Raw genomic sequence first — 144,179 nt, 5'->3', positions numbered from 1 at the left:
GGAGTTTCTGGTTTCTTAAGGGGTTTTGATACACTCCTGCAACGTATGCCAGTCAATAGAGTCTTTCTCTACCCTAGTCATTGTTACCATTTTAACCACACTTCCGTTCCCAATTCCTTTTTATAGAAACCCAATGACTTCGAAGATTCACCCTCAAGGACTCTTGTTAACATTTCTCCAGAGAAATGCTGGTCTGTCCCAACCATCGTTCAAGCCATCATGTCCTCAGTGTCCTCCCAGACTCTGTCCTTGGCTCCTGAGTCACACACAGCCTGTGACGTCTGTGCCTGTGCGTCCTGGGTGTACGGCCATTGGCCCGACAGTCCTGCTGGGCCAGCCTCACTGCCTGGCTGAGCAGGGCATCCGAGGAAGGTGCACCTCAGGCCCCAGGAGCAGAGGCCCGTGTTCAAAGGATTTTGCCTGGATGGTATACCAGAGGCCTCAAATAGATCAGCACAACACGCTAAAATTAAATCCGCAATCTGTGCTCCGTGAAATGTGTGTGTGCTATTTCCTTCCCCATTAAAAGAAGTATTCTCTGAAGAAAGAATTTCAAACTCCTAGCACAACATATGTTGACCTTCAAAGCAAAGGAATCATAGACAAGGAAGGCAGTGGGCAGTTGAGGTTAGTTGTGGGATAGAGTAACTAGATCAGATACTTTAAAAAGCAGACCGGGCGCCTGGGTGGCTCGGTCGGTTAAGCATCCGACTTCAGCTCAGGTCATGATCTCACAGTCGGTGAGTTCGAGCCCCACATCGGGCTCTGTGCTGATAGCTTGGAGCCCGGAGCCTGCTTCACATTCTGTGTCTCCCTCTCTCTCTCCACCCCTCCCCTGCTCGTGCCCTGTCTCTCAAAAATAAATAAACGTTAAAAAAAATTAAAAATTCAGGCCAACTCTTCACCGGTGTTGAGTACACATCCCGTGTGATTGGTATTCTACTCGGCAGGTTATTCTCTGGGGTTTTTTTTAGCAACCAAGCTGTATGCACGGATTAACGTCTATCACTAATAATTATACACATCCAGTTAAATAACAAAATTCAACCAAACACATTTGAAGATTTAATTGGCTTTATTAAATGAATCAGCAGCACCCCGTCTAGCAAGTTGAAAGGCACTATAAGGAGTTATAGAAAATGAAAGGTTTTTATAGACGGAAGATAGGGCCAAGACAGTTACTAGCAAAAGAAAAAAATTGTTCCGGGCGAGCTACTTTCTAGGGTGAAAAGCAAGGGATCTTATCCTGAGGTGACCTCATCTTTCTTTGGAGCATGGAGAGCACCCATGGGGCCAGCTCACTGGAAGGTTCGCGAATGGCCGGTTAAGACAACATTTCCAGGGAAGATTGAAATTGAAACCAAATTATGTATTAAGCACCTATTTACAAAGACGGTCTAAGAGACACCATTTTGGGGCCTTGTTGTTTTTTTAACAATCTAAAGACATGTATAATACCTTTATATTTAATGACCAAAATAAATATTGTACCTGTTATTTCCTCCTCACTGTCGTTTCTCCTATGAAGGGAAGTACAGACCGTTTTCATGGAATTACTGACAATTATAAAGATGTTTAGCGGGTGGCTGGGTGGCTCAGTCAGTGAAGCATCCGACTTTGGCTCAGGTCATGATCTCACAGTTTGTGGGTTCCAGCCCCGCGTTGGGCTCTGTGCTGACAGCTCGGAGCCTGGAGCCTGCTTCGGATTCTGTGTCTCCCTCTCTCTCTGTCACTCCCCATCTCGCACTCTGTCTCACTCTCTCTCTCTCTCTCTCTCTCTCAAAACTAAATAAAGACTTTAGGCAATCAATCAGGAACTGACTTGAATGAAAAAAAAAGAAAACTCAACTAATTGAAAACATCTTTAACAGCTTTTGAAAACATTTTCTAAAGTACATCATTATTAATCAGAATTATATTTATTAAACTTCTATGTATTTAATAGAATTAAATAAATACCATTTATTAAATTACTGAGCCATGCCAATAACCATGTGTATGAACAAAGCATGAATTCCTGATATCTTTCTCTTGTCAATGTTATAAAAAAATTCATGAGCAAAATGAAAATGAAATATTGAAATGAAAATGCAAATATTTTGGTCCCTTTTTGTAATTTCCCTGTAAATGTCAGTGGAATTCAGCCCTTGGCTGCCACATACTACATATTTGCAAAATACTCTCTACAAAATTACTGATGTCAAAAATCCTGAAACGGTAAAAATTAAAACCAGATCAGTAAATTAGTATTTGGTAAGTGTTTGTTGTACATATAAGAACTCCTTCACATGCAAACTGGGAGTTCTGAATTTGAAAACTCCCAGTTTGCATGGGAATGGTATATATATATATATATATATATACACAGACACACACAAGTAACCTAAGATTTGCTTGTGTTCTCGAAATAAGCTAGATTTAATGGCTTAAATGGTTGTATCCCTTAGAGGCCCCTCAAGTTGGTCTCTATTTTATTTTATTTTAAATTCTTTAATGTTTATTTTTGAGAGAGAAAGAGAGACAGAGCATGAGCAGGGGAGGGACAGAGAGAGAGGGAGACACAGAATCCGAAGCAGGCTCCAGGCTCTGAGCTGTCAGCACAGAGCCCGATGAGGGGCTCGAACCCACAAACTGCAAGATCATGACCTGAGCCCAAGTCAGGTACTTAACCGACTGAGACACCCAGGAGCCCCTTTTTTATTTTATTTTTAACACTAATAATTCCTTACTACCTTTATATATGTAACAGAGAAGACGCCCTCAGTATTTTCTCCAAACCACCCATCAGATGATCAAATTCTCTGTCATAACTTGAACTGTCATACTCAGATTTCCCAACACATATTTTCTAATTATAAAGATCAGTTGAATAATTAAAGTTGACTATCAAAGTTCAAAATAACTCAATTGTCATTAAATGTGAAAACATGCTACCCTTGAACGGTTGGCTGTGGACCTCATGGTCCATAATCACTGTGTAGAATCTAACTTTTTGAACATCCCAATCATCTTCTAATTCCCGGTTATATGCTTATCATCCTAAATGACAATAACATAGGACTTGCTTTTTTAAAAATCTGGTTAACTCGTGTAGTTTCTCTTTATTGGCAAAAATTGGCTGTTAGCCAAAACGATAACCAAAAACTGAAATAAACCATGTAGACAAAAATGTGCGATGTTCCAACTCTTTTCTCCAGGATATACACAAATATGGGATCTATGAGCACCTGATACATTTTTCCTTGATTCTTCATTTTGAGAATAAAAATCCCAAAGAGCTCCTAGACCCGTCTGCCTCGCAGGCTTGTTCAAAGGAGGTAATGAGACGTTTTGAACAATAGAGGTAGGGCACAAAGTGCTGTTGTCAGCTAATCAGAAATCCATCCCAACTGTGATCCGAGAGAGGTAGGGGTCTAACGAGACGGGAGAGAGAGAGAGCGGAAGAAAGACCTAAAGTCTAGATCAGCTTGCTTCAAATAGTTGAAAAGACCCTGAAAGCAAACCAACAGAGGGAAGATGTCCCCCAAATTGACCAGCCCATCACCACCGGAACGCCCCCCAGAAATGGGTTTTGACCTGCGGTTTTCAGAAACCACACTTGAGAACTGTCTGCTCTGCACCCTTCCCCCCCTTTCTCAGGGGAGCCACTGACTTGAGATTTGCTGAGACATGGTCTCCTTCCTTTCCAAGAAGGGACCCTCCAGACTTGTCCCCGGTGACACAGCAGTCCCTCCAGGCAACCTTCCCGTCCCTGAAAGCCCTGCGCACCTGCACGGAGTTGGCGCCCCGTGGATGCTGTGCCCGTGGCTCTCCCGGGGACGCCTGGACGTCACCCCCACTTCTACCTGCGCCCTGCAGGTTCTCACTGACGCCAACAACCACCAAGGCGGTCAAGGAGCGCTCTTTGGTATCCCGGCTCTTGAAATGCTCTATCCTAGTTCTCGCTCAGCCGGACCCCGAACAACCACAGTGGCGATCGCTTGCTTTGCGGAAGGGAACCCGCGCCTCTTTCAGCTTTGGAGACGGAGGGCTCCCGGCGAAAAACGGAGCCTGGGGACGCCACGGGGCACTCGGGACCGCAGGCGAATGTGCCCTCCCCTCCCCCCCCACGACGGAGCCAGCACCTGGGCAGCTCCTGCAGGAAGGCCCCGATGCCACCTGTCAGTGGGTGACAGCGGCAGCTCCACGGGGGCCCCGAGGACACAAGGGCTCTCCCGTGGAGGACGAAGCAGACTGAACTGCGTTGGGCCTTGGAAGCATCTGCAGGGGCGCCGCTCCTGTGCCCGGAGGGCAGCTGGGTCCGAGGTGGCAGGTGTCTGCGAATTAAGAGAGGGTCTGGAGTTGGAGGGCCATACGGGTTTGAATTCTGTGGCGCTGCAGCTGGGTGACTCAGGGAAAGTCACCCACGCAAATTCTCGGCTTCCACACCCGTGCCCTGCGGACACGGTAAGTCACGTGACTCGCGTACAAGGCTCGGGCCGGCATCTGGCCCGTTAGCAAATGTGCTCCCTTATCATTGCCCCAGCCCAGGGCTCACCCTGCGTGAATTACTGTCACCGGTGGCGACAGCGAAAAAGCATTGAGCGCCAATGCCTGCGATGGCCACCTGTGGACTTCAGGATGTAGTCCCGGATGTAGTCCCATCTGTGAGGGACTCAGGAGGGACCCCGGCCCCGGAGGGCAGAGAAGTCTTTCCGCCCATGGTAAAGGCGTGTGGAAAAGGAAGGGTTCCCGGTGGCACTTCTGAACGTCGGTGGGGACCCTGCACTGTAATGTCCCCTCCCCCCACCTGCAGGGAGAGGGAGGGACTGGGGTGGAGCTGGGTTTAGGCAGGGAGGGGGCCCCAGCACCAGAGCCCTCAGTAGATCCACGGGCCTGGCTCTCCAGAACAGAGCTCCAAAACTGTGGGTGATTGACCCCTTATCAGAAACCAGACACCATTTTATTACATTTTTATATTTTGTATTTTTTAATGTTTATTTATTTTTGAGAGGGGGGGACATAAACGGGGGGGGGCAGAGAGAAAGAGGGAGAGAGAGGATCTGAAGCAGGCTCCGTGCCAACAGCACAGAGCCCGATGTGGGGCTCAAACCCACAAATCATGAGATCATGACCCGGACAGAAGTCGGATGCTTAAACGACTGAGCCACCCAGGTGCCCCACAGATGTGTATTTATCTATGTGTATTTATGCCTGCCTGCATAAAGCACGGTCCAATATACAAACAGAGACGCCAAGTATTAGACACCGATAGTGATCAGCTGTTCAGCGCTCTGGCCTCACCTGTCCGTGTAGCACAGGCCCTGGGACCTCAGCACCCTGCAGCCGGGATGTTGGTCAATGCGCGTTGCAGAATTCTTCCCAGAATGTCAGAGTTTGCCAGTCTTCACTGGTCACTGATCTTACCAGTACCTTGACAGAGGAAGCGCTCCCGTGGGAGCGGTCGTGGCCTGGCCAACTCCCCCTGCTTGCACTCGCGACCTCTTCAGCCAGCTGGTCCTTGGCAGGAACCACAGGACCCTTGTCCATTCCGTGCCAGCCCCTCGGTTATAACCAGACGATGTCAGTGTGATTCCACGAGAGGTCGCCGGTGCCCAGTCACCGCACCCTGAGAGGTCGGTCAGAGGAGACCCCACTGTCCGTCCCTCTGTCCCTGGGAACCACAAGGAGCTGGTTTAGCTAGTCCGTGAAGGGCTCCAAAAGTAAGTTATGATGCTTTTTCCTTTTTCTCTCTCCCCTTTTATTTTATTTTATTTTATTTTATTTTATTTTATTATTATTATTTTTTTGGTTTTGGCAAAATAAGAACATAAAAATATTTAAAACAAAAGCACAATATAAGATATTAAGCTATCTTTATGACGGATATCTTAAAAGGAGATGAATTACAAAAATTTTAATGTTTGTTTATTTTTGAGAGAGAGCAAACGCGAGCAGGGGAGGGGCAGAGCGAGGGAGAGACAGAGAATCTGAAGCGGGCTCTGCACTGAGAGCAGAGAGCCCCATGTGCGGCTTGAACTCGTGAACCATGAAATCGTGACCTGAGCCCAAGTGGGCCGCTGAACCGACTAAGCCGCCCAGGCACCCCAAAAGAAGGTGAATTTTGATGCAAAGTTTAAGAAGACATAATCTCAGAATTAAGGACAGGACTTTTTAATTGAACAAATTTGGTTTTGTGAGAAACCTACCACATCACCCTTTCTGTTCTTATCTCCCTGGGGAGCTGGCTCTGGACTGTCCTGGGACAGGGATCCGGGAGCCCCTGGGTAAACAGCACGGTCAGGGGGGCCAGGAACCGGCTGCGGTGCATCCTAAGTCACGTTCCTCCTCCTCCTCTTCTGCCCGGTGCCTTTTTTGGGTCTTCAGAAGGCATCTGACAGCTGACTGAGGGGTGCACGACCCCCAGAGGGATTAAATGAATTTTATTTTATTTTTAAAAATTTTTTTTAATGTTTATTTATTTTTGAGACAGAGAGAGACAGAGCATGAACAGGGGAGGAGCAGAGAGAGAGGGAGACACAGAATCTGAAATAGGCTCCAGGCTCTGAGCTGTCAGCACAGAGCCCAACGCGGGGCTCGAACTCACAGACCGTGAGATCATGACCTAAGCCAAAGTCGGACGCTTAACCGACCAAGCCACCCAGGCGCCCCGACCCCCAGAGGGATTAAACCTTCACTCGGAAAGCATGGACACAAATGGCCTGGAAGGTTGCAGGTGGCGCATTGGGCTAGTGGGGCCAGCAGCGTGTGGGACAATAGTCCCAGCACTGGGAGCAGTTACCCCTGATTGAACACCACTGTGCACCCACACTGCCCGCTTTATTTCGTACTCCAGCGTTTCCCTCCGATCATCCAAACATAACCTCCTTTCGTTTTCTTGAAGAGAACCAGATCCAAAACAGACCGTGAGGTTCACAGTAACGTATCAGAGTCATTAAAGTGACCAATCTTGCATTCACTGTTTGGAAACTCCCTTAAACAATTAGCATAAGATTGGCTTTTTTCAAGATTTCTTTGGGGTTGCCCCAGATAGAGAGCTGAATTGTCCAGAATCATCCGAATGCATCAGTGATAAATGACAACAGACTAATGACATGTTCAACAGTCTTACTTTAGATCTTTGCACATAATGTACAATTCTGCAAAATGGACGTCTTTGTTGAAAGACACCCCCCTCCCCGGGACGTAATTAATGCTGGTGTTGGATAGTGCTTCAAAGAACAGCGATTTCATTTTCTTACAAAGTCAGGGGAAATTGCATCAATACATCAGGTAAGTGACTCCGAGAGGCATTTTTATAATTGATAAAGATAACATTGTCCTGAAATGGAAATATTATCCTGAATGTAACTGAATTGGGGAATATAATAAAAATGCTTATCCCCAGCCTCGCTCACTTCACTTGTATTGATAAGAGTTCACAGTTAAGCTTCAAAGCTCTAGAAAAGTGTACAACAGCCTATGTCTGAAAGAAAGACCAACGTGTTCTAGACACTGTGCCCTGTTGCCTTTCCAAGGTTCGTAGAAGAAAGAGGACTATATTCAAATTTTAACAGAAGGCATGCACAGAGTGCTAACTAAAGAGCCTTTAACAAAGGGATGGCTCGCAGGGGTGGACACGTTGCAGGGGACCCTAGGGATCTGGACACCTAGGGACTGAGGGCCGGGGACCCGCAACAGCAAGATGACAGCTCACCTCCAGCTCTGAAGGGGTTGGAGAGCAGGTGTGTTTCTGGAGGTCGACCAGAGCCCATTGTTGGAAGAGTCCCTGCCCATGGAATCGGCCACGGCCAGGGCCGGGTACAATCAAGGCACCGGAGGGCGGTGAGTGAGTGCCCTCGTTCTCTGCTCCCGCCCTCCCAAGCACCTCTCATTGGCTGACACTGCACGTTGACCAGAGGTCACAGGGTCCCGGATGAGGCTCCGTGGAAGCCAGCCCCCAAGAGCGGGAATGGACGAGGAATGGAAACGGGGTGCCAGAGGAACGCAGCGCGGAGAATCATAGGTCAAACCTTTCCTGGAGAGACACCACAGACTGCGGGATGCCACACGTGTTCACGTACTAATCTTCTGGTGACTTTAAGATGGCTCCCGTTTCGCCAACAAACCTGCCCTGTATTTGCCAGGAAGGAAGGCACCCACCGGCTCTGCCGGGGACCCTCCGGCAGCCTTGCAATTACCCTGCATGCCTAGCGCATTTCTGTGTCTGGAACATGACCGGGCTCAGATGTTGGTTGCTAGTCAGTAAGCAAAACAGAACAAAACACCACGGATGTGAGGTGGCTCCTGAGGTGAAGACATCCAAAGTTTACGAAAATGAAATGTCCTAAAAAGAAGCAGGAAAATTATGCACCAAAAGGAGCAGCTTGTCTGGCAGATTAAGAAGACGGAGACGGAGAACTGCTTTTTAGCGACGTCATTAATGAGAATTAACAAAGACCAAAACCAAGAGGGAAGAAGACAACAGAAAACAGATTCTTGTCCACAAAGGCGATGGATATAGTAACTGGAACAACTCAGCCAGGCAGGGCTTTCTAACATTGGGCAAAATTAAACGTTAGATCACTAAACCGCTTATCGTAGCCTGAACTGGGATCTCCCCCCAAAGATGCTGACACCCGGATTTAGTGCCCACAAACGTGACCTCACTCGGAAATGGGGTCTTTGCGGACGGTCAAGTTAAGCGAGGTCGTTAAGGTGAGCCCTGATGCCGTATGACCGTCCTGGTAGAAAGAGGAGGTTTGGACACAGACACACACGCGGCCGGGGGGGAAACACCGCGTGAAGTTGAAGGCGGAGATCGGAGCGAAGTATCTTCAAGCCAAGGACGCCGAGGATGGTCAGCAGGCCCCCCCCCCCCGGCACGTTCTCCCTCCCAGCCCCAGGAGGAAGCACCCCTGCACACAGATGCCCTGACCTCAGGCGTGCAGGCCTGGGCACTGGGAGACAATGAACTTCTGTGGTACCTGCTTATGGCAGCCTCCGCAAACAGATTCGCCACCTTTCCCGACAAATAGAGCCAGCAGGCCAATTGTCCTCGTCAGCTACTGAAGCACTGGGACACCGGAGATCCCTTTCCTGCCATTAGGCTACTACGCTGGGGCTAACGCTAGAAGTCATCCACTTGCAAGGTGTTCAGTCCGTCGTCAAGCTGTTGGGAGAAAGCAGCGTCTCGGGTCCGCAGCACGTGCTAAAACGCAAGGCGGCCTGTGGGCCACGTGGCAAGACGGAAACGACGACCAGGAACTTGAATAAAGTGTCATCGGATAGTTCGGAAAGAAGATTCCGTTTGCAAGAGCCTGCCGTTGGTCATGGGAATTACCAGATTGGTATTCCTTTTGTGAGAGTAACGCTTCCTTTTTCCTTCACGAACGTCTGTATAGTTTCGCGCTGGTAAAGTACTTGCTGGTTAAAACTTTGTATTCAAATTCGGGGCAGACTTTAAGGTGTTTTCACCGTGTGTGCTCAATCAGATAACACAGGGTTTATTGACATTAGGATGACATAAAAATGCACGGTTGCCATGAAAAAGCTTGAAAAAGTAGGATCATCATCCCATAATGTGATCATATTGATAGCGTGTAAAACGAATAAAGTTTTTAAAAGATTTTAAAAGAGCTATTCAAGGAGACGAGCTCTGTTATAGGAAACCCTTACGTGCAGAAAAACATTGGCCGTAAACAGTGCCCTGGAAATCATTGTCATGTAACTCCGGGCACGATAATCGAAACCACACGTCGTTTTAATTTTGTTCATCTGCTAAACTGCGGGCGATATCCAGAATATATGTAAAACCACAAGTTGTCACGAGGGGGAGAAAAAGAAACAGCGATAGGTAAAATAGGAAATGATGTCAATTCATACCTGACAAATCTGTTCTATCTTAGTAGCAATCAGGAAAGTTCAAACTGAAACCCAGTGCTATCGGTTTTTACTCAGGAAGCGAGCGTGAGTTTTAAAGTCGGGTGATATCAGATTTGTTTGTCTCCTCTTCCCACTCCCAACCCCCAACAACCGCTAAGTTCTCAACAGTGTAGTTTTCTAGCATGTCCATAAATGGAACTCTCCAACACGTCCTCCTTTGGGTTTGGCTTCTTCTGCTTAGCCGAAGCTTTCAAGATTCAACCGTGGTGCTTGTGTCAATCCCATCTGTTCCTTTTCATGGCTGTGTGGTATTCCACTGTATGGATGTATACTGTTCGTCTATTCACCCCTCGAAAGACATTTGGGTGTTTTCCAACTTTTCACAATTGTGAGGAAAGTTGTTAGGGACGTGTATGTTCAAAATGACAGGAATCTATCCAAACACATTTTGGTATGGCATTCAATATTTTGTGGCAGACTTTAGCTAAACCTGAGTGTTTGAAGCTGGTTTGCGCGGTTAGGGACATGTAGCGTTTAAAGAGATTGTGGGGAAAAAAGAGATCGAGAAATTAAAAGTTCTGGAATACAGAGGTACCTGGGGGGCTCAGTCGGTTAGGCATCCAATTCTTGGTTTTGGCCCGAGTCATGATCTCACAGTTCAGGAGTTCAACCCCTACATCAGGCTCCTCACTAAAGTCTTTCTCTCTCTCTCTCTCTCTCTCTTTCTCTCTCTCTCTCTCAAAATAAATAAATAAATAAACTTTAAAAAACAAAAGAAATAAAAGCATGGCGGAGTACAAAGAAGAAACTAGCCCTCGCACATACCTTCCTGCTACGGCCGACTTTGGCTCTAAAATGAGTTTTGTTTACCTACTTCTTACTTCTGCACACACTTTCTCTGGTAAAATTTGCCCTGGCAAGATTTTTAAAAAAGATACTGAAATATGTTCATTACAGCCTCGAGAGCATTAAGACACTAATTAGTAAGAAAAATGGATCTCTGTTACAAGAAAAGGAACAGTTAACTTCACCGGATGAATTTTTATTTGATTTTTCGCGAGAAAAGTAGTAAGTTGGAGTTATGGGAATAATCGGTGTTAATAGACTCTCATTTTTAATTATCAGGTGGAGAAAAATAACTTTTCCCCGTGTATTAATTAGCTGTACTTTAGCGTGACTACTGTAAGTATCAAGGAAGGTTTCACCTTTGAAAGCGGCTCCGGTGGCATTACGGAAATGTGAAGTTTTCGGTAGGAGAGGAGAAACGGAGGAGGAAGGCAGGTGGATTTAGGGTGAGATCCAGCAAGATGCCCCGCCCCCCCAAAACTGCCTCATTTATGTCTGTGGCGTGCAGTTGGCTCTTATACATCCTAACCGCCTCGCGAACTACTGTCATTCCAGCTCCATCCAGCGTCCCCGTTCAAATATTCCCGTTCAAACATTCCCATTCCTGTGTCCTCAGTCTGTTCAGTGCCCGCCGTCCTCTTCTCAGCCCCTGCCCCTGCTGATGGTGCTGGGACTTGGAGGGAAGAGGAAGGACGGGAAGGGAGAAGGAAGAAGAGAGAATTCGCTTCTGCAGCCTTTGCATTGGGGGAAGTGGGCCCGACCTGATCTCACAGTTCCCTTTCTTGTGTTTGCTCATCAGTCACTTCCCTCTCCCTTTTCTTTTATCTTTAGATGCCACGGCTTCATTTTGTGACTTTGATCTGGTCGCCGCCTAAACAAAGAGCTCTCTAACTATTGCCACAGAGAGCTTGTTGGGGACGTTATTGACATGTTGAACGTAGGTTTGCTATTTGCGGAGTTTACAGAAAGCATCCTTTTGTGGGGCGCCTGGGTGGCTCAGTCGGTTGAGCCTCTGGCTCTTGATTTCGGCTCAGGTCATGATCTCACAGCTCGTGAGTTCAAGTCCCACACTGGGCTCTGAGCTGTTGGAGGGGAGCCTGCTTGGGATTCTCTCTCTCTCTCTCTCTCTCTCTCTCTCTCTATCCGTCCTCTGCTCATGCTCTCTCTCTCTCTCTCTCAAAATAAATAAATAAACATTTTTTAAAAAAAAGAAGCGTGAAAAGAAAAGAAGAAAAGAAAAGATCTTTCTGAGAACCAGTTCTACAACAAAAGATTCACTGAAACGTTTTATGCCCCTACGTGATTTGCTCAATGTTGCCCTCAACCTGACGCTGAAATTCCCTGAGCGTCAAGAGACCCAACATCAGTGAGGAAGCTCGCTGCCCTGACGGCCTAAACAGTGCCGCAGAAGGACTTCTTCGTGTCTGGAGCTGAGTAGCTCACAGGAGCTTTGTCAAGACAGGGCACTCGCTGCAATGTGGGACTGGTGGCTATAACGAGGGGAGGATTTTGATGGGCGTCTTCCTAGAGAAACCCTTTGCTAATGAGCAAGCAGTTTGTGAAAGGAGCAAGCTGTTGCCCAAACGCAAGATTTATTTGTCCGGGTAAGTCGCTTTGCAACATTTTCCTGAAGGAAACGGGAAACGGGTTTAGAGTCTTACACGCCTGGGCAAGGATTTCCCTGAGCAAACGTAAAGTTAGTTATGTTGGCAAAAGGATCTCAGTTCTCCTGCGGTTATCTTCGCAAATGCACTTGGGTAGACGGTATGTTTCAATGCAGTGTCGATGGGAGGTCATACATGGGTCCTCATTACGGTGCCCGTGTATGTGTGCGCATTGCCAGGGGATGCCTCAGGGACACAAGAGTGACTCCTGACCCCCTTCGACTAATTAGGTCCGTGGGGAAACTTAACCCACGAAATCACCAACAAAGGAACTTGGTGCTATGTTGTTCAACACTGCATTGGGCCTTATTTCAAAGAGGATAAGGAGGATCCCCAAATACCTATATTAGTATTAGTATTATTATTCCATAATATAAAGGTTCTGAGTTGGAACTTTTTATTTAATTCCCTTTGATAGCTTTCCAATGTGTGTGTGTGTGTGTGTGTGTGTGTGTGTGTGTGTGTGTCTGTGTGATGAGGGGGTATGGAGAGGGACATCATGGCAGATGCTAAGAGCCATCAGCCACAGGGCACTGTGACTGATCACGAGGTCACCCAGAAATAATTCAGTAGCCTTGTGTCACCAAACTATTCATCTGCATAGCCATGAGAGCCGGCCACTAAGAGAAAGAAAGCCCCGCTTCTTTTCTTGAGACACTGTGCAATATCTAAGCCGAATTTTTTTTAAAAGTCTTCAAAATGTTGCTTTCACACTTATGCAGAGGTGCATTCTAGGTCCAAGAGATCATTGTGATTGAATAATTAAAATGCTGACGAGTCCTAACTCGTACAGATTCCATAGCGCTGGTCTGCACAGAAACCTCTTTTTCGAGCTTTGGGATGGTGATGATACCATCACCCCAATTCACTCGCTCCCTGGGGGAGCTTACAAATATTAGAATTTGTGTTCTGTGTCTTATTAAATTTCAAATTGCCCCCCTCTTCCCTTCTTTCCCTGCTTTGGCTACCTTTCTTGTGTCCTCGTTTATCAATTTACGAGGGAAAAAACAGTTCACGTGGCAATTCTGGCTGTAACCGGAGTTTTGTACTTCGTACCTTCGTGGTGAAAAGAAATCTTCACGTCAAACAAAATGACAGCTGCCACGCATTGAGCCTTCCAACATTAGTTTGTGAGCTTCGAGTCACAAAATTCTACAACCAGAAGATGCTTCTGTGTTCAGTGCTCTTTGAAGTCAAGTGAGGACCGGGGGAGTCTGGGGAGATGTGGTCTTTGCTGGGTCTGTGGGGTGGTCGGTCTTCTGTGTGGGTGCCATCGCAGCCCTGGTTCGGCTCACTGTGGATGAGATGATGAGAAACTTCCTCTAATCCCCTATACTCTTACATCTTATTATCTCATTGATATTTTCCCTCCGGTAGACCCTCTCAATGACGTCACAATCTACCTGTCACTCATTCATTCTTTAACCCGTCCAATGTGTATTGAATGGTTACTTTGCGCGAGACGGTGTGTTAAATGCCGGGAACACAAGGGTTAGCAAAACAGATTCACTTCCCTTCTCCCCTCCAAAGGGCTTAGTCTAGCGAGGGAGGCAGAGGGTAATTAGATGGCCGTTCGAGGACACAGCAGCAAATGGGGCTCATCGTGATAGAGGAGAAGCACCAGGTACGGTAAGAACTCACAGCAGGAGTGACCTGATCTAGAGGATTTGGGGGGAAGGGTGTCAGGAAATCCCCTGAAGTTGGGGCAGGTGACAGGGATACGGAACAGCAGATGGAAAAGGATGGATGTGCGGCCCTCACCGGGCAGCATCGGCATCGCCAAGCTCTGGCAGCTGGCAAGATGGCAGCCTGGCTCACCTAACTCAGCGGCAGTCCGCAAAGAGCTCCATGCTATACGAACAGGGAAAGTACGAGGTCCAGAGTCCCACGGCACATGGTTCCTGGAGCTGCCTGTCCCCTCCTGGTGTTTGCCCTTCTTCCAGCTCCCAGACAGCCTGGACCCATGCTCCGTCCAGCAGCTCTTCCACTGAGATCTCTGCCTTGTCGATGCTGGCAGTGGTGGTCTCCTGTGGTCGTGTCTGGGGGGAGGGGGGGACAGCACTGCCAATGTCTTGGCCAGGTTGTGCCTCCCCTGTGTCTCTGACATCCACAGCTCCAGGCAGAAACCACCTTGCGTGACCCAGTGTGCTAGAGTGCTCCAGAGAAGCAGAACCAATAGCATGGGCATCTGCAGAGAGATTTATTATAAGGAATTGGCTCATGTAATCATGGAGGTTAATGAGTCCAAAATCTGCTGTGTTGGCCGGTAGGCTTGGGATCCAAGAAAGTCGGTGTTTCAGCTCCAGTCCCAAGGTCATCTGCTGGAAACTCAAGAGAGCCAGGGATGCAGGCGAATCTGAAGGCGGTCTGCTGGAGTGTTCCCTCTTGCTTGGGGAAGCCAGTGTTTTTGCTCTACCGAGACCTTCGACTGACTGAATGAGGCCCAACACCATAGAGAGCAATCTGCTTTACCCAAATTTCACTGATTTAAATGTCTGTCTCGTCCAAAAACACCCTTCAAGTTGACACATAAAGGTAACCGTCACACTCCAGATCACATTCGAGTTCTCACCGTGGGCTTCCAGCCGAATGGACTCCGCTTCCCGGATCCCAGCAGCTGCTGCCCTGTGCTTGTGGATGAGCGGGCCTTGCAGAGGAGGCAGGAGTTGCCAGGGAGCAGGGGACTTACGTCACCACACAGGCATTACCCCGCAGAGCTTGGCTGGGCTGGGGGAGTCATCACTCCTGCACCCATCCATTCTTCCAGCGCTGGTGGTCCTCAAATATGCCGGTTATCCCTTACCAGTGGGATGCTCTTCTGGTCTAGAGGCTGGGCGATCATCACTGTTCTCCTTTTCTTCCTTGTTGGAAGACTCTGCAAAACATGTGAGGAATAAGTCCGCCGACCCAGTCAAAGGAGGGACACAGAGACTCAGAGCCCGGTAAAGCGAGACTTCGATCAACGTTCTTGCAAGAGCGGGTACTTGATGGACAGGAACACTCAGGGCAGTTACGGCGCATAATTTGTCTCCCAGCATGCACGACCCTCCCCTGGTTCCTCATTAGCTGAGTTCCACAGACGTTGCAGCCTTACCCGGATGGCGCCTATGCCCATGGAGGGTGAAAAGTAGTCTGATCGGAACAAACGTACGTTCCGTGAGACTTTCAGTCCCTCCTCTCTCTGTTCTTTGGTGCGTGTTCATTGCAAAGCCCAGGGAAATAAGCCCTCAAAACAGAGAAGGGAAGAAGAACCAGGAAGTGAAGTGTCTAAGGGTCTGGGACTCCATTGAGGTCTGGGGCGGAGGGGGGTGGGGTTGGTTCATACCTATTTCCAGTTGGTTGTAAACCTACCGTTAACTAGACAGCACAGCTTTTATTTGGTGTTTCTGAAAATGAATCATCTCCCCTACTCGTCACAGAACAGATTCAAATTTGTCAGAACTAACTGTGGCAAGAGTGGCACGTGTTAAATGTTTCCTGCACCCCATGAAAATATGGAGAAAATACCAGAGGAATGCACTCTGTGTCTTCGATTCTAAGAACCTGTCAATTTTACGGCAATCGATTTCATAACAAGGTTAAAGGAGAAGAAAGAAGCGTTAGGTTAAGTATACCCTTCAGTCTTAAGGCTCTTAAGGGCTATAGAAAATAGTGTAAAACACATGCCTGGCTGCGGAGGGAATATGGGAATGGGCCCAACCAACCAAACAAGACTTGGACTATCATAGTAGCCCCAAAGCAGAGTGGGCTCCATATTTCTAGTAGGACGTTGACGACCATGGGTAGCTCCAGAGGAAAGGAAACAGAAGAGACAGTGTGAAATCTATGTCCTCAGAAGTAGTGAAGGCAATTCGTCTGAGCGGGTGGAACTATGAGACCTGGGTGTCACATGGGAGAGAAACCAACATTACTCAGAGACACTGGTCCAGTACAAAAGGCTGGAGCTTACAAGAGCGGGCTTTGACTCCTGTATGCATACGGGCTCCCATGAGTCCCTTTCTGCAGGTCAGGGTGGCAGCTGGGCGGGGACGCTATTCGCAGGATCTTCTGATACAGGCAGAGATAGAAGATGATGCAGGAGGACCGAGGAAGCAGGGCTGGGAGGGACTTTAGAGAAAGCTCATCTGACAACCAAATTTTATAGATGAGGTGCCTGGAGCCCAAGGAATAGATTCACTGCACACGCACAGCACACTCGATAGGTGCCTGGGCTCCGCTGATGCCCCCCAAAACCCACGACAGGACCCCTGCGTCTGTGCGAGCTAGTGTTCTCAAGGGTTTTTACAAAGTGCTCGGTGTCATTCCTGGCTCCCTGTGCCTGCACAGTGCTTTTACGTCTGCAAGCTCCAGCATGTCCTGTGATCCACAGAAATCTTCATTCACATTGACAAAAATTCCTCTAGAATTTTTATCACCTTCTCAGAGATTTCCCACAAAATATTCTGTTCCTTGGAGCGCTTAATTCAAAAAGTCAAAGGCACTCATTTCCATTCTGAGCTTCTCATCGTTCACACTGAAAAGTAGATTTACCTACCCGTTTTCAACCGCGGAGGTAATCTCCAAAAGAACTCTTTTTCGAAGCTGATTGCTTCCAGAAGACATTCATTTCTTTAACAATAGATGTGAGCAGTCAGAACAGAGCGAAGGTCCTATCTCATAAATGATGTCGTACCCCTAAGCTATTTTACAGCCAGCACGGTCAGTACAGAAGAGTGTGGACAATTGAGCCATAGACTGAGAGTATGATGTAAACGCCAACTGACCAGAAAGCTAAAGTGGTGAGTTTCGGTCGATGAAAATGCCCTGTTAACACCCAAAACAGGACGTACACACCTTAAGTTTAACAAAGCAGAAACTCGGACCTTCTTCTAACATAAGGAAGAAAATGTGCCCAGAAGAGCAACTATACTTTATCATAAAACCCTCCATTTTTTATCGTCTTTAAAATTTTAACATACACAGAAAAAAAATTAGAAGCTATTATTTTAGAAATGAAAACACAAAAAATACATTAATTGAGAGAAGAGTTTTCTTTGGGTTAAATTTTAAGGGTAGGATTTACGTAGAACCTAACGGTAGAAAATGCATAGCATAATGGACAACAACTTGAATGCAGCTTCCTAAACGTCATGAAGACATTTTTCGAGGATACGTTTCTCAATGTCTCCTTGACATTTACTTATTTTTCTTTACCTGAGGGCGATCAGTCAATTGGACTCAATGTCACCCTAGGAGAAGGGAGCTCAAGTAAGGCAAATACTTTAAGGTAGGAGAGGCAGGAACCGGGATCCATCTGGATTATTTTTTAGTTGCTTCTAAGCCTTTCTGGAAGAAGCAATCCATAGATGCTCCATTAAGGAAGGCTCGGATGAAGAAAGCAGGGCTTCACGCGCCCCTCCTGGGTCCTGAGGCAGGAAGGCCATCAGCATCACTCTGGTTCTCAGAGTGGGTCACTAAGGAGAGCATCACAGCTCTGTAATGTGGCTCCTGGTCCCTAGAAAGAAGGGATGGGAGCATTTGGAAGCTGTCCAAAGACATTTGAATAAGGATAAATCCAAATTCTCAATGTGGCATCATCTGGGCCTTGATCTATAGTTGGTTTCAATCATTCTCCAATAATGTAAGCTCTCAGCTGAGATTAGCTCACCTTATCACCATTATTATGCGCAGCATGAGATCCCCCTGTCTGGCCTCTCCCACTGTTGTGCTTTTGCCTGGATGCGTGGGGATATTTTGCTAGTTTCTGTCTCCCCACCATGTTCTAATGTATCGGCTTCTGCCAGGCACCAGGCATCAGAAAGGACTTCATAAAGACTTTTCTGTAATGAATAAATGAACCATCACACGTCAGGCCTCCTGCTTGGGCATACCCCCCACTTTTCAATTCCCATGGCCACCTCATTCTCCTCCTCCTCTTAACTGCTCTCCCTCTTACCCTCTCCCCCTACACATTATGGCAGATGAGTTTCCTAGAACACACTAGGTCACCGTTGTGCTCGGAATCTTCCAGGCTCACTCCACCTTGAACCCAGGCTCCAGCGTCCAGGTCCTGCTGTCCCTTCGAGCTCTTCTCCCCACATCCCCAGGACGGCCAACTGGACCATTCACAAGAACCGCCACGCATGCCTCATGGCGGCTGCTCTGCCCCCGGGTTCATGGCACGCTCTCCCTTGGATATTACAATCCTATCCAAGGTCAAAAAATGCTCCTTCCTTCTATCTCTATTGTTCCAGCTGAAAATGCGATTGCTTGTTTACACTTTCTTGGTGTATGTGTTTCTTATTTGCTGCTGTAACAAAATATCACGAACACTCCGTAAAAAACAGCACAAGAGGATCCTCTTGGGTCAGAAGTCCAAAACAGATCTTTCTAGACTGAAATCAAGATGTTGGCAGGGCCGTGTTCCTTTTAGAGGCTCTAAAGGGAAACTTGTTTCCTCGCCTTTTACAAGTCACAGAGGTGTTTGTATTTCTTGGTTTGTGGCCCCTCATCCACCTCCAAAGACGCAGCACAGTATCTCTCTGACTCTGATACCTGACCATCCCTCTTCTCCTTTTCACTTACGATGACCCTTGTGATTACGCTGGGCCCGCCCAAACAATCCAGGACAATCACCTCATCTAAAAATTTGTAACTTACTCAAAGCCGCAATCCCATTGTCACGCAAGGTACGTATTCACAGGTTCTAAGGATCAGCATGTGAACATCTTTGAGGGGTTGGGAACACGAAAGCACATCATCACTTCGTAGATGTGTCTTCTCAATTAAACTATAAGGAACCAAACGCATTTTAGAAAACTACGCATTATAGAAAACTACGTATTCTACACGCACCCGCTATTCTGCACCCTGTGGAATGGGATTCACATAGTTGAGAATAAGAAAAAGAAGTGCTTCCTCACAAAATTTGGAAATAATACCCTTTCAAAATTCAAGAAGTCCCCGTCTCTGCATGCGATTTGGACCCAATTTCTTGAGTCCACGAAACGGCCCTTCAGCATCTAAATATTTTGTTCCTTTTTGATCACCGTGCTTCGCCCATAATAAAGATCTTCCTCTGAAAGTGCGTATTTGGCTCAATCTAAATTATTATCAAGCGTCATCTATTAAAACTTACACTCAGTTACATGGTTGCCTGTGAATTTTTAACTGTTTTCTGTTTCTTGTGGCCAGCAGCTAAGCACCTTTGATAAGTTATCATTTTAATACCCTCCCTACGTCACCTCCAAAACTGCTTGTTATACTGTTTTATAGTCGTTGTGTTCTCTGACACATTCATGTTTACGGTATTTCATGCACAATTGCTGTTGCATTAAATGGCACCCCAGCGGCTTCTAAACCCAAACAGGTCTTTTCAATTTTCTGACTTAGAACCGGAGAGTAGTTTTTCACTAGAGGAATAGAAAAGATTCTTTTTTTTTTTTTTTATATATCTGAGTTGTTTTCCTTTAGGCTTTCCTTTAGCAGGTCCTCGCCTTTACTGAGCTTTTTTAAAGCCTCTATTAATTTTTTTAAATTTGTTTTGACAGAGAGAGAGAAAGGATGAATGGGAGAGGGGCAGAAAGCAAGGGAGAGAGAGAATCCCAACCAGGCTTCATGCTGTCAGAGAGGAGCCCGACGTGGGTTCAGTCTCAGGAACCGTGAGATCATGATCTGAGCTGAAATCAAGAGTCGGATGCTTAACCGATTGAGCCACCTAGGTGTCCTTTAATTTAAAGGAAAAAAAAGTTAATTCGTCTAATTTCAACCGTATTCTATAGAAATCAAAATTATCAGGAGAGTCAAATGATGCATGCTCCAAAATATAACCAATAAGATGAACTTCACTGGTATAGAATATACCCACAGAAAGATGGCCGTCTGCCATCAGCCCTGATGGAGAGGTCTGTCTACCTCAAAGACAATTTTCTTTTCACAATCTGTTAGTTTCCATAGTCCTTGGTCAAATACCATGTCATTAATGTCATAATTTTTTCTGAACCTAAAAGAAGGAAGAGGTAAAAAAAAAAATCAGGAAATAGAGTTTTGTGTCCATATTCTACTATATATACCTAAAATGTACATATTTTACCATTATAAAAATTAACCTCCAAAGTAGCCAAATATATGCTTACTAAATCTTAAAATTATTAGAATAAATTATGAAAACAAAGAAGGGACAACACTGTGGAAACATGTAGGAAACAAAGGAAGACTTTAAACAGAAATAAACAGATCACAGGGATACGAACAAACACATCTGTCATATTACTAGATGAAAACAGGATAAATTCACCTCTTAAGAAAAAAGTTCCTCACAAGAGATCACAGAGCAAAACCCAACTATGCCTGAAGAAAACTCTAAAAACGGTGTGAGTTGGAGGAGGTCAAAGATAAAAGGCTTCGAACTAGTGTGACAAATGGGGAGAAGTAGGGACAAATGGAAACCCCAAAGAGAACAAAATTAAAACGGTAACAAAAATAAAACGAGGTAAGTTCATATTTAGGATCAAAACCGGTCACAAGACAGAGAGGAGCATTTCATCAAGGAAACCATCACCCAGGAGATGGGCTGGCAGATAGGTGGATGCGGAGTGCCCCCCTTGGTTCCTTTACGGGACATCTGTAGAAATCTCATACCCAAGACTCTTGCCAGAATATTCCAGGTGCCCGATATTTTCTGGCTGCTGTGGTGAGGCTGTGAGGAGAAATCAGTCTACGGTGCCCTGGTTTCCGGGGTCTTGCCATGAGGACCTGTGGCATCTAAGATGACCCAGGAATCACTAACAGGCATCCCGGTGCTAATATTTGCTGTCTATGTCTTACTTCCTGATGCCCACCTTCCTTGTCTTTAGAGTCGGCTGGGCCCCATGTCCAGCCCCACCAGGTAAACCGTGAATTGTCTAACGCAAGACGTAGATCTGAAAGAAATGGTCCCTTTCCTCCTTCTGGTGTCCTATATGCTTGTTGGTGCCTACATGTGAATGCCCGGAACCGTAGCAGCCATGTTGGGACCACGAGGAGAGTTAGTCTGGGCAGGATATGCTAAGAAAGGTGGAAGCAACCTGAATCCTTTTTTTTTTTTTTTTTTTAAGCATTTTTTAAAGGTTTCTCTATTTATTTATCTTGAGAGAAAGAGAGTGGGCGCACGCGTGCACATGTGCGTGAGTGAGCAGGAGAGGGGCTGAGAGACAGGGAGAGAGAGAATCCCAAGCAGGCTCTGCACTGTCAGTATAGAGCCCAACGCAGGACCCGGTCTCACGAGCCATGAGATCATGACGTGAGGCGAAACCAAGAGCCTGGCACCTCACCTACCGAGCCACCTCAGGCTCCCCGCAAGCTGGATCCTTGATGACATTGCTGAGTTTCTGGACGAACCGCTTCTGGAGCTGCCCGGCCCCAGACTTCTTGTTATGTAAGCTGAGCTTGCCTATTGTTTAAAGGCGTTTGCAACCCGACTTTCTCTTTCTTACAGCTGAAAACATTCAAACTCATACAGAGGCCTGGAAAGATTCATCTTCCACAGCATTCCATACGGGGCACCCAGCGGGTTCCTACTCGATTAAGGGAATGATTTTAAATGCATGGCTTTTTATTTAAAAAAAAAAGGGGGGCGCCTGGGTGGCTCAGTCGGTTGGGCGTCCGACTTCGGCTCAGGTCACGATCTCACGGTCCATGAGTTCGAGCCCCGCGTCGGGCTCTGGGCTGATGGCTCAGAGCCTGGAGCCTGCTTCCGATTCTGTGTCTCCCTCTCTCTCTGCCCCTCCCCCGTTCATGCTGTGTCTCTCTCTGTCTCAAAAATAAATAAAACGTTAAAAAAAAAATAAAAAAAAAAAATCCCTTTGTAAAAGGGTCGCCTTCTCCCAGTGTGTCCGTCTGGCAGGGTGGCCAACTCCCTAACCGGTACTTTCTACGGCAGCCTGTTCTTATATCACATCTGCCTGTTTATGTTTCACATTTTTTTTATTTTAATGGATATTACTGTGTTATTTATCTTCTGGAGGCTCTTATGCCTCCTAATGTTAAAATCTTTGTCAAACTGTTCTATAAATTTAAATCCTATGCCTTCAGCGAATCCTCTGGTATTAATTTTGCTGTTATTTCTAGCATGAGATTTTTTTTATGCGTTTAGTAAGTTTAACTTGGGGGTCTCTGAATCCCTGCTGCTCATGTCTGTTGTTCCGTACAAGTCATGGGTTCAGCTGTCATTGCAGCTGGCCCCTCTGTCTCGTTTCAGGGGTGGAAAGTCTCCCCTTTAGCCCTGGCTTCACATGCTTACCGTTGTCTCGTAAAACACTTGGAATCTGTTCCCTGCATGCAGTAACCTGATGACCACAACCTGACAGCATTAACTCTATGACTTCGGTCTCGTTCACTGCTCTCCCCACCCCCCTTCCTGTCCACGGCCTTGAGGATTTGGCTGAAGAGCATGCCTACTTATCTTGGCTATACTCTTATCATTTTATCCCTCAGAGTTGTATATTTGGAGCAGAGGGGGGTCCTCCACGTGTTCATCTACTGATTCATTTTTATTGGAATTCCCCTTAAACTTTCTTTAAAAAAAACTATGATTACAGTCATCACCGTCCTGAAAGGTTCTCAGTGAGTTGCTTTGATTATAAAAACTGCACATCATATAATGATATAAAAGGGCTTCTCTATGTTTATTTTGCAAGAACCTCCCTTGAACCTTTTCTGTCTCGCGTGTTTTAGAAAATATTTAAGACAGTATCTCTGAGTATATGTATCACATGGCTAGACACAGGGAAACATCTAGAACAATTTCTGGCATGTAGTGCTCTCTCCATGTATGGTAGGGGTTACTGCTGTCTTACACTTAGCCAAATGTTATTATACAAGACATTTCTATTAAAAAATTAAGATTTGAGTTCATGCCACTTCTTTCCTCTTTTTTCCACTAGATATTAGGATAGTCTCCTAAATCTCTAAGCAGGGATGGTCACAGAATAAATAGATTGCGGGGGCAGTTGGGTGGCTCAGTCGGTTAAGCGTCTGACTCTTGATGGGCTCAGGTCACGATCTCACAATTCGTGAGATCGATCCCGGCATCGGGCTCTGTGCTGTCAGCTTGGGATTCTCCCCCTCCCTCTCTCTGCCCCCTCCCACTCATGCTCTCTCTGTCTCAAAAGAAATAAATAAACCGAAGAAGAAGAAGAAGAAGAAGAAGAAGAAGAAGAAGAAGAAGAAGAAGAAGAAGAAGGAGAAATAGATTGCAGCCACATTTTCAGGCACTGATGGTAAAGACCCCCACTATCCAAAGTTCTTACATAGTTGCCCCTCTTCCATTCCTGGCAGACCTGATTAATCAACCACTGCCTTCTTCTCCCCAGAGCGGAAAGGAGGCTCCAGGCAGCCACAACCAATCAATCAGATGTTATAAAAAGAATAAAAGCAATTTTCCATCCCTGCCCAAGAGACATTAGCGAGGACAGACTACATGAAGGAAGCAAATGGCTTCTTTTCCAGAGTCTCTAGTTTTCAGAAAGTTTCCTTGGCGGTTTACTTTAAAAAGAACAGGAACTGGGATAGTAGAATTTGCCAATGAAATGAAAAGTTGTAGTTCAATCACAAACTCTTACTGCGAGAAAACGCTGTCTAATTTGCTGTCTAAAATTACTGATTGTCTTAAATGTGTTCGAAGTGAAGTAATTGGCTCCATTGTCTCCCAAATAATTGTTGAGTGGGAAGCGTTGGTGAGAAGGAACAATTATCCAGGTCAGTTGGTAATGATAGACCACGATAAATCGGTACAACCGGGGACGACGTGCAGGTCGGGAGAATGTTCTAGAAAATCAGGACTACAAGGAAGAGGGTGCTACCGAAGGGCCGGACTCTTTTGTTTTTGTGGCCAATCAGGAACGTGACGCAACAGCCTGGATAGATCTCGGCAGCGGCTGACCTCCTGCCATCCGCTTAGGACCTATACGCCTAACCTGCGTGTGTCCTTGAATCATTAAGTTATATTTTCTGCTGCTGCAAACCCACCCTGATACGTTCTTCGACTTTCGCCCAAACACATGCTCTTCTTACGCTTGCCCCTCAGCAGTAATAGAAACAGGAGAAGCACAGAGTGCAAGATATAGTTATTATCGCTCCCAAGCTAAGAAATTATTTGTGCCGTAAACACAAAATAATGTTGTTTACGGAAAAGCAGAATAGCCAGAAAGTACTCCAGAAGTTCAAAGCGGCAACAGACGCCCTTGGAGAGACAAGAGAGTGTTCACGGAGGAGACGGAACATGAGCTCGGTGGCCTGGCATCACTTTTGTTGTGAAGACAGGTGGCTACAGGCGGTCCCTGGAGGAGAAAGCCACGGCTCACATGTCTCTGTCTCTCCAGCTTGCCCTGGGAGCTGTCTCTAGGCCATCCACGAGAGCGTTGTGACCACAAAGACGGTCTGTGCAGGTGGGAGTTATTTCTCTTCTTTGCCTAGTTCCCTAATACTCACATTTTTATAACTTTATGTCATGTCTCCGTTCTTGGCATTGGCCTCTCATGGGCTTCTAAGCCCTAGCTTGAATTAGCTTTGCTGGGTATTTCCAAAAGAGCCAAATCAACGGGAAAATAAGGATATTGATCATCCAATGGGAGGGAAAGGAGGAAAGGAAAAGAAAATAGAGGCGGAATGTCCCCGGACACAGGGACCCTGCACTTCTCCTTCTGTCCAGAGACTCTCTGTTGACTCTGAACATTAAGTTTTACTCTTTTTTTTTTTAATGTTTAGTTATTTTTGACAGAGAGAGACACACACAGACAGAGAGAGAGAGAGAGAGAGAGCATGAGTGGTGGAGAAGCAGAGAGAGAGACGGGGACACAGAATGGGAAGCAGGCTCCGGGCTCTGAGCTGTCAGCACAGAGCCCGATGCGGGGCTCAAACTCACAAACCTTAAGATCATGACCTGAGCCGAAGTCAGACGCTTAACCGACTGAACCCCCCAGGCACCCCACGTTTTACTCTTCTTTTTTTTACATTTCATTTTATTTTTTATTTTAATTTAATTATTTTTTTTTTAATTTAAAAATAGAACTGCCTTAATACCCAGAAGTTGACTACTAGGTATTTATCCAAGAGATACAGGTATGCTGTCCCACGTCTTACTCTTACTATCGCTGATATTTTCTTTATGAATTTTGGAGCAGGAAGCAACATGGCTTCCAAAACGTCTTAGACTATAGCTGTGCTACCATTTGGTTTTGTTGTCCTTCTTGTTTGTTTAGAAAAAATATGGAGCCTTTCATGAATGTGTGTGTCGTCCTCGGGCAGGGACCATGCTAATCTTCTCTGTGTCGAAGATATATGTTGCCGAAGTGAGCACTGTGCTAATATATTTGGATTTTATTACCCGTTTCAGACCTTTCAGGGACTCTTTGTCTTCTTACAATGTCATCGAACTCTCACAGAACCAGGCCCACCTGTCTCTCTGGTCCCTCTGTCCACCGTCCTTCCCAGAAATCCTATGCTCGGCCCCTGGAAGCACCTCCGGGCACACTAGCTGCCTGGTGTCCTGTTTTGCTCTCTCACCACTCCCCTGTCTTTGTGTCCTCTTTCCTGAAATGCCTCTTCCACCCGGGCCCTCCCACTGCATCCTTCACGACCACGTTCAAATGTGCCACCCCAGATGCCTTCCCCAACTCCTGGTCAGAACGAGTGGCCACCCCTTCAGGGGCCCTCAGAACATCTCCGGCCGCTCTGCGACCTTCCTTGGCACTTTGTCTGTTCCTGAAGCCCCAGTTTCCCTTTGTTACCACTTTTCATCATCTCAGCACCTGACACGGGTCGGGCAAGGGGCAGACACTCGTTAAATTTGCACTAAATGCAGCAATAAGAGAAGGAAGGGACATGAATGCGGTCACGGATCCCTCCTACGATCGTATATTTCGCGCTCAATCAAAATAGCTCTTTCCCGTCTCTTCTCACCCCGTGAAAGGACGTAGACTCCCTGCTCAGCTCATCTTTGGCCTCGCTCTTAATTGGCATCAAAGACCCTGAATGGTGCTGTTGGTCCCCAACTCAGAATAGCATCACTGTGCCTGTCACTCGCTAGTAACTCTCTGATGGTTCTGAGTTGGCCTGAGTCACAACCCGAGCTGGAACTTTGCAAGAACATTGTAAAAACTTAATGGGGCTGGGGGGCGGGGGGTGGGGGGGGGTGGAATACACCTTAAAATAGGTTTGATTTTTTTTTTTTAGAAGATCGTGGTACGCACAGCAGAGTCAATTCACAACCGGCACGAACAACACATCAAGAGTCGGTGAACTGAAGGCAGGAAAAACTGGATAAGCCATCCCAACCCCAAATGTCCAAAATGAATGATACCTCGATGTGACACACGACCTCAGCATGTTTGAATACGCTCCGACTCTATGCAAAGAAATAATGGTCCTTTGTCATTTCAGACAGAACTAAATCTCGGAGGGTTATGCATTAGCATGTTTCTGTTCTTGTGTTGCCTGTGATGGAAATAATATACCCCGAATTCACAACGAGTTAGAGAAAAAATCCAGTCGACACGATCGCCTTATTCTCCCTCTTTAAAAATGCGTTATCTATGAGTTTGCTTGCGGCAGATGAAACAAAGGCAAAAATCCAGACCGCCTACGTGATAGATGCGACATTACCCACAATGGATAAATAGCCCCTGTTTCAGAGCTAAGTCACTCAAAGGGCACTAATTAGGAGTTTGATAAACGTCACGGCCAACTGCATTCGTTTTCTATTGACAAGCACCGCACACACACTGAGTGGCTAACACAGCATTCATTGGTTACCTTAGTTTTGTAGGTCAGGTGCTCAGGAGGGCTTGACTGGACTCTGTGCTGGGTCTCATGGGCTGAAATCAAGGTATTGGTGGAAAAGTGCTTACCCCGAAGTGTAAGAAACGGCCTCCAGGCTTATTCAGATCCTTGGCAGAATCTGCTTCCTTGTGGTTGCAGGCCTGAGGTCGCCGATACCTCGCTGGCTGCCATCTGGAGGTCACCCATATTCCTTCTCGCCCGGCATCCTCCAAGTACAAGGCCAGCGATGGTGAGTCGAATCCTTCCATTGCTTGGAATCTCCGGCTTTTTTTTTTTTTTTTTTTTTTTGCCTTTCTCTTCTGCAGAGAAAGTTCTCTGCCTTCGAGGGCTCGTGTAATTGCATGAGACCAACCCAGATAATTTCCGTGTCTTCAGGTCAAGTGTGCCTTACAGCATGATCACACAGGGTTATGTCACCGTGCTCAGGATTCTGGGTCTTAGTGTGGAACCTAGGAGCCCTTCCCAGACCCACGTCAGAATCACAGAATACCAGCACTGAAGGGGAACTTGGAAAATACAGGTTTAGCTTTTCAACTAAAGCATAAATCCTGCACGTGGAGAGATCTTTCGTCTAAATACATCTGGTGATAGAAAATACATTATCTCACTTTTTGACTGATCTGATGATGAAAAAGCAAGAGACACTATGATGACATTTGCTCCCAATAATTTTTCATTTTCCACATCGAAGGAATCTAATTTTCTTTTCTGACACGTAGTAGTGTTACACTTTTTTCTATGTTTTCACGATCCCATTTCTTTGTTCCTAGACCATTCACTGTGTCATTTCATCGTAGAAACACCCAACGTCTCTTGTGTTTTTAAAAAATGTTTATTTATTCTTGAGAGAGAGCACGACAGAGCATGAGTGGGGCAGGGACAGAGCAAGAGGGAGACACAGAATCCGAAGCAGGCTGCAGGCTCTGAGCTGTCAGCACAGAGCCCGACGTGGGGCTGGAACCCACGAACCGTGAGATCATGACCTGAGCCGAAGTCAGATGCTCAACCGACTGAGCCACCCAGGCGCCCCACACCCAACACCTCTTGTAAAATACAGCTGATAAGGAATCCAGTCCTCTAATGGTGGCCTCATTCTATCGAGTTTATAGACGTTTATCCAAGTGTTTTTATCCTGCTCCAAAGATGTCTTTCCTTTGGAAATCGTTCTTACTCCCATTTCAGACTCATGCATTCTCATGAGAAACTAGTTTTGTGAATAGGCTTCTAGACGTTTGGAAAGTCCACTAAAAACCTAAAGCAGAAAAAGTATAATTTTTGCAAATGGCTTCCTGTGCTCATTACCCCATGATTGCCACTACGTGAAGGATCATTAAATACTCTAGAACGCATTTAAAATACCGCAAGAGCTCCCAAAACTTTGGGCTCCTTTGAGACCCTTAAAAGCAAACACATACAAGTAAACAAGTGAAAAGTGAAATGTTGCATGGAGAATTCTGCGAGCACAGGTGCACCAGTGGGTAAACATCTGAATATCCAGCCATCCGGGAGTCCCGGAGTGAGATTTCATGGCCCGACACCCCGCCGCTGAGCAGGCAGTGCTGTGCTGGGTGGAGTGGGTTCCTGCGGGCTTGGGGATTTCTCAAAGCAAGAAAAAACAACAAAAAGAAAAGGTCTGACTACCGCTGAAGATTTAATAATTCAGGCTGTTTAAAAGCTTTCGGCACGTTTTATGATTTTTGTCTCTTTGTTCACTTTGGTCACGAGCAATCTTAAAGTGCATCAGAAATATTTGTGTCCGTTAAATTACGAGTTGCAATACCCCAGGGTGAAGACAGCTCTCTGGTGGCGAAGGCGTGATCTCCAGCCTGGCAGCTTGCTGGTCTGGTTGTTTTCTTTTCATTTTGGTTATTCGGTCAAACACTGGGTTATCTCCCTTTCCGGACACATTTACTCTTTGGAGAATAGCGACGACCTATCATTGCCATGCTGGATATGATGACAACTCATTAATGTCAGTGCTCTCTGAACTTGGAAAGCACAGCCCGGTTTTGCCTGGGTGGCTGAGTCGGTTAAATATCTGACTTTGACTCAGGTGGCTTTGCTCTCATGGTTCATGAGTTCAAGCCCCACATTGGGCTCTCTGCAGTCAGTTCAGAGCCCATGTTGGATCCTCTGTCTCCCTCTCTCTCTCAAAAATAAATGAACATTCAAAAAAGGGGGGGGGAGGCACCTGGGTGGCCCAGTGGGTTAAGCGTCAACTCTTGGTTTCGACTCAGGTCGTGATCTCATGGTTTGTGGGTTCCAGCCCCTCATCAGGCTCTGCACTGAGGACAGAGCCTGCTTGGGGTTCTCGCTCTCCCTCTCTCTTTGCTCTTTCCCCTCTTGTGCTGTCTCTGTCTCTCTCAAAATAAATAAATAAACTAAAAAAAAGAGAATATTAGGAAAAAAGGCACAGCCCATTTTCTTTTGGCAAAATTCACATAGCACTTAAATGATTTTCACCAGAAATGCCCGCACGCGTTTCTGAAATGGGTAGATTTTTTTTTCCCTTTATGTCTCTTGATGGCTCCATCTAAATGGGACTTTTTGTGATGTAAGGGGGCGGAAGTCCCCGCTTCCCCCAAGGATGTACTATCCATGTTATATTCTGGGAATACGCACGAGGTATTGTAACCCATAACATGCCTAATTCTGAGTTTATTGGGTTACTAAGAAACGGATGTGAGAGAGAAAAAGGTATGATTTATTGTCACTTGGTGAACTTCCCAGAAATCATAAAAGTTTACGACTCTAGGGACTGGGCATCACACCCTCCCACAATTCTTTTATGTTCACCAAATGTTGGTTGATAGATCGTTAAAAACATGTCTGTTTCAGATCACGCCGTGATTTTCAGCACGGAATTTGGAAGGAGTTAAAACAGTGAAGGGCTGTTGTCATAACAGAAGTCCTCTGTCTCCTTCAGGCTGTTTTAAGTGACTCCGAGGCTGCTGTCCTTAAAGGTACTGGATCGGAAACCACGAACGGAACCTGGGCCGAAATGCCGTAAGTGGTATTTATCCACAGGCAGCTTAACTAATTAAAAAATAACCCCCATCCCTCCCATCTTTTTTTCAAGGTTTATTAATTTTGAGAAGGGGAGGGGCAGAGAGAGAAAGAGAGGGAGGGAGAGAGAGAGAGAGAATCCCAAGCAGGCTCCTCGCCGTCAGCACAAAGCCAGACAGGGGGCTTGATCCCATGAGCCATGAGATCTTGACCTGAGCCAAAATCAAGAGCTGGACCCTCGACCCACTGGAGCACCCAGGCGCCCCTCCCCCAGCCCCTCTTGCTTTTCATGAAATGCATTTCCAGTGAAATGCATTTCCTTCACTACTGGATTTGTGGAGCTGGAGAGTTATTTAAGCAGGAACCTAATGTGCAGGGAGGAGGGACAGACTGCAGCTTTGGGACGGGTTCCCTGCGCATTGAGCGCTGGCCTCTGTCCTCTGCCAACGCGACCATGTGGACACTGGGCAGAGACAGAAAACTCAGTGGTAACAAGACCACAAAGTATTACACTCTATATTTTAGTGGAGAGGCCTTATTCACTTACTTTTGAAGAGGGGCGTTGGATTGGACCAGGGGTAATCTCTACAAGCCCCAGGAGGCTGGCTGTCAGCCCTGCGAGGACTTAATAAGTGACTGTCATTCGCCAGGAGTCAATGTATGAAATCGGGGGGCAAAACATCTAAGTGGACACGAAAATCCCGGCTGTCTTAGTTCAGGCTGTAACAAAATGCCATAAACTGGTGGCTTATACGGCAAACTCTTATCTATCACAGTTCTGGAAGTTGGGAGTCCCAAGATCAAGGTGTTCACGGGTCTGGTGTCTGGTGAGAGCCCACTGCCCGGTTCAGGGACTGCTGTCTCCTCGCTGTATCCTTACATGGGGAATAGACACTCTTGTCTCTTTCGCCTTTGTAAGGCCATTGATCCTGTCATGAGGGGTCCACCCTTGGGACCTGATCTAACCCTAAAGACCTCCCAAAGAATATCACTGCCCTGGGGATTAAGGCTTCCACATATGAACTGGGGTGGGGGAGGGACAAAACATTCAGTCCATAGCCCCTGCCCATCTAAACCTGTAGACAGATGAGCGTCTCAGCCTGGAAGGGTTTCGGCAGGAGAGTGTCTTTGGGGAGATCTGAGCCCGTGAGTCTTTTCGTCTGGGATGGCCAGGTGATCCTAGCTCATTCCATGTTCTGCCCTTCCTCGAAGCCAGCCTGGACCACCGGCCAAGAAAGAAATTTTCTCCCGTAATTCCGCACCTACGGCCACGCTGGGCCGGGTAGATATTCCCCTGGCAAGCTGACTTTCCACGCTGACTCTTCCTCTGGAGCACGGAGGTTTAACAAGAATATACGTCCTCACTCTTGTGTCTACCACATGTTGTTATTTTAATAATGCGCTTCCCCCCCCCCCCCCAAGCCTGTGGGATCGGCTTGCTCAACTCTGGGCAATGCATATCCTCACTGGAGTTGGGCGTGGAGTGGGGAGAGGAAAATCAGTGTTCATTACTTAAGGGTGAGAAGAAAATAAATCTACACGAAAATTACTTTTTACAATCTCTTAGGAGGTAAATCAGACTAACGCAGGAAAGACACAAATGTATTCATTGGTCCATTTGAGATGCAGGGAGAGTGGTGGTGAATTGCAGATACCCTTTATTCGGTGCGTTTACCAGGAGAGAATGCCATTCAAGGGGCACCTGCCCGTTAGCTAAAGCCCTCCCTCCCAGACAGCCAGGGTCATTACCGCCGTCAAGATGTGCGCAGGAAGCCAGCATTTACACACACACCAAAATCACAGCTTCAAGCCCCAGATTCTGCAAACTGCATCAAAGTCAACACGTTTGCCAACTAAAAACATAGCTTACTTGTCCCTTGGCCCATGGCCCCTTCTTGTCAGTTGGTCGCTTCTAAGCTCCAGGACAGTGAGACTGGTACCAGGTAGAAACTACCACGATGGGGGGCGCCTGGGTGGCTCAGTTGGTTGAGCGTCCGGCTTCAGCTCAGGTCATGATCTCATGGTTCGTGAGTTCGAGCCCCGCATCGGGCATGGCAGAGGCTGCCTCAGATCCTCTGACCCTTTCCCACTCTCTCTCTCGCTCTGTCTCAAAAACATAAATAAATAAATAATATTAAAAATTTTTTTAATAAAAAGAAAATATCACAATGAGAAAAGGCGAAGAAACAGAGGAAATGCAACGTAACATTTTTGGGGGGTGGGGGGAAGGCTTTATTTTAAGTAGGACAAAGTCAGAGACAAAGAAAGAAAACTTCCTGGTACCTGTGTCCGTTTGAGTGTTACAGGCACACTGGGGCACTACAACACGAGCTATGCATCGAGGCACAAGCTGTTTCCGATCTTGTCAAAATCATGCGTGAACGTTGACGAGCAAGTTGAGTTCCAGCGGCCAAGCCAGTGATGTGACCAGCTATCACCGTGGTCCGTTTCGGGGGTGCCGGAGCCGGGAGGGGAAGGAGGACGGGTGTGGCTTTAAGAACACTCTCGCAGTCCCTCACTGGATAAGTGGCATGAGTGTCCCCTCCTCGTAGGCTGTACTGATGCGTGCCAGGCGGTGACACAGGCTCTGTGCTGCTGGGACCCTGCTTCGGATTCCGTGTCTCCCTCAATCCCTGCCCCTCCCCGCCTCACACTCTGTCTCTGTCTCTCTCTCTCAAAAATAAAGACTTTAAAAAATTTTTTAATAAAAAAAGAGTCCCGACATACAGGTGCAGGGTCAGTGTGTTATGTCACAGCTGAAACTAAGGTAACGTTGTGATCAGCTGCGCTCAGACGCAAAACAAACGAACACATAAAATAAAGCTTGAGCTTCATGTCTTTAAGCGTGACCACCGACCGATGTCAATTGTTTGGTCTGCGGGAAGATGTCAACGGCAGGGGAAACTGGGCACCAACTTTGCCACTTTCTGATAAATGGAAATTATTCCAAAACAAACGTTTATTTAAAAAAAAATGCTACTGTGACGTGGCGCCTGGGTGGTTCAGTCAGTTGAGCGTCCGACTTCGGCTCAGGTCGTGATTTCACGGTTCGTGGGTTTGAGCCCCGAGTTGGGCCCTGTGCGGACAGCCTGTCAGCGCAGAGCCCGATTTGGATTCTTTTGTCCCCTCCCTCTGCCCCTCCCCTGCTTGAGCTCTCTCCAAAATCAGTAAATATATTTTTTTTAATGTTATCGTGTGTGGATGGTGCTTGGGAAAAGGATGATTGCAACGAACCGTTTTCTTTATTTCACGCTCCCATCCTTTCAAAAATTTAAAGCAGGAGCCTGTATTGATAATAAAAAAAAATAAATAAATGAACCACTTTTTTAAAGGCTCAGATCTGACATCCCCAGCACGTCATTCATCGGTGGTCGGGAGACGGGAAAGTGTAGTAACTTACTCATATGCCCCCCAAAAGTAAAACCAGGGTGACAAGGAAGAAACTTGGAATCCATGAGGAGGGACACGTGAGGGCCTCCTTTCCGTGAGACTCCGCGGGAACACGGCAGTGACTTACTCGTGGCATTTTCTCTCATGGGGCAGAGCGGATCTCCAAACCCGTGGTTTAGGTGAGCCCCAGCCCCTTAGTGCTGGGGCTCACTGGGGAGAGAGTTCCTACCAGCCTGGCGTGGGAAAGCCTGATGTGAATGGATGTCTCCAAATAAATCGTTTATTTCAGACACCCACATTAACTTCGACTAAGCAATTGCACTTCTCCACAAAGGCCACTCTTTAAAGAATAATAGTAAATGGTCCATAATTAATACGCATCGAAGTGCGCTGAATGCTTCGACAGGGCTAAAATATTTGGATTCTGGTTAGGTAAACTATTCCCATTGCAGTATTGATCACAAGGTTAATTTCCTTAACCTGGTGCAAATGATCACAGCTTCCAAATATCGAAGATCAGAACTAATGAATTGTGATGCGAGCCCAGGGTGCTCCAACTTCATGTGCGGGGAGCGTTGGAGATCTTCCGAGAAGGTCAGCTGGACGATGTCCTTTTGCACCCCTAATTTGCGAGCACATTTTTGCATCTCTAGGCGGTGCCTGTGAATAGGGCTCATCCGCCATCCTGACTTAATTCCCAATTTTTATTTCCGAGGTATAAGAGTTGCCCACTTGATGAGCAAAAGTCGTGGTGGTCATTTTGAGGCAAAAGGGTCTGTCCTTTATTTATTTATGTATTTATTTTGGCAAGCGGGTCAGGCGCCATTGGTCCGGGTGCCTGAGACTGTCCTCGTCTTAGCACGGAGAGCCCTGCATCCCTCCCCAGGATGCAAAAAGTCCTGGTTTTCGGTGATGGGTTGGTGCAGAGTGCGGGGGAAATTGCAAAGCTCATACCTAGCCCCAAAAGAGTGAGGTCGAAAGCAACACCAGGTTTGGTGTCGAAAGGTTGTGGTAAAGGTTATCCCTTGACCGATGGCTGATGTTGGCAGTTACATTCATGCTTCGCAGTAGTGACCACGCATTGGTGATTTGACCTAAGCGTGCTGTAATCCTGCACTACGAAAGGAGTCTTCTGGATGGAATTGTTGGCCCCAATTCTTCAACCCTCTTTGTGTCCATGCCCTTTGTCCTTTTCCACCCACGAAAGGTGGCATGTACTTCCCGTCCTCTGACAGTGGGCTCAGCCAGGTGACTTGTTTTGGGAGAAGAGTGAGTATGTCCCTTCTCAGTATGGACTCACGGGGTCCCCCATTTTAGCTTTCCCTCTCGTGTCTCTACGATTGCCAGGCAAAGAACACACCCAGAGCTGCCCGCTGGTCAAAAGAAGATACTAGATTCTTGGAGGAGACATCAAGGCATATGAGTGGTCCATCAGAGCTTGAGCTACCCAGCCGAGCCCAGCCTACACACGCAGGTCTCTGGCCAATCCGTGGGCACAGAGTACTTCTTGTCTTCCTTGAGAGCTGGTGGTTGACTGATCCTGGCGTATTTTTGGCGGCCACAAGCTGACGTAAGGTAGACTGTGCCAGTCCTCGGCCAGACTGCCCTCCAGTCATCCCGCAACTTTCTCTGCTCTTTCTCTGTATGGCAGGGGACTGGCTCCTGCAGGCTGCATTTCCCAGCACCCAGGGTTGGTTTCTGGATGGTTCTACCAGGGGACGCATTGGTGGGAGATTGGGAAGCAGAAGGAAAGGAGAAGCCTGGTCCTCTGCTCTTGACTATCGTGCTGCTCTGGGTCCTGGGGAAATAGGTCCATTCGTGGCACCAGCTCCTGGCCACGGCCCCTGCTTCCTGGAAGCCAGGGAACACTCCCTCCTGCCGGGGCCCTATGATGTGGGTATGGCAATCCCCAGGTACCCATCTGTAGGTGGCCTTAGTTTTCCATCTGGCCCATCAGCTCCTCTCTTATTCACATGTACCCTATCCCTTGGCACGTTGACAAAATTTGTCTTCTGGACCTCATGCCGTATGTTGGCTTTTGTTTTGTTTGGGGAATCACACACAATACTGTCATCTTCCCCAATAACTTAATGTCCCTCTGTTTTACTTCTTTTTTGCTTAGGAAACTCTACCCCCAACGTGGGGCTCAAACCCACAACCCGGAGATCAAGAGTCGCACGCTCTACTGACTGAGCCAGCCAGATGCCCCAAAGTCCTTCTGCTTTAATGTTGAGGGGCACCTGGGTGAGTCAGTCGGTTAGGCATCTGACCCTTGGTTTCAGCTCAGGTCGTGATCTCATGATTCATTTCATGAAGCCCCGAGTCAGGCTCTGTGCTGACAGTGCGAAACTGCTTGGGATTTTCTCTCTCTCTCCCTCTCTCTCTCTGCCTCTCAAGATAAATAACAACAACAAAAAAAAATAAAAATAAAAAAAAAATAAAGTTGAGCTAGTTTCTGTTTCCTAGTTGGGCCCTCGTTAAGCAGGACCTCCAACACTCTGGGGAAAGAGGAAAACAAGGTGCATTATGACTAGACCAGATTGCTTGGAGTTACAGCCTCAGAAGGGGAAAGAAGTGGAGACATCGTCATCCACCCAGAGTGGGAGTCCCCTCTCTGAAGGGGGCTGACAAGTGTGACCGGAGACCTGAGACAGGAGCTCAGGGCTTGAGGACGCACCACATTTCCTGGCTGTGTTTCCTCAGCCCCCGGGGGACCTTCCTGTTCAGCAGCACCACCCCTCCCACCTTGCTGCCCTTTGCAGGCTTGCAGCCAACGGTCTGGCACCTCCTCATGTCCTCCCAGCCCCCGTTTCTTTTCTTTCCAGCTTGTCCACAGAAAATACGCAGATCTTCCAGCATCATGGTGCAAGGAGCACACGGGAGCTCTGTCAGCAAGGCTCTGTCTTATCCCTTTCCTGGGTCTGTGCGTTTGTCAATAACTGAAGTCCTTTACTTTGCGGAGGAACTCCTAACTTTCCAACATGGAGTCGTCCGGAAAAGCTTGGACAGTTGGCCGGGGGGATCATGTTCATCTTGTTGACTAACCTTTACAAAGGGTTTCCAGACACACAGGCAAGTCCCAAGCGCTTTACAGACACCTTCTAATCTTCTTCGTAAACCTATGAAGTAGGAAGTATTGTTACCCCACTTTACGCATGAAGAAATGCAGCACTGGTAATTCAAGAGGCGAAGTGTGAGGCCAAGATTCCACACTGGGCCCCGCAGCTGGGCTCTGAAGCCTAATTCCGTTCAGCCCTCTTCACCTTCCCCTACGTTCACCAACTCAAGACACGAGTGTTGCACTGAACTGAAATGAGGTCATAATACTGTCCAAAAACATGAATAATTTGTGGATGCGTCGAACTGAGTCAACCATGCAATCCAGGAATCCACGAGGAAGCACACAGTGGTTTTCCCCTAGTTGAGTTTACCTCCTTCAGAGACTTGAACTGCGTTTACAAATCGCTGAGCCTTGGGGCGCCTGGGTGGCTCAGTCGGTTAAGCATGCGACTTCAGCTCGGGTCACGATCTCATGGTACGGGAGCTCGAGCCACACATCGGGCTCTGCGCTGACACTGTGGAGTGTGCTTGGGATTCTCTCTCTCCCTGTCTCCCTACCCCCTCCCACACCCTCCAAATAAATACATAAAAACGTCTGTTTTCCTGGGCCAGTAATAGATGGAAAGGCACAGGAATGCCTTGGGCTAACCAGGTCTGATAGGAGGCAGACAACTGTGTTCGAATGGACTTCCCAGGGCTGCAAACTCTACCCTCAGCCCTCCAGGTTCTCTGTCTTTAGGTACAGATCATAGGAACGTGGGCTCCTGTTTCAAAAACCACTTCGAGAAGAAGGTATCTTGCAGTTGTGTTTTTTTTTTCTTTGAAAATAGCATAACTTACCACGAATTATTTGGTTTTAGCCAAAAGAGGCAACATCACCTCGGAAACCAAGGCTGAGGCAGGAAAAATGAGCCTCCCAGTGTGTTTCCCTCATGCCCCCAGTTCAAGCCCAAATCATTTTTTAAGCGACTGCCAATTTGCTCAGAGCCAAGCCTGGCTCATCTTACCACATGGTTTGGTTTCTCCTCATTGGGTTTTGAAAGAGATTAAGTGACAGGTGTTCAACCGGGACCTTGCGTTCTACTTTTGGGATGATCAATGGGGCCTTGGCACAAGAGTGAGTTTTAGAAAAGGAACAAGTCAGGGCCTGTTCAGCTGACGCAGAATTCCTTTCTACCAGAATGTAGGTAGCACTTCCGAAAGGAACCTGCGTCAGAGGAACAGTGTTCACAAACACAAAACGCAAACGCAGCGCGAGATAGGGAAGTCGGGACGCCGGCCGCAGGAGTCATAGTTAAGATGACACCAGGGCGGGATGGTTAATACCAGACGGCAAAACGAAAGCACAAACTGAAGGCTCCAGTAGCTTAACAAGGTCAGTGAGCTGTTTGCTGCATGCTTGAAGTGTGCAGAAAGCCTTTTATATATCATTACAATATTTTATTATATTAATGTATTGTATATTTGTATGAATATTATGTTGTATATTATATATTATATCTATTGGGTCTTTGTCCCCATTTCTGGCACAAAGCTCGTAAGACCCTAGGGATTTCCTAAGTGATGCGAGCAGTAAAGGTGTCTTGATATTGATAACAAACCCCTTTTGACCACCCCCGAGTTTACGTTAACGCGGCGACTTTTAGAAAGCACGGAAGGGTGAGCGCCGGTTGCCAGGGAAAACCGCTCCGTGGCTAGAAGATCGGAACTCTCAGCCCCAGCCCCTGAACCTGGAGCGGGGAAGAGGGGCTGGAAGTCGAGTCCATCACCCGTGGCCAATGATGCGGCCAATCGTGCCTATGTAAAGAAGCCTCCATAAAAACCCAGAAGTGTTGTTTTCACAGGGAGCGGAAGTGATAGATCATCTGTAATGCATTTGGAGAAGTGTTTATAAACACTTGGAATCACAATATTTTAAAAGCGCTCGCCACATAGTACAAAGTAAGCTGTATTTTTTTTTTTTTTTATGTGAAGAGACGTGTTTGACATTCTGTAATGCACGAAGGTAAGCGTTAAAAACCTCTATCTAGGATGGCTAGGAGCGTTTTCTCCAAGTAACTTTGAGAAGAGTGTTATTTCAGGAAATGGTGATGGCATAAATAAATAAATAAATAAAACCCCAAAGGAAGGGGGTGGGGGGTAAGGGGTTTGGAAAGCTGGACTCTGGAGGGTGTATGGAAGCAGGCCCTGGCCATCTCTTTCCTCTGTCTGTTCCTGAGTTATATCCTTTTACAATAAACCTGTACTCCACTAAGTAAAATGTTCCCCCGAGTTCTGTGAGGCTCTCTGGCAAATTCATCAAGCCCAGGGTTGGGGTGGGGGACAGGATCAGGGGAACCAAGCTGCAGCCAGAAGCAATCGGAGGCACAGGTGAAAACCTGGACTCAGGACTGACATCTGATGTGGGGCGAGGGCCAGTTCTGCAGGATTGAGTCCTTCCCCCGCAGGATCTGCTGTTGTCTCCAGGTCGATGCTGTCAGAATTCAGTTCATTTGCTTGGTGTCAGGGCAGGGCTGGGGGGGTGGGGCGTGGGGTGGCGGAAGGGGGCCGGAAACCACACATCGGAATTAGCGTCCACATCTGAGTCTGAAGCCCCTCAACAAGCCGCCTGGCGGCCATCAGGTCCGGCATGCTCCGGCTGCCACCGTGTGCGCCTCCCGTCTACGCTTCGGCAACACACAACCGCGGGAGTCCGAAAGGCTCGCCTAAACGAAAGCCGAGCTCTGACCTCAGGGGTCCTAACATGGCGACAGCTGAGAGCTTGAAAACAAGCCAAACCATCTCACGGTTTGGCCTTCGCCGAGCCGACCACCTTCCTGCACCTACACCTGCCCCGTCCGAGCAACGCAGACAGCGCTGCTTGGATGCTGCCTCCCTTCTGCCTCCCTGGTTACTCCGAAGCCTCGCGCTGAGGACAGGGACCTCATTCACCCCCCCAGGTGGACGGAGGATGACGCCCGCTGGGAGTCGGATAAATGCTGCGTCTCCAGTTTGCTCGATGAACCGCCTTTCCCGGGGCGGAAACCCCAACAGGAGCGGACGGTGTGGAAGGGCCGGAAAAGGGAAGCAGGGGGAGTCGTCCCTCTGCCGGGGGGTGGGCCAGGGCGTCAGCGAGGACAACGGTGCTGACCGGGGTCCAGGCTTGTTTAGTTTGAAGAGATGCCTGGTGGTGAACACAGACGCATCCCGTAGTCAGCTGGGGACCCGAAACGGGAGCTTCGCTGAAGGTATAGACTGATAAACCCAGAAGCGGCAGAATGCCAGCCAGCTTGTGAGAATGGGGGCGCTCTGGGGAGAGGACACGTGGCCGAAGGGAAGCGGAGAGGTGTTCGTAAGCCCAGAGTGAGGGTGGAGAGGCAGCCGCCAGCCCTGAGAAGAGGTGAGTTCGTGAGACAGGGGCAAGGGGCGGGGGCACCGGTGCCCTGTGACAGCTGCACGGTCACTGCCCCGAGCTGGTGTCTCCCTGCTGACGCTCACCGTGCGCGAAGGAACAAGAAGTCACTGAGACGTGCGCTTTGAGCGTGACTCTTCAACTGCCCCCATTCATCCCGCCTCGCTTTCCCGGGAGGGCTGAACACACAGCGCCCGACACAGGACAGATGAGATTACGGTAATTTATGAGTCGCGTGTACTCACAGCCCCGGGGGGGGGGGGGGGGAGGGCACCTGGCCCCGGGGATCGGCAGGGCTGCTGGGCTGGGGGACCCTACCTGTGGGGGCAGAGTTGGGGGGAGCATGTGTTGAGGACATCTGGGGCCCTCTGGCTTTAACCCAAGGTCAAGGCCGCACATAATAGCGAGCTTCGCGGTCAGGTCTCACAGCAACGTGACCTTGGAGGGAAAAGGAAACGTGGGTTAGAAACAGAGCATCTACGGGGCACCTGGGTGGCTTAGCTGGTTAAGCATCCGACTCTTCATTTCAGCTCAGGTCACAATCTCATGGTTTGTGGGTTCGAGTCCTGCATCAGACTCTATGTGGACAGTGCAGAGCCTGCTTGGGATTCTCTCTCTCTCCCTCTCTCTCTCTCTCTCTCTGTCAACTCCCTCCCCTGCTTGTACTCACTCTCTCTTTCTCAAAACAAATAAATAAACTTTAAAAAAAGAAAAAGAAAAGAGAAACAGAGCGTCTATTCAAATTATGAGCTGGCTCTCCAGGCCAACCTGTCTCCACCTGGGAAAGTTTCCCCGTCTCCAAGCACATCCCTGCTGGCTGACCTCCATCGGATCCTGTGCAGGTAAAGCCTGTCTCACAAACAAATTGTGGCAGGACTTCTTCCATATCAAAGAGGGGGAAGGTCCACCAGGGAACAGGCTAGAAGAAATAGGAGATAGGGGTTGATCGTTCAACAAATTTGAACAGCAGTGTTTTGGGCAAAACAAACCAAATGCTTTAATTTGATCCAGTAAGTAGCCGTTCATAATAAATGGTTCTGTTAGCGTTGTGCTCTGATTTGCTTTGCTTTTAAAATACAGTCAGTTGTAAGTGACACGGTGAATGTGAAAAATAAATCAGGGCTGGTTTAGCTTAAGCCTTTCTAACGTGTCTGAGCCCACATCACCAGCTGTACACGGGAAGGAGCGAGTCCTCTGTGGCAGCCAGCTGCAGTCCCTGAAATGGTGTCATGCTGACTTTCCTCGGGTGCCAGCGGCTTGTCCTCTGCTCGGCGATGATTTTCCACTCCAATCACTGCAGCCGGTCTTGGTGCGCGCAGTGTTTCAAATGAAGCTGACCCCGTCAGATGTGTGCAAACGACTCCTGAAGACCCACAGCTTCACGGTGACGTGACGGTGACATGACCTGCTCCCACACTGGTGTGGCTTTTCACGCTTTCCGTGTATGTGCTAGCTTAAGGGCTCCCTCACGCTGGGGTCCCTCACACCCCTGCTTCTCTTTTGACTTTGATCTTGCTTCTCTGCCTCTGAGTCATTTCTCAGCTAATTAACGTCGCTACCTCCCTAGTGACAAGGGAAAAGAGTTGGGGGACATAAGTCCATCTTCCTGCATCCTGGTATTGCCAGAGGATATGGAAATCTGCAAGGAGACACTGAAATGGGCGGGGCCACTAACGTGTCGGGTCCATCCTGCCCGCCAACCTCCTGAGTGAGTCCTGGAGGCCAGGGCAGACTACCTCACCCATTCCCTGAGCCAGATCTAACTGAGCCCGGATGTATACGTGTGCCCCACTAGCCCCCTGTCTGCGAGCCCCCATCTGGGACAGCCTTTCTATGCCCTACACTTCAGAGCCTGCCTCCCATGGCTGCCATGCTGATTTCATCTGTAGGAGAGATTTCATGTTATGGATCCCTGGTCTTTCTACGTCTTCCGTTTGGGGAATCGAGGTCCTTCACCCTCCCGGATTCACTCGGCTCATGTCCCCGTAATTGACTAACCAGCTTCCTCCCCAGTGCCTTTAACACCAGCCACCGTCTCAGGGGACGCTGTCCCCCACCACATTTTCTAGCAGTCTTTCCACCGCCCAGAGGTCCCATCCCCTATAAAGCAGCCACCCTGGGTTGCAAAACCAATCCAGATCCAATCTTGCCCTCCCTACCCCCATGGACATTGATTTGGACACTAGGCTAACCTCTTTGGAGCCACCTCTGAGGCCAGGATATTCCACTAGTGACCCCCCACCCCCATCCCAGCAGCCACCCTTGCCTGTCCCCCAGCCCTAAGTGACCTCTGCTTTTTCTGTGCTACAAGTTAGAGTCGCCTCTTCTAGAATTGCATATAAATGGAATCACGTGCCATCAATTCTTCTGTGTCCGGCTTCTTTCACTCATCCAAAGGTGCCCGAGAAGTCTCCATGCTTCTGCACACATCGGATCGTCCCTTTGGTTGGTTAGTAGCCTTTCACTGTGCGGACAGGCCACACTTTGTCCCCACTCACCTGTTGATGGAAATCTGCATCGCCTCTTGTTTTTGACTAGGACAATTAAAGCTCCTAAGAACACCACGCGCAACCCTTTGCCTGGATGCACGTAAGAGCGAATGTCAAAGCATATGATCGTAGAGTGTTTCCCTTTTAATGAAATTACCAAACTGTTTTCATGAAGTTCATGAAGGTCCCGAAGAAAATCCTGCAGAGATAAGAAGAGAGATGTTACAAAAATTATGTCGATGATTTGCCATCAAATCGAGCCCGGGTGGAGGCAGGGAGGGCTTCCCAGGGGAGGTGGATTCTGTGATGAGACACATAGCAGGAGCGGGAGTTTGCCTGAGGGAGGGGGTTGCTGAAAAGGCGATGCTACAATGCGCAAAGCACAGCATTCGAGCCTGGCCTGAGTTGCTATAAGTAATTTCCAGAACGGAAGACTCTCACTGTGGTTCTGTGACAGACACTGAGCCGGTACTCATGTATAAATTAAAATTATCCAAAATATGTTAGTTTGTATTAACCTAAATGCAAAGATGGCACCAGCAAAGCAACGTGAGATCCAGCGAGAAGCCCAGCAATTGACCGCAGACCCTTGTTTACGCGGAAACTGGCTCCCACGAGGCAGAAGAGAAGGGACGGTGGCAGGTGCACCCAGAGGGTCCCTCTCCTCTCAGCACTGATGCAACATCACAAACCCTGCCTGCCCAGCGTCTCAGCTACACGCTTAGTGGTTAGAGCCGCCGTGCCGAATACAGACAGAGCTCAGATCACAGCCTGAAACTCAGAACCCAACTCCAACCCGCTTGCAGGCAAAGTCAGCAGATGAAGCCGTTAGGGTCGACTTCTCTGCAGGCGTCGGCTCAGCCAGGGGAGCTGGACTCAGAGATGCTAGACCAAGACCTGTCATGCAGGTGACAGGTGAGATCGGTCACCTGGCGAAAGGTGAGATCGGGGGGGCTGCACAGGCTCACCTTTCGCCGGAAGCTGCTGGCATTCTCTGTTGGGCGTGTCAGGGTCTGCACAAAATAACTCACGGACAACGCTTTTTAGAACGGGGACTGGGATCCTGGAGACGGGTGCTGCCTTAATCCACTGGGGCCGCCATCACGAAACACCAGGCACTGGGCAGTTTCAACGACATACCTTTGTTTTGTCGCAGTTCTGGAGGCTGGAAGGCCGCGATCGAGGTGTGGGCACGGCTGGTTCCCGGGGGCCTCTTTCCTTCGCGTGTAGACGGCCGTCCCCCACCTCACGTATTGTCCTGTTCCTGTGCGTGTCTGTGTCCTGATCTCTTCTTCCTTTTTTTTTTTTTTTTAATTTGTATTTATTTTTGAGAGACAGAGAGGGACAAAGCGCGAGTGGGGGAGGGGTGGAGAGAGAGGGAGACACAGAATCCAAAGCAGGCTCCAGGCTCTGAGCTGTCAGCCCAGAGACCAACGTGGGGCTCAAACCCATGAACCTCGAGATCATGACCTGAGCTGAAGTTGGTTGCTTAACCAGCTGAGCCACCCAGATGCCCCCTGATCTCTTCTTCTTATATGGGCACCAGTCAGATTGGAGTGGGGCCACCCTCATGACCTCGTTTTAATTTAGTCACCTCTGTAATGACCTTATCTCCAAATACAGTAACGTCCTGAGGTAGTGGGGTTGGACTTTAACATATGAATTTGGGGGGCAGGGGGACACAACTCGGCCCCTAACAATTGCATCAGGTGGGGCAGTGCTTTAGTTATTCCAACTCAGCTCCCATGGAAGTGCCCTCAGGTGCAACTTGCCCATCGGGTTATTTTTACCACAATCACATTTGCCCAGCGGCACGGCTGACAGCCCCCTTCAGAGCTAGAAAGTCAACATGAGGTCAAGTGTGCCCTTGGAGAAGGAGAGAGGGCTTTGCCAACCCTCTGCCCGCAACGTGGCTGGTGTTGTGGTCACAAGAGCTCTTCAAAAGGGGCTGTTTTTATTGTCGCATTTTATTGTCCCGAGAACTGGGATTCGTTTTGGTTCTTTTTCCCATCAGCCTTTGGGTCCATTTCTCCTTCCCAATTTTCCACATCCCACGGCCAGAATCCTGTAATCAAACGAGCCCATGTGGAAACAGGATGCATGGGCGGGGTGGTACACGGAGACATCTCTGAGCGTGTCAACACACAAGTCCCCAACCAATGGAGAATGGGAGCCATTCAAACAAAGACTATAAATATGTCATGTTTAAAAATCTATTGGGCCGACTGGTGCTAGTATTCATGTCTATGGAGAGAGAAGGAGATTTTGAGCTTTCGACACTATGAATTTCTGTTTGGAATTTTCAAAGTGTCAAGCATTCCTTTCACGGGTGACCAAAAACCAAACACAGAAAAACAAACAAAGCAGGTATTCATAATTAATGCTATCCTGGTGGGCCCAAGAGTCCTTAAATGATGAGGTGTAGGGTCCCAGGGTCCCCGGGTCCTGCGTGATTGGTTCACAGGGAGGCACCGGGCTCCGGCCGAGCATCGGGCATCAGACCAGCAGGGACCCACGAGCACAAGGGAGGCCAGCTCGCTCGAGTCCCCTGAGCAAGCCTCTGCCTTTCGTGGCCTTGATTCACTACAGAGCTCCTGGCATTTTTGCAAGACTTTGGCCCCCTCTTCTGGATGATCTACCTCCCAGCTGCCATTTCCTGAACACACGGACGAGTCTGTTACACGGAGACCGAAACCGAACGCTTATTACCGGTAGCAGTCTGCCGTAATCCTGGCTCTGACACCCTTGGGAGTGACCCTCAAAGGGACAAGCTCCGTCAATCAGCAGCCTGAGTGTGGGGAGTGCAGACTGGTTCCTTCAGCCGTATCCTTCTCTCCACGGAAGTTCAGAGAGTTGTCCGCACTGTCCCAAAAAGAGAGCAAAAAACATATTTCAACTTACATTCCTAATTGCAATCATACTATGAAGCTTCAGCTCAAAACTTGAAGCCCGGGACCCACATTTTTTCTTTGTCTGTATAGAAGCCAATGAGACAGACATCAGCAAAGGGCCTGTCCTCATACCTGCTCACCCGGCCCAAACTGCTGGGTCTGCTTGGAGTGGCGAGGTGGGGGTGATGCCCATATCAGGCCACGGTGAAATCCCAGTCCGTCGGAGCACATAGGCCCTGGGATTTTGTAAGGCCTGATAGTGATCCCAAAGATGTCCTCATCCCTGAAGCCTGGGGATATGTTACTTTAGGTGGCCAAAAAGACTTCGCTGATGTAAGTAGAGGACCCTGTGGGGAGATTATCCTGTAGTAGCTGGGTGGGCTTGGTATAATCATTAGGGTTTTCATAAGGGGGAGGCACAGGGGATGTGACTCCAGACAGAGGCAGCCATGTGACCAAGGGACAGAAGGACAGAGGGAGCGGTTTGGAGACGCTCCCCGCTGGCTTTGAAGACGGATGAAGGAGACCACGGGCAAAGGATACGGGTGGGCTCCCGAAGCTGCAAAAGGCAAGGGAACAGGTTATCCCGCAGCCCTACCAACCCATCCCAGAAAGTCTGACTTCCAGACCGTAAGAGAGGAAACTGGCACTGTTTCAAGTCACTGAGTTGGCAGTAACTTGTTACAGCAGCCATCAGGCACTAATACAGGCATGTGACGGTAAAATGATGAAAGCTTCGCTTGCTAAGAGGAGAGACAGAGAGTTCCCGTTGCCCGTTTGAGGTAACAGGCTAGGCAGCTTCCTGCTGGTTGCTCATTTTTCTAACAGCTCAGGGGCTACTTAAACACCTCAGGGCTGAGATGTTCTGTATTCACCTCCTTCAACTTAAGGGAAGGAACAGAAGCAGACGTGGAAACTCTTCTCAACCCGAGTATATTTATTTATCTCTCCATTGAGCCCTTTCAACCCACTCATCCCTGAATGTGAACTCGAGTCTTTTCTAAAACACTCTTCACAATGTAGGATTCTCAGGGGCCATTCTCACAGCATAGAAAGCAGGAGGAAAGCCGTATAATAATGACAATAAAATACAACATCACATGCTTACTATTGTCTCATCCTGCCCATCTCATTGATTGAATATAAATATTACTCTAGGGGCGCCTGGGTGGCTCACTCGGTTAAGCATCTGACTCCGGCTCGTGGATGATCTTGCAGTTCATGAGTTTGAGCCCCACCTCGGGCTCTGTGCTGGCAGATCAGAGCCTGGAGCCTGCTTCCGATTCTGTGTCTCCTTCTTTCTTCGCCCCTCCCCCACTCATGCTCTTTCTGTGTGTCTCTCTCTGTCTCTCAAAAATGAATGTGTTAAAAAAATTTTTTAAAGGTTTTATTTTGAGAGAGAGACAGAGAGCACAACTGGGGAGAGGCAGTGAGAGAAGGGGAGAGAGAATCCCAAGCAGGTTTCACACAGCCCCACTCGGGGCTTGAACTCCTACACCATGAGATCATGACCTGAGCTGATATCAAGAGTCAGCCGCTCAACGGACTGAGCCACCCAGGCACCCCAGAAAATAAGTGTTTTCCAAGCCACTCACTTACTACCAAACCTCACTTTGCCAGAACATATTTCTCTTAAAAACACAGAAATTTAAAAGGAATAAAACCATAGGTAAAGATTCCCAAAGGAAAGAAATAGATTACAATTCCCTAATATGGCCTTTAGCAAACACTGACTTAAGTTTGGCTCAACAATGAGCAAACTCATGGCAGAACTAGCTATCAACACATCTGTGCCTTCATTTGAATATGGCAATGAAGAAAAAGGAATGTTTTCTCACTGCTGAAGAGCCCTTGAACCACAGGGCAGTTTCCAACCACTGCTGTGATATTTAGGAAACAAAGTCAGATGATCAGACTGGGGGGTGGGGCTGGGGGGGGAGCAAAGTATCAGAACAGCAAGGGTGTTGTTTCTTTCACCCCTTTTCTTAAGGCTCAAAGGCACATGGCAGAAAGTAAAGCCTTCTCAGCCCCTGGTTCCCTCTGCTGCTTACCTTACGACCCCACTGTGCCTCCCAGGGCCAGCATGCCAGGAATCCACCTGAACAAGAAAGAAAAGGGCAGGGGAGTGGGGGGGGCGGTGTAAAAGGACTGGGGTCCTCACTGTGACCGATGCTGAGGTCTGATCAGCTTCCTGGCTTCACCACACGCAGAAAATTAAAAGACCATAGCCGGCCGTGTGCTTCTGAATGTCTAGTGAGACCCCTCCCCCCCAACATCACATCCCTGTCGCGAAGGATTATATTCACCAAGGTGAGGAATCAGAGCACAAAGGACCGTCTAGATGATTCCACAGCAAATGTTGAAAACACAGAACGGAAGGATGAGAAAGTATGTCGTCCTCAACCGCCCTTCAGAAATGATTTGCACTGGGGGCTCCTGGGTGGCTCAGTCAGTTAGGCACCTGACTTCAGCTCAGGTCATGATCTCACAGCTTATGGGTTCGAGCCCCACATCAGGCTCTGTGCTGACAGCTCACAACTTGGAGGCTGCTTCGGATGCTGTGTCTCCCTCTCTTCTGCCACTCCCCTGCTCACACTCTGTCTCTCTCTCCTTCAAAAATAAACAAACACTAAAGAAAGGTTTTTTTTTTTTAAAAGAAAGAATTTTCATTGGTCAAAATGTCCCTGTTGACCATTTAGATGCTCTGTAAAATACACACATCAGCTTTGAAAGATGAGGACAACAAAGAGAAGATAAAATGCCTTGTTTACATTCAAATATGTCACTGAAGTGATATTTGATATACTGGATCAAATAAAATATATTATTAAAATTAATTTCACCTGTTTTTTTTTTATATGGCTACTAGGACATTTAAAATGACATTCGTGCTCACAGTCAAGGCTGGCGTTGTGTCCTTCCTGCACAGTCGTGGTCTCAGCGGAGCCCCAGGACCCTCAAAGCCCTGGCGGCCCCCCGTTCCACTGCCCTATTGCACCAGGACATGTCTCAACCTTCTCCGGCTGCCGTAACAGAGCATCACAGACTGCGGGGCTTAAATAGCAAACTTTGCCATCTCCCGGTTCCGGAGGCCAGAAGTGCAAAGTCAAGGTGAGACAGAACTGATTCCTTCTGGGGGCCACGGGGGAAGGATCTGCTCCGGGCTTCAGTCTCTGGCTTGTAGACATCCCTCTTTCTCTGTATGTTTACATGGTGTTCCCTCGAGGTCCGAAGTCCTCCCTTTTCTGAGGACTCTGCTGTCTACGTAAGAGCCTAAAGACCTCATTTGAACCTGGCTACCTGTGTCAAAGCCCTCTCTAAATAGGGTCACATTCTGAGTTCCTGGAGGTTAGCACGTCAACGTGTGAATTCGGAGGGGGACACGCAATCCAGCCCATAACAGGGCATGAATCCGGAGAAATCTCCTGTGGCCAAATCGTGGCATTTGTCAAATCAAAGGAATAGCGGTATTTTATTACGCTCCTTATATGATAGCCTCCTCTGTGTGCTAAATCTCCACACATGCATAGATCCGCGTGGTTTATACAGTCCTCCAGGAGCCGTGACAGGTAATTTACTCCGATGTCACTCAGAGGTCCAATTTGTTTCAGATTCCCCCCGCTCCAAAGACTCAAACTTATCTTTTTTCTGAAGAATCTTTAGATTTTTCTCATAAAAGAACCAGCTACATCAATGCATAATTCATTATTAGTGTCGCTATTGAAGGATTCAAGCTTAATATGATGCTAGATTGCCAAATGCTTTTATTACACCTAGTACAATTTGTTTTCATTCCTGTCTCAATTAAAAATTTAAAATGGGGGCGCCCGGATGGCGGGGAGGGGTGTGACTCTTGATTTCGGTTCAGGTCATGATCTCGCCGTTCATGGATCGAGCCCTGCATCAGGTGTGGAGCCTGCTTGGGATTCTCTCTCTCCTTCCCTCTCTGCCCCTCCCCCCCCCAAAATAAATAAACTTCAAAAAATTTTTAAATGTTTCTGAGTTTTATGTTTTTTAATTTTTTTAAATGTTTATTTATTTTTCAGAGAGAGACAGAGTGCACGCTAGGGAGGGGCAGAGAGAGAGGGAGGCACAGAATCCAAAGCAGGCTCCAGGCTCTGAGCTGTCAGCACAGAGCCCAACGCGGGGCTTGAACTCACGAATCGCGAGATCATGACCCGAGCCTGAGTTGGACACTCAACTTCCTGAGCCACCCAGGCGCCCCTAAATGTTTCCGAATTTTGAAACACTCGATTTAAAAATCTCCAAGTTTGTTGGCTTGAAAAGCTTGTCACCATTATACATGTGCAAAGCGGGCCAGTTTAGAATTTTTTCTATCGTCCATATGTGTATTGCAGAAGGGCAGAGGAGCTTAGATAAAGAAAAACAAGGTTGTAAAACCCACTTTAGCAAATCCTGGGTCTAGGATGGTTTGCTGTGGGGGCAGGATTGAAGGAATCTGCAGAAACTAGAGACATTTTTGCAAATAATTACGAGCCTTTTGCCTTCTGGCTTGACTCGAAGTCGCGTCTGACCCAAGCCGGATTTTAGAGCTGACCACATATCTTACACCTGGGTGTGGGGGGCCAGTGGGAGTTTGGATATCAGGAATTCCTCAGGGACAGGAGCCCCTCAAGAGGACAGAGCTGGATGGAAGGGGTGGATGTCTGCTGTGCACCCCGAGCCTCCCCTTTGCCTCCTGCATCACGTTGGGGAGGTTCCAGCCTTCGGGACGCTGCACGTGAGCTCACGGGTGACCCGTCCAAGGGTGATGGCAGGCAGTTCTACACAGTGGCTCGCAGCTGATTGACTGTTCCTCGTCTGAGAAAGAGCAAATGAAATAAAAATCCCGGGGACATCGTGTGAGGCATCTAATTCCACCTCCTGGATTTATGGCCCTCACTTTTTATTTTTATTTTTTTAAGTAGACATGAATGGCCAGCGGGGCCGTGGGTTCAGCCACACAAAGCATTGCTCTCCTCCCACTGCCTTCCAACCTGCAAGTGCGTTAGGTGAAAGCTGTCCTTGAATCTGAGCCTTTGGGGCAGTTCTTCAGACGTTTCACTGCGTGGAACTTTTGTTCTACACCTGCCATGTACATCCCTTCGGTGTTAGCGGAATAAGGAACCCCCCGAGAGGAGCGGGGTGATATCACCCCTCCCCAGAGTCTGAGCAGCCCCAGCTTCACACTCCCAAGGCCGCAGGGAAGGCTGGAACCTGGATTCCCGGATTTCAGGGTGCAGGCGGCAGGTTTCTGTGCTCATCTTTATTAACTTAGTGCTGCCATCACACCGGAGGCCTTGGGTCGGGGCCGGACTGCTTCTGTGCTCGCTGCTGTTCCAAGCCCCGAGTAGCAGTGGCTTGGGTCCCCTATGCGAGTTGCTCTGTAGAGAGTCACAGATGGAAACCCGTCCTGGGCAAGCGGCAGGCTCGCCCCTTGCGGGGGGCAGATACGTGGGTCTCCTCTGTTCCTAACGGGCAAGGGCGTCACTTGTCCCCTCCCATCGCTAGAGCATTCCTGGGGACATTGTGGGGGCTCTCCCACATGGATGCCAGGGCACTGGGACGGAGGGGATGTTGCATGGGGCTCACCCCATGGAGGTGAAGGATCACGGTGGGGGGGGGGGACACTGCAGAGGGATTTGTGCACAGGCAACAATATGGAACGTTCAGCGCTAAGATTCCTTTTTAAAAAATTTTTTTAAATGTTTTATTTATTCTTGAGAGAGAGAGAGACAGTGTGTCTGGGCAGGGGCAGAGAGAGAGGGAGACACAGAATGCAAAGCAGGCTCCAGGCTCCGAGCCGGCAGCACAGAGCCTGACCCAGGCCTTGAACCCACCAACCGTGAGATCGTGACCTGAGCCGAAGTCCGATGCCTAACTGACTGAGCTGAGCCACCCAGGCACCCCCGATGATGCCAAGATTCTATGCTCTCCTAATCTTTTCCTGATGTCTCTCAAGATCTAACTGCTGGTCCTTTTAAACACATTAAAAAAAATTTTTTTTTTAAGTTTATTTATTTTTGAGACAGAGAGAGACAGAGCATGAACGGGGGAGGGTCAGAGAGAGTGGGAGACACAGAATCAGAAGCAGGCTCCAGGCTCCGAGCCATCAGCCCAGAGCCCGACGCGGGGCTTGAACTCACGAACCGCGAGATCATGACCTGAGCCGAAGTCGGACGCTTAACCGACTGAGCCACCCAGGCGCCCCTAAACACATTTTAATCAGCAGTGAACAGCCCATGCTTTCCTTTGAAATGGCTGGTTGACCTTCATCGTGAGGGTGGACGTTCTAGTGCGGCTCCTGAAGCTGTCCTCGTAGACAGGAGCAGCGGAAAGTGGGGTAAAAACCACGTCCGCACACGAGTGTCTCTCAATTCCTTTTCCGTTTTGTGGAATGTTCTAACCATACTGCTGGTCTACTCAGGGCTATTTTGTTTTCCAGTAAGACGCGTCTGCTCAGCGTCATTTACTCCAAACCCAGAGGGATCGTGCTAATGGCACGGAAGCTCCCAGAAGGGCTCCAGATCAGAGCCACCCACTCTGGGTAAACCTCCCCTCAGGCTCTCCCGCCTCTCCCCTCGCCACCCCCAGCTTCTCACTCCACCTTGCTTTACTTTTTCTCCTGTTCCAGACTGATCTGTCTGCTTTTGCTGAGCCCTTGGTAAATACGGCCGCACCAGACGTCCCAAACTTAAATATCCTCAATTAAAATGATCCGCGTGTACAGAGCGGCATCCCTCACGTCCAGGTCCCAGGTGTTGGAGATAGGATGTGGTTGGCCCTGTTTGGGACCAGGTCTCCTCTCGCCCCCCTACACACACACCCCCACAGGCTGACACAGGATTAAGTAACAGACACAAAGCCACCCTATGGGTGTAAGAATACATACCAAGAGATTAAAAATAGAGAGAAAACAGAGCCAACATACTAAAAGTATTTACTACAATTATCTAATTCCACTCTGTCTCCTACTTTATTTTTTTTTGGGGGGGGGGAATTGGTAGCAATATCAACTGAAAAATATTAAGAGTCCTTATCTCTCAGACAGAACGAAAATTAACCATCATTTCACATCTATGGTCCTCACAGATGGCTAATTAGAAAGCTCACCCTGTTCACGGACTTTAGAATTTAAATAAATAAACAAATGTGTCTGGGGTTAGTGTACAAATAGCAGGTGATCCATTGGCCCAGTCAAGTGAGGGAGGCCATGGCAGGGTCACTATAACCCCTGTCCTTCCACCATGTGGTCAGCAAATCCAACACACTGGCTTTTTGAAGGCAAACCTTCAAGGTTCCCTTTTCCACCCTCGGTCTTCTCTTTGACGTAATTCGGCGAAGGTTTTGTCAACGCAGGCTTCCAAAAATTAATGGGAAAAAAAAACAGAATAAAATCTAAAGCCTAGATAGAAACTTCATCTTTTGAAATTCAGCACTAGATTCATAACCCGTACCCATCAGATGATTTACATGTGGACAGTCAGCCGCAAGATCGTTGTTTCCCTGGAAGGGAAAAGTGGTATCGTTTCAAAGGAAATCAAATAAATAAACGTGTGCTGCTGCGGAAGAGGAAGCGAAGGCACCCGATTGCAGGGAGCCCGGTGGCCATGGGAGCTCTCCACGGGGATTTCTGCTCTTATCCCGGACCTTGTGGGGTCTGGAATCCCAGAGCTAACAATGGAAGTAATAATAAACACAGGGCTGAAGACAGAGACAAATTGCTTTGAAGATCTGGTGTTTTGTGTCCACGGAGACAAGTAAAGAAACAGTCCTTCTCAGATCACTTTCATCATTGAGACCATGTGACCACAACAGTCTCTGAGGCACAAAAAATGGAATGGGAGAAAGCCAGCTTTGGTATGCAAGGCGTTAGTAGCTGTATAGACAAAATGCTCCAAGTTTAGTTTAGGCTGAAAATGCTCCAAGTTTAGTTTAGGCTGAAACTAAAGGCTAACAGTTAATAACAGGTGACGTTTTAAGGAAAAGCAAAATAGGGGATAATGAAATACAGACACATGGCAAAACTTGGTAGCAGATTGACAGTGGACCGATTTATCTGGAGAAAATCATGAAAACCTATAGGTCATCGTTGATGCTAAGAACTTATTAAACAGGTTATAAAGCAATTACGTTTTTCCATTCTGAAGACTCTGTTTGATATCGCCCTAAGCTTAATTTACTCTCCTGTTTGGTTCTTTCATTTCTTTGTGTTGGAAATAACTTTCAAGAGAAATAATGCCATTTGGAATCAATGTTTCTTTTTCCTGAAATTGATAACAAGTGTCAGGTCACCATAAAAACGTTTCTGAATTTCCCAAGACGGGATACATCAACGAACACAGCCAGGGCTATCTTGGGTGTGGATGACAGAGGCAATTCAAACCTGCTGTAGCAGGAGAGGCATCCTGTCTTTATGTAATCAAGATGCTCAAGAGCAGGCTTCAGGTCCAGCTGTATCCAAGGTACCAACGATATCTTGGATCAGGTCTTACCCTCTCCATTCCTGCCTTCCTCGGATTAGCGGCATTTTTCTTCTGTTTTCTGCAGTAACTCTTCCCTTGTTTTCTGCATGTGTTGGTATCTCTTATTTACCTGCTCATGTTCGGGAGCTGCCATGACCAGGAGCTGGTGTGTACCTCCTGAACCCAGGTGAAAACCCTCTTCCCTGGGAGCGAGTGTGGTTTGGATAGCAGGACCCTGGCATGGGTGATATGTGGAGAGTGCAGGCTGAGGGGCTCTCCTCCAGGGTGGGGGAGTCCCTGACTCAGGTACCGTCCTGCTCTAACCTGCGTTACCTTCCCGTGCAGTGCCCATCTCGCTCCCACTCCTCAAAGGCAAAGCGGCGTGAAGGATTCTTCAATTCCCCATCTCCCCCTCACCCTGTTGGACTTCTGGGCCCCTCACCCCACCAAACAGCCCCCCTCATGTTCCCCCAGCCTTGTTGTTGCCAGTCCTAGTAGATCCCAGGCACCGCTGTACCTGACCTCTCAGCAGCAGGGGACAATTGTGACAGCTCACACCTCCTTATCGCCAGCTCAGTGCCACCGTATCTTCCCGCTTTCCTTCCTGCCTCCCAGAAGGTCCCAACTCCCTCTGACTACTGAGCATGCGAGTCCTGCAGAACTCAGTCCTGGGCGTTCCCCTCTCCTACCCTCCATCCACACCTTTGCCTGCTTCCCTCATCTATGTAAGAAGACACGATACACACGCTCACTCAGTACGTGTGCTGATGAATGAATGAATGAATGAATGAGCTGCCCGGGTGGAGTGAGCACGCCAGCACTCTTAAGTAACTCCTTCCAAGCCTGGCTGGCATTGACCTCTGCAGGACCACTCAGGACACCCCCACCAGGGAGCTCCCCAGGGCATGGCTTTGCCGCAGCTGGCCAGGACCGCCTCCCAATCCTTTCTGAACCTGTACATCGTTGCAGAGGTGGGATGGTGAAGGCGGGCTCGTCCCCCGGAATTCTGTGTTTCCTGGGTACTTGCAGAGAACCGTTCTCCCCGCCATGTTCCTTTATCCGCCCACTGATGGTGCAAATGTCCCGGTTTGGAAAACGATCCTTTCCCATGTAATTATCACAGCTTTGTGAGCTGGCCCCAGAGAGGTGTCATAGCAATGACGCCAGTGGTCCCCACAGCTGAGGAAGCCAGGCACCCAAAGCTTATTCCCTATTCCGAGAAACAGCACCTGAGAACCTGATTTGGGTCGACTACTTTAATATGCTATGAGTGAAATAAGTACATTGAATTTCCACGGACAAATCACAGACAACAATGCTTTCTTTAAAAATCAACACCACAGAGGGGCGTCTGGGTGGCTCAGTCGGTTGAGCGCCGACTTTGGCTCAGGTCACGATCTCGCGGTCCGTGAGTTCAAGCCCTGCATCGGGCCCCTGTGCTGACAGCTCAGAGCCCGGAGCCTGTTTCAGATTCTGTGTCTCCCTCTCTCTGACCCTCCCCCGTTCATGCTCTGTCTCTCTCTGTCTCAAAAATAAATAAACGTTAAAAAAAATAAATAAATAAACACCACAGGGGCACCTGAGTGGCTCAGTCAAAGAATCTGACTCTTGATTCAGCTCAGGTCATGATCTCATGAGGTTCATGAGTTCGAGCCCCCCCCCCCCCATCGGGCTTGCTGCTGTCCGCCTGTCAGCCCAGAGCCCTCTTCAGATCCTCTGTCCCCCTACTTTGCCCCTCCCCCGCTTGCACGCTCCCCAAAACAAATATTTTAAATAAATAAAAATAAAAAAGTAAAAATAAGCACTACAAAAATGTGTTTGATTTTTGGGGGTGTTTAAAAATAAAAGCACGAGTACATGGTGACAAAATCCATTAAAAGCAAAGGCCTTTTTTGTCTCATGGCGGAATAACAAACATGTCAGAACCCTCAAAAGCCATTTTGACATGTAATTTTATCTTTCCTGACAAAAGTTATCAATTTTGTCATCAGCAATTGTCTAGACATAAAAAAAAAAATTAAACTTTATTGCTACTATTTCAGCAGCTGGGAAAAAGAGAGAAAAATCAAACGTTCTTTTACAGCAAAATGCTTTTGCCTATAAATAATACAGTAAAGTCATGTATGTACGTGTCTATGTATATATGTGTGTGTGCTCTTTGATTTTAGATAGTGCTTCATTCTCCTGTTAATATGCTACACGTGAATTTGAAACTAAAAATATTAAGCATTGATATATAAAAGGAACACTAAACCCTTAAAAAAGAAAAAAATGAATAATAACACTACCAGGATAATTTATGTTTGTAATTTTTGTCTTGACTGTTTGGGTCATATTTACTGCTTTGAAACTTTAACGTGGACATACTCAAAAGTGCCCACTTCTACAGAATTCCCATTTGATTTTCCGTTTAAAAAGTACCAGTCTCTAAAAACAGATTAGGGAGGCAAACCATAAGACACGGTTAAGTACCAACGGAGGGTGCTGGCAGGGTGTTGAGTGGGGGGTGGGCATTAAGGAGGGCACTTGTTGGGATGAGCACTGGGTGTTATATGTAAGTGATGAATCACTAAATTCTACCCCCGAAACCATCATCTCACTGTACATTGACTAACTTGGATTTAAATAAATTTTATAAACTTTTTTTTTTTTAACGTTTATTTATTTTTGAGATGGAGAGAGACACAGCATGAACAGGGGAGGGGCAGAGAGAGAGGGAGACACAGAATCGGAAGCAGGCTCCAGGCCCTGAGCCATCAGCCCAGAGCCCGACGCGGGGCTCAAACTCACGGACCGTGAGATCGTGACCTGAGCCGAAGTTGGCCGCCCAACCGACTGAGCCACCCAGGCGCCCCTTAAATAAATTTTAAAAAATGAAGTCTCATCAGAACCTGGGTCTACTCTACATTGTGCAACACCTCCACCTAGTGACCTTATGGCTTCATTACACAGCAGCCAAAAAAACTTCACCGCATTCAAGAGAAATCTTTTTTTAATTTTATTTATTTCATTTCGAGACTCGTATTTATTTCTGTATTTATTTAGAGAAAGTCTTTTTTCAAATAGTAACAACCGTTAAAACAATTAAATGTATACATTTATACAACCCATAAGCAAAGACACCAGACCAGGATATTTAACACGCAGCACACATCAAATACATCTTAACATTTTGTAAGCTGAGAATCGTTACCTTTCTGAACAACCTAAAATGTTCCATTTCCTGGGGTTAAATTCCCGAAGATATTTTAAAGAACGTTAATTAAGTTACACAGGAAAGTATGAACTATCTGTTAACCACCCAGACCAGGGCTGGCAAAAAGCCAAAATGAGATTCATTCATTCAACAAATTCGTGCTGAGTTCCAGCCAAATGCCAGGCACTGTGTGGTTGATACACGTGAATGAGACGATCCCTGCCCTTAAGCAGCTTGGGGTCAATGGTTGTCTTCTCTAAAGTGACTCTATGATAATTAACCCCAAGCCATCAGAGATAAAAGGAGCACCCACATGTAACAAAAGAAATGTAAGTTCCCCGTTTATCTGTGCAAAGTAATATGACTCAGTGATTTATGACCTTCTTACTGTGTGTGCCTAAACTGCCATGAAACATAGCAGGTATTCTGCACACACTTTTCCATTCCAAATTTAACGTTGCTGAAAACACAGTGAATGCAGGCTTTACTGTTTCGTAGCCACGTGAGGGGATGGTCTCCCGCAAATTTAAAGATAGCCAGAGCGGCCACCCCTGCTCTTCCTTCAAGTGCAGGAAATAAAAACACATTTGAGTAACACTCAAGAAAATAATATCTAAGAGTAGATCTTAAAAGCTAAAATATTATGTCCAAGATGATGTTATTAGACCAAAAATGGTCACTGCCTCATATGCCTTGGCTGACACTCTTCATATGCATTAGCGTCTCAAAAAGCTGTGTTTACAATTATTATCTGGTCCACTTGAGACCGACACTCTGAGGTCATGCATGAGGTCCCAGCAAGTCCACACTGGTAGCAGACACGATCTCGGGTTTGGGAATCTCTGGGTCCGGCTGCAGGGCCAACTAAACAAACACACTGTCTCGCTGAATAGCACATGAATAGCAATCTTTTGAAAACACGACTGAGCTGGAAAGACAGCAAAGGGAGACGTCCCACCCAGACAGCAGAAGATGGTTAGCACGTGACCACACAGACCTTTGCTGAGCACAAAATTCTTGCCAGCATGGACACAGAAAAGCAAACGAGTAAGTAAAGCACACAGCACGTTGGTGGTAAGTTCTATGGAGGAAAAAAGCCAGGGAGGGGCAGTGCAGTGGAGATGGCGAGAGCACCGGGAGTCAAGATAGAAAGGTCAGGAAAGGTTGCTGAAAAAGTGACATCTGGGCAAAAGTCCTAGGCGAGTAAGGAAAAAGAGTGAAGTCCAGGGAAAGGATGTGCCAGGCAGAGGTCAGGACTGGAATAAAGCCTCACAGCAGGGTTCTCAGGAATAGGAAGTTGGCCTGGAGGCTGAGGGCTGAGTGGGGGTAGGAGGAAGGGCATTGAATTGGGGGTGGGGGGGATGGCGAGCAGGCCATGTGCAACCTCGTAGATCCCAGCGAGGAAGTTGGTTTTTCTCCCCTAATTTAACTTAAAAAAAAAAAAAAAAGGCAGTTCACCCATTTCCCTGGCCTCTGACAACCACCCACCCAATCTGCTCTCCACTAAAAAAGAGCCCGTCTCTGTTATGGTGGTGGTTTGGGGGGCATTCAGGGAGGGGTTAGATTCCGCATGTAAGTGAAATCATATGGTATTTGTCTTTCCCCATCTGACTTATTGCATTTAGCATAATACTCTCTAGGTGCATCTCTGTTGTCACACGTGGCAAGAGTTTGTGGCTGAATTTGTTTATGGCTGAATAATATTTTAATTTTTCAGTGTGTGTGTGTGAGACATTTCTTTTTTCATTCATGTGTTGATGGATACTTAGGCTGTTTCCACATCTTGGCCATTATAAATAACGATGCAACCAATGTGAGAGTGCAGATATCTTTTCAAGTTAGTGCTCTTGTCTTCTTCTCATAAATGTACAGCAGTGAAATTGCTGGATCATACGGTAGATCTATTTTTTCATATTTTGAGGAACCTCCATGGGCTGCACCAGGTTACATTCTCACCAACAGCGTACGACGTTTCCCTTTTCTCCACATCCTTGCCAACACTTGTTATTTCTTGTCTTTTTGAATTTTTTTTTAACGTTTATTTATTTTTGAGACAGAGAGAGACAGAGCATGAACAGGGGAGGGGCAGAGAAAGAGGGAGACACAGAATCCGAAGCAGGCTCCAGGCTCTGAGCTGTCAGCACAGAGCCCGACGCGGGGCTCGAACTCACAGACCGCGAGATCATGACCTGAGCCGAAGCCGGACGCTTAACCAACTGAGCCACCCAGGTGCCCCTCTTGTCTTTTTGATAATAGCCAGTCTGACAGTTGTGCAGTGACATTTCATTGCATTTCCCTGACGATGAGTGATGTTGAGCATTTTCTCATGGACCTGGTGGCCATCTGGATGTCTTCTTCGGAAAAATGTCTAGTCGGATCTTCTGCCCATTGGTTAATAGCAGAGTCGTGGGAGTTCCTTGTCACAGGCTGAGATGGCTTCTTGATGTGGCAAACACCATCATCGTCTGGTCCACTCTGGCCAGGAAGATCAAGAATTGTTTATGACCATTCAAATCTAGACCCTTCTCTCCCTGTTCTTCCATCTCTGCTCTGCAGCTCTGATGAGAAGCAGAGGAGTGTTTGCTCCCTGCAGGTAGGATTTCTATGCCAGGGGCCCCTACCTAGCTCCCAAGAATTGCTTTGTTCCAGGAATGTTGGGACCAGGTCCTGCAAAACAAATTCATCTCAGTTGGAACCTTCATCCATGCCCCACACCTGACTTCCCTGCAATTTCCTAGGGTAGTAGGCTGTGCCACCTGTGGAAAGTCTGGAAACCATACAAGGAACCAGGAGTCTCCGTGTTAAGAGATTAGAGATTCCAGAACGCGAGAAATAGATTTACCACAGGGTGGGATCCACTCCATGCTGCCTTCATCGTCACATCCCCAAGTACGCACCTAGGGCTGTAAACACTGCAATGCTGAGCGGTAGAAAGGATTTCAGAAGGCGCAGAAGACTGGGAGGAAACCAAATCTGCCTCTGAACTTGAACTCCCTCACCAAAAAGCTTGTGACACCGAGTATATCCCATCACCTCTCTGAGATGGTATATCAACCATCTCAATGGTTGCTGCTGGTGTGTGTGTGTGTGTGTGTGTGTGTGTGTGTGTGTGTGTTTTAAGGTAGACTCGAATACAAAGGGGAGTGAATGGTCTTCTGAATCCAGAAGGGTACACTGAACCAGTGCTTATCGCTTGGCATGTGGCTCATTCTTCACAGGTGGCATCTTATTTGATGGTCGGAACAAGCAGCCGTCGCTGGCCACGCCCACGGGCAGAGGGGGACACTGAGTCTCCGTAGCCTCTCACCCCGCCCCTGGTGACTCAGCGTCAGCCAGAATCTGCCCTGGGCCCTCCGGCTGCCAGCCTCCCCTGCACACCCACGGCCCGAGTTTTCCTGTCCCCGCGCCCACCCGACTCCGCAGAGACGCGCAAGCACCTACCAGCCCCCTCCACAGCCGAGTCGACTTCCGGGGGCGGCTCCCCGCGGCCGGAGGCGGGGCTGCGCATGCGTACAAGGCACGGCGGGGGAAATTGGGTGGGGGGTTCATTCCCAAGATGCTGTGCGGTGAGCTCCCGCGAGGCTCCACGCGGCCGTAGTCGACGCCGCGGAGGGGACGCGTGGAAGTGACGGTGTCTGTCGCGGGAGGTCCCCGCAGGGTTGTGGGGCGATGGGTCAGCTTCTCCCCGCGTGCGGCCCCGCTCCGGGCCAGGCCGCGCTCGCTCCGGGAGACCCTCCGGCCCGCCAGGCGCCGCCTGCCGGGATCCTCCCGAACTCCTGATGAGCGGGTAGGGTCCCGATTGCTTGGCAGGGTGATGGGGAGTGAGAACACGGTGCAGGGGGCCTTCCTAGGGCACCGCTGCCCCGTGGGAGGGGGCACGAGTTGTCTGGTAGAGAATAACTAACACTGACCTAGTCAACGTGAGAGCCGTCTCCACCAACCCCTCCCAAGAGTGCGATATGGTTTTGCCCCGGCCTTCCCCCCCCCCCCCCCGGCGCTTGCTCCTCTGCCCGTAACCCTCCGGCTTCTGCCCCGCCGGCGCTTCGGAGATTTCTGAGCTTCTTAGGGGACATGTTTCGGGCCTTCACTTAAGGTACGGGCCGTCTGCGGCAGCATTGGAACATCTGTTGAGATTTCCGCCCGGTATTCGTTTCCGTGATGGTAGTCGTGCTTCCTTTCCCGTGTGTGGGTTTCCTTCTCGGATCAGACCCTTCTCCGGTGTTCCTGTCCTCTGCGTTCCTTCAACTGGTAACTTCAGCCATCGCCTAAATGCCTCAATTCCTTGAGGGCACAGCTCCCTCCCGAGCACCAGGCCACCTGCTTCGCGGACACGGCCCCTTGCAAGCCCTGCAGTGATCTCAGACTCCACACCTTCCACCACAAGGTTGCACCTTCCTCCTGTGCTCCTGACCTCACCGAAGGATGACGTTCACCCAGCTGTCAGGCCCCAAACCTAGGGGTCCTGCTTCAGTTCGTCCTCTTCGCGTTCCTAAGAGGTTATTAAGTCATTTATCTTCTCCGCATCGCATCCCTAAATTACCGCGGCTGCCCCATTGCACTGCAATCCGTCTGTATTACCATCGGGGCCATCTTTTCAAACCGTGAGTGTTATTGATGTTAATTCCTCAGTTAATAATCCAGTTTTCTGTCCTGCAGGATGAAATCCAAACCTTGTTGTGTTGTCCTTAGGACCCTGGTCTGTTTGACCCCTTGCCCTCCATTTCTCCTTGGATTGGACTCTCACCAGTATTGCACACTTCATTCTAACCACACATAAACAGAGTCTTCTGAACTAGCCACAGGGCTCCGGGCGTCACCATCAGTGTTTCTCAACCTCCACGCTATTTACGTCTTGGACCAGATAGTTCTTTGTTGTAGGGGACTGACCCGTGCGGTGGCCGCTCTTTGGCCCCGCACTTGGCCTCTACCCATTAGATGCCAGCAGCACACCCACCCTACCTAGATTTTATCAAAAGTCCCCTGAAAAATAGCCCCCAGTTGAGAACAACTGGTATATGCGTTTACAGATGCTGTTCGTTTCGCCTATGTACAGTAGAGGTCTGATAGATCATCCCAATTTGAAAATATTTAGTTGAAGGAATGACAATAAAAATAAAACAAACCCAGAGAGTGGGGCATGTTGCAAGACAACTGATCTTATCTCTTCAAAAAATCAATGTCAGTTACCATATAGAACAAATCATTAAAAATGAAGAGTGCCGAAAGTGGTAGATATGTGGATAAGTATACGTTTTTTTACCTTTTTAGAGTAAATTCTTGGGGCGCCTGGGTGGCTCAGTCAGTTGGGCGTCTGATTTCAGCTCAGGTCATGATCTCGCAGTTCATGACCTCAAGCCCCATGTCAGGCTCTGTGCTGACAGCTCCGAGCCTGGAGCCTGGTTCAGATTCTGTGTCTCCCTCTCTCTCTGCCCCTCCCCTGCACATGCTCTGTCTCTCTTGCTCTCAAAAAGAAACAAAAAATAAGTAAATAAATTCTTGATAATTTACTGTTTAAGCAAAAATAGTACCCAAGTACAATGGTATAATAAAAAATATAACAGAAACAAAATGTATGATAATAGCACAAAAGATTGAAGCATTAAATGGAAATATATTATGAGGATTTTATGATATAGGTGAACTGGTACCATTATTTCAGGATAAATAGCAATAAGTTAAAGATGCATAATTGTGATACTGTAATTTATAATAAATACGTATTTGGTCTTCATTACCTTTCTGACACAGACCTTCTAAAACCCTTGGAATTTCCTAAGGGATGAGAGTAATAAAGATGTCTTTTGTTATGTTAAATCAGGTGACTTTGGAAAGCACCAAGAATGGGGCCTGGTCTCCAGGGAACCCAACCACGTGATTAAAATGTGATTGGAAAGTTGGAACTTTCAGTCCCACTCTCTTCAACCTCTGGAGAGGGGAAAGGGGCTGGAGGTTGAATCCATTACTAATGGCCACTTGATGTAATCAGTCATGCCTATGTCATGAACACCTCCATAAACACCCAGAAGGACAAGCTTCAGAGAGCTTCCAGCTTGGTGAATACAGGCTCAAGGAGATGGTGGGCTAGAAGAGGGCATGGAAACCTATGTCCTTTCCCTAGAACTTGTCCAGTGCATTTTTCCCATCTAGCTGTTTCCGAGTTCCTTTTAGAATAAACCAGTAATAAGTAAAATGTCTCTCTGAGCTCTGTGAGCAACTTTAGCAAGTTAATTGAACCCAAGGAGAGAGTTGTTGGAGCCTCTGATCTACACCCTATAGGTCAGAAGCACAGGTGACAGCCTGGGCTTGCATTGCAACATACGTCTGAAGTGCTCCTGTCTGAAGTGGAGGGGAGTGGGCAGTCTTGTGGAGCTGAGTGACTGTGTGATCTGGCAGTGTCTCCAGGTAGATTGTGTCATAATTGACTTGCGTTGTAGGACGCCGCCCTGGTGTCAGAGGATTGCTTGGTGGTGTTGGAAAACTCACACATCTTAATTGGAATTAGAATTGTAATAATATAAATTGGAGAGCAACCACTGAAAATGAAAGTGGTACAAATAAAAACTACATCAGAGAAAAATGGGATCGTAAAATAGAGAATTAATCCAAAAGAATACAGGAACAAAGAAGAAAGAAAAAGAAGAGATATGACAAATAAGAAAGATGATATATTTAAAGCCAAACATGCCACTATATTTATGTTACTTGTAAATGTTCTAAATACTCCCAATTAAAACATGGACGTTATGAAACTTAATGAAAACCAAGACTTAATCATATGCTATATATAAGAAATGCTTTTTAAATCCAAAGACACACGTAGGTTAAGAGTGAAGGATGGGGAAAAAAGGTAAACTGTGCAAATTCTAAAGTAAGATCTGCTAGAGTGGCTCTACGAATATTGGACCAAGGAGATTCCTGGATAAGGAACACTACTAATGAGAAAGATGAAATTTTCATAATGATAAGATCAGTTCTCTAACATAACTATCCTAAATGCATGTGAATCCAATAAGAAAGCTTCAAAAATATACAAGGCCAAAATTGTTGGGTGTGAAAGGAAAAAATAGAGAAATACACAATTCTAATGGAAGATTTTAACAGTTCTCTTCTTTCAAAAAGACTTGAAAATTTGAAACTTGAAAAACTTCAAAGTTTTGGTAGAAATCATTACCTTAACAGCCACAGACATCAGAGAAGCACTGCCATTAGATATGTTTCATATGATTATGCCTCTTTTCAAAGAATTTGCACCACTTCAGCAATGTTGTTATTTGTTATCCAAAGGAGATCAGCCTATTTTTCTCTGCCTATTCAGTTATAGACATTATTACCAAGTAATGGCTCATTACTGAAGGTTGTCCTAAAGACAAAGCAAAACACGTCCAGAGTCAGAGAGTAATCAATCCACATGCACACACAGTATAATTTATTTGTTCACAAAATGGTTATGGGACATACATTATGATATGTATACACGTCTGTTCTGTATTTGTGACATGGAGACTTACATACTGAATTTCAATTCCACATTCACAGAGATATGAGTTGACTTTACACTTCCATTTGTACTTACCACAGAAAGGTTTTCTTTGAAGTTGCACAGAGAAATAAACATATCACTGATGTGAACAGAGGTTTCTGCCCAAGTTTCAGAGATTTATTTCTTTTTCTTCCAAATTACATCAAATAACACATGCTTCTGGAGTGGTCCTTCTGGCCCACACGTGAGGGTCGGTGATCACAGCCCTGTGGGCGGCTTCCCCTTCCGTTTGGGAGCTCTGAAGGAACGGCGACACTTGCTGTGGCGGCGTCGGACCATTTGCTTCTGATGATCATCTGATGTTTCAGGAAATACCAGCTCATCTCCATCTATACGTGTTTTTAAACAAATAAAGCAGTAGCATCCTTTAAACTGTTAAAATGCCTCCTCATCCATTAATTTCACATTAATCTCACAATAAAGGAACTGCACAAATACCATACTGCTCCAGTTTTTAAAAGTTAAAACTCTATGCTTATGGCATCCATTATCCATTGTCAAGAATAGGAATGGAGCATTCATGAGCAGAATTTAATGTTCAATTTAAGCAGTACTTGAAAAATAAATCTGTGCTCACTTAGAGCTATAAAACAACATCCTTTCTTGAGAAGGAGAGAGCAGTTGCATTGGTGTCTTTCCCCTTTGTTTGGTCCTCATATGTCTATACTGTTTTCCTCCTACCAGATTTTTGTGGCATAAGGGCATTAGAATATTTTGTTGATGCGGCAGAGAAAAATGTAAAGGGTGAGTCTTTCTATAAATAAAAAAATTACAATTATTGTAACAAAGCACAGCATTTCTGAGGCCCACTATAGGAGAAAGAGGTGCAGAGGTGGGGTAGAGTGACCCCTCCCCAAGTCCCCTCTTTTGGAGGAAAGAATCAGCCTCTACTCCCTGCTGCTTCTGATGTTAGAGGAGGATGCAACTCTTCTTTAGACCCCTAGGAGTCCCAACGCCCACTCTATTTTAAACTGTCACCCAGAAACCCTCAAAACTGTCTTAGACTTTAAAAAGGAAATAAGACAGCTTGTTACAGGTTGAATTGTGTCTCCTCCTGAAAGATACCGATGTCCTAATCTCCAGTACCTGTGAATGTGACCTTATTTGGAAGTAGGGTTTTTATAGATGATCAAGTTAAGATGAAGTCATTGGGGCTTGTCTCTCACAGCCTTCAAAAGGAGCAAACTGAGACCCTGGTCTCAGACTTGTAGCCTCCAAGACTGCGGGGCAGTAGGTTTCTGGGGTGTAAACGCCCTAGTCTGTGGTACTTTGTCATGGCGGCTCTCGCAGATCAATACTTAGCTACACTATGCATTCCGTCCTATCAAATAAAATAAGAAAAAAAGAGAAATGAATCCACGTGGCTTTTTCATACCCCAAATCTGCTAGAGTCTAAAAATAGAGGTGGGGGAAGTTGAATTAGGGCTGGGGGGGCTGCATCTGCTGTCAGCACCTTCTAGACCCTCCGCGTGCTGGCAAGGGAATGCGTCTTCACAGTGAACCTTGTACATGTTGATTTGTGTCTACAGGTGCTCATGTCCAACCATGCCTGGATCAGTGCTGCTGAAAAATAACTGGAGAGTGCCAGAAACAGGGTTTTATCTATACAGATAGGCAAGGGTGAAGGAGAGCCACTCTTGGCCACCAGCGCGTTGAATCAATGTCACATCCTCCACTCGCTCACTCTGTGACGTCGGGCAGTCAGCTAGAGACATGGTCTCTTAGAAGTAGTTCTAAGAAGTTGTTTCTTACTTGCCATTTTATTTTTGAAATGTATTAATCTAAACTGTCTCCGCAAGTAAAATATTTAGGGACCCTTCACTGTCCAAGGGTCAAACTTAAAATAATAAAAAGTAAGATTACCATTTCAACGAATACTTTTAAAAATTAAGTTATAAGCCTATTTGCTTATATATCAAGTATTAATTATTAAAATCTTCCATCTAAGCTCCTCCCTCAAAATACTAGAGTCTCAAAAAACAAAACAAAACAAAACAAAACAAAAACAGCACACAACAGAAAGATACCAAAGGGAATGGCTGGTGTTACAAAGTCACATGAATAAAATTTCAGAAACATGAATATCATAGGTTAAAGAAACCTGAGAATTGCTAACAAATAGACATACATTCAATTTTTAAATTAACCTTTTAAAAAGTTGCTAGAAAGAAAAGGCTAATTTCAGAAGATTCATCTGCCTCATAAATCCGTTTTGTCAAACAGTGTTACTGATTCACATTTAGAATGCTGGAAGATTTTCATGTTTTATGTAGTCGGGCAGCCCTTGCAAAAGCTTTTCCAGCTGCTGATATTGTTTAAAGTTGGGCAAAATGTCACATAATGGTGACTACTTTTTTTTTTTTCCAACGGTTTTAATTTATTTCTGGGACAGAGAGAGACAGAGCATGAACGGGGGAGGGGCAGAGAGAGAGGGAGACACAGAATCGGAAACAGGCTCCAGGCTCCGAGCCAACAGCCCAGAGCCTGACGTGGGGCTCGAACTCATGGACCGCGAGATCGTGACCTGGCTGAAGTCGGACGCTTAACCGACTGCGCCACCCAGGCGCCCCAATAATGGTGACTACTTTCTTCATCCTATTCCTGTATAAACTTTTTTTGATATACAGTTCATACTATATATAAACATCCCCAAATTTAATCATTCTTGAATCTTTTTAAAAAAGACCTTTTCTTACAAAATGGCAGTTTTTCACTTCCAAATTTTTATCTATGTTTAAAATTATTTGTAGTAGAGATACAAAATCTTTGTTTTATTGTGACTCTGTAGAACCCTAATTGAGAATCTTAAACACAGCTTTGGTTATTTACTTTTTTTTTTAAGCCTGTAAAATTTTTCATGGGATGCAGTAATACTAAGTGAAAATTAGTAACAAACAAAAGTAACTTGAAAGTGGGACATTATATTTATATTACGTTTATAAATACATATAAGTGCCCTATTTATTCATGTCGTGACAGCCCGACTTTATATAATGCAAAAATGTTTCACAAGATAGCTTTTGTACTACTAATAAAATGAACCAATTTGGGTTTGGTGTGGATTTTTTTACTCTAGTTTAGGCTCCAAATTAGTACATGCACATTGGCAAGTACAGTAAATGCATAAGTGAATATTCCTGTTTCCACTTTCTGTCAGTAATTCATTAGTCACATGATCTCAATGTCAGATCACCTTCTTGAGGGGGATCCATTCCCTGGAGTTCCCATCAAAGACATCCACTGCATTTTGGGCTTTAGGATTCCTTTTTTAACTGGAATTTTTATTAAAGTAATTATAAATTCACATGCAGTTTTGATAAATAATACAGACAGATCTCTTGCATACTCTGCCCAGTTGCATTCAATGTAAGAGTTTGCAAAATTAGGACACTGACATAGATCAACTCAACCCACCCATCTTAGGCAGATTTCCCCAGTTTACTAGTGTGTGTGTGTGTGTGTGTGTGTTGGTCTGTACAGTGTTATCGCCTGTATAGGTTCATGTATCCACCACCACAGTCAAAATACAGAATATTTATGCCACCACAAGGATCCCTCAGGGGTCCCTTTTACAATCCCACCCACTTCCTCCTCCTTCCCTAACTCCTGGGAATCAATAATATGTCCTCCATTTCTAAAATTTTGTCATTTCAAAAATGTGTGTAAATGGAATCATACAGAATTCATGATAAATTGTAGTCGCTAAGCCCTGATCCATTAAAAAAACAAAACAAAAAAACTTCAGATTGGAAACCCAAGAGAATCCAGTTACAGTATTGTGATTATATAGTTGCTGCCTCGAGTATTTTTTTACCGTGGTTAAAAAATAAATAAATGATGTACATCGGTCACGTTTCAGAGTACAACACAAACAGTAAAAGTCTAACAAAAAGCTTTCTAACGTTTTCATCTAATAGCAGCTTTAAATAATTGCACAACATTTCAAAATCTGGCTCCTAAACTAATTCAGTTCACAGCAGAGTAGAGCAGAAGATTAGAAAAGTATATGTGGAGAGTGAAACTAACAAAGCAGTGAAAACTTGCAGCCAGTCACATTTCTGGAACTCTCCACTTTATTAATAACAATTTAGAGTTCTCACCTCTTAACATGAATGTCTCCCCATTAAAACAACAGCAATATAACCAACAACCCTTCCTATGCTACTGTTTTGCCATCCTCCCTTTCCTTACAGCCAAGCCCTTAAGAGTGTCATCCACCTTGAGTGCCCCCCGCTTCTCAACCTACTCACATCACAGTCCAGGCACACCTTGTGCCTCAAGTCCTTCATTAAAACTGCTCTCACTACAAGTCTTCAACCACCGATTGTTGCTGAAACCAACAGGCACATTTCAGCCTGTCTTATTTGCTCCGTGACACTCGACTCCCAGAATTCTCCTTTGTGGGCTTCTCGCCCCTTGACCATCCCTCTAATATTGGTATTTCTTGGCTCTCTGACCTGTGTCCTCTTTTCTATTTACTCTCCCGCTGGCAGTACAAACCCAGCAAGTCCAAGGAATCAGGCTGACAACATCAGAAACTTGTAATCCATTTTAGCATTGCCACAAGTAGATGACTAGACATCATGTGCCCCAGTGTGCTTCAGTATGACGTACACAGCATTATTCATGATGTATTCTTTGGTAAAAGTCTTTAGAGCTCATTCTCAGTTACAGAAAATTTAGGATATAAAGGAAGACGCTAAAAAGCACCAGGAGGAAACATCCAGCTTGTGGAACATCCTGTAGGACAACAAATCAGCGGCATGGAAGACCATTTAAGATTAGATGATATTTATGATCTAAAAATAATATGCAACATGTGTACCTTCTTCACATTTTGATTCCAAGAAATACATTGTCAAAAGAGGCATCTTTGTGATAATCAGGAATATTTAAATATGGACTGTGTACTGGATGGTAAAAATCATTGGTAACTTCTCCAGGGGTGATAAATGGCAATGTGGTTTTATGAGAAAATGTCCATATTTTTAGATACAGTGTAACATGTATTCAGGTGGAACAACAATGACTTCTAGGATTTGATTTAAAATATTTCAACAACACAACAAAAAAGTAAGAAGTTAAATGATGACATCCTTCATCCCTTGGGCAAGCCCACCCTACCTTGTGTTTTATCAGTAAATATCAGTGGCATCCGCACATGTGCTCAAGTTGGACATCCAAGAATCATTACGGATTCTCTGTATCTCAGCTTCCACTTGCAATCAAATGTAAAGTTTTGTCAGTTATATCTCTTCAATATTCCTCAGATTCTTTCCTCTCCACCCAAACTCCTTCTACCTCACACAGTTTTAATCCACAGTTTCTACAGTGACTTCCAAGTAGGTATCTTGGCCTCCAGTCTCACCTTGCATAGTCTTTAACCTAACCATTGGAACCTAGGGATGTTTCTGAAATGCAAATCTAACCATGTCAGTGCCTACAAAACACCTTCTGTAGTCTGGCTCATGGGCACCCTCCAGCCCCATCTCTTGACCTGTCATCTTGAAGTCCACGCCTGAAACACTGAACCTTATTATAGTTCCTCACAGAGGGCAGTATGGATGGCCTGTTCCAGTTAGGACAGAGCAGCTGATACTGGACATGCCCTGCCACCATCAATAAGTATAAAACTGGATAAAAATGTATGACGTAACTATTTTTAGGTATTAGTATACAGTGCAGGACTGTCATCCCTAAAAAAGGAGAAAGACGTGAGGTAGACCCCACACAGAGCCCCAGCAGAGAGTGAAAGTTTTTCTGGGTACAGGAAACATGCTAATGTGTCTGGAATTTGCAAGGCAGAGTACACAGAGGCAAGAGCCCCAAAAAAGATGTCCCAGACACCTGCACACCAGTTCCCTCAAAGTCCCTGACCAAAGCTGCTCATGGACAGAGCAAAACTCCATGAGACTTGCTCAGAGCACTGAGTGGTGAACACAATTTCACGGGTATTACAGTGCTGGAAAGATACTAGATTTCTGACCCAGACAGACGTTGGTGAAAACCCTGAGCATTGAGCTGAGACCCCAGAAAGGCCATTCTTGAGGAACAAGGACTAAAAGAAAAGCTAAAATAGGCCCACCCTAGCAAAGTCTAAAGCCATGCCTCCACAAAACCAAGACGGTCCATCAGTAGATTGACTGCTTGTCAGAACAAAACACACCACACTCTCTAGAGAAATACATAATATAGTCCAGAGTCCCTATGTCATAGCATTCATAATGTCCAACAGAGGATGACAAAATAATAAGATGTAAAAAAGCAGGAAAATATCCTTAATCCAGAAAAAAATCAATAGAAATAGACCTACGGATGAGCCATATATTGGAATAATTATAAATAATTATTATAAATAGTTCAGGACTTTGTGAAAAATATAAACATATTGGGAAGACATTTCACTAAATAACTGGAAATTTCAAAAAATGAAATTATAAATGGAAGAATACAGTATCTGAAATACTTAATTCCTGGATAAACCAGGGGAAGAAAGATCAGAGAAATTGAAGATGGGGTCCATAGAAATTATCCAAACTGAAGGTGGGGGAGGATTTAAAAAAATAAAAAAAACAACCCTCAATGACCTGTGGAACAGAATCAAGAGGTCCAATAAACATGTAATTTGATCCTCAGAAAAGAGAAAATAGGGTTGGAAAAACTTGTGAAAATATCCCAAAATTTTTCCAAAATTAGATTATCAATCTTCAGATCCAAAAAATTTTGAAAACCCCAAGCAGAATACATACAAAGGAAACTACCTGTAAGCCCGTCTTAGTCAAATTGCTGAAAACCAAAAATAATGAGAAGATCTTAAAAGAGGCTAAATAGAAAAGACACAGATTTCTCATGAGATTTCTCATCAGAAACAATGGAAGTCAGAAAGCAATAGAATGACGTTTTTAAATATGGGTTCAAAGACAAAAACACTTCTCATTCTTTAGCTGACCTTCCCTGACCCACTGGTTTAGATTAAGCATCCTTCTTGTGTCTTCCTGTGGAAAATGGTGCTCCCCCTATCATAGTACTTGCTTGATTGTTGGTCTTATCTCATGATTATAACCTCCATATGGACACAGACTAGTCTTATGTTTAATATTGTGACTCAACCCTTGGCAGAGTAAGTTGTTCATATTAAGTGCTCAATACTATTCTCTAAGTGAATAAAAAAGGCTGTATTCAATTTATGAAATGATGGCCTGCATGAATAAAATATGAGCTAAAGTTACTTAGGAACATTATATGTATACTTTACATAAACTAAGCCTAAAAGGCTATATATATATATATATATATATATATATATATATATATATACATATACATATATATATAGTAACTATTTCTTATAGTTAATTAATGTGTATATGATTTTCAGTGACCATGAAGAAAACCTATTTAGGAGCCTACAAAAAGCAACCATTTGGATTGAGGATATATTCAAGGTAAATTTCTCTTATGAATATAGTAAAAGTGGAAGGCTAAGTTATCACATGTATGACTTAGGTAAAACTCCATTACAGCTATTCTACTTAAAAGACAGAAAAATCAGGGAAAATCGTCAGTGATGCTGTTTCCAAAAATAAAGCCTGTCTTTAACAGTAGAGGATATAGAAATGTAATTGTAAAAGGCGGGAAAGATACAGAAAGAGAAGGGAACAAATCGTAAGGTCGCCTTACGGCAATAGGTTGGCATTGCCGGCCACATCAGCTCAACTGGCCTGGATCGGAGGCCCCTGCTGTCAGTGTAAATTCTAATGCTCTTAAAACACAGCAGACATTCAATACTGGAGATCTCAGTTGCGCAGAGAGCATCCTCTGGTTGGTGTGCAATAAATGACAGTGTAGGGTCATGTGAGTGAAGCATCGTGTATGGAATTCCTTCTCTCCTCAAGGGGTGTCTCAGGCATCCTGCCTGGAATCCCACGCAAAGCTGCTCACTGAAGATGGCCATCCACTGGACCTTGGTTGGGATTTGGAGCTCTTTAAATTTTCTGTGAGATAGTTTCTTGCTCTGGAACAGCTCATAACAAAAGACTTGGCTTTTCCTTGCTACAGAGAGGCATGTATGGGCCCCTTGGCACACTGTTCCAGAAGTCATTGTTTGGCACCCTTTGGTTTCTGCCAGCTTGTGGAATGTCAGTCTTCCGTCCACCCAAAGCTGACATGGGGAACAGTTGCGCACGGTGACTTCTCCCAGGGATCACTGCAACCATCTGGCCTTGGGGGATGAGTTCAAGCTGATGAATCTTCTTCACGTCACCAACACGAATAATTTCTACACAAGTAAATAGAAGTCATTTTTAAATTCAAAATAATCTCTCTCTGTTTTGAATGTTCTCTCAATTTTCCCCAAAAGCAGTTGAAAAAGAGCCAATAAAAGTGATCTCAGAAATCTCAATGTCATTAGCTTGAATAAATTCTTTACAAATAAAATGGCCAGTCACCTTCAAATTGGCAATGCCTTATTTAAAGATTTTTGTAAATGAGGTATCATTGAGGTATGCCATTATCTTAATTTCAGGTGCACAACAGGATTCAATATGCATATATACTGCAAAAGGATCACCACAATAAGCCTACTTAGCATCCAGCACCCTATATAGTTAACAGAATTTTTGTTCTTATGATGAGAATTTTTAAGACCTACTCTCCTACCTTCTTGGCATCTTCCAAATTTGCAATACGGTATTATTAACTATAGTTACCGTGCTGTACATTATACCCCCAAGACTCATTTTTCTTACTTTAACTGGAAGTTTGTGCCTTTTGACCTCATTCATCCATTTTGCACCCTCCCTCCCCCACCTCTGGCTAATACCTTTCTGTTCTGTTTTTTGTGAGCCTCTGTGTGTGTGTGTGTGTGTGTGTGTGTGTGTGTGGTTTCCTGGGTGGTTTTTGCTTGTTTTTTTTGTTTAGATTCCACATGTAAGTGCCATCATACAGTATTTGTCTCTGTCTGATTTATTTCACTTAGCATAGAACCCTCAAGGTCCATCCATGTTCACAAATGGTTGCATATCTTGGTTATTCTAAATAATTCTGCAGTGAACATGGGGTGCAGATATCTTTTCTAATTAGTGTTTTTGTTTTCTTTGGATAAATGGCTGGAACTGGAATTGCTAGGTCATATGATAGTTCTATTTTTAATTTTTTTGAGGAACTTCCATTCTGTTCCCCATGGTGGCTGAACCAAATAACATTCCAGGCAACAGTGCACAAGAGTTCTCTCTTCTCCACATCTTGCCATCGCTTGTTACTCCTTGTCTTTCTGATGACAGGCCTCCTAATATTTAGGAAGTGATAACTCATTGTAGTTTTTTGGGTTTTTTTTGTTTTTTTTTTTAAATTTTTTTTAACGTTTTATTTATTTTTGAGACAGGAAGAGACAGAGTATGAACAGGGGAGGGTCAGAGAGAGGGAGACACAGAATCTGAAACAGGCTCCAGGCTCTGAGCTGTCAGCACAGAGCCCGACGCGGGGCTCAAACCCACGGACGGCGAGATCATGACCTGAGCCGAAGTCGGCCGCTTAACCGACTGAGCCCCCCAGGCGCCCCCTCATTGTAGTTTTTATTTGCATTTCCCTGATGATCAGGGATGCTAAGCACCATTTCATGTTCCTGTTGGCCATCTCTATGTCTTTTCTGGGAAAAAATGTCTATTCAAATTCTCTGACCATTTTTGAATCAGATTGGAGGTCTTTGTGCTATTGAGATGTATGATTTTTTACATATTTTAAATATTAACCCCTAACCAGATATGACTTTGCAAATATTTTTTCTTATGCGCTAAGTTGCCTTTTAATTTTCTTGAAAATGAAGCCATTTGAAAAATGGTTTCCTTCACTATGAGAATTTATTTTTTTTTTATTTTTTAATGTTTTTATTTATTTTTGAGAGAGAGAGAGAACACAAGCAGGGGAGAGGCAGAGAGGGAGACATAGAATCTGAAGCAGGCTCCAGGCTCGGAGCCGTCAGCACAGAGCCCGATGCGGGCCTTGAACCCACGAACCGTGAGATCATGACCTGTACTGAAGTCAGATGCTTAACCCACTGAGCCACTCAGGTGCCCCAAGAATGTTTTCTTATTTTCAAACTCTTTCCCAATTATTACTCCAATGGATCTAAGTCCAGTTCTAGTAAAATCACAGTCATAATCTCAGGGTGGATAGGTTTGTGAGGGAGGAGAGGAGGGAAAGGATAAGAGATCAAAAATCATTTAGGTAAAAAAGAAAGTAGTTATTCCAAAAACAATATAATTACCTGAATAATAAAATTAACGTATTAAGCATAATAAATGTAAATAAGTTAAATTGTTATTTATTTACTTATTTTATTAAATAAGTTAACATAACAAACCCAAGATTCTAGGCATCAGGGCAAATACCACTCACTGTCCAACAAATGGAAACATGCTACTTTCTCAGGGGAAAAAAGATCCTTTTTCCCGGCATTCAGTTGATCCTTCATTACACAAATCCGTGTTGAGTGGCTACTATGTGCCAGGCACTGTTTAAGTGCATGGAGCGTGGTGCCACACACAGAGACGAGTAATAGTGGGGGGGAAGGGGAACCAAGCAGAATATACTGTGTTTTCTTTCGTGTTCCAATCTGAAGACAGTAAACTGAGTTCTTACGGTGGACTTATTATATAAAACCACCCGTGATGATATTTAGACTCTGGGGGATTATGGATCTCTGGATATTAGAAGAGTCGTCGTTTGACTTAAAATCACATCGAACCAGGGGCGCCCGGGGTGGCTCAGTCGGTTAAGTGTCTGACTTTGGCTCAGGTCATGATGTCACGGCTTGTAAGTTCGAGCCTCACATCAGTCTCTGTGCTGACAGCTCAGAGCCTGGATCCTGATTTGGATTCTGTGTCTCCCTCTCTCTCTGCCCCTCCCCTGCTTGTGTTCTGTCTCTCTCTCAAAAATAAATAAACATAAAAAAAAATCCTTTGAAAACGCATCAAACCAGATCTGGAACATTTATTTTACAGAAAAAAGAGAATAAATCTGATATTGTTATTATTATTAGAGTTATAGCAGAACAGTAAAAGTTCTCCTTACCATCTATAGTAACGTGCACAACAAATAAACCTTCTTCATTTCCCAGGGCAATTCTTTTGTGATTTATATTTGAGGCACAAATATAAACATCAAGGATTTTGAGGGGTGAACATTAGGTAAAGCTATTAAAATAAACTGGACAAATTTATCAATATTGAAAAGTTTAAAAGTCAAATTAGATACATATTCAGCATATATAAAAATGAAACATGATAAGAATAATTAATTTGCATTATTTTCCTTTCAGATTATAGAAGTAAAAATAAAATGACTTTTTCTCAGTAGAAAGGTCACTATAATGTTTATGAATACTTGAATAAAGGGTAATATTTAAGTACTGATACATTTTATAACTCGCTACAAGTAATTGTCTCATGCATGGAAAAATTTTGTAATTGAATTTGTTGGTGCTCTTGGCCGGAACCGGGCGTATGTAAGAACACAGAGAGCACTCAGACCCCTAGTGCAAAGATAGCACTGGGAGCGAATGCCTTGAATACAAAGCACAGAACTTGGCATATATTAGCTCACCTGATACTCTTCGGAACTGAAAAGCAGGCATTATCTGCATTTAACGCGAGTACAGTAGTTAACGGGTTCCACGTTACGCAGCACTAAATAGCCAAGTGGCTCTAGTTCACAAGAAATGATGTTTGGGAAACGAAAGTATTCTTATTTATCGAGTATTGATCTTGGCAGTTCATTCATTGATTCACTTATTTTTCATTTATTTACTGAGTACTGGGAATACAGATATGAAAGACGGTCTCCGCCCTCGAGGGAGGCGGTTCGCGGCTGCTACCCAGGGCCACGCTGCTGGTATGATACCCTTGGAGCCAGATGGGTTTGGGAACTCAGAACCGATCAGACTCGAGAGAGGTGTCCCTGTATATTACAGAAACATCATTTTACACAGGACCTGGGGAACCATCATACAACCAAGTGTACTAATGTACTTGCAGAGTCGTAATGGGCAGGTGGGTTGGGGGAAAGGCCTCCAGCAGCCTCGGTCAGCCAGGTTTTGCCGACCAGTGGGCCGGGAATAAAGTTGTGGTTTCGGGTCTCCATCTGGAGATGGCGGTGAGGCGTGCGGACGCTCGGCAAGAACGCCGTAAACCCATACCTATGAGTGCAGCTGTCTGGGCGGATTGGGTCGGGGGCAGCCCGCTGTCCTAAGCCTCCTTCAGAACGTAGACTGAGTGACTTCTTCTGAGCGTCCCGTGCAAGTCACCCAACACCCCCGCCCACTCACACTTGTCACGCCCGCTGCCCGCTGGGGTTGGCACGGAGTACCTACTGCTGGGCGCCGACAGCTGAGAAGCTGTGACCCGCAATGATTCGAGGGATGTCTCAGTTATGAGGAAGCAGAACTCCGGATGCCAGCTGTTGAGCATCTTTCATCAAACTCACCACTGGTGATGACACTTCCACCCTCTTACTGGTTAGTGGAATAAATGATGTGAGCATCAGGACCCAGGCCGACAGCGAAATGTCAGAATCACTGCTATTGTGATCCTCCTAAAAATACTCAGGAATCCGTCTGAATAATACTGGGCTTCAGCAGTGAAAATAGTTACCGTTTACTGAGTGTTGATTCTGTACCAGGAACTGCTCGAAGAAATGGACATATGTTAATTGATTTAATCCCCACGGAAAACTCAGCAGGTAGACACCACCCTTCTGTCCATTTCACAGGTGAGAAGACGGCCCCAGCAGGGGAAATTGCTGGCAGTCTGCTGCCAGAACCCCGGCTCTGAGCCTCTCTGCTGCTTCAATTCTAGACACAGCTTTGCACCTTTTGATAAGTGTCTTAATTGCAATCAGGCAATGGGTCTTAATTGCAGTCATCATAATCAATGTTGACATTATGCAGCATTCAGGGATCCTTTGTTGTTAAGTCACAAATACTCAGAAGTACTTTGCTTTCCTGGCTGCTATGTGCCCATGACTTACATCATTACTAGCAAATGGCAAGGAAAATTTAAATTTAAAAATGTATACTTAGCCTAGCAGAACTCAAAACTTATAGGTAGAATTTCTTTTGTAAGCATTAATTAAGCAGCAGTGGCATCATTCCCACGTCATAGGTCAGTGCCCAACTATCAGGTGTTTGTAGGGTTTCCGGGTGGCGGGGTAGAGTCTAGATAGATTTCTACCCCCCGACGAAGGAACTAGGAACATCTTTGTGCAGCCTTTGTTAACTACAAGAGTCACGGGCTGACTGTAACCACTGGGGTCACAAGGGGACAGCAGGCCTTTGCTTCCGCTGTCACTTTATAGGTAAAGAATCACTTCCAGAATCACTTGAAATTTTTTATGTGAATTTTAAGCAGCGGGGTGTTTATTTTTTAAGAGATTGCAAAAACGCATTCCTCCTTGATTTTTTTAATTTTGTACTCTTGGTTTGAATTTGAATTGACTTCAAAAGGTTGCCTCAGAGGAAACTATCTTACAAAGTGCCTCTGGTTTCAGAAGCCATGCATTCATGCTACTGCACGATGAACTGTTGTTGGTCACGATGACCTTGAAGGTCAAGGTCATCCTTCTTTCTCTGTCACTATTCTTTCCCTCTTCGCTCACACTCTCAATACCACCCTGCTTTGTAAGCTTCTCCTGTTTTCAGCTATAAACCTGACATCTGTCCTGTTACCTTCCAATAGAATGAATGGGCCCCTCGGAAACATTTGCGTTTTAAGGCACAGATTTAACTGTAGGGTGAAAAGACTGTGGCTTATGTAAAAAGCTCTTTACATTAACCCCAAATAGAAATAGGGGGATAGGTTTATTGTGGCAGGTGGAAGGTAGGAAAGGGGCCGTGGTTCCCCAGCACTTCTGAAATCTCAGCCTCCAATGACCTTGAGCAGCACAAGGAGGTTTGCCCCCTATAGACAGCAGGCAAGAAGGGAATGAAACCAAATGCACAGTCAAGAGATCCGATGGCAGCATGCGTGTTTACTTTAACGATGCGGGGCATTTCCTTTCTCCTTACAGGAATAAAATCGGAAGGCCAGACAGAACTGACAGAAAACACTCCATCCCTGAAAGAAAAGCAGGACGCTGAAAGTGAATAGAATCTCCTGAAAGTGAGTAAGACAATATATAAACATAATCATCAATTGTAATTTCATCGATTTTCTATATTCTTTTCTGTAGTAACAGAGTAATCAGAATATTGTATCAGCAGGGCTTGGCCAGCAGCATATTATTAAAAAACGCAAGTAAACTGCAGGCTGACCCCAGTTCAGGCAGTCCTCATGGACTAGAATGGGAGTACCTGACTGATTCCAAAGCCACAGCCTAGAATAAGGGCCACGTGTCCTCGGATCAGCTATCATCTATCCTATGATAGATCTTTTAAATGTTACTAAGGTACACTTGACATAGAATAAACGGCACATATTTAAAACGGACGTATTAGAAAAGTTTTGATCTACGTATACACCCGTGAAACCATCACAATGGACATAATGAACGTGTCTATCACCCAAAAATGTTTCCTGGGACTGCTTTGTAATCAATCCCTCCCCTTCCCCAAGTAACCACATTAGATGAGTTTGAATTTCCTAGCATTTTGTATAAATGGAAACATACGATATGTATTTTTTTCTGTCTGGTTGCTTTTTCTCAGCATCATTATCTTGAGATTCATTTGTATTGTTGCATAGATAAATACATTTCTTTTCATTGGTGAATAATATTCCATTGTGTGGATATGCCACAGCGTATCCATTCACCCAAATGGATGAATTTGGGTTGTTTCAAGTTGGGGCTATTTTACCGAAAGCTGCTATGCATGTGTATGTATATCTTTCATGGATGTATGATTTCCGTTGGGGAAACGCCTGGCAACAAAGAAACTGGAAGATACAGTAAGTGTGCATTTAATTTCCAAGGAACTGCCAAACTCTTTTCCAAAGTGGTTACTCGGTTTACAAAGCAGCGTATGAACGTTCTACGTCCTCACATCCTCCCAACACTGGAAATGGGAATTTTAGCCTTTCTTGTGGCTGTGTAGTGATATCTCATGGTTGTTTCATTTGGATTTCCCTATCTATTAATGGTGTTGAGCATCTGTTCGCGTGCTTACTTGCCATATGTGTATCTTCCTTGTTGAAGGACCTTCTCAGATCTTTTGCCCATCTTCTGAAAATGGAGCTATTTGTTCTCTTCTTATTGGGTTTTAAGAATTCTTTCTGCATTTTGCATTAAGTCCCGGTCTGGTATTTGATTTGCCCCCACTCGGCAGCTTCTGTGACGCTCCTAACAGTGTATTTCAGGGAGCTACAGCTTTGAATTTTGATAAAGTCCAGTTTATCAGTTGTTTTCTGTGTTGTGCTTTGGTGTCATATCCGAGAATTCTTTGTCTTATCCAAGATCAGAAGGGTTTTCTCCTATGTTGGCTTCTGGTACTTGATAGTTTTAGGTGTTACACTTGGCTCTATGATCTATTTTGAGTTAACTTTTGTATATGGTAAAACATATGGACTGAGGTTGATTTTTTTGCATACAAATATCTAAAATTCCAGTACCATGGACTGGACTAGGACCACCTGACTGACTCCAAAGCCACTGCTAGAATAAAGGCCAGGTGCCCTCAAAGCAGCTCATTTGATAGATTTTTTAAAATGTTACTAAGGTATACTTGACGTAAAATAAGCTGCACGTATTTAATTTTTTAATGTTTTTATTTTTGAGAGAGAGAGAGAGAGAGAGAGAGAGCAGGGGAGGAGCAGAGAGAGAGGGAGACACAGAATCTGAAGCAGGCTCCAGACTCTGAGCCATCAGAACAGAGCCTGATGCGGGGCTCGAACCCACGAACCACAAGATCATGACCTGAGCTCAAGTCGGACACTCAACCGACTGAGCCACCCAAAGCACCCCTAAACTGTACATATTTAAAGTGGACAATTACAGCTTGTACAAAATGTTGTATATAGTTGACCCTTGAACAATGTGGGGGTTGGGGCACTGACCATCCCTCTGCAGTCAGAGGTCCATGTGTAACCTTTGGGGTGCCTGGGTGGCTCAGTCGGTTAAGTGTCCGACTTCAGCTCAGGTTGTTGCATCCACACGACTCCTGAAACAGAATGCTACAGGCACCAGTGACAGTCACAACAAAGTTTATTACAATGAGAGGCAAGGCCGACCGATCGGGACCAACACTCTTGATAAGAGTGCGGCCCCGAACAGCCGGGGTACAGAGTTTTTATAACCGATCACATCGTTTTATCATCACCTGGGAACAGAACAAAGAAACAATTTCCAGATGAGTTAGAAACAGTTGCCTAATGAGGTGTTTACTTTAGACTTTCTGCCTCTAAGTTGCAACCAGTGGATCTCCTTGACCCTGCCTCTGATGCTCTTTTCTTTGAACTTTTGCTTCCTTAATTGGTGAAGCCTAATTTACAAGAGTATGAGGCGTAATTTATAAGAGTAAAGCAAGGCTGTTATCTCTTAACCTTCAATGTCAACACAAAGCTGTTATTTTTCAAGCTAAGCATTAGCCCTACACTACAATTTAACCCTTACAAGGTCACGATCTCACAGTCCGTGAGTTCGAGCCCCGCGTCGGGCTCTGGGCTGATGGCTCAGAGCCTGGAGCCTGCTTCCGATTCTGTGTCTCCCTCTCTCTCTGCTCCTCCCCCGTTCATGCTCTATCTCTCTCTGTCTCAAAAATAAATAAACGTTAAAAAAAAAAAGAAATCCATGTGTAACTTTTAACTTCCTCAAAACTTAATTATGAGTCACCTGCTGTTGATTGGAAGCCTTAACTGATAACTTAAACAGTAGATTAATACATATTTTGTATTTTACATGTATTATATACTATACTTGTACAGTAAAATAAGCCAGAGAAAAGAAAATGTTAAGAAAATCATAAGGAAAAGAAGATACATTTATAGTATACTGTACTGTGTTCATCAAAAAAAATTTGCCTATGAGTGGACCTGTGCAGTTCAAACCCATGTTGTTATGAGATCAGTTGTCTGTTAATAGATTAGAAAATCCAGAAATATATACACAAATCTATTACGTATATATGTGTACATACTTTTTGTGTATTTGCAAATATATTTTGTATAGATGTTATAAATATTTTATATATGTATATATTTTTGGATTTGTTCTTTTTGTCAAAGTTGTTTTGTCTCTTCTAACCCTTTTGCATTTCCCTGTGACTTTTAGAATTAACTTGTCAATTTCTACAAAAAATGAAAAAGCCTGCTGGGATTTTGATTAAGATTCTGTTGAAACTAGGGGCGCCTGTGTGGCTCAGTCGGTTAAGCATCCGACTTCGGCTCAGGTCATGATCTCACCGTTAGTGCGTTCGAGCCCCACGTGGGGCTCTGGGCTGACAGCTCAGAGCCTGGGGCAGCCTGGGATTCCTTGTCCCCCTCTCTCTGTGCCCTTCCCTGGCTCATGCTCTGTGTCTCTCTCAAAAACAAATAGACATTACAAAAAATTAAAATTAAGTTAAAAAATAAAATTCAATTAAAAATTTTTTATAAAAGACTGTGTTGAAACTATAGATCAGTTTCGGAAACACCCATTTTAAAATACTGACTTTTCCAATGCACGAACACAGTGACTCTCCATTTATTTAGGTCTTTGTTAGTTTTTTAATCAATATTTTATAGTTTCAGTGTACAAGTATCGCATATCTTTTGTCACATTGATTCCTAACTTTTAATCTGTTTTGATGCTTTTGCAAATGGTATTGCGTATTTAATTTCAATTTCTGATTACTTGTTGCTAGTATAAAGAAGAACAATTCCTTTTTATGTGTTGATCATATATCCTGCAGACTGGCTAAATTCATTTATTCCAATAGCTTTTTTTGTAAATTGCATTGGATTTTCTTCCTACGTGTTCATTTTGTCTATGAATAACATTGCATCCTTCTTTCCAACACGGATATGTTTTATTTCTTTTTCTTCCCTGGCTAGGATTTCCAGCACAAGGTTAAATCAGGGTCGTGGAAGCAAACGTCCTTGTCTTCCTTCTGATCTTAGAGAGAAAGCATTGTCTTTTGCCACTAATTATGATGTTAACAGTAGGATTTTCATAGATGCCCTTTATCAGGATGAGGAAGCTCCCTTCTAAGAGTTCATCAAGAATAAGTATGTGATTTTGTCAGTTGTGTTCACTGTGTCTATTGACGTGACCTTTTTTCATTTGTGGACATAGTAAATTACATTGATTTTGGAATGTTAACCCAGCCTTCCTGAGATATACCACACTTGCTCATGATGAGATGTAATTTTTACATAACATTGGATTTGATTTACTAACATTTTGGAAAGACTTTTTGCAACTAAGTTCACAAAGAATATTGGTTTGTGCTTTTTTCTTATTTTTTAAATTTTGTTTCATCATGATGTAGTCTTTAATCCCCATCACCTATTTCCCCATTCCCCCCACCCACAACCCCTCTGATTACCATCAGTGTGTTCTCTATAGTTAAGAGTCAGTTTCTTGGTTTCTCTGTCTCTTGTTTTTCCTTTGCTCATTGTTTTGTTTCTTAAATTCCACATATGAGTTAGATCATATGCTATTTGTCTTTATCGGACTGAACTTATTTTGCTTCACATTATACTCTCTAGCTCTATCCGTGTGGCAAATGGCAAGATTCCATTCCTTTTATGGGTCAATAATATTCCACTTACATATATTTATATATATATGTATTATATATATTTATATATATGTATTACATATATTTATATGTATCACATCTTCTTTATATTCTTTATATATATTTATATTTATATTAAAATATATTATATATTATTCTGTTAAATATATATGTATATAAATATATGTATATAAATACATGTATATAAATGTATGTATATAAATATATGTATATGTACATAAATATATATATCCCCCACATCTTCTTTATCCATTTATCTGTCAGTGGATACTTGCACTGCTTCCATAGTTTGGCTAATTGTAAATAATGCTGCAATAAACATAGGGGTGCATGTAGCCCTTTCAATAAGTATTTTTGGGTAAATACCCACTACTGAAATTACTGGATTGTAGGGTAGTTCTATTTTACAATTTTGAGGACCCTCCAAACTGTTTTCCACAGTGGCTGCACTAGTTTGCATTCCCATCAACAGCGTAAGACAGTTCCTTTTTCCCACCTCCTCACCAATATTTGTTGTCTCTTGTGTTTTTTTATTTTAGCCATTCTGACAGGTGTGAGATAGTTTTGATTTGCATTTCCCTGATGATGAGTGATGTTGAGCCATCTTTTCATGTGTCTGTTGGCCATCTGGATGTCTTCTTTGGAGAAATGTCTGTTCATGTCTTCTGCCCATTTTTAATTGGATTATTTGACTTAGGGGTATTGAGTTGTATCAACTCATTATATATTTTGGACACTTACCCTTTATTGGATGTGTCATTCGCAAATATCTTCTATTCAGTAAGTCGCCTTTTAGTTTTGTTGATTGTTTCCTTAGCTATGCCCAAACTTTATTTTGATGTAGTCCCAATAGTTTATTTTTGCCTCTATTTCCTTTGCCTGAGGAGATATTTCTAGAAAAAAGTTAACTATAGCTGATAGAGAAATTATTGCCTATGCTCTCTTCAAGGACTTTTATGGTTTCAGGTCTCACATTGAGGACTTTAATTCATTTTGAGTTTATTTTTACAGATGGTGAAAGAAAGTGATCCGCTTTCATTCTTTAGCATGTGGCTGTCCAGTTTTCCCAACACCATTTGTGGAAGAGATAGTCTTTTTCCTGTTTTATACTCATTCCTCCTTTGTCATAGATTAATTTGCCATATAATTATAGGTTTATTTGGGGGTTTTCTGTTCTATTGTCTTATGTGTCTGTTTGTATGCTAGTACCATACTGTTTGAATTACTGTTGCTTTGTAATATAACTTGAAATCTGGAATTGTGATACTTCCCAGTTTTTTCTTTTTCAAGATTTCTTGGGCTATTTGAGGTCTTTTGTGGTTCCATACAAATTGTAGGGTTATTTGTTCTAGTTCTGTGAAAAATGCTGTTGGTATTTTGATAGGGATTGTATTAAATCTGTAGGTTGCTTTGGGCAGTATAGACATTAACCATATTTGTTCTTCAATCCAAGAGCATCGATTATCTTTCCATTTTTTTGCATTGTCTTGAATTTCTTTCCTCAGCGTTTTATAAGAGTACAAGTATTTTACCTCTTTGGTTAACTTTATTCCTAGATATTTTATTGGTTTTAGTGCAATTGTAAATGGGATTGCTTTCTTAATTTCACTTTCTACTGTTTCATTAATAGTGTGTAGGAATGCAACAGATTTCTGTTTATTAATTTTGTATCCTTTGACTTTACTGGATTCATTTATCGGTTCTAGTAGTTTTCTGGTGGAGTCTTTAGGGTTTTCTATATGTAATATCTTGTCTTCTGCAAATAGTGAGAGTTTCACTTCTTCCTTCCCAGTTTGGATGCCTTTTATTTCTTTATGCTGTCTAATTGCTGTGGCTAGAAATTCCAGTAGTGTGTGGAATAAAAGTGGTGAGAGTGGACATCCTTGTCTGGTTCATGACCTTCAGGGACAGGCTTTCAGTTTTTACCATTGAGTATGGTGTTGGCTGTGGGTTTTTCATGTAAGGCCTTTATTCTGTTGAGATATGTTCCCTCTAGATCTACTTTGCAGGAGGTTTTTATCATGAATGGGCATTGTACTTTGTCAAATGCTTTCTCTGCATCTATTAAAATGATCATATGGTTTTTATTCTTTCTGTTAGTGATGTGACAATTCACATTGATTGTTTTGCAAATATTGAACCACCCTTGCATCCAGGAAATAAATCCTACTTGATCGTGGTGTGTGATTTTTTTTTAATGGATTATTGGATTTGGTGTGCTAACATTTTGTTGAAGGATTTTGCATCTATATTCATGAGAGATACTGGCCTGCAATTCTCTTTCTCGTGGTGTCTTTATCTGGTTTTGGTATCAAGGTGATGCTGGCCTCATAATGAATTTGAAAGTCTTCCTTCCTCTTGTATTTTTTGGAATAGTTTGAGAAGAAAGGTTTGTGCTTTTCTTGTCTGGCTTTGAAATCAAGGTAATGCAGGACCCATAGAATGAGCTGGGACGTGGTCCCTGCTCTTCAGTTTCCTGGAAAATCTCATGTAGAATTGGCATTATATGTTTCTTGTATATTTGATTTTTTGACAATACCTCATGGTGTGCCTGGGTGGCTTAGTCAGTTAAGTGTCTGACTTTGGCTCAGGTCATGATCTCACAATTTGTGGGTTTGAGCCCTGCATCAGGCTCTGTCCTGACAGCTTGGAACCTGGAGCCTGCTTTGAATTCTGCATCTTCCTCTCTCTCTGCCCTTCCCCTGCTCATGCTCAATGTCTCTCTCTCAAAAGTAACATTAAAAATTTTTTTTAATAAAATACCTCAGTAAAACTGTTTAGAGTTGGAATTTTTTCTTTGTGGGACAGTGTTAAATTAAAACTCAATTACTGCAGTGCCTGGGTGGCTCAGTCAGTTATGCATCCAACTCTTGATCTCAGCTCAGGTCATGATCTCACAGTTCGTGGGTTTGAGCCCCACGTCGGGCTCTGCGCTGACAGCATGGAGCCTGCTTGGGATTCTCTCTCTCTCTCCCTCTCTCTCTCTCTCTCTGTCCCTCCCTGGCTCATGTGTGTGCCCTCTCTCTCTCTCAAAAAAAAAAAAATTAAACTAAAATTAAATTAAATTAAAAAATAAATAAATAAAATATACTTTAAAAAAATTCAGTTACTTAATAGACCAGGCTTCCAGTATGGCTGGTTGGAACAGGTGCTGTTTTCTCGAATTCTTCAGGTAGTCCTTTCACTGGCCTCTAATAGTTTCCTCACAAGCATGTACTGATCAGCAATCTGCTGACTCCTTGAATGAGATCCTCTATAGATCCCTGGAGATTTCTCTCTCTCTGTCTCTCTCTTTTTCAACTCCATGTCTTCAACTCTAGGAGTCTACCTGGCTCTGCCCGGGATTCCACTTCCTGTGTTAGGTACTAGAAACTCTCACAAGGCAGTAACTTGAGGCAAATATACAGATTGCTTCGTTGGTTTCCATTTTTTCAGGGATCGCTGCCTTTTGCTGTCTGATGTCCAGCACCTTAAATCAGTTTCTTGGTTATTTCAGAGCGAAAGTTAAAAGTGGTCCCTGCTACTCCATTCATTCTTTTTTTTTTTTTTTTTAAGTGATGTCTACACCCAATATGGGCTCAAACTCCCCATCCCGAGACTGAGTCACATGCTCTTCCTACTGAGCCAGCCAGGCGTCCCGAGCCCCTGTTACTACATTTGGGTTGAAAGTAGAAGTCCGTTTGATCCCGCTCACTTGATGATATTCTACTTCTTCGACATCGGCAACTGACTTAGGTCTCTTCCGCCACGTGCTCATTCTCCATTGTAACCTTACTGCTGTCGCCCTTTCTTATTCTTGTTGACTTAAAAGCCCAGTACCATCTGTCATTGTTACTCTTCTCTTCGTTTTCCTTTTCCTGTCACTCACTGTGTCCTGTGAGATCGCCTTCGTAGTATTTCGTGTACCCGTCTCTCCTTTTGTATTCCTGCAGCCGCCACCTTCGTGCAGACACTCACTCAATCTGAACACTGGACAGTTGCAAGGTGGACTTGTCAACTCCAGCACTGCTTTCACTTCCCGTCCCCAACACCACACACACACACACACACACACACAATCATATATATATATATGTATATATGTGTATACATATGTATATGCATATACATATATATACACATATATACATATATATGTATATATACATATATATACACATACATACATATATATATGTATATATACGTATATATATATAAAAATCTGCCAGGCTAATCTTTCTAAAGTCACCTTCAAGATTATCTGGTTTTCTGCGCCAGTTATTCAAGGTACTATCAAGTTTCTGACAAGGGTGACATTAACTAGTGTGAAGAATATAGACCAGAGTTTCTGAGTAAGGAATCAAAATAAGACAGGACGAACATAGAGACCCGCACAATCTGTGATAAGGGGAGCATTCAGGCTGAGCATTGTCATCATGGTGCAAGTGACACCTGGGGCCACAGGAAGTGATGGCATCATCTGGGGTGCATGCAGAGCGGGAGGAGAAAAGGCCAAGGACAGATCATCGGATACACTAAGAGGAGTGCGTAGAGGGGCTTAAAAGATTCAGAACAGGAAGGAAGGAGGAGAGAACAATTTATTGCATTTCTTTCAACAAGGTATACTTGCGACAAGTTCACTGATTCAGTATTATTTAATAATAAACACTTAAAGAGACATCTGCAAAAAATGGCAGAGAAGGGATCTCTGAAGATTGTCTTATTCATAAAAAAGGAAAAACAGGGCGCCTGGGTGGCCCAGTCGGTTAAGCGTCTGGCTTCAGCTCAGGTCATGATCTCGCAGTTCGTGAGTTCAAGCCCCGCGTCAGGTCTGTGCTGTGCTGACAGTTCAGAGCCTGGAGCCTGCTCCAGATTCTGTGTCTCCCTCTCTTTCTGCCCCTCCCAGCTCGCTCTCTCTCTCTCTCTCTCTCTCTCAAAAATAAACATTAAGAAAAAAGAGAGAGAGGTAAAACTGGTAAAATTCATCAAAATCAACTTTTTCATAACTGTAAATTAACTAAAATTTGTGTCAATCTGAAGAGGCTTTCCTCAAGGAATACAGCTAAATCTTGGTAGGAATCAGGAATTTTGTGGTGGTTTAACTTGCCCTAGTCCCATGCTCCATATTCCAACTCCTCAGTAGCCTTGAAAGATAGCATTCTGCATTGATGGAGCGTCCTAGAAACCAGTGGACTTGAGGGAGCAGAAAAGAGGAGGAGGAATGAGAAAGAAACTGGTGTATCCGACTTAATTCAGAGCTCTCCAAGTTTGAAAAATCTATCGCCAAGGGCCACCTACAGAAAACAACTGCATGGAAGCGTTTTAACTGCACAACTGCCTAGGCACTGTTTAACAATTGCGGGGGGGGGGGAGATTAACCAAAAACCCTAGAACAAAAAAATAAGAACTGAGATGTCCATAAGGGTCTTTGAAAAGTTCTGACGTACTGCTAGGAATCTAGATGTACATGCACATGTACAGGGCTGTGATCATTCCTAGCGCTGTGCATATACTCAGGAAAGACCTGAGAAGGCCATAAGGTCTCACTGCTGGCTGACTTTGGTATGTAGATTAATTGTACATCATATTTGGGAAGTTTTCAGCCGTTATGTCTTCCATGGTTCTTGAGCACTTGCACAAGTAAAAGTGAAGGTTAAGACAGTGTTGCCAACTGCCTGGCTGAGTATTGAAGGAGTGCCCCAGTTTGCACACAGAATCTTTCAGCAAAGTCTGGGATCCAGGTGTTTATTAAAAAAATCCCTGCACAATCACTAGCTGACTACTAAGCTAACAAAGCTTAGCTTTGCTAGTCTAGAGACTAGAGACTTCAGTGACCACACGTGACAAAGAATATAGACTTTGTGACCACAAAGAGAATATAGACTTCAGTGACCACATGTGACAAAGAATATAGAACATAGAATATAGACTTTTCTGAACCAATCTGCAAAGTAGCGCAGATTGGTTCAGAAAAGTCACTACAGAAACAAACAAAAATTACAAGTAACAACAGCAAATCCTGGAGAGGAGGTGGAATTTGATTACCAGAGTTGCCGGTTTAATTATCTGAAATGTCCAGTTTTTAAGAAAAAAAAAATACAAGACATGCAAAGAAACACAAAAGTGGGACCCAATACAAGGGAAAAACACAACCAGTGGAAACCGTCCCCCAGGAAATTCAGATGTTGAATTTACCAGACAGAGATTTAATTCAACTATTTTAAATGTGTTTGATGACCTAAAGGAAACCATGTCTAAAGAACTAAAGAAAATTATGAGAATGATGTCTTACCAAATAGAAAATATCAATAAGAAATTCAAAATTACAAAAAAAAAAAACCAAATAGAAATTCTGAAGTTGAAGAATAAAATAACTCAATGAAAAATTCACTAGAGGGGCTCAAAAATAGATTTGAGTAGGTGGAAGACAAAATCACTGAACTTGAAGATAGGCCAATTCATACCATCCAATCTAAGAAAAAAAGAATGAAGAAAAATGAACAGGTTCTCAGAGGCCTGTGGGACACCAAATACAATACTAAGATACACATAATGGGAATCCCAATGTAAGAGGAGAAACAAAAGGGGGCAGGAAGCATAATTGGATGTATATCTCAATTCAATAACCTAACTCTCCACCTTAATAAACTAGTAAAAGAAGAAAAATTGAACCTGGAATAAGCAGAAGGAAGGAAATAACAAAGAATAGAGCTAAAATCAGTAAAATAAAATAGAAAAGGAAGAAAATCAAGAAAACCAAAAGTTGTTTCTTTAAAGGATTAACAAAATTGACAAACCTTTAGCTAAACCAAGAAAAAAATGCGAGAAGATTTAAGTTACTAAAACCAGAAATTAAAGAGAGAACATAACCAACTGACCTTTCAGAAACTAAAAGAAGTATAAGGGAATACTATGAACAATCACTTTCAAAAAAAAAAAAAAAAGGAAAGAAAAGAAAATAAAATCTAAAAGAATAGAAAAATTCCTAGAAAACACAAAGTATTAATGGTAACTCAAGATATGGAAAATCTGAATAGATTTATAACAAGTAGAGATGGAGGTAGTAACCAATAACTTTCCCAGGCACCTGGGTGGCTCAGTCATTAAACATCTGACTTCAGCTCAGGTCGTGATCTCACAGTTCGTGAGTTCGAGTCCCATATCAGGTGAACTCGAGCCCTGCTTCATATGAACTTGTGCCCCGCTTTGGGTAAAACACGAGCCCTGGGTGAGCCCCACTTCTCTCTCTCTCTGCCCCTTGATCACTTGCACTGCTCTCCCCCCCCCAAAAAAAATTCCCATAAATAAAAGCTCAAGACCAGATGGCTTCATTAGTGAATTCTACCAAACATATTTAATACCAATCCTTCATGAACTCTTCCCAAAAAATAAGAAGAAAGAGTACTTTCCAGCTCATTTGGAGGCCATTATTACTCTAATACCAAAACCAGGCAAAAATATCCCAATAAAACAAAACTACAGATCAATATTCTGTATTAACACGGATGCAAAACTCTTCAATAAATTCTAGCAAATCCAATCCAGCAGAAAGTAAAAAGGATTATGCACCATAACCAAGTGGGATTTATCCCAGGAATAGGTTCTATAGAAAATTTGTCTCAGGTAAGTTCTTTATAAAAAGATTACTCAATTTAATACATTTAGTAAAGGGGAAAAACTATGTGATCCCCTCAATAGACAAAACGAAACATGTGATTCCACTTATATAAAGAACCAGAGCAGCAAGTCCATAGAGACAGACGCAGATTAGTGGTTGCCAGGGGCTCGGGGCAAGGGAGAACGTGGAATGACTGCGAACGCACGTATGGTTTCTTTTTGGCATGATGAAAATATTCTAAATTAGATTGTGGCGATGGTCGTACAACCTTGTGAATATACACAAGTGAATTGCACACTTTAAAATGGTGAAATTTATGGCATGTGAATTACATCTCGCTAGAAAGACTAGTTTTGAGATTCTATTTCTTTTCTTGGCGCACGCGCGCGCGCACACACACACACACACACACACACACACAGAAAATAACGTTTGACTAAAAAACCTCTTACGTCAGGCTCTGTGCTGACAGCTCAGGGTCTGGAACCTGCTTTGGATTCTGTGTCTCCCTCTCTCTCTGCTCCTACCCCGCTCATGCTCTGTCTGTCTCTCCTTCAAAAATAAACGTTAAAACAACAACAACAACAAAACAAATGTTTTACAAGTATGCATTGAATTATAGTCCATGCCTTAGAGGTGGTGATGCAAACTTTAGGCAAAATCTTCTATTTTGAAGTTTACATGGCAATGGAGAAAATCAGCAGCTTTAATGTAAAGCAATGTAACTAACAACACTGTTTAAGAAAATATCAGAATTCACTTTTATTCACATTTTTTTATAAAAAAGAATTCTCTTTCAAAGCTTACCTCATGTCAGTCGCTTGACTCACGACAACGTTGGGTTTTGAGTCTTTTTCTTCATCTGTGTTATACAGAAAGTTTGAAGTCACAAACTATGGTCAGTGCTCTCTGCCATCCTTTTTTCACCCCTGTTTTCTTTGGGATATTTAGTTTTGATTTAAAATAAACAAACAAATAAAAACAATCTAAGTTGAAACATCAAATACTATCCAGTTATTACACGTAAAATTAAAAAATAAACCTGTGTTATAAATCTGTCACCTATTAAAGATGGGGAGCAAAGTTGTGTAACATAATTGAAATTTTAAAAAACAAGGCAATTCCTTCGAAGATTCAAAATCTCTTGTGAGAATAAGATTGACACCATTTCAACTAACACTAGCAATTTATTCAAATAATTTCTTCCTCTCCGGTAACATGAAATTCAAATACGGTAACTCTGTGCCTCAAATTCAACTCAGATTTTCAATATTTCTCAAAAAGATTATTTCCTTTTTGCTCTCATAGTTGGTTATTGCTGACTGGAATTCAAAGTTACTTCATTAGTAGGGATTTCAACATTTGTTCATCACAAAGTAAGGTTTGAACAGTAAACTTTGGTGCATTTAAAAATATCCAACTGGAGCGACACCTGGGTGGCTCAGTCGGCTAAGCGTCTGACTCTCGATCTCTGCTCAGGTCATGATGTCACAGTTGGTGAGATCGAGCCCCGAGTCAGGCTCTGTGCTGACAGTGGGAAGCCTGCTTGGGATCCTCTCTCTCTCCCTCCCTCTCTCCCCCTCTCTCTCTGCCCCTGTCCCACTCGCTCGTGCGCGTGCGCACTCTCAGTCTTTCTCAAAATAAACAAACGTTTAAAAAAATAACAAAAATATCCTATTGGGGACAGCTAAATTTTGTTCTGAAACTATCTTCTCAAGATGGTACAAGTATGTTCAAGTGCATATAATTTATATCGTATAACTGCGATAAATATTATATAATATATATATTTCTTACAAATGTGCTCACAGTGCGAGATGATTAATGATTTTTTTAAGAGTTCATCGAAACCCAAAATATTGACGCCTACCCAGACGTGGCCTTCTGTTGCCATGCCTTCCTGTGGGTCTAGACAGAGAGCCCCTTTCTTCTGCTGAGAAGGCACTGGACGGGCCTGTGGAGCTTTTGCTACAGAGGTTGTGTGACAGGAGACCCGCATGCTTTTGGAAGGGAATCAAGAGACATGACAGCGGTGGGTAGAACGGTTGTACCCCCTGGCCCTCCGCTGCGGTGCTCTCTGCTCTTGTAGAGGTCACAATGCTAAAAACTACATTTCCCAGACTCCCTTGCAACTGAGTGTTGGTCGTGATGGAAGTCGCACCAACCAGAGGGCTTTCTGTGGGACCGAGCTGAGCGGTGCAGGATGCGGAGTACCCGCTTTGCTGCAGGACCTTGAGGTCACAGCTGCCGGGGTGGCTTCCCGGATCCCGCGGGAGCCTTCTTTGTTCCGTGGGTGGTGGCCGGATTCTGCAGACTCTGCAGTCGCGGGGGCTTTCTGACCCCCGCAGAAGGAGCAGGTCCTGGGAGCGACAGCAGCGGTGGCCGCTTCCTGATTTGTCGTCTTTTTCCGACCCGGGCTCAGCAGAGCCCCAGCCACCCCGAGCGCTCAGCCCAGAGCCTGCCTCTGCAGCCCCGGAAGGATCCCCTGAGCACCGAATGCTCCACTTTTAGCCCCATTTGGTTTAATGCACTGGGTTGCGTTTATGGTTAAGGTGGCCCTGACTGTGGCCGCGCTGAGGGCAGGAAAGCTGTCCCGCTCAGCGCTGCGTCCGGGGTGAGCACTCCACGGGACTGGCTAGGAAGCCGGCAAGCACAGAGTCCGCTCTCTAGGGCGAGGAGTGAGGGGTCGATGGGCGCAGGGACCCACGGGTGATGTTTCCAGAAGTACGTTGCTCCCCTCCGGTAACAGTCACACGGTGGATGAAATGAGTACAGTAAGGCAGCCAGCGCCCCAGCATTCCATTCCGGTCGCATAAGCTAGTGACCTGGGTCCTCCTGCTCTCCTAGTGCTTCTTAGTAAACACGCTTGGGAGCAGGACTCCCAAGGACAGCATTCACACAGGCTGTCAGGGGCTGACGTCCTTCGGAGTTACACGGCGCCACGTTCCCCCCAAACATGCCCGCTAGCCATGGGCCAATCTTTCCAATTGCAACAGAGTCAGAGCTGTTGAGTGAAGGGATCGCTTTACTGCCATGCTTCTACGATGCAAAGAGAACACATTTTTTGCCAAATAACTTACTGCAATGGACTGAATGTCTGTGTCCCTCCCCCTGCCCCAAATTCCTGTGTTGGGGGCGTTAGGAGGTGGGGCCTTTGGGACAGCTCAGGTCTCGAGGGTGGAGCCCTCGGGAGCGGGATTAGTGCCCTTATAATAGAGGCCCCTTATAACACAGGCCCCGGGCCTGTGAGGGCACACCCAAAAGTCAGCAGTCTGCCCCCCTGAAGGGAGCTCTCACCAGAACCCGACCGTGGCCGACGCCCTCATCTCGCACTGCCAGCCTGGGAGAAATACATCTGTGTTTATAAGCCACCCGGTCTGCGTGCCGCGCGGGGGAAGCCGCTGCGACTAACACCCTTAAACGTGAGGATCCCAGCCCTGGCCCCGCATAGCCCTTCCTCGGGGCTTACCGCCACAGGCACAGCCTTGTCCTGTCAAGCCCTCCATCAGAGACGTGCGCTGGTGACACTTGGTGGGAGCAGTGAAGGACGTGTGAAAAACCGGTGGCTCTTACTCTGCAAAACAGAGAGCGGACATGCACTAAAGGTTGAATCACTTCGAAGAGGGGAATCCGGTGACTCCTTCCTCCCTCCTTGCCCAAAATACCATTTTATGTACAAAGAAAAGCAGCTCCCCCACCTGCTCACCAGAATTTAAGATTCTTGCCCCCAATTACTTCAGAATTAGGAAATACTGAGCAAGAGATCAGAAACATTACCAAGAAGAGGAAGATGGGAAGGAGGAGAGGGAGTTATTTCATCCGTGATCACATGTTCATTAACACTGTTTGCAACCAAGTAGATCAGGCCTGTCTTTGATTTGTGCCCGTATATCCTGAACCTTGGAAAGGTGCTTTCTAGACTGATAAATTCTTCGAATGATCCCTTAACAAGGGATGGAGCGAGAATTGCCTTGTGTACATACTTTTATTTGGGGTGGGGGAAGTCAAAACATAACATGTGTCTCCCTCTCTCTCTGCCACTCCGCCGCTCATACAAACTTTCTGTCTCTCTCTCTCTCTCTCTCTAAAATGTACATAAACATTAAAAAGTTTAAAAATAAATAAACTTTTCATATGAACTTATTTTTTTTAACTTTTTTTTTTTTTTTTTTTTTTTGAGACAGGGAGAGACAGAGCATGAACAGGGAAGGGTCAGAGAGAGGGAGACACAGAATCCGAAACAGGCTCCAGGCTCCGAGCGGTCAGCACAGAGCCCGACGCGGGGCTCGAACTCATGGACCTCGAGATCATGACCTGAGCCGAAGTCGGCCGCTTAACCGACTGAGCCACCCAGGCGCTCCTCATAGGAACTTATAAAAACGAATATAAAAGATTCCCTCTTAAAAATTTTAGATTACATGCATCGATGAATTAGCCTTATTTTAGCTTTCTTTTGTTTAAGAAGAGACTGTCTTCAGTCTAGAGAAGAGAAACCACATCGTATCAGTTGATGGCACAAGCATTTGGCAACATCCAACATGCATTCACGACAAAACTCTCATTGGACTAGAAATAGAAAGGACTCCCTTAATGTGATGAAAGGCATCTACGAAAAACACAAAGGCAAGCATTACCACTAAGGATAAAAAACTAAATGCTTTCACCTAAGAATAAAAACAAGGCAAGGATGACCACTACCGCTGTTCTATTCAACATTAAGCTGAAAATCCTAGCCAATGTGCCAGGCAGAAGAAGAAAAGATAGGTATCCAGACTCGGAAAAAATCAAACTGGCCTATTTTCCAGTGACGTGATTATCTGCGTAGAAAATTCCAAGGAAGATCAAAGGAAAGCAATTTTGAACTACTACGTTTGGTAATGTCGCGTGGCACAAAGTCAACACAAAATTAATCACATTTCTACGTAGCACTAATGAATAATTAGAAGCTGGTTTTTTTCTGAGACAATTTTTCAGAACAGTTTATGGTTCACAGAAAAACTGAGGGGAAAGTACAGAGATTTCCCATCCATTCCCTGTCCCCATATTTGCAAAGCCTCCCCAATTATCAACATCCCCCATCAGAATTATAATCGATGAAACACTGACACATCACAATCACTCATAGTTCGCATTAGGGTTCACTCTTGGTGTTGTACATTCTGTGGGTTTGGACACACGTGAAGGCGTGTATCCACCATCATGACATCATATAGAATATTTTCACAGCCTTCGTCTGTTCATCCCTTCTCCCCCAAGCCATGGCACTATACCCATGGTTTTGCCTTTTTCAAATGTCGTATGGTTGGAATCCTACAGTATGTAGCCTTTTCAGATTAACTGTCTTATTAATAATGTAATGCCTCTTCATGCCTTTTCATGGCTTGATAACCCATTTCTTGTTAGTAGTAAATACTGTTCCACTGTCTGGATGGACCACAGTTTATCCGTCACCTACGGAAGGACATCTTGGTTGCTTCCGAGTCTTGGCAGTTATGAATAAAGCTGCTGTAAACATACAGGTACATAATTGGATTTGGAGCTAAGTTTTCATTTTGTCTAGGTGAATATCGAGGGGTGCAATTGCAAGCTTGCGTGGTAAGAATATGCTCAGCGTGGTGAGTAACTGCTGGGCTGTCCTCCAAAGTGGCTGTACCCTCTTCGCATTCTCACCAGCAGGGACGAGAGTTCTGGCTGCTGCACCGTCCTCCCCAGCATCTGGTATCGTCAGAGTGTTCCAGATTGGGGCCATTCGGATACGTGAGTGGCGGCGTCTCGTGTTAATTCGCACTCCTCTGATGACATATGCTGGGAAACATCTTTTCATATGCTTATTTGCAACCTGTGTATCTTCTTCGTTGAAGTACCTGTTTCGGTCTCTGGCCGATTTTTTTGTGTTTGTTTTCTCATTGTTGATTTCTTAAGGATTCTTCGTGTATTTTGGATACCAGTTTAAATGTGTCCCTGGCAAGTATTTTCTCCCAGTCTGTACATTGTCTTTGCATTCTCTTGATGCTGTCTTTTACAGAAAAGTTTTTAATTTTAATGGAGTCCAGCTTATCAATAATTTCTTTTGTGGATTGTGCCTTTCTCGTCGTGTCTAAAAAGTCATTGCCAAACTCACAGTCATCTAGATTTCTAGACTTTCTTCTAGAATATCTTCTATGAATTTTATAGTTTTGCAGTTTACATGTATATCTGTGACCCATTTTGAGTTAATTTTTGGAAGACTAAAGCCTGTGTCTAGATAGAATAACATAAATTATCCCATATGAACATCAGAGAGAAAACAGACAGGAAAGATGGGACTGTTTCAAAAGATCTAACATCAGCGTCCCAGAAGGAAAGTATAAAGAGAATGAGGCTGAGAAACTACTCAGAAAAATAATGGCTAGAAATTTCCTAAGCTTGACAAAAGACAATAGATTCAAGAAGCTAAATTGAATTCCAAATAGGATAAACCCAAAGAAATGCAAGCCAAGACCCAGTGTAGTAAAACTTCTGAAAACTAAAGGCAAACCGTCATCACCATCGTCGTCATCATGAAAGCAGCCAGAGACAAACAACGTATTAAAGTGGAACCTCCCAGGAGGTGCCTGGGGGGCTCAGTTGGTTAAGCATCTGACTTTTTGTAAAAAAAAAAAAAAGTTAATGTTTATTTTTGAGAGACAGAGAGAGAGAGAGAGAGTACAAGCAGGGGAGGGGCAGAAAGAGAAGAGACACAGAATCAGAAGCAGTCTTCAGGCTCTGAGCTGTCAGCACAGAGCCCGATGTGGGGCTCGAACCGTGAGATCATGACCTGAGCCGAAGTCAGATGCTTAACCTACTGAGCCCCCCAGGCACCCCAAGCATCTGATTTTTGATCTCAACTCAGGTTTCGATCTCCATGTCATGAGTTCAAGCCCTGCATTGGGCTCTACTCCCAGCGTGGAGCCTACTTTAAAAAATAATGATAAAGTGGAACACCCCCCCCAAAAAAAAAGTAAAGTGGAACCCTAAATGTATATTGCTAAATGAAGCCAATCTGGAAAAGCTGTGTGATTCCAACTGTATGACACCGGGGAAAAAGCAAAAATCTGAAGATAGTAAAAAGATCAGTGGTTTCCAGCATTTCAAGTAGAGAGAGGGACAAAAGGAAAAATAGATGGAGACAGGAATTTTTAGGACAGTGAAACTGCACTGACATGGTACTGTAATTGTAGATACACCTCATCGTCCATTGTCTATCTGAGTTGTACATCTGTAAAATGTATAATGTAAAATGGGAACCTTAACTATGGACTTTAGTTAATGATCATGGCTCATTAATAGTAACAAATGCACCACACTAATGTAAGTTGCTAATAACGGAGGAAACTAGGGGGTGGGAAGGGTGAGACAGGTAAGCGAGAACTTTGTACTTGCCACTAAGCGTTTCTGTGAATGGAAAACTATCCCAAAGTAAAGTCCACTACATTTTTAAGTGATTGGAAAATCAAGACAGTCTCAGAAACTCTGAGAGAATTTGCCTACAGTATACCCAGGATAGCTACAATAAGTTCTCTACACAGAAAGGAAATGAAGGAATCCAAATGAAGGAGGAACATGGGAAGAGTGAAAATATGGAAAAATACAATAGAGTTTTTGAAATTATATTAGATGGTTGGAGCAAAAATTATAACACTGTCTAATGTTCCTCAGTGTATGTAGAGAAATATGTAACACAGTTACGTTACAAATGGGGAAGAGTAGAAAGGAAAAAAAGGGAGGTGAGGTCTCCACACTTCATTTGATCAGGAAAAAGGTTGTTGACAGAGCATAGTAGTGAAATATATATACATAATAGAATATCTTAGGTGAAGTGGACCAATTTCTCCAAAAGTACACACTACCACAACTCATCCGATCTGAGATAAGTAATTTGAATAGCCTGATAAAGAAATTAAATTTGTAACTTAAAAACTCCCAAAAAGAAGGACCCAGAATACCTTTATTGGAACGTTATAGCAAATGTTTATTTCAGGGAAGTAAAGGTAATTCAATTTTGAAAATCAATCAATGTAATCTATCATATTAACAAGCTAAGGAACAAAAAATTCATGATATAGTACATTAATGCAGAAAAAGCATTTGCCAAAATTTAACATCCATTTGTGATAAAAACTCTCAGCAAACTAGGAACAGGGATGCACTTCTTCAACTTGATGAAAAGCTCCTACAAAAATCTTACAGCTAACATCATAATTAATTGTGAAAGATTGAATTATTTTCCTTTAAGGTAAGTACAAGAGATGTTCATTCTTGTCGCATAGTAGTAGAAGTTCTATCCAGGGCAATAAGGTAAGAAAAGGAAATAAAATCACACAGATTAGGAAAGAAGGAACAAAACGATACCTATTTTCAGAGGACATGGCTGTTTATGTATGAAATTCCAAGGAATCTACACAAACAAAAACCTCCTGGAAATTAATAAGTGAGCTTAGCAAGTTCTCAAGTTACAAAATCAACATACAAAAATCAATTTTACTTCAACAATACTAGCAACAAATACATGAAAATTGAAGTTTAGATTATAGTACCATCTACAATTGCTTTAAAAAAAAGTAAATACTTAGATCTAAATCTCACAAATCATTGGAGATATAAATCTCACAAACATGCATGTATAAACATTCTGAGGTAGGTGCCTAGGTACCTAACAATGGCATTCTAAATGCCATTCTCCACTAAAAGCAATCGGTGTTCTTTGAAGAAATGGCTGAATGCAGGGCTGGGGCCTCTTGTTCTGCCAGAGAGAAAGAAGGTGTCCCATGCATGATGAAGACGTATCAGAAGGACACGGTGCCAAAGAAGGGGCTCACACGGACCACATCTGTGACCATTTGAACATCGGAATAAATAATGACACTAGTGGATTATAAGCCACTGAATCAAAGAGGAAATCACGAGTCCATACAGATATAAATAAGTTGAAAGTTTGGTGAGAAACAGGCTACTGAAACGGTTTCGGAGTACCTCTCTACAAAATACTTACCAATTACAAAGGAAAGGAGAGGCCTGGAAAATCCCACCATAGTACAATGGTCAAAGCGAACATCCCGCCTGATGGGATGCGGTGAGAAACCCACGGCATCTGTGATATTCTCGTCCATGACGCATAACCTGCATAAAGCCACGAGGAAACTTTTTTTTTTTTTTTAATGAGGGGCATTCTACTCTACCCTGGCCTGTGGCTTTTGAGAGCCTCAAGGTCACCAAATCAAACCAAGGCTAAGGAACTGTGGCAGGTGGGAAGAGACTGAAGAGACATGACAAGGCCAGGCAAAGCAGCATTTGGAACCGGCTCCATTTGCCGTGACGGACGCCACGGGGACAACAGGTGAGACCTGGATGGGGCCTTAGGTTCAGGTGGTAGTAATGCGTCACCGCAAGGGATGATGGCTGTGCTGTGTATACATACACACACGTAAGAGAATATTCTTCATTGTAAGAAATACATTCTGAAGTATTCGAGGTGATGGAAAACCGGGCGGCAGCCTTCGGTAGTCTAGGAAAAATAAATCCATACTGTACCTGCAAAGTTTCCATAAAATCTGTGGCTCTTCCCCAAAAAATGGAACCACTCTGTTGCCAAAATTTTACATTGAAAATCCACATATAACCTGTGAAAAGTTTACTTTATAAATTAGGAGCAGTAAGAGATTACTAACTAATAACAAAATTGGACAATTGTAACACTATATTGCGATAAAAGTTATGTGAGTGTGGTCTCTCTCTCTCTCTCTCTGTCTCTCTCTCTCCCCCAAAATATTTTCCCGTACTGTACTCACCCTTCTCCTTGTGATGCTACGAGCTGATAAAACGCTTGTGTGATGAGACGAATCGAGGTGAATGACGTAGGCCCTGTGACAGAGTGTTAGGGGACGATGGACCTTCTGAGCGTGTGTCAGAAGGAAAAGCATCTGCTTCTAGACTCTGGTTGAGTGCCGATAACGAAAACCATGGATTGCGGGCGGGGGGTGCGGGGGGGAGGGTACTTTCGTGGGAGTAGCAGGTACCAACAGGCTCATTATGATAAAGACATTGTAGTAGTGACAAATGACATCAACCCAAATGTCCATCAAAAGGAGCGCTGTTCTGTAAATCTAAGTACATTGATACACTGGAAAACTACACAGCAGTCAACACAAATGAAGTGTCTCAGCGTGACTAGTTGTAGAATGATAGGGATACTATCTGCAGGAGTGTTTTAAGCAAGCCAAGTGATCCCCCGCCCTTGAAGGACACATGCAAGTGACGCAGAGGATAAGAAGGTGGCCGGAAGAGGGCACACCTCCTCCGATGGCCGGTAACCTCCCAGGGGCAGGGGGAGAAGGCAGTCACGTGAGCGCAGCTCTCCCAACCACACCTCAATTTCTTTGATCTGACACAAAAATGCCACCGTCTTGCTAAATTTGTGGGTAGTGGGTGTATGGATTTGTGATAGGTTATTCCTCGTCGATGGAAATATTTCGTTACTAAAAGTTTAAAACAGTACGATAAAATTAAATTGCTATCAAAAGTTCAGAGGCTCTGAGCAGAATTTGCAGATAACGTCTGGCCTGGCTAAAAGCCACACTGAAACTTTCCCAAGGACACCACACCCTCCCCTTACAGCAGGTGGCCCAGCCCCCAGGATTCCACAGGGGCAGCAGAGTCCCTGCCCCGGTTACTGGGGTTACCGAGGGTGTCGGAGACGCAGAGCAGGAGGAGGGGTGAGCTGAGAGACACCAAACCCTTTGACCTCTGGAGGAAAGATTTCCTTTTGCAGAGAAACACAGTCTCTGATTAACACGAAGGAAGGACCAAGGAAGAGTTGTTTTACGCACCGTTGTAGAGAAGTTAAGAAAATACCTCAAATTTTAACATGCGACGTCACGAGGATATTTTTATACCTTACGAATAATACATAATACCAGACTTGATGTTACGATGTGCTACGTTCCCGCTATATGGTGACTCCTTAACGCTAATAAAGCAGTGCAAATAACCAGGGCCATTGCCGCCGCGGGACGTGTCCCCTTGGGGTTCGCGCCACGGCTGTACCAACCGTCTCACAATTCACATAACTGTGTTGTCTGCTCTGTTAAACCCTAGCTTCAGAGTGGACACAGTCACAAAGCTTGTTTTTCCAGAGCCAGTGGAAGCTCTGTCATTTGTACTGATTTTCAGGAATGGCGTGCTCGGATGAGTTTCCAGTCTTCCCGTGTTATCAGTGACATTTGATACTCTCAGATGGACTGTGCCAGCCACGCAGGGTATTTGATTAGAAAAGAAATGCCCCTTCTGTTTCTGAATAGGGTTCATGCTCCCTCTGTTTTGTTACACATGAAGAGTTTGCCAGCAAAGCTGCCCCGGCGGGGGGGCACCTTAACTGGGTTGGCTTCCTCTGTGCTGGGTGAGGACAGAGATGCGGACCCAGGACTGATGTAAAACTTGATCTTGAGGTTCCACTGAAATATGTTCTCAGCTGGATCTGTCTAGAAAAACAAGTTAGGGAAAACAAAAATTCAAGAGATAATAGTATAGAACACACTTTTTTTTAATGTTTATTTTTGAGAGAGAGAGAGAGAGACAGAGTGCGAGTGGGGAAGGGGCAGAGAGAGAGAGGGAGACGCAGGATCCGGATCAGGCTCCAGGCTCCGAGCTGTCAGCACAGAGCCCGACTCGGGGCTCAAACTCACAAGCTGTGAGATCATGACCGGAGCCGAAGTCGGATGCTCAACCGACTGAGCCACCCAGGGGCCCCTGGAACACACAGTTCTATGTAAGTCATCAACATTACGGTATTTCTCGGTAACAAACCATGACTGTAGCATTTTTGTTAGAAGTATCCCAGCAGAGGAGCAGGTGCCGGAACGCTGCAGCACCGAGCAGCCCGCTCCCGCCACACCACTGAGCGCGTCTCATCCGTTCCACTGCAAAGTGCCGGGACCCACAAGAAAACGAGCAGGAGGATTCCATGCAGAGTGGGTAACTGAGAAATGAACTAGAAACTCAAGAGAAGAATTCTGTCCCTGAGAGTACCTGACGAAGGTTCTGGCACTTGGGCATATTGATTATTTTGAATTAAAGTTACCTGAGAAGCAGTCAGCTGACCCTCCTTTGTCTTCCTGAAAGCAGGCGATAAATCTCCCCCGTGAAGGGTGCCCTCCCTGTACCGGGACGAGGGAAGACCTTCCTCTCGCCAGAGATGTGGGGTATTTGGGGCCAGGAAGGCTGTACAAACAAACCTTGTTTAACGAGCCCACATCGTCCTACAGATTCTTCAGCATTCAGTGCCCACAGCCCAAACCCTTTATCACGTCCGTTCCCCGCATGTGATTTGTTTCTTTGTCTGAACGGTATAAAAGCTTCCTGCTCTGGTCACTTTTTCCCCATGTACAAGTCAAACTTCAGTTAAAAGTCTGTATATTTTTCTGTTGTTAATCTGTCATGTCAGTTTAATTCTTGCCCAGACCCAGACCCAGAGGGAGGAGGGGAGAATTGTTGCTCCCGTACACTGTGTTAGGCATTAATTGAAAGCAAAAGAAGCGATCCAAACTCATAACTTACGGTACAAATCCAAACTCCTGCTTATTTAGCAGCCCAGAAACCCTGGCACTCAGAGTAGGCATCTTTTATGTTAAGAAATGTTTAAAATTGACTTTAGAAGATCATATAGGGGCGCCTGGGTGGCTCTGTCGGTTAAGCGGCTGACCTTGGCTCAGGTCATGATCTTGCGGTCCGTGAGTTCGAGCCCCGCGTCAGGCTCTGTGCTGACAGCTCAGAGCCTGGAACCTGCTTCGGATTCTGTGTCGCCCTCTCTCTCTGCCCCTCCCCCGCTCACGCTCTGTCTGTCTCTCTCGCTCCCAAAAATAAATAAACATTTTAAAAAATTAGGAAAAAAAAGATCATATGATACATAGTGTAGGAGCATCCGGGCGGTTCAGTCGGTTAGGCATCCAATCTTGGTTGCCGCTCAGGTCATGATCCCATAGTTTGTGAATTCGTGCCCTGTGTCAGGCTCCCTCTGTCTGTCTCCGCTCCTCCCCTGCTTATGCTCTCTCTCTTTCTCTCTCTCTCTCTCTCTCAAAATAAACAAATAAACTTAAAACATACATAATTTAGTGATTTCCAAAGTTATAAAATGTCTTGAGAGAAAGGCAGAGGCAGCTCCAGGGTTTCTGTAGAGAAGAGGGTGGGTCGGGAGACAAGGGGAAAACCTGTAGAGCAGCCTTGGAGTTACAAGCACACGGCGGTTGTTCTGCTGTTTTCATGCACTTGATATTTAACATTGTTGAAAAGAGACATTATATCTAAAACGGAGTCACTTATGTTAAGCCCCACCAAGACTTAACACCTGGTGGCAGTTTCAGCCACTCCCAGGAGTGGCAACCAATCCGTCTGGAATTTCTTGCCGCACTAGGAGGTGATCTGCTGATAAGACCCCCCTCCCCTTCCTCCTCACCTTGCGGAGACAACCCTTTATTTTCTTTTGCTAATAAATCCTTGTCCCACCTGCTCTGCCCACAAAAGCCTTCCCTTCAGCGCTCCCCTCCGTTTGTTGGGTGGGATGCAAGCTGCTTCACACGTTGTTGAGTGGAGCCACTTAGATCTTTACGTTTATTCAGTTGCACTTTGACAATACACACGAAATTAAGACGGTGGTTGTGGTGGGATGGCAACCGTACCTGGGGGTTTCGGGGCCTGGGGGAGCTGGGAGACGTTACAGAAAGGCTTCCACGGCCCCGAGCAGCCCTTGGTCTGGGAGCCTTCACTGATGAGAAAAAACCAAAACCAAAACCAAAACCAAACAAACAAAATTCTGAGACTTTGAGCACGTTCTTGGGCCAACAGAATAAACTCTTCATAGAGAGTCAGGCCAAAAAGGAACAGAAGTCATTGATGTGCAAAGCAAAAATCTCTGGCCTCGTAAACTGCTTCCTAAACTTGTTTTCTGTTCAAGGCAGCATCAACTGCGTGGCCTACATCCCCAAATGCCCTGTGTTTTGCCTCCACTTGGAGCCAGTATCTTCCATTGTTAATTCCGGTGACCACTGTGGTGAAATGAGACACTTTTTATGTGATATTTGATCGATGCCTTTTTTTGGTGTGGAGAATTTGAAAGTCGGCTTTTGGATTCATTCCTATTATTTAATTCCATTTTCTAGGTGGTTAATATTTAGGAAATCAGCGAGGCTCCCAACGGTCATTAAGCCTAAAGCGTTAGGCTTGGAGGTTGGAACTCAAAACCCAGCACTGCCTGCCAGTCACTTACTACTGTAACGATGTATTCCCTGGTAGGGCAAGAGCCGCGGGGAGAGGGAGCCCTTGTGCATCGGGCTTACCCCGCCCTCATCACCTTGCCCAGTGCACAGCTGAAACTCACGTCCTCCTGCTGTCCCTCTGCTCCACCCTCCCGACTCTGCTCATAGTCACTGCTCATACTCCTCTGCCTCATCAGCCATTCCATTTACACTGGTTCTCTCTCTCTCGCTCTCACTCTCGCTCTGGCTCTCTCTCTTTAGTATGAGATGTAGCAAATGCAGGGAAGAAGGCATAAGTCACATTGTGTTAATTCATGATTGTAATGCACGTGTAATGCACAAGAAAGTACCACTGACATTTAAAAATGGGGGGCGCCTGGGTGGCTCAGTTGGTTGAGTGTCTGACTTCGGCTCAGGTCATGATCTCGCAGTCTGTGAGTTCGAGCCCCGCATGGGGCTCTGTGCTGACAGCTCAGAGCCTGGAGCCAGCTTCTATTTCTGTGTCTCCCTCTCTCTCTGCCTCTCCCCCATTCACGTTCTCTCTCTGCCTTTCAAAAATGAATAAATGTTAAAAAAAATTTTTTTAAATGGGGGGCACCTGGGTGGCTCAGTTGGTTGGGCATCCGACTTCAGCTCAGGTCATGATATCGCAGCTTGTGAGTTCGAGCACTGTGTGGGGCCCTATGCTGACAGCTCAGAGCCTGGAACTTGATTCTGATTCCGTGTCTCCTTCTCTCTCTGCCACTCCCCCACTTGTGCTCTGTCTCTCTCTGTCTCTCAAAAATAAATAAATGTAAAAATGGGACAGTGAGGCACACCTGGATGGCTCAGTCGGTTAAGCCTCCGACTTAGGCTCAGGTCATGATCTCACAGTTGGTTGAGTTCGAGCCCCGCGTCAGGCTCTGTGCTGATGGCTCAGAGCCTGGAGCCTGCTTGGGATTCTGTGTCTCCCTCTCTCTGCCCCTCCCCTGCTCGTGCCTTGTTTGTCAAAAATAAATAGATGTTAAAAAAATTTTTTCTTTAATAAAAACGGGACAGTGGGAGCACCCGGAAGCCCCTCCTGCATCCTTCCTCCCTAAAGGAAACCGTCCTCCATACAGTAATCACCTCTGGGCGTTTGTGTAGAAGTTTACCACATCCAGTAAGCAGCTGTAAACGCTACTGTGCCTTAAGTGCCTGCCCTTAAACTTCTGATGGTAATTTAAACGCTTGACATGAAGCTTTTGATTGCCGAGGCATCCATCGCTAAATACACCTGTCCTGAATAAGCACCCTGCCCGCTGCCTGGCCCAGCTACCGGCAGAACAGCCAGAGGAGGAATTAGGGGGCCCCCACGGGGTCGGGGCCGGGTTTCTCTTTCAGAAAGCCCTGGGTGAGCTAGACACCTGACCACCGGAGTGACCCTGCTTCTGCCTTCCCCACCCTGACTCGCGTGCTTCTGCTTTAGCAGCCACTGGCACGCCGGCCTTGTCCAGGACTGCCCGTGGTACACCTCCTTAGAGCTCTCTGCAGGCTGTTGCTGGGGTGCATCCCGCAGTCAGCATAGGAAGAACCCCAGGGGCCCGTCCAGCCGCAGCACTGGCTGCAGGGTTCCCCGCCAGGCGGTCCCGGCCAAGAGCAGCCCAGCGGACAGGGTGACACGGGTGCAGCTAGAGTTTCATTTGCTCCTCGTGTGCCCTCCTCCGTCCCGGCTTTGCTCGCTCAACGTCGTGCTGCTGAGATCCATCTGCGGTGTTGTGTTCAGGTGCGGCTTCTTCCACTTTATTGCCGTGCGGTATCTGATTACGCTAACACACCAGGATTTCCTCACTCGCTCCCAGGTCGATGAACATTTGGGTTTGTTCCCGTCTTAGCGGTTAGACCAATCTTATATGTGGGGCGCCTGGGTGGCTCTGTCGGTTGAGCATCTGACTGTCGATTTCAGCTCAGGTCATGATCTCACCGTTTTGTGGCTTCAAGCCCTGCATCGGGCTCTGCACCACAGCTCGGAACCTGCTTGGGATTTCCCTCTCTCTGCCCCTCCCCTGCTCACACTCTCTCTGTCTCTCTGTCTTTCAAAAAAAAAAAACCACACACACAAAACAAAACAAAACAAAACAAAACAAAACAAAACAATTCTTACATGTATTTCCTGGGCATGGGTGTGCAAGATTCCTAGAGTGTATTTCTAGGAATGGACTTACGATCTATGCAGTTCTCATTGCCCCAGTAACTCACCAGTCCTTGCCTTGCGGTGTTTTATTTCAAGCATTTCAGTAACTGTGTAGTGTTATCTCATGAGGCTTTTAATATGCTTATTGTCTATTTGGATTCCCTCTTTGATGAATTGCCTGTTAAGTTTCTTGCCACGTCCCTCCTGAGCTGACTTTTTCTTATTGACCTAAGGTTCTTTGTATATTCTGGATATGAGCCTTCGTTAGACCTAAGGTTCTTTGTATATTCTGGATATGAGCCTGGATACTTGTGTCACAAGTATCTTTCTGCACTCTGAGACTTGTGTTTTAGTAGTCATTTCCCACTGCTCTGCAGTGCTAGCTTTATAAGAACTCAAGTATCCATAAATACCTTTTTTTTCTGGATATTGTTCTGTTCTATAGATCTATATGTCTATGCGTTTGCCAATACTATACCGTTTTAATTACTGTAGCTTTTAATGTCATGAAATTTTATTATTTTATTTTATTTTATGAGAGAGCATGAGTGGGGGAGGGGCAGAGAGAGAGAGAGAGAGAGAGAGAGAGAGAGAGAGAATCCCAAGCAGGAGTGGAGCCCAACGCCAGGTTTGATCCCACGACCATGAGATCATGACCTGAGTTGACATCAGGAGTCTGATGCTCAACCGACTGAGACAACCAGGTGCCCCTATCGTGACATTTTATAGAGAAAGCTCAGCTAATTCGCTTCAAAAACATTTTTACTTTCTTGACCTTTTGCATTTCCATATACATTCCAAGTTCCAAGGGAATAAAATTGGGATTTTTATCAAGATTATATTGAATCTTGATATATTCTATTGAATCCTCAGTCTTGACAGAATGTTGGTTGAACTGACATCTAATTAGTTAAGGGATAATTGAGATCCTTATAGTGTCAAGGCATTTCATCTAGGAATATAGTGTTGCTCCCTATTTAATTTAGGCCTTTTTAAATGTCCCTCTTTACAACTTAATAATATTTCTTCCTATAAGTTTTTTAGCTACTATTAGATTTATTTCTGAATACTTGATTTCTTAGGCTATCTTGATGTCTGTTTAAAAAAAGGTAATTATATTTCTCAATAGTATATAGAAATCCACTAGATTTCTGTGTATTGACATGGTAGTCTCAGTATATTCTGTATATAAAATATATTTCACATATTGATTTTTTATAATGATTTCCACAAACATTTCTCTATATTGTGTATATATTAGCAAGTCAGCCATCTTGCTAAGCTTTTTTTTTTTTTTTTTAATTTTTTTATTTTTGAGACAGAGAGAGACAGAGCATGAACAGGGGAGGGGCAGAGAGAGAGGGAGACACAGAATCTGAAACAGGCTCCAGGCTCTGAGCTGTCAGCACAGAGCCCGACGCGGGGCTCGAACTCACGGACTGCGAGATCATGACCTGAGCCGAAGTCGGATGCTTAACCGACTGAGCCACCCAGGCGCCCCCTTGCTAAGCTTTTTAAAATAAGTTGAAATTTTAATTAATGTTGAAAAGGCCTTCCATATTATATCGAATAGAAATAGTAGAGCAAACATCTTTATCTTTCTCCTAAGTGTAAAAATTGAAATGTCTCAATATTTCACCAGTAAAAGTGGTGTTTTGTTGTAAATTCTGTGGCTGTTGCTGGTACCTTCTATGAGATTTAGATGGTTCTTTTCTGCTTCCAGCTTGGGTTGAGGCGTTCTGTTTTTGTATGTTAAAAAGATACTGAATTTTACCAGATATTTTTATGGTTTTATTGAAATGATATGATTTTATTTATTAATCTGCTAATATGTTATGCTGATTCATTTTTTAGTGTCAAACGTTGCATTACTAGGGTAATACCAAATCAGTCACGCTGTATTATTTTTTTATGTATATAACAGGATTCAGTTCAGCAGTTTTTTTATAGAATTCTTCGTGTTCAGCATTTCATGGGAATTCTCATTGTACAACTAAGATTCCAAGGGTCAGATTCAGTGTTTCACAAAGATGTTTCACCTTTGCGCGCTAACAATGAAATATATTGAAAACAACGTATGTAATCTTTGAAGTGTTCCAAGGAACACCATTGCTATCAGCAACATGAAACCATACGTGTCCTTGTTAAAATTCAGAACTACAGCTCAAAGATGCTTCTGTGTTTTCAGCCAAAATTCTGGGTTGTATACAGTTTGGTTTTTTTTTAATGTTTATTTTTGACACAGAGAGAGAGAGAGAGAGAGAGAGAGAGAGAGCATGAGACGGGGAGGGGCAGAGAGAGAGGGAGACACAGAATCCGAAGCAGGCTCCAGGCTCCGAGCTGTCAGCACAGACCCCGAAGCAGGGCTCGAACCCATGAGCCATGAGATCATGACCTGAGCCGAAGTCGGATACCCAACTGACTGAGCCACCCAGGCGCCTAGCCCTCAACCATCTTTTAAATGTGTGGCTAAAACTTAAGGCTGTGCTCTCAGTTAAGACAAAAACTTGTGTTTTTCACAGTAGATGTAAAAACAATAAAATACTAATGAAAAAATAATAGGTCTTTTTGTCCATAGTAAAATTGGACTGTAATCGATCCTTCTAACAGTGTCCTTCTCAAGTTACAGGAGCCGCTTAAAATGATTCGGGGAGCGTTTTAGTTAACTGGGGCGACTGCCAAAACAAAACACCATGGAGTGGGGGCTCATCCAGCAGGAGTTTATTTCTCCAGACCAGGGTGCCAGCAAGGTGGGGTTCTGGCGAGAGCCTCTCCTGGTTTGCAGATGGCTGGCTTCTCACTTCACCCCCACTTGACGGGAGGGTTGGGGGGAAGGGGGCAGAGAAGCCTGTCTCCTACCATATAAAAACCCTGTCTCTGAACACAGTGACATTGAGGATCAGGGTTTGGACATAAGTTTTGGAGCGTGAGGGACAAAATTCATGTCTCAGTTTCAGTCTCTGGTCCTCCCCGCCCCCCCCCCCCTGCAAATTCATGGTCTCCTCACATACAGAATATTTTCATTTCCCCCCAACATCCCAGAAGCCTTCCCTCATTCCAGCACCACCTCTAAGTCTGAAGTCCAGGGTCCCGTCTCAGGATCACCATCACCAGGTCTGCGAGGCACTGGAGGCAGATTCATCTCGACGCAGCCCTCCCCTTTCGATGCTAATCTGTGAAAGTGCACAAGTTACGCGCTTCCAAAATACACCGGTGGGACAGGCCCGCGGGAGGCGGTGCCATACCAAAAGGGAGAGATAGGGGAGAAGGAAGGAGGGGCAGGTCCCAGGCAAGACCCAGTAGATCCTGAGATTGGGGAATAACCCGGTTGGCCTTCATGTCCCCCCATCCAGGCCCAGAGAGGTGCCAGCACCACCCCGCGGCCCACCCTCTACTCCGCAGCCACTCTGCCCTCCGAAACCAGGGAGGAGAGAGTTTCACCCCCTGGGCCTCTGGTGAGAGGGCCCCCCTTCTGGTCTCTGAATTGCCTTCGGGGTCCTTCTTCCCTTTCCTTGAGAAACAGTGCGTCTTCACAGCCTCGTAGCTCCGTGCTCCGGACCCGGAGAACCCAGTCCCTCATTCCGCCGGCTTTCTCTGCCCCCTTCCCTCCCAAGTGGCAGCATCTCTGAGGGTTTAATGCTGTCTCTGTTCCTGGCCTGGGCTGAGAGGGCTCCGCCAAGTCCTGAGTCACGTGATCTCTTATCAGCAGGTGGTTCAGGTACACCCTTGGTGTTCTCTCCTTTGCGGTGTGGATAGCATTTTCTCCGTTTCCAATTTCAGGTTCCTTTTTTTTTTTTTTTTTTTTTTTTTTTTTTAAGTATTTTAGGGGCACCTGGGTGGCTCACTAGGTTAACATTGGACTTTGGCTCAGGTCAGGATCTTTCGGTTCTCAGGCTCAGAGCCTGGAGCCTGCTTCAGATTCTGGGTCTCCCTCTCTCTCTGCCCCTTCCCCGCTCATGCTCTGTCCGTCTCTCTCTCCAAAAATAAATAAACGTTAAAAAAAATGTTAATCAAGGTAAAAAAAATAAAAAGCATTTTATCTCAGTTTGCAAAAGCAGTCTATTAAATACGGGGTTGGAGATGGATCGGAAAGAAAAGGCTTTTTTATCTACTCATCGGAATAGAACCGCGAACAGGCAACGGCAACCCCATCATACTTTCCATTCAACGTCACCGTGATGAGATTTCCTTCAGCGTTTCCCTCACTTCGTAATTAATTCTCGTTCTCCTGGCTCCGGGGCCAGCAGGCCGCTCTCATGAGTCGCGGCCTCTCGGCCGCCACAGGCTTTCTTTCCGCAAGGCCCGACGCTGTCTGTTGCTGGAAGACTCAGCGATGTCTGCAAAATGTAGCGGAGACTTGGGGCAAAGCCTAACAGGGAAAGTGGAAGCGACCTGTTGGTGATGCTAGAGTTCTAGGGCAAGCGCCTCACTGCGCCCATTCAAGTACTCCTCTCAGCAAAAAACACCCTCACGCACATCATGTTGTCACTGAATGTCTGGGCACCCCGTGGCCCGCTCAAGCCGACACACAAAATTAGCCATCGTACGGACTGTTTCTTCTTTTTCTATTCTCTGGAAGGTTTCCAATAAGATTGGAATGATTTCTTCTGGAGTGTTTCATAGAAACTGTCTGGGCCTAGAGGTGTTTTTGTTTTTAAGTTTATTTATTTATTTTGAGAGAGACAGAGAGAGCGTGAGCGGGATAGAGGAAGAGAGAATCCCAAGCAGGCTCTGCACGGTTGGCCCAGAGCCCGACGCGGCACTGAAACTCACAAACCCTTGAGATCGTGACCTGAGCTGAAACCAGGAGTCGGAGGCTTAACCAACTGAGCCACCCAGGAGTTTTATTTGTGGAAAGGTATTTAACTACAGATTCAATTTCTTTCATAATTACAGAGGGGCGCCTGGGTGGCTCAGTCGGTCATGATCTCACATTCTGTGGGTTCCAGCCCCACATCGGGCTCTGAGCTGACAGCTCGGAGCCTGGAGCCTGCTTCGGATTCTGTGTCTCCCTCTCCCTCTCTGCCCCTCATCCCACTCATGCTCTGTCTCTCTCTCTCAAAATAATAAATAAACGTTAAAAATAATAATTATTATAGGAATATTCAGGTTTTTCATATTTGTCTTGAATTGATTTGAATGAGTGATATTTTCTAATAATTGTCCAAATTTTTATCTATTGATATGAAATTTTTTATGTTTTGAAATGGTCCAAAGTTACTGTTGTACTAAATTATCTTTTTTTAAATTTTTTTTAATGTTTATTTTTGAGAGAGAGAGACAGAGACAGAGACAGAGTGTGAGCTGGGGAGGAACAGAGAGAAAGGCAGACACAGAATCCAAAGCAGGCTCCAGGCTCTGAGCTGTCAGCACAGAACCCGATGCAGAGCTCGAACCCACAGACCGTGAGACTGTGACCTGAGCCGAAGTTGCACGCTTAACCGACTGAGCCACCCAGGCGCCCCTGTACTATATTATCTTTAATTACTGTCTCAGGGTGTCCTTTTTATCATTTTTGATATTGGCCTTATGTGCCTTTTCTTCCTATTTTTGTTTCTTCATGAACCATCACACACGTTTGTGACTTTTATTAGTTTTATCAAGTTGAAACTATTGACTTTACTGATCCTTTTGATTTTGTTACTTTTACTACATCATGAATTTTTGCTTTTAAATTTATTATTTTTTGCCTTCCACCTTCTTCAAGTTTAAATTGCTCTTTTTCTGTAACTTCTAGAAATGGATGCTTAGCTCATTTTCAGGCTTGCTTCTGTTATATTTTATGTACATAAGGCCATATGCATTTTTTTAAATACTGCTTTGGCTGCCTTCCACAAATACTGGTGTGTGATGTTTTTGTTATTATTCAGTCCATACTATTTTCTAATCTCCATTAGAATTTCTCCTTTGACTCACGGTTTTCTTAAAGATGTATTCCTTAATTTACAAAAAAGAATTTAACATCTGTTTTTAAAGTACTTACTTCTAACGTGGCTCTAACGTAGCTAACTCTCCATGAGTCCAGCCCATTGGCAATTTGTTGAGACTTAGTTTGTGGTCCGTCTGCTCATTTTTAAAAAACATTTTTGAGATTTTAAGAAGGACGTGCTTTCAGCATTTGTTATGCGTCCTGTTCTGTATTTGTCCATTAGGTCAATTCTGTTATCATTTTATTCACGTATTTCCTACCAGTCACTGAATAATGCCCTCTCACTGAGGATTTGTCTCTCTCTCCTTGTACTTGTGTCAATTCCCATATGATACATTTTTCAGGCGCACTCTTTGGTCTATATGTGTTTAAAACTAGTATGATGTCTAGGTAAAAGTAGGCTTTCCTTATATAATTGACCTTCTTTACCTCCAGTAATATTTTTTTTTGTGTTAGATTGTATCTGGTATTTACATAGTGACCTCATAGTGACTGACATTAAAGCCTTCTATAGTTTGGGACACCTGGATGGCTCAGTGGATCGAGGTCTGACTCTTGATTTTGGCTCTGGTCATGATCCCAGGGTCGCGGGATGGGGCCCTTGTTGGACTCCATGTTGAGCGTGGAGCCTATTTAAGATTCTTTCTGTCTCCCTCTGTCTCTTTCTCTCTCTCTCTAAAATAAATTTTTTTTTAATTTTAAAAAATGAAAAATGCTTTCTGTGGCTGAAGTTTAGAGGTTTCCTTCATGAACAGGTATATGTTATATTTTATTTTTATCTAGACTGACAATGTTTATTTTGTCACTGGAGTATTTTCTTCCCTTGTGATCAGTTTGGTTGGTGGGTTCTGAGACTTCTTTCCGCCACCTTGGCTTGTGCCCGCCATTTGTCCCGTCTACTCGCTATTTCTTTGCCTCTCCTCTCTTGTCTTGTTACGTTAGCAGACTGTTTATGATTGCTGTTTTTGACTTTGAACTTCTTCATACTGTCTCTATTCTATTTGTACTTGCCTTAGAAATGTAAGCATGCATCGTCAACTCCAGAAATCCAAATGTGATCAAATCTTTCTTCTCCTCCTGGGCAATTCCTGGATCTTGGAAGATTTTATATTTGCTTACCTCTCTCCTGAATTAAATGTTATTGTCTCCGTTTTTAAGTTCACCTTGTTTTGTTTTTTAATCTTCTTGACATTGTTACCACCGTTTTATTTAGTCAGTAGTAATTTACACTTGCTTATATGTTTACCACTTTCTTTGTTCTCTATTCTTCTCTTAAACTTATCCTTCGTGACCAGTTTCTCTCTGCCTAAAGTACATTCTTTAGCATTTCCTTTACTGAGATCGTGTTGCTGACAGATTCTCTTCTCTTAGTTCTCATTTGCCTATAAGGGAAAGAAATTCACCCTCATTTTTGAAAGATACTTCTGCTGTGCGTATATTTCTAGGCTGACGAGATTTTCTTATAGCATGTGAATATGTCTTTCTTCTTCTGGCTTCTGTTGATATTGTTAGAAGTCAGATATCATTCCATCTGCTATCGTGTTTAGGTAATCTGTCTTTTTTTTTTTTCACCCTGGATGACTTAAGATGTTAAGTCTGCAGCTTTACTACGTATCTAGATGTGAATCTATTCTCATCAGTCATGCTTGGGATTTGCTAAGCTTCTTGTGTCTGTGGGTCTATTCCTGAGTCTGAAAAGGTCTCACTATTATATTTTCAACTATCGCTCTGTTCTCTTCACTCAGCCCTCAGAACTTGGACGAAACACTTCTCACCTCACTCCTTCCATGTTTATCCTTTCTGCTGCGTTTTCTATTATTTTCTCTCTCCATCATGTTCTGACTTGTCCTTACAATTCACGAATTCTCGCTTCTGTTCTGTTCATTTTCCTGTTCAATTATATCCATATGATTTCCATCTCCAGAAGTTCTGTTTGATTATTTTCTGAATATGGCATGCCACATTTTCTTGCCTTTTCCCTGCAGTATGCTCGGGTTTGTCACTGGCCATAGTTTACGAACTATAAGATGCACTTTCTTTTACAGTTTTACGTCTTTGAAATAGTTGTGTGTGCGAAAACCAGTGTTGTTTTATAATTACTATCAGCCAAAAAGCACCCATAGAGAGATCATTAATATGTGCCCCAAATGGAACTAAGAAATTGGTATAAAAGGGAAAAAAGCATTTGTAAGATAGATCGCTATAAAGCAGGCGTGGGAGACTTTTTTCCCCGGTAAAGGTACCAGGTACGGAATAGAAGTTGCGATTGGAAGCGGCATTTGATTAAGTCCCAATAAACCACTGCGTTCTCCAAGATCGACGTGCTTCCGCACAGAACGCGTGGGGGACTGAAGGAGGCTTGATGACCACAGGTGGCCCCGCACGTTTCACAGCCTCGCACCACGCTCCGCAGCTGCCCCAGGACACGGCACTGCTCTGGCTTCCCTACGGGTCTTAGTTTCCTCTCGCTGACTAACAAATTAACACAGACTCGGCACCCTGGAACCACACCCATCCGTTCTGTCGCAGGGCCGTGTGTCAGGAGTCTGGGCGTGGCACAGCTAGATTCTGTGTTGAGGGTCTCATGACGCTGAAATCAAGGTGCTGGAGTCTCACCTGAGGCTTGGGACCCCCTTTGTGGCCCTCGTGATTGTTAGCAGAATTCATATCCTTGCCACTGTAAAACTCGTGGAGCCTGCTAGGGCGCCTGGGCGGCTCAGCCAGTTGAGCGTCCGACGTCCGCTCGGGTCATGATCTCGGGGTCCATGGGTCTGGGCCCCGCGTCGGGGTCTGTGCTGACAGCTGGGAGCCTGGAGCCTGCTTCCGATTCTGTGTCTTCCTCTCTCTCTGCCCCTCCCCCCCTCACACTGTGTCTCTGTCTCTCTCAAAAAGAAATAAACATTAAAAAAAAAAAAAAAAAAACCTCCTGGAGGCTGTATCTTCAAGGTCAAGGGGAGAATGCCTCGCTGACACAAACTTTTGTAAAGACTTCACTAGATGAGGTCAGGCCCACCTAGGATAATCTCGTTTCATTCACTCAGTCAACTGATTAGTCACTTAACCATGGGGGTGATAGTCTATCTCACTTTCACGGGTCCTGCCCATTCTCAGGGGAGGGGGTTTTACAGGATGTTGACACCAGGCGGCAAGGATCTTAAGGATCGCTTAGAATTTTGCCATCAAGACTGTCCTAGAAGGAACATCTCAAGCTTCCATTTGGCTCTTCCGACCCTCACTCCCCAGGCCGTGGAGCTCGTGCATGGGTCGTGCCCACGCAGGTTTTGAGTATGTTTATTCCCACTGTATACGTGCTAACTGCGGAGCTAACCACAGTTTAGATGCATGGACCGCTGGGTCCACTCAGAGACGGTCCCAGGTCAACACGTCATTTGCCACCCAGTGTGCCACAGCTCCATGCTGACTGGGGGGCCGAGGTGGGGGGACCATAGTGGTTCCTGAGAATCAGCAGCGACAACGTCTGACTTCAGGTGTTCCCAGCCCTGCCTCCCAGCGGCGATCGGCCCAGGCTGTGGTTTCCTCCTGCGCTCTGTGGTCCAGCCCTGTCTTCCAGACTTCCAGGTTCCGAAACCCCAACCCTCCCATTTGTCTCAAGCGGTAGCTGCTCCTTGCAGTTGCTGCCTCAGGGGTACCTCACTGTCTGCTTTTGCCTTTTTAGTCGTCTGATGTCTGTGTAATCAATTCTCTGTTTTAAAATAGCTTTACCACATGCACGACCCCAGAGGACAGTGTGCTAAGTAAAATTCACCAGTCACAGAAGGACAAATACTGCATGATTCTATTCATACGAGGAATCTAAAATGGTCAAACTGAGAGGGGCGCCTGGGTGGCTCAGTCGTTTAAGCATCCGACTCTTGGTTGTGGCTCAGGTCATGATCTCACGGTCGTGGGACCAAGCCCTGCATCGGGCTCCACACTGGGCACAGAGCCTGCTTGGGATTCTCTCTCTGTCTCTCTTTCTCTCCCTCCCTCCTTCCCTCCCCTCCTCGTGCACCCTCTTTCTTTCAAAATAAATAAACTTAAAAAAAATAAATAACTAAAAGAGTCACACTGACAGAAGCAGAGAGTGAAATGTGGTTGCCAGGGGTGGGGAGGGGAGGGGAAAGGGGGAGATGTCAGCCAATGGACATCAAGTGTCAGTTAGGCAAGATGAGTAAGTTCTAGAGATTTGTTATACAACATTGTGCCTGTAGTGAACAGCATCGTATTGTGCACCTAAAAATTGTTAGAAGGGTTTATCTCATATTTAGTGTTCTTACCACAAGAACAAAAAAGAGGCACAAGGAAGCTTCTGGAGGTAATGGATATATATCAGTTCCCTTGATTGGGGTTTCACAGGTATACCTGTGTCCCAAGTCATTAGATTGTATACATTAAATACGTATATCAGTTGTATATCAACTGTACCTAAATAAAGCTGTTTAAAAATAGATTAATAAAGGGGCACCTGGGTGGCTCTGTCGGTTAAGCATGAGACTTCGGCTCAGGTCATGATCTCGCAGTTTGTGGGTTCGAGCCCCGCGTCAGGCTCTGTGCTGACATCTTGGAGCCTGGAGCTTCAGATCCTGTGTCTCCCTCTCTCTGCCCCCTCCCCTGCTCTCTCTCTCTCTCTCTCTCGCTCAAAAATAAAGATTAAAAAAAATTTTAATATAAAAATAAATTAAGAAAATAAAATGTCTCTGTTAAAAATAACTGATACAGTTCCTGTTTTCCTGACTGGTGCCCAGGCACATATCCGAAGCTTCCCCAACGCTAGAGTGAGTAGGTAAACTCCAGTAGGTGCACGGAATGACCACTGTGCAGAAATACAACTGAACACGCGGTGCTCCGCGTGCACGAAACTCACAACTGCAACACCCTGGCCCGAACCGTCCCGTGCAGCATGGTTCCACTTCCGTGCACTGTGCAGTCGGGCCCCGTGTGGGGCGTGAAACCATCACAGACGGTGAGGGAGCCCGTACCCCGCGGAGAGGGAGGGCTCGCCACCCAGCCAGGCTTCCGTCTGCGTTGGGTGCCCTTCTCCGTACACGTGGCAGAGTTCCCCCTGGAAAGGATTTTGTTGGTGATTTCAGGCCTAACCCGGATGACCCGACACCTTCCAGGGACGCGAAGCCTTGTTTCCTGCCACACCCGTGTCCTTCCCACGTGTCCTCGCCGGAAAGGATGTTAAAACGGTTTCAGTGCAAGCGGGAAGTGCGGTCTTGGGAACATAAGAACTTCCGAGGAGGCTGCAGAACACAGCCCGGGCGCTTAGCACCTGCCTCGCCCCGAGCCACCCCCCCCCCCCCCCCCGCGTCGCTGGTTGGGTCACCCAGAGCCATGGAGCATGACCTCGGGTCTTCTGGCACCGCCCCTGGAAGACCATGGCAAACGTGTGTTATCCTAGAAAATGAAAACTAATATTCATGCCTTGTTCGGCCTTGATCTACCTACAATCATTCTCAGACTGTATTTTTTCAGAGGTGATCTCAAAGTATGTTTATATTGATTCGTAGAAATTAAACACATGTAATCTATATCTAAGAATCCTGCATCTCAAACGAAACAATAATTTTTTAGCAAATTCGTGGTAAAATTCCGATGAAAGTCCAGAAATAAATTATGTAAGTTTTCACGAATTTATCTCCTGTGTCAGATGATCGCTTTCTTTTTCCCAAAAATATTACATCTAAATACAACTTAGCACATTTTTGGGAGGCCCCGGGGGATTTCAGAAATGCGGTCGTGCTGAGGGTGGCTGCTTTTCTGTGCCAGCTCGTTCCCTCTCCAGAAACCAGCCTCCCGTACCTCCTCCCGGAACCCAGTGCGCAGTTCTCAACCTGAGTTATCTGTGGTAAGAACATGGGCAGGCATAGTACAAACATTAGTTATACTTAAAACCTCTATCATCGTATCACGGTATTATTTACTTACACAGAATACAGTATCCAACTACGAGGCTTTTTCCTCAAAGAAATTTTTTTTTTTTTTTAAGCAGACTGCATACCCAAAGCAGGGTTTGAACTCATGACGCTGAGATCAAGAGTCACACGGTCTACCAACTGAGCCAGCCAGATGCCCCTCCTCAAAGGAATCTTAAAGAAATTCCATACTTACCATCTACCAATTGTACTAATTTCAAGTATAATGTATTCAAAATGAAGTCTTGAAGTAAGATTATAGTTCCATTTAAACATCAGAGACGAGAAAGCACAGATTTAGACTTCCTCTACCAAGCATACCTTTTAGCAACTGACATTGCCAGAGGTGTACTTTTCAGCTGTAAATCCTCAACACGATTGCTTAGTAGTCAAACAAGGAGGTGAGTTCAGAAATGTCACAGAACACTGAACTGGCTTTTATTTCTCTGCAGCATTCAGAGACAAAATAATGGTAAAAATAAAACTCTAAGTTAAAATGTTAACTTCATACAGCAGGATGATAATAAATGGCCTTTCCTTTTTAGATTCCTTCTAAAAAATGTCAAGCCCATCAGGACCCCCACTAATCAATGCTTTGGCGCCCCAAACTCCCCACCTAGTGCTGGTGTGCAGCGGGCAAGACCACAGCCTTGACTTTGCTGGAGCATCTGCCCCTGGGCGACCACCACCTGCGTGCTCCACGTCTCTTGCCCTACATTCAGTGCCTCCCTACACCTCTCTTGAACTAGAACTTATCCTGTTTCTCATTTTCACAAGGGCACTCGAGTTCTTTGTGACTGCTTCATCTACTTTCTGTAAAAAAAAAAAAGCCAACCCACAAATATTTATTGAACAGCCACTGCTTTCCAGAGTCTGCCTATGTCGAGTTCCTTACCAGCCTGCTCCCTGCCTTCCAGAATATCCATCAGCTGGTGCGAGCCCATCCTGGTGCAGTCCAGCATGAGCCACAGAACCGTGCAACGAACAGAAAGGGGAGTTCGGACACATAGAAGGTCCTCTAAGTGATTTGTGTAAGAAATGGCCTCTGTTAAGAACACAGAATATCCCTTCATTAAAGGTCACATTCACTGCTCATTTTTATTAAATTCTCGTATCATCAATACTGTCATAGTGAAAGAAGATTTAAGGAACTCATATATTAGAGACCATGACACATTCTTAGCTTCCTGATTCATGGGAAAATGTCCAGGAAATCTTAACGGAAAAAAAGGTTAATAAATCGTTGAAAATGGCTCACAGCAGGTTCCCCAAGAATCAGAAGTGGAGGACGATGCCTAGCACCCCGATGCAAGTCTGAGTGGCCTCCCTGGTGTCCCCCCAGCTGCACGTGGTTGCCCCACATTACCTCACACGGCTTGGAACGTGCAGACACGTGTTGCCTCAACCCTACCCAGCCTGAGCCCTAGAACTTCCAGATGGCCCGAGCGGCCCTGTCCCGAGTTGCCGCACCCAGCAGCCTTCCGACACCGGGAAGGGACGGGTTTACAAAATTAAAAAGTTTGACCGATTACAAAAGCATTTCTATGAACCATTTCATGGCACTGAAAAAAGATAGTTCCGCTTCAAGCTTTTAGTGTGCGAGAAAGACCTCTACAATGTGTAAAATAAGACCAAACAAAATAGCTCTTGCAACATTTTATCAAGAGTAGACACACACACACACACACACACACACACACACACACTATCCTTGGGTTTCAGGCTACTGTTCTCCTGCCTGAGCGTTAAGCTGGCTCTCACGTGGCCACCTGGGCCCGTGGGAGGGGAGTGCCGTAGGTCCTGCCTACTTCTGGCATTGAAGTTGATCCAAATGTTAATGACTCCAGTCAGGTGCATAAGGCTTTTAGGCACAAAAGATGGCCCTCAGAGGCAGGATGTCTTCTCAGCCCGCTACACGATCCCCTTAGAGCACGTTTATGTAGGCAACAGATGCCATAGTTATATTTTTACACTGGCTTGAATTTTTTTCCTTTACTCTGCACTATTACACTGTCTCACCTACGCTGATGTATCGTTAGCTACAATTATTGTCTATTTGTAGGATTATTGTGTTATCATTCACCGTGTTGGAGTTTCATTTGCCCTATTTTTGTGAGAGGAATGGAACAAAATTCTCCACTAACCAGCAGACAGGATGGGGAGAGGCATCTTTTAAAAACACACACACAGGTGACAATACACAAGGTAAATTATAAGCTATAATTAAAAATATGTGGAAACCGACATCACTGGGCCCTTCCCAAGCTAAAGATCTCTGGGAAATACGCAACAATTTGTAGTTGCCCTCGTTCTGTTTTCACCACAAAATATTTTTCTACATATACACGGTATTGTTGCAAGAGGATTTGGGTGCTTGTGAATTAAGGAAATCTTCCAAATAAGGGGGAAAAAAACAACAGAAACCTCATTCACAAATGTGTCTGTCTTCAGCAGCGTTGAGAGGATTTTGCGGAGATTCCGGAATCAATGAAAGCCTGTTGCGAGCACGTTTGTTCAAAGTACCTAACCGCTTTCAAAGTTTTCATGACTTTTCATTTCGTAGAAGAAATCTGTGCTTTTTTTTTTTTTTTTTTTTAATGAACTTTATATCATAGGAAGAGGCTGAACATGGGACTTGGCTGTAAGGACTTTGCAAACCAGACCACACATTGTTCTGAGAACAGCACAGTCAGGCTTCCCAGTCTTGGGTGCCAGGACCCCCCCCCCCCGCCCCGCCCCCGGGAGCGCCTGTTGGAAGCTCGCTCCCCGTCCAGAGCCGACTCCGACGTAAGCACGGCCGCCACGTCCAGTGCATCGAATCGCTGCATCGCCCTGGCGTTTCCTGCAAAGTCAGGTGAGTAGGTTTCCATTTCCGTCTCCTCTATTTACTAGAGTAAATTTACTATTTGCAGAGTAAATTGAGAAGGCGCTCAGAACTATTGCTTTCCTTGAATAGTAAACAGGAAAATCGCTTATTATTAAACTCCATTTAACTTTACATATAACTTTACGTTTAAATTACATATAACTTTATAAATTACATTATTTAATGTGATTATTAAAATACACTATTTGGGGGGCATAGTTTGGGCATGGGATTAAAGATTCATAGGGGCACCTGGGTGGCTCAGTCAGTTAGGCGTCTGGCTCTCGGTTTTGGCTCAGGTCATAGTCTTGAAGTTCGTGAGTTCGAGACCCTTCCCCAGCTCTGGATGGAGCCTGCTTGAGATTCTCTCTCTCTCTCTCTCTCTCTCTCTCTCTCCCTCTGTCCCTCCCCCACTGACTCACGCCCACTCTCTCTCTATGAACGGTCTCATTTTCATACTTATCACCACAGTACCTGCCCCCCCCCTGCGCCACCCCCCCCGCCCCCAGCAAAGAACAGGGCAGATTTCATATGAAAAGGCTTTTTGTAGGTTGAGATCTGCACATCTCAATGTAGTTCAGCAACTTCAACATCGTGGTTTCCAGCTTTGCTCTTTTCCACCCTGGGAGCCTTGCTGGGCCTTGAGTAACACCCACCCTCTCTCCTGTGACCGACTTGGAATTTCTTAGACTCCACTTGTTCGGTTATTTCTAAGGTCAAGCCCTGAGCATCCCTTTCATCTCTGATGCTGGAATGTGGAAAATAAAAGATACGAAATGCTAACGTGGAAAAAGAAAATCAGCATAGATAAGTGTATGAGAAAAGATACACGACAGTAAATTCTAACATAACACTGTTGAAGGAGTCATAAAGGACTTTTTCATTACCAATGAAAAAGAGGAAAAACCTAGAGATGCTACCAATACAAATGTAGAGCCGTGGATTTTGACAGAGCTCTCAGGAGGTGAGGTGGCCACGTCAACTTAAGACACACTGGGCAGAAGCAGACTACTTCCTGGGCTCAGATCGTGTGGTTGGAGAAACCATTCATTCTTTCAAGGCAAAGACGGTTTTACTGACCAGATTAAGAAAGGTCAGTATTCCAAACTTTTTATTCTTCGATATCAGCTTAACTGTTAGTGTAGGCATTGAAATTCTACAGTATGCCCATCTGTGAAAGTTTACCTCTAAGCAGTATATACAGTTCACTCAACTTGGTAAGGTCGCAGCATTAAGCCTCTCAGTCCCAGAATGATGGCCCAGTCACTGGCTGGTCCCATCACTCCATGGCAAGTTCTGAGCCTGTCATGTGACAATTCGGGTGTGAAAAAAACTAAAGACACTTTGGACATGGAAAGAGACAGAAAGTTTACTACACACAGACTTTCCTGAAATTCCTCCAGGATGCTCTTGAGTGCAAAACAACCAGATTCAAGAAAGCAGGAAACGGGGGCTCCTGAGTGGCTCAGTTGGTTAAGCGTCTGTCTCATGGCTCAGGTCATGATCTCATGGTTAATGGGTTCGAGCCCCACGTCGGGCTCTGTGTTGACGGTGGAGAGCCTGCTTGGGATTCTCTCTCTCTCTCTCTCTCTCTCTCTCTCTCTCTCTCTCTCCTCTGCCTCTCCCCCACTTGTACGCATGTGCGTGTGTGCACACCCTCTCCCAAAATAAATAAATAAACATTAAAAAAAAAGAAAGAAGAAAACAAAGGACCCAAGAATGGTGGCAGCCTAACGAGTAACTTACGTTGAGTCTAAAATACTGTCAGTGAATAATTATCTGGATCTGACACCGCAAAAAGTCCCAACGCTAGGGCTGGAGTGGAACTGTCAGAGTTCTCGAGCAAACACAGGTCGAATACAGCCTGTTCTCAACATCTGCGGCGGCCGCGTGATTTCTGTGAAGGTAGCAGTTTTCACAGATCAGTGCTGCTTCAACATCACAATCAGCACCCAGCTGGAAATAAGCACATTTCTCGAGCCTCCTAAAGAAGATGTGCCCGATGGAAACCAGATACCCAATTTTGAAGATCTTTATTACTGATGAGAACACGAGCATCTCGTACCCTTACCGTAAAAGGAAATGTCACAGCTTCTCGTATAATGGAACTTGATGTGCTTGGAAAATACATTTCTTCAAATCTCATCTACGGAGACTTTGTTGGGCTCAACGTGTAATTAAATTGAAACTTGTTGAAATACGGCTGCATCTCAAATATACTTACGTGTGATACATGATATGAAGGGCTCTTAAGAGAGAAAATTCTTCCTGGTGTAGGCTTTCCTGTGCGTTAATAATCAGAGAATCAAACTGGGCACAACACATGACCAAATTCTTGGGGGAATTAAAAGGAAATAAGTGCCCATGAACAAATCACAATTATAAGAGGTTAGACAATTCAGACACAAACCAAGGTCTGTGCAGGTAAGAAACATAATAGCGAAAATAGTGCAGGCATTAGGTCATGTAGACCTGAGCACCAACTGGGTCGAGCCCCAAGGAGTTAGAGCCTAGACATGGTCCAAAACATCTCAGACCTAAACGCTGAAATGGGGTGTTAATGCACATATGATGGGCATTGTTACTAGAAGTATCCTATATGTATACGTATATATATTATTAGAAGTATGTATATATATATCTGTGTGTATATATATATATACATATATATAGTGTGTGTGTTATATATATACATACACATCCTACATCCTACATATGTGTGTGTGTGTGTGTGTGTGTATATATATATAGTGTGTGTGTTATATATATACATACACATCCTACATATGTGTGTGTGTGTGTGTATATATATACATACATATATATATATACATATATATATATACATATATATATATATATAGTGTGTGTGTGTGTGTGTGTACAACGGGATATAGATATAGATAGATATAAATAGATATAGATGCCTTCTGATGCCTGCACATTGGGACACACAGCTTTTTACTCTGTATTGTTAAATACAGACCTAAAAAGAGATAGCTTACAGAAATCTTAATACTTTTAAACCTTAGTCAAAACCTTAGACTTGATGAATCAGGAAAGCGAACTGAAGAATGTTTAGGAATTATAAATTCAGTTGATTTCCAAATTCATTAATTTCATGATGTATTTTAAACATAGGAGTACCTGTATTTCCAAGCACGATTTCCTGTTAGAATTTGTTAAGAGAAGCAAATCGAAATTTATCTCAAAAAGAGAAACATGCAGTTGAAGACAGAAGCCCTGATATTCAGCTGAGTGCAGGCACTATTTATTAGATATATAAGAAAGGGTGCTTGGGTTCTTGGCGGTGAATTAACAGGGAAAGAAGTGCAGTCGTAGGACTAGGTACCTTCCTGAGGCATTCTGCGGGGGTCTCTAAACCGAGGGAGCTCTCTCTTCGCTCATAGCGATGCATGCACCCCCAGGACTTCCCCTCCTGGAGATCTCGCTGGAGCAGGGGGTCCTGAAGCCTAGCTCCTAGCGCTCCCAGCAGCCCAAAAAAAACCGCTACCCACAGGCCAACTGCTGCTGCCGGGGGCCAGAAGGGTCCTGCCTCAGGGTCCCAAGGCCGGCTCCTGCCCCAGCGGCGTTGCACATGAAGGCTCCACTGTGCGGACTTGAGGGGCGTCCACGTGTAATGGTGTAGGCCACAGGGAAGGAGGACATCCTTCCCTGGGTGATGGGGTGGGAGAAATCAGGGAGGGCACTCGGGTGATGACGTTGCGATACTGGACTGTTCAACACAGCCTTTGAATTGTGAACCTTCAGATGTATATGAATCTGTATATCCCAATACATGTCCATATATATGAATATGTGTGTATGTGTATATGTATATATACATATATACACATATATGTATATAGGAGAAGAGGAATCATAAGTTTTTAATAAGTTTTTTGTTTTATTCAGGTATTTTCTTTTGGTGCCCTTTAATTTTGACATAATTTCAAACTTGCAGAAAAGTTTAAGAACGGACAAAGAGCTCCTATAAATTCTTTATCGAATTTACCATTTTAAACATTTTGCCCCATTTCCCTTACCTCTGTCTCCATACACATAATACGTACATGTGTTTTCTGAACCACGTGAAAATAAGTTGCAGACACAAAATATTTAAGAATAAGGACACTTCCTGTGTAACCACAGTACAAGGATAATAACCCGGAAATTCGACATCGACACGCCATTCACTAAGTCCCTGACAAAGAGGGCGGGGAGACGTTTTGCTTTCAGAGGAGTAACAGTAGGATTTTTCCCAACAGTGACGGAATTGAGAAAATAATGGAACGTCTTCAGAGTGCCCGGTGAGCATTCCACACCCACCCGGTAAAGGACATACTTGAGAAACGAAGGCGGTCATACTGGGGACCGGAGTGAGGCCGGATGATCGTGTGCCACTGCTGGGTGGTGATTAGAAAGTTGTCAGGAGACCAGACCCTAACGGTTCTCGTGACAAGGAAGAAACAGGTGATGTGTTAACTGAACGTGCTGTAGACATCACTTCACAACGCATGGAAGTCAGGTCCTCGTGCTGCACCCCTGAGATCCCTACGGCACTGCGTGTCAGTTCTAAATAAAACTGGGGGGGGGGGGGAAACTGACGGTGGCGAAATGTTTCCCTCAGACAAAAAAATTGGAGAATTTATTTCCACGGATCCACACTAAAAGAAATGCCAGGGGCACCTGGGTGGATCCGTGGGTTGAGCATCCGACTTCGGCTCAGGCGATGATCTCGCGGTTTGCGAGTTCGAGCCCCACGTCGGGCTCGCTGCTCTCAGATTGTCAGCGCAGGGCCCACCTCAGATCCTCTCGCCCTCTCTCTCTGTACCCTGCCCCGCTCGCATTCTCCCAAAGACAAATAGCTAAAATGAATTAAAAAATAAGAATGAAAAAAATAAGAGAAATGCTAAAGGGAATTTGCGAGTCGTAAGGGGAATATGGTAATTAATGCAGGAAAGAAAGAAGAGAAGCAGAAAGGATCACCTGTGGGTAAATCTAAGTAAACCTTGGCTGTTTAAACAGCAACACTCATATGGGCTTTAAAATACATGGGGAAGTAAAATAATGACAGTGCCGGGAGCGGCAGGAAGGGGTTAAATGGAGTTGGTGTTTCAAGGTCCTCACACTGTCAATAAATTCTAAAACTCGTACAGATTATAAGCCTAAATGTGAAATGTAAAACAGTGAAACACTTAAAATTACGAAATTATGATGACTCATTTGCGGTGGGCAAAGTGTCCCCAGATGAGACACAGAAAATGGCAACTGTAAAGAAAAACATGGTTAAGTCGGACCGTGTTCAAACTAAGGATTGCTGTCTGTCCAAGGACACCAAGACGAGAGCCAAGAGGCAAGCCTCAGCATGGGGGAAGATACTAGTAACCGATGTGTCTGTCCGAGGTCTCCTATCCGATCTCTAATACATACCTCCGATCTCTATGCACCTATATCAGTTCTGTGCATTTTATATATAATATAAATTGTGTGTGCACGCGCGCGTGTGTGTAGAGTCAACGGAAAAAGGCGGACGACACGACACAACACAACATCGACTTTATACGCGTCAGAGAAATACAAATGGGACCCATGGTGCGAAACCACTACAAAATCACCAAAATGGCTAAATTTAAAAAGACATGACCTGCCAAGAGTTGGCGAGGACATGAAAGATTTGGAGCTTTCACACACTGTTAGTGAGAGTGTAGATAAAACTACTTTGGTACACTCTTGAGCAGAATCTTCTGAAGCTGAACGTACGCAAAGCTTGTGATCCAGCAAGGCCTCCTCTTATATAAATATCGGGGTCTGGAGACAAAACACGGGCACAGATGTTCATAGCAAATTCTTTCATAACAGCCCCCAACTAGAAACAATCCAGACACCGACCAAAAACAGAAAACATTTTTATAAGTGTGATATATTCAAATGAGAAACCACAGTGAAGAGAAAGAAAATATTACCGCACGGACAAATCTCTGAGATATTTGGGAAATGCAAATTAAATTACAAGGAGACATAATTTCGCATCTATCAGAATGGCTTAAACCTTTTTTAAAAAGTCAGCACCATGTCTGGCAAGGGTACAACATACCTAGAACTCTCGCACATTGTTGGTAAGAATGGAAAATGGGACAGTCACTCTGGAAAATAGCTTGGCAAGTTCGAGAAGTTAAATACACACACACGCCATTGGACCCATCAATCCCAATTCCATGCATTCCGTCTAGGTAAGTGAAAGCAGTGACTTTCACTGCTTTGTACAAATGTTTGTAGCAGCTCTCTTCATAAATCGTTGTAATCACATGCTGATCATTTATCATGAACTTGATAAAGTTTGACACATTACCGACTGCAAAAAGCCAATCTCAAAATGTTACGTGCTGTATGATTGCATTTATAGGGTAATCTGTACATGTGTTAAGACTCCTATGACTGTATATCCAAGAGAAAATTGACTTACTGTTTGTAAAATTTTTAAATAAAATTAAACACTGCAAATTAAGTGGTAGCCCAGAAACACAAGGATTCTTCAAAGGCAGTTCATCTGATGTGCGTTTTGTGCTGGTGTGCCTCTGAATTCTTAAAACTTTTTTTTCCCTACAGTTGTGGGTAAGCTTGGAATCATTTTCCATTTCATTCATTTCAGGCTCATGAAGTCATCTCATATTTGGCCACTAGAGGCTAGCTAGAAAATTCTTATTTGGGGGTTTCCTTTAGCCTTGTGCGAGTATCCCCCATTTTGACTGTTCTCAAAGATTGTAAGAAATATAATCAAAAGAATTTTTGTCAAAAGAATTTTTCACGTGGCCCCTGGGTGGCTCAGTCAATTAAGTGTCCAACTTTGGCTCAGGTCATGATCTCACGGTTCATGAGTTCGAGCCCCACATGGGGCATCATGATCTAGTGGTTGGTGGGTTCAAGCCCCGAGTTGGATTCTGTGCTGACAGCTCGGAGCCTGGAGCCTGCTTTGGGTTCTGTGTCTCTCCCTCTCTGTACCCGTCCCCAGCTTGTGCTCTGTCTCTCTCAAAAATAAACAAACATTTTCAATAAAAATTTTTTCCAGCCACGTTCATTTCATTTTTCCACTCACGTTAAATAATAATCAGATATATCTCTGGTGAGATTCCTTTCCTTGAATGGCTTCACAGAAAGAGCGACCACCCACCCCTCCCGAGACAAGTAGACAAAGAAGCAGGTGTGTGTCCACAAGCCTGACCTGCAGGCGGAGCCTCTGCCTCTGTCATTCACATCAGAGTCAGAGATGACGCACAGTGATGGCATCGGATTCTAACTCCTTCTTTCTCATTTGGGACTCACAGAGGGGTGCCACCTCTAAGGGACGTACCACCAAGCAGCAAGCGTGTAAAAGTTCCTGCATCAAAATGCAGACACGCGGACTTCACCAGACCTCCCATGCGTTCCTTCCGAGTTGTAACTCCCATCAGTTGCCTCTTGGGAAGAGTCCGGCCTCGTGGTCTCCCCAGGTGACAGCTTATCAGATTTCCCTTTTCCATGATGAAGGAAGGATTGTTATAACACAAATGGCGAGAAGTCTTGTCCCGCAAAGTGGTATTTTCCAAGGGCCCACTGCCCACCCCCCAGGCAGGCTTGAGTTTCCTTAACAGAATCCCAAGCCGTTGCCAGTGTGGCTGCGGCCACATGCACGATAGCCCTGGCCTCTGGCCTCCGGTCCCCAGCATCCCACAGGCCCCCGACGCACACGTCTGTCCAGTCTCCCCTCCTCCTGTGGCCTTGTCCCAGCCCACCCATTTGCCGGGGTCCGTCACCTTCCATTTTATTTGCCCCTTTTCGCACCCTAGTGTCTGTAGCCTTGCCCTACCCTGGCCCTCCAGTCCCTGCTGCTCCTCCCCATCCCCCCTGCTCCCTTTCCACGGAGTTCTCCATGGTCCTTTCCCCTCTCAACAATTCTTTTCTGTTCCCCTGGTCCCCCCGACTCACCCGTTTGCTGACAGAAGAGTATTTATTGAGAGAGATAATAACAAGTGTTGACAAGGATGTGGGGACATTGGGACACTCCTGTGCTGCCGGTGGGAGCGCACAAGGCTGCGGTTGCTGTAGAAAAAGGCCTGGCGGGAGAGGTCTCTGGGAAGGCCGTGGGGCAGGAAGCACCAGAAGTCTGTCTCCCCACCTGGACGACGGTTGCCCTGGCAGAGTCTGTCTGATGTAACGGGAATCTGGTGTCTATTGAAGGCTTGCAACTTCCAGGAGAAGGCTTGGATGGTAAATTGCATTCAATCACGAGCAATTTCTGCTCTTAGCACAGTAGCAGCTACCCACTCCCTTCCCCCAGCCATGTGGCAGGCAGCTGTGCGTGTATTTCTGAAGCAGCTCACACATGGCTTGCAGGACGTAGAGTAGGCAGGAAGGACGCTGTCCTCCAAACACTGGGTCTCTGTGCTGTGATCCGTGTTTGCTGCTTCTGATCACAGAGGCACAGACAAAGCGGTGGGTGGCCATTATGACTGCTCTTGCCCCAGTGTTGCAAACCGTTCCTCTCTGGCTCAAGGGACATCCAGGAGATTTCAAGGACCAGTTCCATTTCATCCCCCCTTGTGTTTTTGCTTTTCCCCTTCAGGAGTCAGACATTAAAGACTAGGATATTCAAAAGCAACAGCATATTCAGGGAACACTAGAAAGTGACAGTGCATTCCCGAGGAAAGACTTAGAAAACACATAAGAAGACATGTTTACCCTGCAAAGCTAATCCTTGGCACAGAGAGGCTACAATTTAAAAAAATAAAATAAAAATAGCAAGCCCTAGGGAAAGAGGAGACTCTAATTTCCACAGTTACCACATTATTAAATTCAAATGTCCTATGTTCAACAACAACAAAAAAATCCCAGGCATACAAAAAAACAGGAAATTATGGCCATTCTAGGGAAAAAAGAAATTCAACAGAATCTGTCCCTGAAAAGACTTAACAGAATAGACAAAGACTTCAAAATAATGCTCTTAATGTTGCTCAAAGAACTAAAAGGGGCATTCAGGAAGTCTAGGGAACTGTGTAAACAAAATGGAAACACCAATAAAGAGACAGAAAACATGCACAGAAACTATGTAGCTGAAAAGTACACTAACTGAAATGGAAACCGTGTGAGAAACATTCAAAGACAGTGCTAGGCAGGCAGAAGAAAGAATCCGTGAACTTGAAGACAACACTGGACACGATCAAGGCCGAGAAACAGAAGGAGAAGAGATTGAAGAAAAGCGAGCAGAGCCCAGAAGAACTTTGGCACCTTCAGAAGGACCAACACACACATCGTGGGATCCCAGAAACAGAAGAGAGACAGAAAGGGGCAGAGAGAATCCTTGAAGAAATAATGACTGAGAACTTCCAAAATTTGAAGAAAGACGTGAGTATAAACATCAGAGAAGCTCAGTGAACTCCAAGTAAGATGAACGCAAAGAAACCTGCACAAGACACGTTATATTCCAACTTTCAAGAGCCAGCGACAAAATGTGAATCTTCACAGCGGCAAGAAGGAAGTAATCAACACAGGGCAAGGGCTCACCAGTAAGATTGTAAGCAGATTTCTCATCGGAAACTTGGAAGACATTGGGCTGACATGTCCAAAGTGCTACAAGGAAACTGCCACCAAGAAATCCTGTATCTGGCTAAACTGTTCTCCGTAAGTAAGGGAGAAATCAAGATATTCTGAAAGAAACAAAAGCCGGGGCAGCTTGTGACAACGAGACCTGCCCTACAGAAAAGTGAAGGTCAAGGTAGTCCACAAGGCACAATGAAAGGTCAAAGACTAACTCAGAGCCACATGGAGAAATAAAGATTTCAATAAAGGTAAATACATGGACAATTCTACAAGCTGGTGAAGTTCATAATCTAGGGACATAAGCTCAGCAAAAGATTGGGACCTAGCCTCACAGGGCTGGAGAATGCCTCCCCTCCCCCACACCTCACCACCACATTCCTAAAAGCTGTTTCCAGGAGTTTCTTCCATTCCAGTGCATCATGCCTGGCTATCTAGAAAACAATCACAAGCCATACCAAAAGGCAAACCATACAGTCTGAAGGGACAGAGCAGGCATCAGAACCAGACTCAGATATGGTGGTACTGTTGGGAATTATCAGACCAGGGAATTTAAAACAACCATGATTAATATGCTAAGGACTTTAAGGGAAAAAGTAGACAATATGAGGATTGTAAGCGGAGAGATGGAAATTGTAAGAAAGGTTAAAAAGATCAAAACAGAGGTCAAAAACATTTTAACGAAAATGAAGCATGCCTTTTGATGGGCTCAGGAGACTGGACATGGCTGAGGAAAGAATCTCTGAGCTGGGGACATGACCATAGAAGTTCCAAAACTGAAAATCAAAGATAAAAAAGGCTGAAAAAAAATACAAAAGAATATCAAGGGGGGGCTAGATGGCTCATTAGGTAGAACTTACAACTCTTGATCTTGGGGTAGTGAGTTCAAGTCCCGTGTTGGGCATGGAGCCTACTTTAAAAAAAAAATTACAAGGAAATAGTAGCATGTGCTGCTATACAAAAGAATATCCCAGGACTGGGACAAAGTTGTAACATATGTGTAATGGGAACACCAGGAGGAAAAGAAAGAGACAAAGGAACAGGCGCCATATTTGAAGCGATCATGACGGAAATTTCCCCACGTTAATGTCAGGCTCCAAACCACAGATCCAGGAAGCTCAGAAATCACCAGGAGGATAAGTGTCCAAAAAAACTACACTTAGGCATATCAAAATGAGGCAGAAATAAAGACTTTCTCAACAAAAATTGAGGGGGTTTATTGTAAGTAGACCTGCCTTGTAAGAAACGTTAAAGAAGTTTTTCAGGGAGAAGGAAAATGAAATAGGTCAGAAACTCAGATCCACATAAAGAAAGGAAGAGCATCAAAGAAGGAATAAGTGAAGGTAATATAAAAACCTTTATTTTTCTGGGGCACCTGGGTGGCTCAGTCGGTTAGGCACCTGACTTCAACCCATGTCATGATCTCAAGGTTCGTGAGTGGGAGCCCCACATCCGGCTCTCTGCTCTCAGCGCAGAGCCCGCGTGGGATTCTCCGTTCCCTCTCTCTCTGCCCCTCCCTAGCTTGTGCACTCTCTCTCTCAAAAATAAATAAACATTAAAAGAATTTGTTTTTACTTTTATTTTTCTTATCCTTAATTGATCTAACAGATAACAGTTCAAAATAATAATAGCCACAATGTATTTGATTATGTTGTTTATGTATGGGTGTATAATCGAGATATTCTTCCCATACAATCCAAGAATCCTGCTCCTTGATAGTCACTCAAATGAACTGAAAATTTATGACCACACAGAAACCTGCATATGGATGTTTATAGCAGCTTTATTCATAATTATTAAAACTTGGAGTCAACCAAGTTGGTGCATGGATGAATAAGCTACGGTCCATCCAAACAAGGGAATATTACTCAGCATTAAAGAGAAATGAGCTACTGAGCCATGAAAAGACATGCAGGAAACCTACATGCCTACCACTAAGTGAGAGAAGCCAGTCTGAAAGGTTACACACCGTATGATTCCAGCTCTATGACATTCTGGAAAAGGCAACACTAGGGAGACAGTAAAAAGATATGGTTGTCAGGAGGCGTCTTGGTGAGGGGGGGATGAAGAGCAGGGCACAGAGAATTTTTAGGGCAGTGAAACTATTCTGCACAGTACTACAGGGGCGGAAACCTGTCGTCATACATTTGTCCAAATTCATAGGTTGTATAATACTTCAGGTAAACTATGGACTTTGGGTGATTGTGATGTATCCGTGTAGATTGACCAGATGTAATGAATGTACCATCGTGATGGGAGAGGTGTAGAGTGGGGGAGGTTGGGGAACACAGGGGTAGATGGGGAATATCTGTACATTCTGCCCAATTTCGCTGTGAACCTAAAACACAAAAAAATAGAGTTTATTAATTTAAAAATATACATGGGGCGCCTGGGTGACTCAGTCAGTTGAGCATCCGACTTCAGGTCAAGTCATGATCTCACGGCTCATGAGTTCGAGCCCTGCATTGGGCTCTGGGCTGACGGCTCAGAGCCTGGAGCCTGCTTCGGATTCTGTGTCTCCCTCTCTCTCTGCCCCTCCCCTGCTCATGCTCTGTCTCTGTCTCTCTCTCAAAAATAAATAAACATTCAAAAATTAAAATATATATATATACATAATGACGAGTAACAAAGACATGAGCAACATTGTTCTGTAATTATTGTTGTGGTGATTCCATTTTCAATTTTCTCTTCAGGGAGTGAGGAAATGTTTCAGGCAGGCTAGTCAGTAAATTCCTAACCACCTTCTCATTTCCTCCGGAATTCCAAGAGGTGTTAGAACTCGTGTGTTGACAACAATGGTTTAGATTGGGAAAACCAAATGCAGCTCCAGGATTTAAATCCACTTTTAATCAGAGGAATAAACAGGGAACACAGCATTAAAACAGGTAGCCTTGTAAGCACTTTAAATGCTGTTATGCAAACCTGCTATTGAGAAATCCAGCTCAAAGGAATCTAACACATGGGGAACATGATCTTGTCAAACTTGTCTTGTTCCTGTGGATCCTGAATGTTCGACTCTAGAAATGCTGCACTTAATTCTAATCAAGATATTCAGGAAGACACAGGACACTCCCACCTTCCTTGGCTCCTTCACCCTTTCGCATCCAAACAAGATGCATTCTGGACTCAGAATCGCATTGCCACACACCTGAACACGCACATGTTTGGAATGAAGAGTGGTTATTAATTTCCTCCAGTCTGTGACATTAAAAAAAAATTTAACTCTGTGCGAGACCTTGAGGTTGCAGGAAAACACAATCGAGTTTTCACATGAAAAACCTAATTGAAACCAACTCAGTCCAGATTTTGGATGAAGGGGTGACTTCCAGGCTCCACCTGGAAGGGGCTGGGCCTCGAATTTGTAGGGCACTTTGTACAAGATGGAGAACAAGCCGAGTTTCCAAATCAAGCCAATGTGGGGAGTGGAGAGGGGTACTACCCATAGGGGCCATGAGGAGTTCAGAGCCCCCCTCGGACTCCCTGCAAGTATTGCCCTGGTTCCACCACCACTTCTTTGAGCTCCTCTCTCAGCTCATACATATGAATGCTTTCTTCACCCTAGATGAACTAGATGAAGCCACTGGCGTGTGTGTCTGATTTGATCTTGGCAGGAGATCCTATCAGGCCACCTGGTCTCTCCCTGAACTGGCTCTGGGCACGTCCTCCAGTGTCCTGATGAAGGCTCCCTGCCCTCTGTCCTCAGTGAATCTAGAACTTTTCTTTTTTTTTCTTTTAATTTTTTTTTTTAACGTTTATTTATTTTTGAGACAGAGAGAGACAGAGAATGAACGGGGGAGGGGCAGAGAGAGAGGGAGACACAGAATCGGAAGCAGGTTCCAGGCTCTGAGCCATCAGCCCAGAGCCTGACGCGGGGCTCGAACCCACAGACCGCGAGATCGTGACCTGAGCTGAAGTCGGACGCTTAACTGACTGAGCCACCCAGGCGCCCCTAGAACTTTTCTAATGACAACAACTTCCAGTTACTACTGCCTATTACTATGCTACGTGCTTCATATCTATTAAACCAGTCACGATAACCCAAGAGGGCATTCCCATTCCCATAGGACAGATGAGGAAAAGAAAACGAGCAGGCAGAGGGATTTTTAAAAATCTGCTGAGAGGCGCCTGTGTGGCTCAGTCAGTTAAGCGTCCAACTTCAGCCCAGATCATGATCTCATGGTTCGTGAGTTCGAGCCCCGCGTTGGGCTCTGTGCTGACAGCTCAGAGTCTGGAGCCTGCTTCCGATTCTGTGTCTCCCTGTCTCTGCCCCTCCTGCTCACACTCTGTCTCTCTCTCTCAAAAATAAACAAACAGACAAACAAATAAATAAATAAAAATCTGCTGAGAGGCGCCTGGGTGGCTCAGTCTGTTGAGTGTTCAACACTTGATATCTGCCCAAGTTGAGATCTCACAGCTGTGAGATGGAGCCCCACGTCAGGCTCCAAGCTAAGCTTGGAGACTGCTTAGGATTCTCTCTCTCTCCCTCTCTCTCTCCCCCTCCCTCTCTCTCTCCCTGTCTTTTTCTCTCTCAAAATAAATAAGTAAACATTCAAAATTATTTTAGGGGCACCTGGGTGGTGTAGTCGATCTTGACCTCAGCTCAGGTCCTGATCTCAGAGTTCATAAGTTCAAGGCCCACGTTGGGCTCTGCGCTGATGGTGCAGAGCCTGCTTGGGATTCTGTCTCTCCTTCTCTCTGACCTCCCTGCTTGTGCTTGTGTGTGCGCTCTCTCTCTCTCTCTCTCTCTCAAAATAAATAAATAAACTTAAAAAAAAATTTTTTTTAATTATTTTAAAAAATAAAAAATAAAAATCTACCGAGACCCTAAAAGCCAGGACTGGAGGTTAGACCCATCCAGGTGGACTTCTTCTGCTCTGGGAGGGAGAAAGATAGTGGGGCAAAACCTCTTTATATCAGGGTTACCGTTGTGTCTGTAGTAGTGTGTAATAGTGCGTCAGTACCCGCGCACACGCATGAATGTGTGAGCACACGCAGGGGTGTGTAGGCGTGTGAATGTATATGTAATGTGTACATTTCACTCTAATGTCTAAAAACTGGTGAGATTCCTGGGGAACCTGATTGGGTTGTTTTTTGTTTTTTTTTTTTAATTTTTAATTGTAATTCCCGTTAGTTAACGCGCCAGGTGAGAGGAGTTTCAGGTGTACGATAGAGCGACTCAGCCCATCCGCACAGCACCCGGTGCTCCTCACGACAGGTGCACTCCCTGAGTGTGAGTCATTTTGAAATGGGTGGAAATGCTAAATTTCAAAAGCTGTTTCCTGAATGACAAATGCCAGTTGCCCGTCTCAACCGGTGGAGCAGGACCGGTTGACACACGGGCCTCCGGTGATCTCCAGACATGTCCGTGTGACGGAAGCGTCCCCGGGGCTCCCCTCCAGAACAGTCTGCCTGCACAGGGACGTAGCCCCGGACGGACGGACACACGAAATCCCCAGGCCTTTCTCTTGGGCTCGCTCACTGCAGCTGTTTCAGTGCATTTATGCAGTTTTCCGTGAGCAATTTCTTTATTCCCTTTGACTCCTCTGACCTCGTGTCAACTCTTCATTTTCGACTTTCCTAGGACATCGGATTCTGTCTTGTTTTGGAAATGCCACTGTGAGTACATTCTGTCCCCTTTGGAAGAACCGAGCAGCGTCCACACTGGAAAAGCAGGTACGATTCTGTTCTTGCAGGAGGTGATGCCGGACCCGGGTCGGCCTGATTCAGCAGCAGCCCCCCTGGACCCCACTTCACATGCAGGAGGAGAATCCTAGTCCTGCCGCCTCGGTGAGCCCCCCATCACCCCAGCTTGTCAGGGCCCAGTGCTCAGGCCTGGAGCTCCCTCCGATGCCATGGCCAGCGCATTCACAGGCCACACCGGGGTCACTCGGAACCCCATTTGGCTCAGGGAACCTTCGAGAGGGATTAGGCACTGGGATTCTTTTCCACATTCCAGATACTTATTTGATACAGCCCGGAGCCCTTTGTAGGTAACTCATTAGGCGCACAATGGCAGTATTTAAAGGTCACTGATTAAAAGAAGACTTTCACTGAAAAGCAATGCTCTCATTTGAGGGAACAATTATATTCTGCCCATTGCAGGGAAGAGAGATAGAGATTTGCCAAGGACCTGGGACTTCTGGCCCGGGGACAGCACAGGGGTCTCGGAACCAGGCCGGCCTCCGCCCCAGGGTCCCCCAGAGCTGCCCTGTCCATCAGTCCCTCTTCTGCGGAGGACCGGAGAAAACCCATTGTCTGTGACAGGGCCCCCAGAGCACAGTGACAGGGTAGGGGGGCTGGCTCACAGGGCTAATTTCTCACTGCTTCTCTGTGCCTCGCTGGGTCACAGCAGAACCTCAGGACCAGCAACCCCTAGAAGGAAAGGCGATTGCATAACAGCACCATGTAAACACAGTGAAACAAAACCTCTCTTCGTAAAACCCAGAGCGGCACTCTCTCACAACAGGGTTGTGCTCTCTTTCTCTCTCTCCCTCTCTCCCCAGCTGGGTGACTTTCAGCAAGTCACTTTATCCCTGTCCTTCTGGGGCTGAGTTGTTTCTTCTGACAAATGACTGACCCGGAACTCGAATGCCCTTCACGCCCTGAAGTCTCAGGTGCAGTCGGGGCCCCGGGCGAGAGCAGTACCGTATGCTAGGTGCTTATGGACACACTTGACCTAGTTCAACCCTATTTCGTGAGGTGGATATTAGGACCCCCATTACACAGATGAGAACACAGAGGTTTAGAGGGGTTACATAAGTTAACAAGGGTCCTAGAGCTGGTGAAGCAATGGGGCGTGGGTCCAAACCTTGAAACCCATGCTTTTGATGAGTCTATGCTGAGAGCCGGTGGCTGTGCCAGATGAGTAACAGGCATGGCTGGACAGTCCCTGTCAGGGCCTGGCCACCGTTGTCAGCACTTGGCGTGTGCCGGCCTGCCTGACTCTCACAACGGCTCGGCCCCTTTTGCAATTGAGGGAACTGGGGCCCAGAGTGGTTAAGCAACCCGCCCAAGGTCACAGAGCCAGTACGTGTAGGAGGGATATCCATAAGATATCCCTAGAGCCGTGTTTCCCCTTCTTTATGATAAACTATGAGCACAGAGCACTGCAGGTCAGGTTTATTAGTAAAACATGCTGGTTTCTGGAACTATCAGTTTAGGCCTTCTTTAAGGGGAGTCTCTTAGTCATGTTAATCTGGACTTTTTTTTAAATGTTTCCTTAGTTTTGAGAATGAGAGAGACATAGTGCAAATGGGGGAGGGGCAGAGAGAGAGGGAGACCCAGAATCCGAAGCAGGCTCCAGGCTCCGAGCCGTCAGCACAGAGCCCGACGCGGGGCTCGAACTCACGAACTGGGAGATCGTGACCTGAGCTGAAGTCGGACGCTCAACCGACTGAGCCCCCCAGGCCCCCCAACCCCTGGACTTTTTAAAAATGGGTAACTGCTGTTATCCCAAACTTCGAAAGATGAAAAGGATTCTGGATCCTTATAAATGGCTTCTTTGTAGTATCCTGAGCTGAAACTTACAAAGTTCGCCGAGCATAAAATAAACTCCTGTTTAAGCAAAACGGAACTTACGGTATGGGCAATTTAAGATCACCCTGTTGAAGTTTTTCGGGATTGAGATACAGAATAACTTTTTAAAAATGCCCTCAGTGTAGGCAGAGCACCAGCGTAAGGAGGTATGGGCGAAGTTGAGGGAGCAAACCCACCGTTTGGCTATTTACTAACTATTGAGTGTCTGTTATTAGATGCCTGTGGATATGGTGACAAAGATCCTGTCCCAGCTCACCACTTTGGAGTGTGGAGGGGACAGTGTCCCACACGTGCACACACAACACTGCAGTTTTACTACACGAAACCGGGAGGGGCCGAGTTCTAAGACAGCATGTAACTCGGAGCGGGCAGCTCCCTGGGAACGCGGTGTCTGAGCTGATATCTGAAGTGTGCGTATTTCAGATGTCGGCTGGGAGAAGAGAGGATTCTGGATACAGAGTGTACCTCCCCAGTACATGTGCCAAGATGCACAGACAGGAGGAAAGGAGACGAGAGGCTGGTGGGGTTGGGGCTCAGGGCACAGGCGTAGTTAAGGACTTGGCCTGATCTCATGGGGCCGCAGACGCTACAGTGCATCCAATTCCAGCCCCGCCCCCTTTCCTGAAAACAGAACTCCATCGAATTCAGGCAGTGGGCAGAGACCCCTTGATCACAGTGAGGACAGACCCAGCCCACAGGCCCGCAAGATGAATGGTAATCGGTTGGCTAATTCTAGTAACTAGTAATTTCCTAGTAACGGGTCAGGGGTGGGCATATGGCCGGTGCTGGCCAGTAAAGTATAAAGGGAAGGATGTTGGAGAAGTCCCGGGAAAAAGCAGGTTTCCAGACAAAACCTCAGACCTCAAGAGAAGAGGACTTTTTGCCCTGCCTCGCTCGTCCGGACTGCACGTGATTGCGTGGCATCGTGGCCATCGGGAATTGGGGACGGTCCTCATGACGCAAGGCCACCGTGCTGAGGATGGCCTAGCGGAAACTAGAAAGAGTCTGGGTCCTAGACATGGCCGAGCCGCTGATCGAATTCTGGAACTGCCTCCGCCAGCTTCCTGGTGTGTGGGGTCACTGAGCACCTCCGTAGAAGTCACGTGTAGTCTCTTACAGCCGAGGCAAGCCAGACTGACTTACACGGGAAGGCTTTGTCCCGGCTCGCGTTGTGAACCCCCCGCACCCTCTCCACCGGCTCCCCCAGCTTCTCCGTGTTGCCCGATTTGGTAAGCTCCTTCTGAGTGTTTTCATGGCCAAATGACTTTCAGTGTCGCTCACCGCTAAGCCAAACAATGATTTCTTTCTGTAACGTTTTGCTTCTGGGGTTAATTGCCTCTTTTTCTTACTTTGCTTGGTGGTGGGCCCAACCCAGGCCCTTCCCCCTGATCCAGCGTGACCCGGTCACACAGCAGGCCTGTCCCCAGGCTGCCGCCCCGCACCTCCTCCCCTTCTTGCCCGAGGGAGCTGGCCTCGTTCCTGTTTGCTCCTTCCTTGGGGGGCTGCGTGTCACCGGGAGTGTCTCAAGGACGCCTGCCTCAGCAGATCGGGGTGCTGCGGGGCACAGGCTTTGTACCCCTCCCCGCGTCTACACCCATTCCCTCCGGCTTCGGAATCTCTTCTGGCCACTAGACCGTCAGCTTTACATCTCTGTTCCCAGCCTCTCCTCCGAACATCCACCTGCCCCTGGCACATCTCCGCGTGGCTGTCTGACGTCCACCCCCCAGCTCGCTCTTTTTCCATCCTCCCCGTCATAGAAAACGGGATGCCATTCACTCCGTGGTTCGGGCGAAAGACCTCGGGGCGTCCTTGATCCGCTTTTGTCCTCCCACAGCGGCGAACCCCGACAGCTCTACCTTCCAGTGGCGTGTCCGGCAGGGCGGCTCCCCTCCTCGCTGCCCCCCTGCTGCCTGGGGACGAGCAGCCGCCGCCCTCGCCCCACATCAGCCACACTCCGGGGTTTCCTGAACCCTCCAGGCATTTGCCCTCACTCTGTCCTCCCTTGGCCTCCCTCACTCACAAAACACTCACGGGTTTCATTCCCTGCCTTCATTGAGTTCTGTCCAAATGCTACATCTTCAGAGAGGCCTGCCCTGTCCACCCTCTCTAATGCATGATCTCCATTTCCCTCCATACTTCTCTTTTCTACATAGCGTTTGGGACATTAAGCCACATCTCTAGTTGTGTCCGTTCATTGTCTGTCCACCTGCTACAGCGAATGCTCTAGGAGGCCAGGGATGTCACTGTTGTTGGTAGTTCTGTATCTCCAGTGCCTGAGGGAGGGCTCAGTGAGTAGCTGTTGATGAAGAGATGGATGGATGGATGGATGGATGGATGGATGGGAATTCTACGTCTAGAATTTAAAATAATTAACGTTCCTACCTAGACATGATCACTGAAATTCAAGTGGACACCACTGGTCTGATGGGCTGCATTAGCACAGATAAAATTAGCGGACTAGAATACCAACATCAGAAATTTTACCAAAAAACAGGGCGCCTGGGTGGCTCAGTCAGTTGGGCGTCTGACTTGATTTCGGTCATGATTCCATGGTGGTGAGATCGAGCCCCATGTCGGGCTTCGTGCTGAGTTGGAGCCTGCTTGGGATTCTCTTTAACTCCCTCCCCCTCTCTCTGCCTCTCCGCCCCGTCTCTTTCAAAATAAAGAAATACAGACTTTAAAACGAAAGAAATTTTACCAAAATGAATCATGAAAGAACAAAGATCAGAAATTTTGAAAACAATTTATATAAAAGAAAAATGTATACATATAAAGAAAAAGCAGGGCTTTTTTTTTTTTTACTGTAGTAAAACACACCTTCATAACAAAATTTACTATTTTAACCACATTTGAGTTTATGATTCAGATCCTTCCATGTGCTTTTGACTATTTGTGTATTTTCTTTGGAAAAATGTCTATTCAAATCCTTTGCCCATTTTTTATGTGGATTGTGTGGGCTTCTGTTATTGAGTTGCCGGATTTCTTTATGTATCCTGGATATTAAGTTCTTATTGGATGTATAGTTTGCAAATATTTTCGACCAGAAATGGGAGCTTTTGAAAGAGAGATCATAAATAATGTGGAAGAAATAGTCAAAGAAATAATCAAGAAATTGTTCTAGGACTGAAGAAAGACACAATTCTTCAGCTTGAGAGGACCCACCTAGTGCCCGCAGAAGAATTGAAAAATGTTTCACGTTACTACATATAATACCTAAGTCTGTGTGCTGTGTCGCTCCAGACTGTGGGTAGTGATGCCCTCAGCAGAGACTGCCTGGGATACTCACCTGAGCCCTCCCCCCAGACATTTCCCTGAGCAGAGGCAATGTTGTGGCTCGTGCTGCCCTTGTGGTTTTTATTATGATTGCAGGATGCCCCTCAGTGACATCCATCAGGAAACTTCAGGGAACAAGATTTATTACTCACAGGTCAGGAAGGGTAGAGATCACAAGGAGAGAGAGAGAGAGAGAGAGAGAGAGAGAGAGAGAGAGAGAGAAAGAGAGGACAGGGGTGGGGAGCAGAGAGAGAGAAAGAGAGAGAACCCCAAGCAGGCTCCATGCTGTCAGCACAGACCCCCACGCAGGGCTTGATCCCACAAACAGATCAGGACCTGAGCCGAAATCCAAAGTCAGACACTCCACTGACTGAGCCACTCAGGCGCCCCTGGAATGGGTGTCTTTTGAAATGGACGCCTCAGCAATCAAAAGCTTAATGTTAGGCACTTTCATGATACTATGTGCAGAGGTACATACTAGATTATACAGCTATATAATATTGGGTATATAACTCTATTATACAATATCATATACAATATTATGCAATAATTATATAATATTATGCAATACTGATTTGGTAGTCGAATCAGGAAGGAAAGGTGGTGGTTGTGTACTGAAAGATCCCAAGACGAGATCATCCTGGATTATCCAGATGGGCCCTAAATCCAATGGCAAGTGTCCTTATAAGAAGCACGGAGGAGACACGTGGAAAGAGGAGAAGGTCACGTGAAAGTGGAGGCAGAGACCGGAGCAAAGCAGCCACCAGCCAAGGGACACAGGGAGCCACCAGAACTAGCAAGAGCAAGGAAGGCTTCTCCCCTAGAGCTTTCCGAGGGAGTGCAGTCCTACCGACCCTTGACTTTGCACTTCTGACCTCCAGGACTGTAAGAGAATACGTTTCTCTCGTTTTAAGCAGCCCAGTTTATGGTAATCTGTTACGGCCGTCCTAGAAAACTAATACAGATTTTGGTCCTGGGAAGCCGAGTGCTGCTGTGCCAAATACCTCCAAGTGTGGACGTGGCTTTGGAATTAGGCGAGGGTAGAAGTTGGAAGAATTTTGAGCTGCATGAGAGATACAGCCTAGACTCCCCTGAAGAGACTGTTAGTAAAAATAGAGACTTCGAAAGGCGATCGGGTGAGGGCTCCGAAGGAAATGAAGAGCGTGGGGAGAGAAGGTTTCTGTCACCTCCGAGAAGGCGTAGCTCGTCATTAGCAGAATGGTGGTAAACACGGACGTTACGGGCATGTCTGCTGAAGTCTCAGAAGGAAATGACGAGCATGGGATTGGAAGCTGGAGGAAAGGTGAGCCTCTCCTCGCGGTAGGCCGGCAAAGAACTTGGCTGACTCGTGTCCTGGAGTCGTGTGGAAAGCAGACCTTGTAAGTGACGCACCTGAACAATTAGCGGAGGTTTCTCAGCAAAGTGTTGAAGGTGCGGACTGGTCCCTCCTTGCCGATTATAAGAAAATGGGAGAGGAAAGAGGTAAGTCGAGGAAGGCACCGTTAAGCAAAAACAAAACCAGTGCCTGATGATTCAGGAGATTCTTGGCTTATCCACATTGCAAAGGATGAAAAATGAGTTGCTTCACTGTTTTTTGTCTTTCAATTTTTTTTAATGTTTATTTATTTTTGAGGGGGGGGGGAGAGAGAGAGAGAGAGAGAGAGAGAGAGAGAGTGAGTGCAAGCAGGGGAGGGGCAGAGAGACAGGGAGACACAGAATCCGGAGCAGGTTCCAGGCTCTGAA

General features: G+C 45.3%; 1 long non-coding RNA gene and 1 pseudogene across 3 annotated transcripts; one reads left to right on the top strand and one right to left on the bottom strand.

Moving 5' to 3' along the window:
• Window positions 1-25,592: 25,592 nt before the first annotated feature.
• LOC122233309 lies at window positions 25,593-25,689 on the bottom strand (annotated as a pseudogene).
• A 34,974-nt stretch (window positions 25,690-60,663) lies between these two features.
• Window positions 60,664-121,849, top strand: LOC122233192. 3 transcript variants are annotated; one of them, XR_006210689.1, is made up of 5 exons: window positions 60,664-60,845; window positions 61,152-61,659; window positions 71,977-72,043; window positions 78,660-78,751; window positions 121,804-121,849. It is a non-coding gene; the product is annotated as an uncharacterized LOC122233192 (long non-coding RNA). The 3 variants fall into 3 exon arrangements; XR_006210688.1 differs by lacking the exon at window positions 121,804-121,849 and adding an exon at window positions 102,769-103,322; XR_006210690.1 differs by lacking the exons at window positions 78,660-78,751; window positions 121,804-121,849 and adding an exon at window positions 72,657-72,999.
• Window positions 121,850-144,179: the final 22,330 nt, after the last annotated feature.

Source organism: Panthera tigris, chromosome D4 (assembly GCF_018350195.1).
Source record: "Panthera tigris isolate Pti1 chromosome D4, P.tigris_Pti1_mat1.1, whole genome shotgun sequence".
NCBI classification, from domain to species: domain Eukaryota; kingdom Metazoa; phylum Chordata; class Mammalia; order Carnivora; family Felidae; genus Panthera; species Panthera tigris.
The sequence above is the reverse complement of the archived record's forward strand: the minus strand, read 5'-3'. Positions and strand labels throughout refer to the sequence as shown.